The sequence below is a fragment of the Quercus robur genome, chromosome 8 (assembly GCF_932294415.1).
Source record: "Quercus robur chromosome 8, dhQueRobu3.1, whole genome shotgun sequence".
NCBI classification, from domain to species: domain Eukaryota; kingdom Viridiplantae; phylum Streptophyta; class Magnoliopsida; order Fagales; family Fagaceae; genus Quercus; species Quercus robur.
Window position 1 is genome coordinate 56,047,308 of NC_065541.1, and position 144,179 is coordinate 56,191,486.

The window sequence follows — 144,179 nt, forward strand, 5'->3', positions numbered from 1 at the left end:
ATTTTTTTTTTTTTTTTTGGGTGCCTTCATGTTTGATTCGTTATCGTGTTGGCTTTTTACTTTTCAAAAATTTATTCTTGTCCATTACGTTTTTATTTTTTGTTTAGTCCTTTATATTTCAAAATTATTATTTTTATGAAGGGCTAAAATGAAAGGTCAAAATAAACGTAAAGGACCAAATAGAAAACTAAGTCAAGTATACTTTTAAGGGGAAAAAGTATACTTGATTTATGAAGGGCCAAAATGAAAAATTTGAAACTTAAAGGACTAAAATGAAAACAATTTTAAACTTCTAAGGCCAAAAATATACTTTAAGCTTGTAATATACAACTATTTTTTTACGTTTTTGTAATATACAATTAATTTTGTGTTATTATAAACACTGGTTTAAACGTTACACTAATAGTGTGTCTTACTAGCCATACGGCAATACCATATGTGTTTCTGAGTTTTTTTTTATAAGTACCTATAGGTGTTTCTAAGTAAAACAACAATATAGTGAAAACAAAATTACACTAACAATATTTTGCATGATGTATGTCTAAATGTTGCATTTCATTCTCTACCCACGGTCTCCTTATCATATAATTTATAGGTTGATAAGAAATCATAACTTGATTACCATTTCAAATTCTTCATATAATGGAATTGTAATCAAGAACTCAAACCATTAGAGGTGACGTGTTCTTGATTTTGCAAAAAAGCATGAAATTTGGGCTTTTTTGCGCTTAAATCTTTTCGATCTGGGCTGGGATTCGGTCCCTTTTTTGGGGCTGAAATTTTGTCTTATCATTAAATTTCCACAAATCTGGATTTGATTCAAAAAGGGCCCAATTGACCTTTCCTTTTAGTTTTTAATGATTGTGGGTGTGGGCTCTTGGGCCTAAAAAGATTTATCATTGTTCCTTCTAGATACGTTAGTTTGGACAGCGCTGAAAACATTTTTCAGTGCGTTTGTGTCTTTGTCATGAATCCCGCGTACTGTTTATGATATCCACAAGTTGTCTAATTCAGCAAAATTTTTATTAAAAATGAGTCTCATGATATTATTCACACATTTAAAAATTATTTTGTTACAGTATTTTCAGTTTTCAATAATAAACGATATCCAAACAAATCCTTAGTATTAATTTGGATTGCACTATAAACGTTTTTCAACGCATTTACGTCTCTGTCAGTGAATCTTATGTACTGTTTACGGGACCCCTAAAGGATTCGGTCCCTTTTTTGGGGCTGGAATTTGGTCTCATCATTAAATTTTCACAAATCTGGATTTGATTCAAAGAGAGCCCAATTGACCTTTCTTTTTAGTTTTTAATGATTGTGGGTGTGGGCTCTTGGGCCTAAAAAGATTTATCATTGTTCCTTCTACTATAGTTCCTTCTAGATACGTTAGTTTGGACGGCGCTGAGAACGTTTTTCAGTGCGTTTGTGTCTTTGTCATGAATCTCGTGTACTGTTTATGATACTCACAAGTTGTCTAATTCAGCAAAATTTTCATTAAAATTGAGTCTCATGATATTATTCACACTTTTAAAAATTATTTTGTTACAGTATTTTCAGTTTTCAACAATAAGCGATATCCAAACAAACCCTTAGTGTTAATTTGGATTGCGCTGAAAACGTTTTTCAACGCATTTGTGTCTTTGTCAGTGGGTCCCATGTACTGTTCACGGGACCCATAAGTTGTCTAATTCAACAAAAATTTTCATTAAAATTAGGTCCCATGACACTATTCACATATTTAAAAATTATTTTGCTACAACATTTTTAGTTTTTAGTAATAAACGGTATCCAAACAGATCCTTAGTCTTAATTTGAATTGCACTGAAAACGTTTTTCAGCGTGTTTGCATCTTTATCAGTGGATTCCGTGCACTGTTCATGAGACTCACAAGTTGTCTAATTCAACAAAATTTTCATTAAAACTGGGTCTAACGGTACTATTCACACATTTAAAAATGATTTTGCTACAGTGTTTTCAATTTTTAGTTTTTTAGTTTTCAGTAATAAGCGGTATCCAAACAGACCCTTAAATTTAGATTTGACCATAGAAATGAGCTCAATTATATCACTGAGCAACCAACCTTGTACATGGAACATATTATTTTAAAGTACAACAACCACTTTAAAAGTTGCTAAAATAGTTTTATGGCATGTTAGAAACTTTTAGGACATTGTTATTGTGATTGGTGGCACATTTACATACCATATGTGCTTTAATTTTAATTGTTTACACATAATTCATAAATAGACATAATCAAATAATTTGTTAATTCACTCAATCATAATCAACAACCATGGTATAAAACCCTAACAAAACTCATTGGTTGTGGAAACTTATTTCACTTAGCTTTTGGATCTCCCTCCAACATTAAGCATACTCCAACACACAAATGAAATTAGTTTGCGGAAAATATTTCTCAAAATATGGCTTTGTTCATATTGTCTATCTTCAATTTCTCTCCCATTAGCATACAAAAATATAACTTCAATTTATTTATTTTTTATCAATCAAATGGAAGAGGAAGAAGAAAAATTGTACTCGCATGTTCCACATGATAATTACTCTATATATTTTCAGCAATTTTTTAATGAATGAGTGTTAGTTTGGATTGCTCTAAAAACGTTTTTCAACGTGTTTGTGTCTCTGTCAGTGGGTCTCGTGCACTGTTCACAGGACCCATAAGTTGTCTAATTCAACAAAATTTTCATGAAAACTGGGTCATACAGTACTATTTACACATTTAAAAATTATTTTACTACAGTATTTTTAGTTTTCAGCAATAAGCGATATCCAAACAAACCTTAAGAATGATTATATAAGTAGCAAACTACGCTCCAAGTGTTGTTTCTGTACTTATATCAAATTATATAACGAATATATATCCATTTTATAATTAATTTGTCATTTTCTTTTGTGTCACGCAATGACAATGTTTTAGTCATCATCATATTGCTCCCCCAGATGTAATGACAACTATGGTTTCTTTTATTCCTCGCCACCGCCACCCCTCTCCTGTCTTACCATGTCATGATGATGACTCGTTTTGCATATATGTTTCCACTTTATGGGGCTGGATATTGATGTTCTTGTTTTAGGTTTCACTTTCTTGATCAATAAATAATTGATTTCTTCATCATATCATCAATGAGGCAGCAGCAAAAAAGCTTTATATTGTTATGAATAGGTTAGATAATTGTTATATATAGTCATGAAACGTTGACTAGCAAAAATCAACTTATACAGTCTTTCTCAGGCTAAATTTATATTCGAAGAAAATCAATGAACTTCAAATCTTTGTCCAGTCATGTCTACGTTATATACTTATTAAAAATTTCAGAAGAAAGTTGACCTAAAAATGGCTTTGGTTGCAGGCCAACTTCACTTTCGCAATATGCTAGAAAAAAGTGCTTAAAGATAGTAAAACTTATTGATCTAAAAGATGGCTTAATTAGCTTTATTTTATTTGTGTTTTTAAATCGTTATCGTACTAAACAAATATAAACCTCAACTTCTTGTGTATTTCGGGGGTTTACTTCATGTTCATCATCATGATAAGCAATAAGCACAGAGACTTGAATGTTCTGGTTCATCATCATGGTAAACAAAAAACACAGAAGCAAAAGAAAAACGTAAACAACGTGGTCGGCTTCCATTAGCCAAATATCAACGTGAACCATAAAGTTGGTTATTGGTTAATTATGTGAGACTTGACAATTTCAACATAAACGTGATCTGATAAGGTTAATAATTAAAGTCAATATATGTGGATGCGTGCTTTGCTGACACGTACACTGTGTTTTACACACACTGTGACCGCCGTCCTATCAATATTACAACTGCAATAGTGGAAGTGATATATGTTTATTTTCCCAAATGATCGAAGACTAATATTACAATATGTGTATCATAGTTAAGACTTGTTAAGAGAGATAGCTCTGTCCAGTCTTGGTTTGGTTTGCGAGTGTATGAACGGAATGAGTTCTTCCCAGGGAGCCAGATCTTTGAGTTAGGGAACGGTTTTACTGTTGGCTCTATGCAGTGATTTCAATATCTGATTTTGCTACTTAGCTGCTGAGATTTTTTTTTTTTTTTTGTAAGTAAAAACAAAATTATTTTTGTTTAATTTTTTTTTAAAGGGCAAGGTTATTTATTTTGGATAAAATTAGTTAATTGAGCTTAATTTTGTTTTTAGTTTTACTCGTAATTTTTGTTGTTGAGCTATTTTTTTTTTCTGGGCTTGTATTTTTTTTTTTTTTAGATTTAAAATCTATAAATTTTTTAATGCTCACTAAAATGAGGATAATGCTACAGTTGCAAGTTTTTTTTTTTTTTTTAATTATAAATTACTTATGTAATAAGTAATTATTGATAAGTAAAAAAATTATGTGAGTGGTGTACCTATATGTGAACCAATAAGAATTTGCTGTCAAAAAGGTTTGTAAAAATGTTATAAAAAAGTTTGTGAGTATAGCATTACTCTTAGAAGAATCAATGATATTGTTAAGGGAAATAAATGTAATTTTATAAAACAAAATTGCTAAAATTAATACACATATTTATAATATGTACATATATATATATATATATATATATTTTTTTTTTTAATTTAGAGGGGGCATTGCCCCCCGGTCCAAGGGTAGTTCCGCCCCTGGTTCTTCCTCTTTCTTTTTCCAACAGATCGAGTACTCCTTTTCATTTATATAGTTATTTATTTACTATTGATTCCCAAAACTACAAAAACAAAAGGTGTCGTTTTGGATTTGGACTGTGTTTGGAGTTTTTATTGGGACACTCATGAAATCCGAAATTTTGTGGAATAATACTTGATTTAAATTATGATTTTCTCTTCTTCTTCTTTATTTATTTATTTATTTTTTAAGTTTACCGAAAAGTTATACTCTCAAGATCAAGAAAATAAATATAGACAATTTAAAATTAAGTATAAATTTCTAGAAGTCTGGTTTGAAAATGTTTTGGTAAAATGTGGTAAAAATTATTATTATTATTATTATAACCAAAATCCAAATGTAACATGTTCTTTATTTATTTATTTTTCTTTTTAATTCTCTACATAAATGTGCCTAATCATTTATTACTAAAGTTTTTGTCGAATGTGTAATGTGTAGTAAAACTTGTCTCACTCTTCTTTAAAAGTTACCATGATTTTTTAGTGGAATTTGTAGTGTGTTTTTGTATTAAAACTTATTTTCCTCTCCCTTGTGTGTGTATATTATTGTATGTTTGATTCTCAAAAGAAAAAAGAAAAAAAAAAGAGCTTTTGTCGAATACTCTAGTGCATCGTCAGAGATACAAAAGTGCCACATGGTTCTTTTTTTTACACTTATCATGTATGTGTCAATACATTGAAGAAACAGGGATAAGCCAACCTCATCTTTGATGATGTAGATCATACAACTAATTACTAATTCCCCTTCCTTGACTTGGACATTCACGCAACAAAACTAGTTTTTAACCTTTTCGTCTCCTTTGATAATGATTTGAGATATAGATATTGTGGGGCACAAAAATTTGAATAAAATACCTGTGCCACATGTCGTATCCATGGCCGAAGAGCTCGTTATTGTGCCGAGGAGGTCACACGCTCGGACAGTAATGCCACGTTAGTGGCATGTTACCAGAGGAGGTCATACAATAGAGAAAGAGCTTTAAGGAGGAGGGCTAGCCTTGACATGACTGAAGGGGTGGTGGCTGCCCCCACATTTAATGCATCCCACCAAACCTCCTGGCTGTATTTATGTATAGAAAACCTCTGAACAGTGCTGCCTTAGTCGCCGCAACTCATAAGAGGTTTGGGAAGGTGTTTGATCGGACAAGCACTCAAATGGTGGACTGAATGATCAACAAATGGAAGGTCAAAATCATCTAAAAGGAGTTATATAATGTAAGAGACCCTCCAGGAAGAGGGGGTAGAAAATCTGTAGGGAAAACACCATAGCATTAAGAACAGCAACTGTAATCAAATCTAAGAGAAATTTATTCAAGAACTACTCTTCTCGGACATTGCCGAGGAAGAATTTCTGTGTACCACATTTGTCTATTCACTGTTTTTCCTTACTCTCTTATCCTCTTTAGCCCATTAAGGTCATTGTCCATTTCTCTGAAACTTAGCTTTTTAGCACACTCTCTACAAACTTATTGTATTTGGCTCTTTGGGCCTTAATCCATTCATCCTTTAGACATAAGGACCAAAGCCCGCCCCTACAGTTATATATTTAAGAAACTTGTGAAAAGAATAGTTGGTTTTTTCCTCTCCTATTTGGATAGAAAAGATAGAGTTTAAGGATTGAAAATAAAATAGAGGAATTGCATATACAATTTAATTCCTACCAAAACTACGAAAACAAAAGGTGTCATTTTGGATTTGGACTATTTGCAGTTCCATTAGGCCCCTCATGAAATCCAAAATTTTGAGTTACTACTAGTGGAATAATACTTGATTTAAATTCTTGTCTTCTTCTTTTTTAAAAGAAATTTACCTAAATTTTTTTGGGCTTTCAAGATCAAGAAAATAAATATAAGCAGCTTAAAATTAAGATATAAATTCCTAGAAGTTAGGTAAAACGTGGTACAATAAATATATATATATATATATGTATGTATGATTTTTGTACCAAAATCCAATGTAACATGTTTTTTCTTTTTCTTTTTTCCTTTTTAATTTTCAACATAAACGTGTACATATCGTTTATTACTAAATCTTTTGTTGAATATTCTAGTGCATTGAAGGGAATACATGAATGACACATGGTTTTGTTTTTCTACACGTATCATGTACATGTGACGTCCAATACATTTGTTCAATAGACATAAGCCAAATTCATCTTTGATGACGTAGATCATACAACTAATTCCCCTTTATTGACTTAAGACACTCGCACAGCAAAACTAATTTTTCACTCTTTTTTCATTTGATCATGATTCATGACTTGAGATATAGTTATTTAGGAAATTCCTGAGAAGAATAGTTGGTTTTTACCTACTCTAAGGTTATGAAAATAAATAAAACAAAGAAATTAAATTTACAAGTTAATAATATTAAGACAGTTTTTTTAACCCAATAGTTATAATAATAGTGAAGAAAAAATTCAAACTATAGTTTTCCTTGTAAGGGAGAGAAGACAATATTACTAAGTACAAAACTCCTATGAATTGAGGTCAATTCTTATTAAACCAAAATTAGACAAATGAATAAATGAAAAAGAATGTATATTTGTTGCTCAAGTCTAATATAACAAGATCTCAGTAGATCAAACTAGACACTAGGGGTCCCTTTTATACATGTGGGCATCAATGTTGTAGAGGTTAAGTGTAAATTTGGATAGCGCTGAATGCGCATTTTCTGTGTTTTGAGTTTATTTTGTGGGTTCCATAGGTACTATTCACAGGCCTACAAAAGTCATCAAAATACAAATTTTTAACAAAATTTGGGTCCCACAGTATTATTCACATATTTAAAAATTATTTTATTACAGTGTTTTCAAGAATAAGTTTTCAATTTTTAACAAATAAGCGGTATCCAAACACACCATAAACTGTCGTTTTCAAAATAATGGAAAAGAATCAAGGATGATAGGCATGGAAATTATTATTTTTTTGTTTTTCAATTGTTTGCAGTAAAGAAATTGCATTGCTATATGGTTAACAATCCCAACAAGAAATGTCCAAATCAAAGTTAAAAAAATAAAAAATAAAAAAGAAAGACAGACAAACAAAAACAAACCCAAGAGGAGGTAGTTATTAAAGGTACCCTACCAATAAACCAAACTCATGAGTCATGCCATTTGATGGATGAGTTGGTAGTGGAAGCCAACAAGCCACTGATGAGAAAAGACCTGGGAAAACTGGTATGTAATGTAAGGTTGATTAAAACAGCTGACACCTCGGCAAAACAAAATTGACTAATAATAAAGGGCAAGAGCAGAGCACTCCAGCAAAGGCAATTTCATGGTATCCAATTTCAGATTGGTGCACAATAGTCACAGCAGGCTCAGCACAATATTTAGAAACCACTTCATCCATTTTTAAAATCTCAACCCACAAGTTGGATTTGCAGGGTCAACGGTCCAAGAAACTGTTTGTATAAGACCCAAAATAAAACGTCAAAGATAGACCTTGCTCCTTTAGATAGAATAACTTTCTAGCTTGACAGCCAAGAAAAAGCCAACTAGAAAAGAAAGATTACACCACCAAGAAGAAGAGAACACTAAAGATGAAGCTAGTTTGGTCCCCTGAGACGGCATCAAAGGCCTATATTGATACTGTTAAATTAGTAAGCAACTTTCTAAAACAACCTTTATTTTTCCTATTGCAAATTGCTTTCTTTCCATTTTGTTTTCCATTTTTAATGAAATCTATTATTGGGTTTTGTTTGGCAGTGTGAGCGTTATCAAGAATCAGGCGTGGCAGAGCTTGTTTCAGCCATGGCTGCAGGTTGGAATGCAAGCTTCATCGTTGAGACATGGTCAAAAGGTGGTGTTATGGCCACAAGTATTGGCTTAGCCGTGGCGAGCGGCCACACGGGTGGAAGACACGTGTGCATAGTCACAGATGAGCAGTCAAGGTTAGAGTATATTGAAGGAATGGTTGAGGTAGGCATGTCACCAGAAATTATTGTTGGAGAGGCAGAGGAAGTCATGGATGAGCTAGTAGGCATGGATTTCATGGTTGTGGATTGTATGCGCAAGGACTTTATAAGAATACTTAGGCTGGCAAAATTGAGCAGCCGTGGTGCAGTTTTGGTGTGTAAGAATGCTAGCAGCTTAAGACCTGCTTCGACTTTCAAATGGCGAAGCGTTCTTGATGGCAATGGCAATGGTGGATCGCGGCGTCTTGTGCGTTCTGTGTTTCTGCCAGTGGGGATGGGACTGGATATTGCACATGTTGCTGCTAGTGGTAATGAAGGAAATCCAGGTTCAAGTTCAGGTTCAGGTTCAGGTTCTGTCAAATGGATCAAGCATGTGGATCAAAAATCAGGAGAAGAGCATGTTATCAGAAAGGTGAAATGAATGGTTTTCTCTGTCATTATCCTTTTTCATTTTAGTTTTTAGGTTGTATGTACGAGTTCAACAAGTTAAAAAGTTATTTGTACATAAGTTAATGAGAATTAATCAAGATACATTCAAGTACTAGCCATAAAACTGATTATTTTATCCTTGTTTCCTCGCCAAAAGATAGTTTTCATTCCATCATTTCTTCTCCGATTCCTGTCTTCTATGGCTAAGTTGTGCATATATTTTTTTTCATGGGAATGAATAAGAAAATATATCATAACAAATCCATTTAAACAAGCCAATGTCTTCATTCACAGGAGTTTTCCATCCCTTTCTCCAGCACATAAAAAGGGAAACTTGCAAGGATAAATATTGCAATGTATAAAAGAATCAGTGCATTTTTTCTGTTCCTACAACCGCAAATGTGCTCATTTTTTTAATTATCAAATTGTTAAATTTTGGACAGCAGACACTGCTGGCTTTTGCAAGGCAAACAGGAAGACCCAATTAACAAGTCTCAAGTACAAAGATAGATCAAAAAAAATCAAACTCTCAATTTGTATAAATCATATCAGTGTAAAAGTAAAACTCTATAAAACAAAGTAACTTACATCAAGAGAACATTATCCTCAACAAACATTTGGTATTTTTTACAAGACCGCGTAAAAAGTACTCTCGACATCCTTCCAGAAGGCTGATCTCAGAAAGGATTTCCAAAGTGGCCATGGTTAGTTTCCCATCACTCAACTGATGTGCAACTACAGCTCCCCTCATCCCCACTCCAACTAATATCATGGTAAAGACAATCTTGTCCTCATTTCCTACATAGAACAGAGTCTTGAAGAAGTAACCAAATATAGTCAAGCACTTTGAATTTCAAGTGAGCTTACATATTTAGCGTGCGTTTGCCTAAAAATTATTTTGTGTTTTGCGTTTTTGGTTGGGTCCCACGGCACTATTTATAGTTTGAAAATTATTTTGTTACAGTGTTTTCAGCAATAAGTTTTCAGTTTTCAATAAAATAAGTAGTATTTAAACAGACCCTTAATGATCTCAAATTACTTAAATATTGTTAAGTAGTAGATTAATCCCAGCTGTTTCGACTTTCTTCTAAATGCCTTCTTTTGCAAAAGCACCCTTTTGATCTTAAGGCGTTTCTGCTCCCCAATAGCAGCCCTTCTATAATACAGAAACAAATATAAAAGACAATGCTATGCCCTTTACAATAAGACTAACAAAGACACAGGAAAAGGAATGTTGTACTTGATAAGAAAGACGTGGCATTATGAAAATGGTGTGACACCATTTTATTGGATAAATTAAACATGTGTGGCAAATTTATGTAGCACTTAAAGAAAAATATGGTTGAAGAGGTTGCCGATTCAAATGGAATATAATTTCAAGGGGTAAACTCCAAATTTTGAAGTTTCAGAATGTAAATCTAAAAACTCCTAAACTTTAGGGTGTAGATTGAGTTTGGATTGCACTAAAAAATGAAAGTTGGAGTGTTTGGCCTTTTTTCTATGGGTCCCGTGCACTGTTCACGGGACCTACAAATACAGAAAAACGCAAATGTTAAGTTAAAAATGGGTCCCACAGTACTATTCATATATTTAAAAATTATTTTATTATAGTGTTTTCAATTTTCAGTAATAAACAGTATCTAAATAGACTCGTTATTTACCCCTTAGCCTTCTAGAATTAACTCATGAAGCTATGATTCTAGAATACTCTACAGTATAATAGTATACGTGTGTGTGTGTTGGGGCAGTGGATAAGGAAAAAGTGAGGGCAAAACGAAGTGCATGAAGGGGCCATTTAATAAAGAGCCTTGTAGCTCATCAACATTGCCATATCTCCTTTATAACGAGAACCAAGGTTCAAACACCCCCCCCCCCCCTTCTCTCTCCCCCCAACTTTTTGTAACAACAGAATTATCAACATGCAGCAGTTCAAACAAAGAAAAGCACCTCAGTAAGAACTCGCCCTCCCTCATCATCTGCCTAGGAAGAATGCCCTTTACTAAACATCTCAAAACCTCTTAAATGAAATCAAGCTGTATTATGAGTCAGAGCCCAAATCTATGACAGCATGAGACTGCAACTAAAAAATCAAACAGTCCATAATGCTTGAAACTCAAGTTTTCTCAAGCAAGACTCATAATTATCTACGTAAAACATTTTCTCTCAATAACGTTTTAAAAAATAAGTGAATTATAAACCTAAATAAAAAACAATCCATTTTCCACACTCACCACCCTTTGTTATCATCTCACTTTTCTAACATACTAATCACATTTTTAATATATTCCAATCTCCTTCCCTCTTTTCTTTCAATTCTAAACATCTTAAACAATTCAGCTATACGTTAAGCAAAGACATAACTTGCTTTCTACTGTAAAATACATGCCCATTTGACTTTCTTTTAAAAAGCAAATGTTTGGTTTTAAAGGACAGCGAAATCCAAGAAATATCAGATGTTGGGAAGAATAGATATATTCAGCATTCAACCTACATTCTCTTCCATAGGAAAATTGGACAGGTCACAGGACTTAGACCATATTCATTAAAATTCATGATCATTGAAAGGCCATACATGTTTCATTTTTTACTTTACACATTCTCATGTTGTAAAACATCAACAAAGTATACCACGTAGATGTAGTAATCACCCAATATATTAGCATTCAATGAAAGAGACCTCTGAAGGTTAACCAACAATCATTTCAGATCCCACTTGTAAAACATATCCAGTACATTTAACTCCAACGAAAAATCATCAGTATTATCATTATCTATCTAAAAACTTCAATAACCTTGCTACGTCTGATCCATTCGGTATGGCAACATGAGCTAGTACCCTCTGGAAAAGAGAAGGCAAGAAGGGGGTTTCATGGACGTGTGTATTACAACACATTGAGCTTTTGTCCCCGTCTCAATTTCTAGCTTTCCCCCTAGAATAACCACTTTTGTCTTTAACATCAGATTTCTTCCTCCCTGAGACCTCTGAGTGAGAAGATCCTCCCCTGTCCCTACCATCTGGTATCACTCTTCCCGAGTGCTGTGCATGCTCTGTTGAAGGCAGTGCCCAACCTCCCCTACCGGCCTGCCCATGTCCACTGCTGCTACCTCCTACAATACCCCAAAAAAAAAAAAAGATTAAGCAATCTTACATCCCCTAGAAAACAGAAAGACAATGAATGTAACTATCACTTAGAAAAATCATGGAAATACAATTTGCATGCTCATACAACATTGAACATTTGAACCAGTTATCCACCCTTATTCATAAGAGAAAGAGATGCTATTTATTCTAGACCATAACTATGTTGTTATGCGGCAAAACTTATGGGCCAGTACAATGTCAAGTCAAACATCAAACATCACAAGAAAGCACAATTGTCAATATCTACGTCTAAAAAAAGGGTGAAATAAGTTCATACTGAATTCCATATGCTTCAAATTCCTGACGAAATACTTTGGCATAATTATAAGAAATACTTCATGAAAATCAACTAATGTGCTAAAACCTATCCAGCAGAATTTCCCAAAAAGCCATTTATACTGCAAAGGAAATATAAGCCCATCCCTACTAATCCACAAGACATTTGATATGTGTACGTATGTGCACTTACACACTACAAACATACTAATGGCAGCATACTGGTTACTCATTATGCCACAAGACTTAAAATGCCTAGTTGCCATCCCCATTTCTATTTACACCAACATCTAAAGTAGTTACAGATTAATTAAACCATCTACAACCACTTCTTAGACCAGTTGAAAGGCAAATAATTAGCATGACAATATGCAGCGAGTTCAAGCAATTTCCAACATTCCAGGCAGGTCAGGATTAAAAACAATATGGACTTTTTTGCAGTCAATTGATTGAAAAACATGACTCAAAGGACGATTCATCAATTGCATCCAAAGCCAATGAAATATTACCATAACCAATAAGATCCTCAGACCAGCCAGGCATATGTTTTTGAGCATTTCCCTTCCAGGCATCTTCGAATCCCACAAGCTCATCTGAATATTTGCCAATCCAAAGCTTTTGGTTATTCCTCCTATACGTGCTAACAGATATTGAGCACATCTTAGTACACACACCCCAAAGTATGCTACATCTACATACCTTCATTCAGATTGTGTAAGATCTGCGACGTGTCGACCTTACCATCTGAATTAAGCTTCCTCATAACAGAATGCCCCTGCAAAGTGTGGTCTCAGCATAAGTATAATATTACCATCCCTCATGTTATTGGAACAGGAACATGACTGATTAAACTATATATCACACAACAAAAATGGCCATTAAAAAGTTGCTCAACCAATAAAGACCTTATTGTGAAGTCCCCTAGATATCCTGTGTGATGCTTGCCTTGCAGCAATATCGGCTTCTTTGGCCTCTTCAACTGTCACCTGCTCCACAACAAGGACTACTTAGAAAATAGCATTAACCCAAAAAATTGAACCTGTTATCAACCAAAAAAATCACTTACTCCATCACTTGTCTTTCTAGTCCTGGACGAGGTATAATATGGTCCATCGGCACCGCCATAAGTAACAGTGGAGCTCTCAAAAGTGAAGTTACGAGCTTGAGGTTGTGATTGATTATGATTCAGCCTGTTGTCGGCATTTCTATACAGCAAATGTTTGCTCTTTTTCTCTGCATTAGAGGGAGAGAGGGGGCAGAAAGCAAAAATGATAGCACTTTTAAAGGTTGACCCCAACAATAACAATCAAAACATAACATACAACCAGTTAGTTGATGCACTTTACCTTCAATTTCATCATCAGGATCTTCAACATAGCATTCACTCCTTGATCTACCATGCTTCCTAGGATTTTCTTTAGTCTCTTTATTCACATCTTCTTTTTCATCGTCAGAGTTCAATTCCTCAATAATCGGGCCCTTTGTTCTTTTCGGCTCTGGTGCCTGATGCTCAAGAAATTCAGGTGGATGCATGTTCATAAAAGGACTTCCACTTGAACCGTGATGCTCAAGAAATCCAGATGGATGCATGTTCATAAAAGGACTTCCACTTGAACCAAAGAAGCCTGGATTTGAATCAAACATGCCTCCTAATGGGCGTGTGAAGAAAGGGTCATCAAATGGGTTCCTCCCTCCAAAAAAGTTAGAAAGTAAACTCCTGTGATCTCCAAAGCCACCGAAGCCCCCCAAACCAGCAAAAGGGTCACCAAAATTAGAGAAAGGATCCCTGCCACCTCTGCCTCCCTGCATTTTCTAGGCGCTAAAAACCCCCCACCGAAAAACTTAAGCCTTACTCTGCCAAGAAAAATATATGCTCTGCAACCATGAGATTCAGCATCACCGCCTCAGAACCAATTAAACGAACATTATAAAAAACAAAAGCAACACAATACTTGTGTGGAAATTATCACCAAACTAATCATCTATGACAACATTAGACTGCAACTAAAGATTCAAACAGCAAAAAAATAAAAATGGCTGCCACGCCACTAAAAAATATTTAGTGATAAGCTAAAAGCTCCACAAATGCAACCCCAGCCCTGGTAGACTCTCACAGTTTCGCCAAGAACTAGTTTCTTAATTTATAAATTATGAGCAGGATGTAAGTATAACTTTTGGAATTACAGCAGACAACGATCTTCACCCACCAAGATCCCAAGGATGGACCCCCACAACACATGCAAACCAAGAGAACGAAACACAGAAGAAAATACAAACAACATATAATTCATCAAACATATAAAATTCCTAAGTTCCACTGTAACACCATGGTGATCAATGTTACAGTCGATACTAGGTAAATGCGAGCACAGAATCTACACTTAAATGGGTCGAAAATAATTCATCTACACATTTAACCGGAGATAAAAGAAGGAAGGCGAACTCAAGCACAGAATCTACACTAAAAAGTCTAAAATGGATGGAAAATTAATTTATCACCCGTATCAGACAGAACTTTTACTAGTAACAAAAACAGAAACTCTCTCTCAAATATATGGAAACCATGGCATAGCAAAAGAACATGTTTTGTGCATAAATTTTTCATACTAATATAAGAACGATTCCGAAATTCCAATTTTTACAATTTTCCCATAAACCAAAATGAACATTAAACAAAAACTATGACACATATTAGAAAAATGAAACATACCCACCTTATAATTAGGGCACTTTCATATACAAAAGCATAAAATTACCCAAAAAAAAAAAAAACAAACACGAACCCTAAGCCTTGAAATTAAAAGATTCTAAACAGAACTATTCGATAATTTGCAACATAATATACCCTCTGATCTGATCAAGTTGTTTACACTGATTTCAGAGACAAAAATCGGCACGCACACGAAATTACACAATTATGTAAGAGATGAGAATTTATGTATTTTTTTTTTCCCAAATAAAATATGAAGCCTATTTGCATCGGAGAGCTAGAGATAGTACCTGGGATTGAAAGGAAATCGAAACCCTACTAATGGCTCACGAAATGACGAAAAGGGTTTTTGCAGTTTAGAGGGATTGTACAATAAATTTTTTTTTGTTTTTTTGATGGTGGATTGTACAATAATTGAGGTGCTTAAGATCAGAGCGTGTAATCACCGACTCTTAATCTTAACACACAGAAAGAGAGAGAGAGAGAGAGAGAGTAGAAGTCTCTAGTATATGGGCCAGAAATATCGCGATACTATTTGGCGGGTAATAAGGCTGCGTTTGGGAATCAGCCAAAAAAATTTATTCCGCTTATCACAAAAAGTAAAAATAAGAAACAAAAAAGAAAAAAGAAAAAAAAAGAAAAGAGAAGCTTATTTCATGTTGGCAACGTGAGACAGTTGATTATTTCTTCAATTCTCAATGAATTTTTTTTTTTTTTTGGTTGTTGTTGAATTTCATGTTTTTAATATGCACGTAAAATAAATAGGATATTATTTTCTATTTGATCAATAAATTTATTTTTTAGATTACAGAAAACTTAAAATTTAAACATTTGATTGATAAAATAAGTATGATTTTTTATTTTCTTGAAATTTTGCAAGTATAGAGAATATAATAAAATCATGCAATCTAACGATTAGAACTTCAAAATTCACATTCAATAAAAATATATAGGAAGAGTTTTAAAGGTTTCTCTCTAAACTATTGAAGAGAAATCTTTTTTGACTATTGGTTAAGTCAAAATTTAAGGAGACTGGTTAAAAATCTAGATGAGCTGAGCTTTCAAAAAAAATTATAGTGGCCAGCTTTAATAGTGTCAAGATTTTATTGTTTTTGTTCTTTCTTTTTTTCATAGTTACAATTCTTAATAAATAAGAACTGACTATTTCACTTGGTTGGAAGGATTCTTGGCAAAGCAATGTATTTAAAATTTTTAATCAACACACCGCCTTATTTTGGAAGTAATTTTATAAATAAAAATTTCATGAATACATGTCTAACAAAAGTTTTTAGATAGTTATGAACTCAATATAACAAGTTACTTTCCATTTGAAATGATTTCATTTTATAGCAAAAAAAAAAACAATAAATATTATAAATTTAAAAGTATATATTTTTTTATAATCAAATTTAAAATTATATCTAATGCAACATCATTTGAATTTTAACGAATAGATACTAGTTCCCACTAAGCATGAACAATTTAATGAGATAGGATTATAGGAGAGTGACCATGTGTGGGCTTTGTATTTTTTTTTTTTTAGGGAGGGGGTTGGTTTATCTAGAACTTTTTTGGTCTTGTGGGGATGCAAAAACTGTCCCCCGTGGAGTCCTTCACGGATTCACACTCAAATTATTCAAACAACAAACAAATAAGTAAACACAAAGGAAAAGCACTCCACAATGGGAAACTCAAATAATTGATTTCTCTCAACTCAAATATTACAATTTCAACCTAGATATTACAATAGATAACTCTCACGTTCCTGTGGTGTTACTTTTACTCTCTCTCTCTCTCTTATATTGATTTTTCTTCTTTCTGTTCCTTTTTCCTCCTCTTTTTTCAGATCCCCCTTCTTTTGCCTCTTTTCACCCTTTTATAACTTCAATCCTTACTCTTATCACTACAGCTGTCTTGTTGCCTACTAGAGCCTCAGGGATATTTTTCTCAACTTTATTGGATTCCTTCCCTCCCTTATCTTAGAACTTTGACTTTTGGGGGTTGTTTGCACTGTTCAGGCTGTCTCACTTGTATTTAATGCGACAGAGATGAGGTAAGAGCCCCATCATTAATGCGGAGGTAAAGATCTTCAACCTTCTTGCATGTTTCAGAACTTTCCCGTGATTTCAAGAGTCTCCTGAAAATCACATGTGGATTACCCGTGCACCATACCTCGGGTAAGTTGACACTTTACCTTTTCCACGGGAACTAATTTCTTGTGTCACTCATCTTTTTCGTAATACTTGGGATGATCCAATTTTCCTCATTTCATGGTTTATTACTCATTGAGCCTTGCATCCAAAACATAGGCCAAACCCAATTCTTTCCCGTGACCTAATTGCTTCTTAGGCTTTAGGCCCAAGAGGTGACTGTTCCACTCCCCCACAGGTCCTTTTCTAGAGTTGAAATTATTCTAAAATCTAGAGTTAATAATCATAGCAATGTAAAGTTTACTTGAGAAATGTAAAGTTTACGTGGGTGATATATATCATCCGCTACTTTTCAGATTATTATTGTGCGTGATTCTCAAAAAAAAAAAAAAGATTATTATTGTGCTCATTAACGCAGTCTTGTGCTTGTCCTTAAAACTCAACATGGGTGATATATATCACCATCCACTTATTATTGTGCTCGGTAATGCAGTATTGTCTCTTAAACTCAATAGACATCCTAACGATTTATAATTTTATACATGTGGGATTGTTTTATTACAATTTGTAAAGAGTCTATATATATATATTGTTTTCTTCTGACCCTATTTTATCTTCTCAAAAAAAAAAAAAATTCCTTTATTTTATAACTGTTGGGACTTTTCAGCAGATGGGGAAAATGTTGGCTCCAATAAGATACCATACAGGCCTAACTTTCTTCTAATGGATTAATCATTAAAAAAAAAAGATGGAAACAAATGACAAAATTTTCCAATTCAGTTTAAAATTTCAAGTCCAACTTATGGTTTTTTTTTGGATGATAAGTCCAACTTATGGTTGAGTTACATCTTCGGCAATACCTTTACATACAAATTTTCTTCTAATGGATTAAACAATTTAAAAAAAAGATTAAAGATGAAAACAAAGGATAAAATTTTCCAATTCAGTTTAAATTTGAAATCCAATTTATGGTTGAGTTACATCTTCGGTATAATACCTTACATATGAATTTTCACAACTTCAAAAAGAGGTTAAATTCTATAAAGGATTGTGTGAATTGTGAAACCTTCTATTTATGCCCTCTAATAAAATATTATCACATAAAATTTTTTCAAATAGATAGAATCACACTTAGACACAATGTGATAGTACTTTAAAACATACTAGCCTCATCACACCCGCTCCGCATGTGTTATAAAACTCTTTTTTATTTTTGAGTTTAATGTAATTTTTTCAGTTTAAATTTATCTATTGTTAGTGAGGTTACATAGAAAGAAATTTTTAAGAAACTAAAATTTAAGATTTGAAATGGAGTAAATTGCTGGGTTTAGCGTGCGCTAGTTCTTAGGAAAAAATATATCAAACGCAATATATATTTAAATAGAGAGTGTGCTAATTTTTAGAAAAAAAGTTTCTCTAGAAGGTTTTTTTTTTTTGTTTTTGAATTTTGTTGAATTACAATTTAAACCCCCTTTTTTTTTTTTTTTTAAGAATAGGGATTATCTAGTTAGATTAGAGATATTTTTGACATTTTTTGAAATCATAACTAACTTTTTGAATCCCCTTAATATATAGAGATTAACTAAAAACTGATTGATGTCTTGGTCTGATGATAAAGAACTATTATCAAGAGCGAATACTATAGATTGAAACTCTCTAAAAAAACAAACATATTAACCAGTAGTATATAGTAATTATAAAATTTAATGTTTAAACAAAAAAGAAGTAAAAAAGAAAAAAGAAAAAAAAAAAGGTAGCAATGCAAGAAGAAAAATAAGAGCAAGAAGCAGCCATTAAGCTCATTGTCGGAAAAGGCCATCTTCGACTCTACCATAAATCCCTCTCCCAATTCCAACGCCTCCACTGCTCTTTTTTCTTCCATTTTTTTTTTTAAACTCTTCTTTTTTGATGATTTTTTTTTTTTTTTTTTGATATGTGATGAATTTTCTTTTAAACCTTCAATAATTGTGTACTCAATTCCCAGCAATTCAAGTGTTGTCTTTGGAAGTGTAGTCTCCATCCCGCACATATTACAATAAATCTTTTGAGAGCGACCCCAAAATGTTGGCTAAGAAACATAAACTAGAACCAATAAAAACCGCTTTAGCAGGTTGAGGTTTATTTAGAACACCAACTTAGATTGCCAAGCTGGGCAATAAGGACTTTGAGGAAATCATTAATGTACAAAAAGCACCATACCTAAGAGTAGAGCAAAACCACTTTCTATTAGTATTGTGTTAATGTGGGCTATTACTTGTCATTTTTTTTTTAATACAAGATATAAATTCTACTCTAGTTAAATCTAAGTGTATGTGTGTGAAACTCCTTTCTAGAGACTTAAACCCTGACCCTTGCTTCCCACACCTCATAAGCATTTATATTTGGGGAGTGACCATCGCACCAAGGGTGTGCGGTGGTACTTGTCATTCTATTTGAAACACTTTGATGCAGCAATATTTAATTGAAGGGTGTAAATTGGAAGTTTTACACTAGATCCTTGTAGAATTTAATCGCATTCATAAAATTTTCAAAACAAAGTGCTAGTCTTTGATCAAAAGTCCATATTGAAAACCAGATTTCATTTACAGTGATCAAGAATGCTTTCCATATCACAATTAAAACCATTTCTTGCATGCTTGACTGTATGATATTTATCGTATAAATGATCAGAAAGATGATTATGATGACATATACATATTCAATACACCAAAATGAAGTTGCGAGTCCTCCACACTTCCAACAGGTATAAACTAACCGTGAACATAAGAAATTACCTCGACAGACATTCAACCTCCAGGCTCACAGATTCAACTCCTTCAAAAGAGCCAAGTAAAATGGATACAAGGCTGAAGCTTATCCCCTGATGATGATTACATTGTGGATGTCATTGTGCATAAAGTTCAACCCATATGGCTAAGAATGATATCCATGCTTTTCAGTTGCAGGGACCCCATTTGGTAAAAGAAACATCAACCTGATCTCCTGGCGTTCTCATCTATCACTAGAACTGCTGCTCATCCAAGTCAGGCTTTGTTGGATATTCAAGACCCTGAAGTGCTGGCATCCGTCTTAGATCCTCTTCTGAATATGCAGGGATTAACCAGTACTTCCTATCCATCCCAAAAACCTGAACAGAATATATTAGTTTCCCACGTAACTCAAGAATATATTAATTTTCCACAAACAATCTGTATTAGGATTTTTTAAGGGACTTGGCAAAAGAATTTGTGAAAAGAAGAAATTGGTTTTGGGAATGCAAACATGAAGATTGCAATTGCAAAAGTAGTTCAGTTTTAAATTATTGAGCTCTTAGTGGCGTGACATATACCAAAGAAAGGATGGTGGACTCTGAACTCACATGTAGTGCAGGAAGATCATTGTGATTCTTGCACCATGACAAAGCATTTTTATTTAGAGTCATCCATACCCTTACCTTGAACTGGTGATGATTTAGCAATTCCAAGTCATTACTGGCAAGGGTGTTCTAACCATACTCAGTCTGCTACTTTTGAATTAATTGTCAGCCACCAATATAGTAATGCAGTCTATCATACTCTCAGCCTCAGGTACATAGGGACTTACAGCTTGATAATTTGTAATGGTAGGACCATAAGTTATTTCATTGTTTGACCCAGTTCGTTTAGTACAGAGAAGTGCAGACAAGAACAAGGACATACAAAGACAGGGAACAAAGACAGCATGGACATGTCCACAAACAATTGGAAGTATAAAACCAAATTTCAGGTACAAGGTCTTGCATTCAAACATTGGATAAACTCAAACATGCTGAAAACAGAAGTTATTAGAGTAAATTTATAATGAAAATACTGAGTGTTTCATTAAGATGTAATTTAACATGTGGAAGTCTAAAATCAAGAACTAAATGAGGTTCTTTCTGTTCTATGGTCCATAAAGTACTATATTGTTTGTAATAGTAGGACCATAAGTTATTTTGTTTAGGCCAAGGCAATGCATCAGGCAAAACAGATGAAACGGAAATGGCAACATATCCATGATATTTGTAAACCACACTCGCAGACACATTGACACACACAAACAGACAGACAGACAGAGAGGAGGTAACCTGTTCAAAATTTTTCTTCCATCCAAGGTCAAAACGCCATCTAGGATTGGTTTTCTTCTCATATGCCTAAAAACAGGAATTTCAGTGATCAAGAACTTTGTGTCAATCATTTAAGAGTATGAATCCATTGATAAAGGCATTACCTCAATTGTGGTGGTATTTGACGACATCAATGATACGTGCATAATCAGAAAGCCCAATACACTCAGTGCAAACGATAAATTCAAAACTGAAAAGATAAAACATTAGTGATTACAAGTACTTTAAGGATATGTATGACAGATTAGACAAAAAGATTATAGGATTGAAGAACTTACTGAATGTGATAAAAGTCGCTGCAAGAGTGCCTGGTGCTCCAATTATCTCACCATCAGTGAAAAATCCAACAAAATACCGCAACAATGACAAAGTGACAAGAGTTGTCTCAAGAAATGTGTAAAACTGCATCAAGATTAGACAAGACCACTCAGTCAGACTGTCGTTACTTTTCTCTTCTTTTCTTTTATTTCTTCTTCACTTATTTTTAAAACATTTTCATATACACCACTTAATCATGATGTTCAATTGGTAATTAATTTCCATATAATAGAAAACTATGCTCAAGCATAAGAGTTACATGAAATCTAATATGAAACCTATCAAATACAACAGCTGTACAAAGTTTTCAATTGACACACAATTCAATGTACCTTAAGAAACTTCCATTACACCATTAGCAGAAAAGCACAAGACAAAATAGATAGATTGCACCCAATTAGTCATATAGGTTACAAAAAATCAGAGCTGGAAGAAGGGGTAGGTCAAATATGAAAAGTACTCTGTCGGGGTAACTATGAAAAGTAAATTGCCTATAAAAAAAATGTTATGTGACCCCAAGAAAAAAAATTGCTACTTTATTCGATAGACCAGGAACAATAGAAAAAAAGCCAGACCAGTACAGTATCTCTTTCAATCCTGAATATGGCAATAGCCCAGATTGTACCAACCTACATATGTATCTCCCCATCAATCGGTACTAGTTATTTACATTTTGATTCCTCTTGACTTGATTTGTCCGAGGACAAATGCGAAATGAAAGAAGGACCCTCCTGCTGGGAATTAGATTCTAAAACTACTTAAAAAAAGAAGAAGAGAATAAAGGTGTCTAGATGTGCTTGTGCTTCTCCTGGGGGAGAAGATAAGATCTGCATAAAGCATATAAACAATGGGAACAATTAAATAGTCTCCAGTCACCTTGGCAATCTAAAACAAATTCAGGCAATCAAAAGCATCATAAATGTTTATTGTAATTTGTAGGCATACATACACAGATACCATAGAGAATAAAAAGAAGGAAATGGCAAGTGTTTTATCTAATACCATGAGCATACAGTGTGTGTAATATCTTGCAGAAGAAGTATTCAAGAAGATCAAACTGGAACTTTATTTTAATTGACAAAACTGAAAGGAAAAACACTTCTTTTTTTTTCCCCCTTTTTTTCTTGTAAGTTTTGACCCTACCAAGACCTTTTTTTTTTTATAATAAGTTTTGACCATAGCCCTTCCCTCTCTAACATCTTGCAGCAAAACTGTGACTGAAACCCTTTATGTTATTAGACTATGTTGGGAAAGGGAAGGCATACAATTACAATTTATACAATAACTCTTTTTGATGAGTATACCGTTGATAACATTATAAAGCACTCTTTCTTTAATTACAAATGCCTATATAGAAGATCCAATCCGAAGGCACTGAGATTCACATATAAACAATTAAAAATGAAAATTGTTTAGACAGAATGCTTTAGATTAATGCATAATCTTAACAAGCATACTTCCAACAGATCATTCTTACTGAAATTTCTTTTCTAACATCTGTCTCTCACTTTAATTTAGATGTTTTTCTATGTATGAAATGAAATATGGGGTCAATTGCCATGCAAACCTCTTAAATGCAAAAACATATCTGGGTGAGTGTATACCAAAGTTTGTGTACCGATAAACTGCTGAAGCAGTATATCTGTGAGGTTTTTTTTGATAGGTAATCAAAGATTTATTTCATAAAAAAGACATCATGTTCACAATGGTGAACACTGAACTTAAAATGAATACAAGTACCTCAAGAAGAGATATGAACAGAAAGAAGAAATTCAGAAATGGAAATACAATGTGTAAAGCCCCAAATTCTACCTAACTGAAATAAGGTCCCAACTAGTATAGGCTTCAAAAGATCTACTGATCTCACAATATCTTCAAAAGTATGATTATTATGCTCCCACCAAATTAACCACGCCAAACAATCTTTCATTACATTACATTTTATTTATAATTGTCCTACAATGTTTCATTTTTTTCTATACTCCATTGCAACATCCTGAACTTGTAGACATGATGCATGTTAAACAAACATAGAAATTGACAATAACTATATCATGAAAATGATGACCATCAACAAATAAAGAGAAGACAATCCAATTGGAAATCATCCATCTTAACTCCAATACCCATTACTTGGCAACAATCCACTCAAGTTAGTGCATGAATATGTTTCCATCCAAAAAAACTGGAAAGCCAATGAACTAGAATCAACATACCAGGAAAAGACAGAAGTACTTGTAGTTCAACGCCCCAACACAATTGACGACCCAAACACAATGATGGTCCATTTTCAAAATACACCTCCCACCTAAAAAAAGGCAGATATTAATCTTTTTTACATCGCATACAACAACATGATGAAAGTTTTGCAGACAGAATGTCATGCAAAGAACTCACAAACAGAACAGTGATGGCAACGCGGTGGTTTAAATTGGTTGCACTTTCGACAAAACCGTATTCTCGGATTTGCTGGGTCTATAGTTGACGGGTTTGTGCCTAAACCTGGTCCATTGTAGTCTGAAGCCACCAATGGATCCATGTCTCCTTTCTCTTCGTCCATATCAGGTGTCCAGTTTGGTGGAACGCCACCCGGTTCCGTTAGAACAACAGAAAAGTAGCTCCATAATAGCATCACCAACTACATAACCAAATCAACTTAATAGAAACTTAGTATAATATATTATTTTGCACCACAACCAGTCATCATTGATCATAAAAAACACTCTATTCTTATGTTTGAAATGAATGGAAATGAAAAAAATTAGTACCTTCACCCTTCCCTTTTTTTCCTTTTTTCCTTCTAAACCCTCACAACTTTACACCTTTTTCCCACCTTTGATAACTAAACCTCACAACATACAATTGCTTCCCAATAAACAATTGGTTGCATAGCATTAGCACACAACCCTTTTTTTATTATACCTTTTCCAATTAACCTAACCCCACTTACATAGTTTCTACAAATTTTCTTTTCTTTGAGAATACAATTCGATATTATCAAAGATACCCAGTTCACATTTAATTCAAATTCATAAAAGAACTTCTAGTAATAAAATAAAGTATACATATAACCTCAAAAACCCAGTTTTCTCTTTGCTGCAAAGGTGAACTCTCCATTAATTGATGCAACCCTTTTTTCTTTATACCTTTTCCGATTAACCTAGCCCCACTTACTTAGTTTCTACAAATTTTCTTTTCTTTGATTTTCTCGTTGACCAAACAAGCTCAATTCATAACATCTAACAAAATAATGATTAAAAAAACAAAAGGGTTTGTCTTAGTACATAGCTAATTGAAATTTAAGAAGAAAAAAAAAACACAAAGATTGAAGAATAGGAAATGGGAAAGTACCAAGGAATGGAATAAGAGCAAAACAGCGAGAGCGAAGAGGGAATCGAGAAGAGCACCGTGGAAGAGAGCAGGGCCGTAATTGGCTATGACGATAGTGTAATAAGAGAGACCCACAATGGCGAGAACCATCAAGATCATGATTGACCCGAGTCCACGCAAAGCCGTACAGAACTTGAACACGTTCCACGCCATTGCTGCACCAGACCTATGCATATCACTTTTTCTTCTTCTTCTCTAGTTCTTTTTGGTTGCAAAAAACAAAAAAGTAAGAGAATAATGATTGGGGAATTTGGTGACTAGAATCGGAAATATTATATGTATCTGTGAGCTGAGAGGTTAAGAGGTTTTGGTTTTGGTCTTGCTTTTTGATTTATTTAATAATAATAATAATAATAATAATAATAATAATAGATAGATAGATACAAAATATATCATATCCCATCAATCTCATATTTTGTCATCGTCATTTTTAGGCCAAAAGGTCTATTTCTCAGATACACGTATTGGTTTTTGATACAAATGAGATTATAAAAATCTCTTATTCAACAATTCTCTAATAAGTTTATAAAAGGAATCATAAAAGGGTACAAGTTATCCTAAATAGCTCGAGTTAGTTCATTCATGTTTGTTTGTTTATAAACAAGCTAAACTTAAACTTTAATTTTAGGCTAGGCAACAAATGTTGTTAATGAACAAGTTCATGAACAATAAGACTAAAAAAAAGAAGAAGCTTAAGTTGGTTTATATGTTTTGTAATAAGTTTGACATGGGCTTGAACAATCTAGTGTTTGTTTGGAAGGAAATTTTAACTTTTTGCTGTATATAAAAGCTTAAAAACAAAAAAAACTATAAGCTAGTTCCAAACACACACTAATTCAAATCTTACTAAACTTTTAATTAATTAGGTGTTGGGACTATTGGTCCAAACCAAATATGATTGATAATATACTTAGTACGAGCTTGATAATGTACTTTTTTTTTTTTTGTGGAGGAGCTTGATAATGTACTTATATTGGATCTTGATTTCAAAATCTTAATATTAAGCTCAAGCTTGGCTAAATTAAAGAATCAAGTCAAGCCAAATCGAGTTTAAACTCAAACATTATTTTTAGGCTTGGTTCAAGCTCAAGCTCAGCCAAACTTAAACATTTAACATTTATTGTTGAATTGAGTTTGATAATTTAATACTCGATAAAGCTCGTTTCTTTGTAGCCCTTATCAATTTAAGTCCTAAACTTTTTGGGGTTTACTTTAATTAGATCTAGAACCGACAAAGTCCACTATGTTTTTGATGATGGAATTCTACCTATTATAGAAGACATTAAGAGTCTATTTGGATACCACTTATTATTGAAAACTGAAAATATTGTAACAAAATAATTTTTAAATGTGTAAATAGTATCGTGAGACTTAGTTGTAAAGTTAAATTTGCATATTTTCCAAATTGCGAGTCTCATAAACAGTGTCCATGGACCCACTAAAAAATCGCAGCCCCCTGAGAACGCGTAAATCGCGCCTCCCAAAATCACACTAATAAGAATCTAGGCCAAGTTTTTAATGTAAAATTTTAATTGGGTTAGGCAAATGTTTTGATAAATGGGCCTTAACTTCTTCTTTTTGCAGTTTTTTTAACGAGCTTTTGCTTTTCATCCTCTTTTGTCTATACTCTTACTATAAAGCCCTGGTGATTATACTCTCTTCTAAAGTTCTATGCGGTTTTTTTGGTATACAAAGTTGGATTTTGCTAATGTGTGTCCTAAGGACACACAATAATTAATCATTTTTTTTTTTTTTTTTTAAGAAATTGAAAAAGTATTGACAGTTTTTTCAATTCCCAATAAAATGTTTCTAAAAATGGATGCAATAGTTTCTTGATTTATTTATTTATTTATTTTCTGGAATAAATGTCTTGTACTACAGAAGGTGAAAAGGGATTACAACTAGGGGGAAATGGCAACAACAAAAAAGGTTTGAAATGGCCCATTTACATGAGGAGTGAGGAGCTCGATTAGCCTCTCTAGGAACCTAAAAGAACACACAGCATGATTAGCCCATTTGCATTAGGTCCACTGTGCAAAATAGCAACCACCATAGGTGAGCATAACAAAAGCCCAAAAAATCTACGTAGGATAATACTAACAAGCAAAAGAAGTTTAAGTATAGCTGTGATTCAAAACTACAGGGATTCCAAAATCCATGCCTGTACAAAGCGGATTTCCTTTGGGCCGAGGCAAAGGCAGCTTAGGCCAAGAATCCTCTATTGCGGATTCTTTTGAATACAATTTAGTTAAGTGTTGTTTGAAGGGGATGCTTAAGGGCTTTTGGATGCCATCACTGGGAAAGTTGAGGAGACTCCTTGGGAAATTTCTAATCTTGTTTGTGATATTTCTTCCTTGTTGATGATCCATGATCTTTTGTTCCCAAGGGTGCTAATGTATCGGCCCACAATTTGGCCTCCTAGGCCAGCTTTTGTAACTCTTAGGGCCTGCAACATTTTCTCTATCTCTTCTTGGTATGCATAAGAGTTGTATTCCTTAAGAAGAGTTCAATAAAAGCCCTATTTTCACAACCCATCAACCCAACAAAACTGACCCAACATTATGTTTTGTGTTGGTTTTGGTAGATTAATGGGTTGGACTGGATTAAGATTTTAATGTGAGCCTCGGGCTAGGTTAAGTTTGGATTGATAGTTTTTTCAACACATTATATATATAAAGTTATTTTATTATACTTATTTTAATTTTTTGTGTGATTTATTTTGGTATTTAAAAAATTAATTTTGATTAATTTGAAAATTTGGAATATAATTTAAGTATATTATGTGACTTGTAATAATATATTAAAAAAAAAAATTAAATAGTTGACAAAAGTCCAATTTTTTACGAGGTATGAAATATGTAAAACTTTGTGATTGTTTTTTAATTTTTAATTTTTTAAAAGAAGAAGAAGAAGAAGGAAAGGAATATATAAATAAGTAAGCATAACCCACTGACTCATTTGGGTTGGGTTGGGTTGGTTTTTACACATATGATGGATTGGATTAGGTGGGGAATTTTTCAACCAGACAAGGTTGGACATAAAAAAAATAAAATAAAAAAAACCTTCCAACCCGACCCTACTTAACCCATGCACACCCTTACGTGGAGGGCTCCTCGATTTCTTCTTCCTTTTTGTTATCAATAAAATATCTCATTAATTAGAATATATATACACACACATGGATGGAGATACAAATAAAGCATAAACACAATGTCCATAACACATCCCTATTTTTCCCAAAAAAATCTGCACAAAAATTTATTTCATAGTGATTTAAAAAATTCAACTTTTTTTTTTTTTTTTTTTTTTTTTTTTTTTTTTGGTACAAAGGGGAAATTTTATTTATTCAAACAGACAGTTTATGAGAGTTTATGAGAATACATAGTTTATTACATAGCACTTTCTAAGAGTGCCCATTTGACAAACATCCCTCAGATACTTTTCATACACAAAACTCGGGCATGACTCATATACAAAAATTCCATCCATTTGCAAGCTTCCCCTTTTGGCTATTCCATCAGCCACTCCATTAGCCTCTCGGTATATGTGAGCAGAAAGGATGATCCACTCGCAAATGATAAGGGACCTGCAATCATTAATTAAAACATAAAGTTGTGGCGCATAAGCACCATCATGTGTTAGTCATTGCACAGTCAGGGTAGAATCTATTTTGTAAATTAACATGTTTAAACCCTAGATTCCAAGCCAGATTTAAACCAAGCATATCTCAAACTAAATGAGTGATGAGAGAAGAGTTATTACATACCACAGGTTATGGGAAGCGTGCTTAGCCATGACCTATAACATGGGCCACTGTGTTAAGGAGGTTTTTGTAATCCAAGTAACATGGCACTTAACATGTTAGATTGTGATGTTTCATTCACAAGTTAATTCAACGACTTAGCATGTCATCCATTTTTGCAATAAATTCCACCTATTCTGTTGTAAGGCCATTACAAATTGATTCATCCCTTAGAGTCCGTTTGGATTGAAGGGGAGTGGAGGTAAATAGAGTAGAATTGATTGAAAATATGCTAATTTTGGATCAACTCTACTCCACCTCACTCTTCCTTAATTCAAACAAACCGTTAAAACCTCAACATTCTGCCACAACTAACCTTGTGATCCCAAATTCTTCTAGAGAATGAGAAACCACAGCCCATTTTTCCTTGTTATCCCGAATGAGTTCCCTTCCCCTTGCTAGTCATGGATGGCTTCCAACTGACCCATTTGTGCTAAGTTTATAGAAACTTTTTGAGGGTGGAAGCCATCCTCCGAATTTCTAAAATTATAGTACTAGTTTGTACTCACAAGTCACACTTTTTACAATAGTTGTGTGTTTGAATATATCTTATTTTTGGTAACTTATTTATATAATGAGACATAAAAAGTTAAAAGCTAAAAGTTTGATGTTTGAATTTACCATTAACATCACTTTTTTCACTTAATTATAACAATTCATCCTGATCAATCGAAGTCATGTTATAGTCACAAACTTTTTTACAATATTTTTACAAACTATTGATGTGACAAATTTTTATAAATTTTAATCTGGATCCAACTACTAATAACATTTTTTTTATTTACATTATATTATATTAATACTAGTTTCTTTGTTAAAAAAAAAAATAGTAATTTTAACATCTTACTAGAGTATAAACCACTTCCTGAATCATAATATCATGTTAGATCTCAAAAAATATCAACCCCATGAGTCTTCTCATTTTTTGAGAAAAATCAACCCCATGAGTCCAAGAGTCCCGAGAGTGCAAGACCCCATTGGGACTCACATTTATTAACTTCACATGTAAACAAACATTTCTCTCTCTCTGACGTTAGACTTGGTTGTTGTGGATGTGGCTTGTGAATTGTGATCCACCGCAGCCGCAGGGACGTTTATCTGTGGCAATAAATGTGAGCAGTTTTTTTGGAGAATAATAAATGTGAGCAGTTGAGGCATAAATTTTGGTGTTGGAGAATTAAACATGGCTATAAATGGGACAACCTTCCTTTTGATGTAGTCATAAATGAATGAGTTTGACAGAGTCTAAGATTTTAGCTGCTTCAATAATTTCGAGAACAACACTTTCCCACTTTACTATCAACATTGTGATTTTTTTTTTTTAATAATAATTTCACGTCCATAAGGAATGATTTTGAGAAAAGGTTTATTAATTGCTCTGTAATACCAAGTATTGTATATAGTTTTGACATTGGCATGTGAATATATTTTATTGTCTTATCCTCCTTCCCCTGTACGTGTGTGTCTTAGATAATATTGTTTGTAAATAAATAAATATATATATATATATTTATATCAAAAGATTAGAAATCAAATTAACACATAATATAAATGATAAACAACAAATAAGTATCTTTATTTTTTTCCTATTTAAAAAATAAAGCATCCTTAATCTTTTGGTATTGTATCAAAACCATCTTGTCCTTAATAATAAGGGTGAGCATTTTTCATTTATCAGTGACTAAATTGACACAACAGCAAAGAGTTAGAAATCAAATTAAGACAATACAAAAATAGTATGATCAAATTTATGCATTTAAAATATTAGAAATTACTACTGCGCACCCTTGACACGATAGTTACTCCACAAGTATAAGTGTTTTAGGGTATGAGAGGACAAAGGCCGGGGTATAAGTCTTCAGGAGAGAGTTTTACATACATATACACTTAGATTAGGTTATAGTAAAATTTCTATCTTGTATAAAAAAAAAATATTAGAAATTAAATTGACAATAAATGTTCAAAAATAGATAATTTACTCAAAAAAAAGGAGCTTGTAAATATAATTAGTGCCTCATACCACTTAAACCTTGCATCGTGTTTTGATGTGTTACTACTTGGGCACTAATTGAGTTTGTCATTACTAGAATCTAAGGGCCCATTTGGTACGTATATTTAAACAACAATTTTTAATTTTTTTTGAAAATATGTGTGGATGAAAAAATGTGTGAAAATACATATAATGTTATTTAAAAACTGAAAACATATATTAAACACATGTATAGCCCTAAAATTTTCCAATTCCCAGCTGTGATGGGTCTTAAAAACTTTCTAGTTTCCACTACTGCGCCACCTTGGTACGAACTTTGTGATATTTCTCCATTATTATTTCCAATTCTTTTACCACCACCCTGACCCTGATGGTAGGTAGGGTTAAAATGGACTCACACTAAAAGGAAGACTTAAATTCTTAATTAATGTGGAATGATATTGTAGAAGAGCAGACAAAGGCATTGAACGTGGAATGAATTGAATGGTTTTTTTTTTTTTTTGGGGATATGAAGGGGAAAACATAGTAGACTTTTTTTTTTATAGGAAAAATTAATTTCATGGAACTTACAAAGAGTTTGTAAAGAAATACTATATATATATATATAGATCAACTTACAAAGTCTACTATTGTTATTTGATTCTCAAAAAAAAAAAAAAAAAAAGACGTGGAATAAATTATAATTGATGATAAATGCAATTATTATAATTTGAACCCAAGGATACTCCTAGTCACCTACAGTACTACTCCAATATGGTACTAGCACTAGAGAGGTATACCTTACAAGGAACAATGTCCCTTAATTTGATTCTCGAAAAAAAAAAAAAATATTCTTAATTTGCTTGGAAAAATTAACAGATGCTTTAAGGGTATTTGCTATAAGAAATATTTTTTAAAACTTTTTATGTAAAAAGAAAATTAATTTTTTTGATGGTTTTTTATATTTCTCATTAAAATGATAAAATTTTCTAAAATTTTTTATTAACAAATACTTTAAAAACTCCCGTTAACTTTCCTTAAATTATTTATAACAAGACCCTAATTTCATATAAGCATTGCTAATTTAATTTATTGAAATGCATCAGCCACAATGGCAGAAAAACATTCACACTTGCACCGAATATTTTTCTTCAAAATGAATTTACTGTGTATGTGTGTACCATTGTACCTAGACAAAAGGTGGCGACTTTTCTCGTATGCACATTACACACCATCCGTGCTCCCTCTTTGTTTTCAGACTAAAATGGACAAAACATAAAACCGTGGGGATGTCAAGGAAATCTAATGGCTAAGCCAAACATATTTTCGTTTCTAACCATTGATCAGTCTTGGTCCCTAATCTTCTCTAAGTAATGCGATAGTCATAAACTATTTTACAATATTTTTATAAACTGTTGATGTAATCAACTTTTTATTGGTTTTTGTCTAGCTTCACTATTAACATCACTTTTTTATTTACTAATAATTACTTACTGCACCAGTAGTTAGTTTATATTTTTAGTATTATTCATCTTCTCTAGATAGGTTTTATCAAAGTAATGCAATATTCACATAATTTTCAACATGTTCATAAATATTTTAGTAACTTCATATCCACTTTCCATGTTAAACTACAAAATAACATGTTTTAAGCATTTTTTTAAAATCAAAACTATTAGCAGATGAAAATTATGTTTATGCAGAAAAAGAAATGTTAAAAGAGTTTTGCTAAACTGGTACTTATATATGCTATGACCTTAGCAAGTTGCCTATCAATCCATCACATGATTGATCCTTTGAATCAAAATCATCCTTGACGTGGTCAATAGACAGACTCAATAGTCAATAGACCAATTGTTCCCCTATATATGGATCATCATGATGAAAGACAAAAATCTGAGCGTGTACCATGCACTATATCTGATCCAGAACTCGTGCTAACAAGACTTTCTCCTCTACATGCGTTTCTCAACCATGATTGATGATTACAAGACGACGAAAATACAACCTAACAAGAAAATGAAAGAAAACGAAAAGAGCTTAAAACAGAAAAAGTACACTTCCGACTAAAAGCACATGATAAATTTTTAAGGAAGATGCAAAGACAAACTATTTTGCATGTTTTATGTGACAATAAAAAATTGGTAAGTAAACCAATAATATTAGTGGTGCTTACTGCAAAGATGAAAAAACTAGTAAGAATTACCGCAAAAAAAAAACTAGTAAGAATTTAATAAATCAATGTATAATTTATAAAAATATTACAAAATAATCTATGATGGAAGTGTTACTCAAATTTTAATACCAATATATTAAAACTTTTTTAAAATAATTGATTAACAAATATTTTAAGATAAAAATATTATCAAAGTACACTTTTATTTTGCCTTTTATTTATTTATTTTTTTAAGAAGGACCCTTTTATTTTGTTAGATGGAGCAACAAGGCAACCAAAAAAAAAAAAAACCCATAAGAAACATGGCTCATTCTTCTTCTTCTTCCTCTAAATCTCCTTTTCCTCCTCCTCACATATCATCACACTTCACTCCAGTAAGTACACAAACATATATAAATATTAATTAAAACATTAACATAAAACAATTAGAAATTAATGTTTTATTTGATGCAGTTTTTTTTTTTTTAATGTTTGTTTGTTGTAGATTCAAGAATGTGAAAATGAAGATGGGTATAGCGATGAACAAAGGCAGAGTAGAGAGACTACACCAAGTGCGCCAAAGCACCACCCTACTCCACTTCATCAGCCTCACAAAATTATTGGCAAACCCAATAAGAAGATTAAGCAGTCAGATTCTGATGCCAATGGAGTCGAAGATGGCACTATTGCAGTGCGTTGCAACAAGTGTCGTCCACACGCTCGTGAGAAAATCTCTGTGGTTCCACTCGACAACAATGGCCTCAACAAGCACTCTACTTCTTCTTCTTCATCGATTGCAAGTCCCAATGGCATATTCAAGTCCATATTTTTATCTTTAACGAGGAAGAGCCCGAGGTCTAGTCCCTTAGAGGCGGCGAGAGAGGAGCGGTGGAAGAATATTGCAGTGGCTGAGCTCTCACAGAAGCTTATTCACGCTACAGGAAAGAGAGATGAGGCTCTTCTTGAAGCTTCGAGGCTTAAGTACTCCATGGCTGAGCTAGAGAAGAAGCTCAACAAGCTCGAAGTCTATTGCTATAACTTGAAATCTGGGCTCCAAGAATGTAGCACCAACAACTCGCCGTATCAAATGGGAGTAAAGACTAGCCACAGTAATGGACACAGCTCAATCGGGCTTAATGACAAAGTGATTGAACACTTTCTGGTTTCTGTTTCGGAGTCTCGGTCTTCGGTCAAGCTATTAAGCCGTTCACTCACTATGCAACTTAGGAACATGGGAAGCAAAGTATACGAAAGAATTTCAGTTCTCCTCCAACCTTATGATATAAAATTCTCACACTCAAGGAACCCAAGAAGTTTGGTGTTTTACCTGGAGGCTTTACTGAACAAGGCTTTTTATGAAGACTTTGAATCAATTGGGTTTCGAAGGAATGCCTCGAATCAAATCTTGGACCCGATTGATAGGTGCACGGCTAACTTCGAGTCCTTCAACTTTCTTCGTGGTTTGAAATGGGAAGAAGTGTTGAACAAGGGGACAAGGCATTTCAGTGAAGAGTTTAGCAGGTTTTGTGACAGGAAAATGAGTGAAATTGTGGCCATGTTGGGTTGGAACAGGGCTTGGCCAGAGCCAATGTTGCAAGCCTTCTTTGTTGCTTCAAAGAGTGTGTGGTTGGTGCACCTTTTAGCCAACTCGGTGCACCCGAGCTTGCCTATATTTAGAGTGGATATTGGGGTGGGGTTTGATGGGGTTTACATGGAGGACATGGGTGGAGATAAGTTGAAAAGGTTGGTTCCATCTGTGGTTCGTATCATGGTTGCACCAGGATTCTATGTCTATGGCAGTGTGGTTAGGTGCAAGGTTCTATGCAGGTGCTATAATGACACCAACAACGATCAAAGTAAGGGTGAAGCAAGGGTTTAATTGTATGAACTTAATTCTTAAACATTATGAGCATTCTGTAATACTTTTTGTACTTGTTCTGCTTAATTGTTACATGGGGTTGTTTATGATGGGTGCCTATGTTTCGAGAACTTGGGTTGCGGTCTTTTTTTTTTTTTTTTTTTTTTTTTTTTTTTTTTTGTGGATAATTGGATTCTGAATCTGTATGAAGTATGATCTAGATAACTTTTGATGGTCCTAGCTATGTGGATATTATTATCGACTAGGGAAGCTGAAACAAAGGAAATAGAAAACAACCATGTGAATGGAATCAAAGGATGCTTTTCTTGTGAATGATTTTTGGATTTTATGAATTCAATTTATCATTTTATATGAGTATTGATCTTGTTATGGAACGACGGAAGCCAGTTCTCTGTGAGAGTTCAAGCCTCAGTTGGGAAGTGCAACTCAATACACCAAAAAGATACAAGTCTATTTGCAAGGACAAGGTTTATTTCTAATATATGTTTCCTATCCTATCCAAAAAAAAAGGGGAGATTTGGCTCAAAAACTAGAGATTTCATGTTCAAGTGCAAATTATTACAAGCGCTAGTATAAGTATAAAAAAAAAGAAAAGGGAATAAAATAATCATAGGGATTTTTTTTTTTTTGAGGAAAAAATATTCATGGGGATTGATTGTGAAGATTATATGTTAAAGCTCAATATAAAGTAGAACCCCAAGTCTGCAATTGATTTTAACTTCAATTATCCTTATTGCAGTGGTGCCGCTAGAATCTTAATATTTACTTACATTATGACGCAATTATTCAAAATTAATGATCAGATAGTTCAAGAGTCTAACAGCATAATGGTTTTTTGGAGTAGTTCTTACGTTTTTGAATGACATTTGAGTGTATCTTTCTTGTTTCTACATGAAAGACTGTTGTTTAACCTTCCTTTTACTTCTTGAGACTGTAGCATCCATCGCGTACTCTATGATCGAATGGTGTGTTTAGATAGTAAGATTTGAAAATTTGGATTTGATTTTGAGTAATTAAAATTCAAATACTTTGTTTGGATAGTTTTGAAAGATCAAGGAGTTGGATTTGAAATGACATCTAAAATCAATGGATTTGAAATCATGGCATTTCAAATCTATTGATTTAAAATTAAAATTCAAGTTTCAAAACGCAACCAAAATTCTACTCCAAAGTTCCTGGGTAGATACTAGCAGGTGGGTCACCTATGTGTAGTAAAATTTTGGTTATGTCAAAATTTATCAGCATTTTTGTTTTTGACAGGATCATATAGGCAGACTTGCTAAAAGAATATTGGGTTTTTGTCTGTCCCGTGCTTCGGTTGTTTCTTCATGCCTTGAAGGAAACTACAAGAACAATAAAAGTTTACATTTTAGGATTAAGGGGGTGTTTGGTACATGCACTTAAATAACAGTTTTCAGTTTTTAAACAACATTATATGTATTTTCACAGACTTTTTAACTCACACGTATTTCCAAAAAATACAAACAATATTACCAAAAAGGCCCTAAGATTCTTTAGAATTTTAAAGAACTTCTTTGATCCATATATTTGAAATGAGTAAACTGCATTTATTTTGTAACCAAAATTTAAATAGATACTTACTTCCTAACCGTAAACTTTTATTCATCTGTTGATGAGAGATAAAATCTAATCTCACACATATCAAAATAGATTGAATAGGATTTTAGTAATCTCATGGTGAAATTACCCTAAGAATTCATGAAGATTCTAATAATTTTATAATGATCGGATACATGTGAACATAACAGACTATTGCATCAAATGTCTGGATCGTGCAGAATCGGAAGGTTTGAACCACATACGTATAAACAACAATGCAAGAAGCCAACGACGACGGAAGGTCATAAAGAACAATGCAAGATACCAACAAGTCCTTAGTTGTTTTATGTTCCCAATTTAAAATGTCAACGATTTTGGGAGACTCTGATCATATCAAAGAGGCTTTCAAACGACCTTAATGTGAGAATTTTAACCTTCTCTTTTGCAAAATTGTTAAATGTTGTTTTGTTTCAAGAACCCCAACCAGCTGACAACAAAAGAAATATACAATATGAAGAGCAGAAAAAGGGCTCTGCTTATAGTACAAGTTAAAAACTAAAAAGTCACAGCACATCAAAGATTCAGATAGAACAACCTTTTTTTTTTTTTTTTTGAGAAATTGATAGAACAACCTTGATCCCTAGAAATAATGTAGCAGCTATATCCAAAGAGACAGATACAGACAACTGAAAACTAATACCTCTACTAAACATAACATCAATGTATAAGTTACTGTTTGACAAAACTAAAGTTCAAAGAACTAGTAGGGTTGGAACAAAATTATAGAATATCTAAATTTCATGAGAAAAGAATTTGGCCCATGGTATACAAAATGTGACACCAAATATGCTTTCGTGTGTCAACTTCAAAACAAGTGCAGATGGCCACTTACGATAAACATTCTCCAAAGTTTCCTAGACTTCCATATTAATACAACCCTTTTTTTCACTGGTACAATACATGCTCACTAAATCTTGAATCCATGACCTCACCCTCGAGGTCTTGACTTCACCTTTTACAAAGAGAGGTGTTAATTGAGTTAAACTTTATTGGCATGTTCTACAAAAATGCCGTGTAAGACCAGAGGCAACTAGAAAAGCAGTTAATTTTGGTTGACATTTGATACATCATACAACACATTTATGTAGAGAGCTCCTACAGTTATCATGAAAGCACCACCAAAAGATAGTGGCGGATGAATTTTGTGAACTTCAAAATGAAGTCCAACCGCCTCCTGGATGTCAATTCAACATAGCATTAGCCAGCCCAGCATGTTAATCATGTGTGTGTATATAACTTAATGTCCATCATATCATGATTCATTGCAAGAAACATAAATAAATCAAAATCATCCATTATTTACTAGAAAGATAGTGGCGGATGAATTTTGTGAACTTCAAAATGAAGTCCAACCACCTCCTGGATGTCAATTCAACATAGCATTAGACAACCCAGCATGTTCATCATGTGTGTGTGTGTGTATATAACTTAATGTCCATCATATCATGATTCATTGCAAGAAACATAAATAAATCAAAATCATCCATTATTTACTAGAAACAATTGATGATTTAATTTTTCAATTTTTTTCTTTCTTTGATAGGCAATCTAATTCTTCAAATCTATTAGTACATTATCTGATAAATGCTTGGCAAGAGAAGATAAGTTAACTTTACCACTAAGATACAAAACTACAAGCAGTCATCCACAAGATTGTGAAGAAACAGCATCAACATTAGAACCCAGATCTGACCAAGCAAAGCTGTCTTCCTTTTGCATGTAATCGCCATCTACCCCACTAACAATACCTTCAAAATCCCCATTCTCGGTCTCCTCAGCAACCTCATCCTCAAAACCACATACATTATTCTTCGACTCCGGGTTAAATGTCCACTCCAATCTTTTCAATGATTGTGAAGAAACATCACCATCAGAATCCAGCTCCCACCAAGCCTTGTTGTCCTCTTGTATATTATCATCAACTACCCCCCTAACAATTCCTTCAAAATCCACATTTTGGGTCTCCTCAACAACCTCATCCTCAAGATCATATACCTTTTTCTCCACCTCAGGGTTATATGTCCACTCCAATCTCTTCAAAATGTCACGGTCCTTCCATTTTCCAACGACCGATTCTGCCTCCTTCTTAGCCTTCCCCATCAAAATTTCACTCCATGAAAACCCTGCATCCACAACCCTCTTCAAAGCCCCATCATTCACATCCCCCACAACAACCGTCTTCAAACATCGCAACTTTGCCTCCTTCAAAACATCCACAAAATCCGAATCATCTGACACAAGCACCATACACTCAACTCTCCTCCTATCCATCATATCCACCATATGATTCTTCAAAGCAACATCTGCAGCTTGTGGCTTATTCGACACAGTGCGAACCCAAAACCCTGCCCGCTTCAACTCATCAGCCAAACCATACCCCACCTTTGGAGTCAAAATATCCCTCGCAGCATTTCTTATATTTCTCCATCTTCATGGAATACTTAGCCACTAACTTCACCCTCATCTTCCCCCTTGCTGACTCTATCTGATTCAACCTTTTTATCTGCTCACACTCATGAATTTGCTTGAAATGATTTACAAACTTCTCATTTGAATAAAAATTCCTCCCACAAACCCGACAAAGATACAGCTCAACTGTCTTAATCACACCCCTATTCTCCAACTGATTCAATATTTTCCTCTCTTTTCTTTGCTCCCTAACAACCTGTGGAACATGGGTAAATGCATGATGATTTGCATATGCCACCATGTATCTAACAACCCCAAAAGACGCCATTGCTGCCTTTAGCTTGACAGCAGTGTTGTATGGTGGGAATGAATTTGGTGGTTTATTGTCCAAATCCCAGAAAATTGCAACATTGTTTTTGGTAATTTTTGGTCTCAAAGGCAATGATGGGTCCCAAGAATTGAAGCCCGATTTTGATTCAAAGTGACAAGATCTACTCAACAAGGTAAAAGGGTCAAGGATTCATAACATTCTGAGTTGAGTTGTGCAGAAAAGTTTGAAGGATTTAAGTAACACAACCATAGGTAGAGTGTTCTCCTCAATGCAATCATAATCTAAAAAATTGGAATAGAAAATATAGCCAAGAAAACTCAAGTGGACCAGTGAAAAGGAAAAATGAATTGACTTTTACAAGAGTAGTTTATAGCCTCAAACTCCAACACACAAGCTGATTCACATCGTTGCTGAACTATAAGATCTGCAACCATAAATTATTTTATTATTTTAGTAATCCTTTAAAAAAAAAAAAAAGCCCATCAAAAGATTCAAAACTGATTAGTGTATTACCAATTATAATATATTTCAAGCCATGCTACCTTTCTAATGTGTAACATTAACATTCAGTCTACCACACATGTAAGTCCTTTAATTACCTATGGTTTGCACTGAGTTAAGGGCCCGTTTGGTAATCCTACTCAACACACATTTTTCACATTTCAACACACTTTTTCACCCATACGTATATCAAAAACACCCAAAATACCTTACTCAAACTTAGTTACCAAACGGGCCCATATTTCAATATGTTTTTTTTTTGATAAGTAACGAAAATTTTATTAAAAAACGAAAAACAGCCAACCCAAGTACATTGGGAATGTACTATGGGGGCATAAATCAATAAACAAGATTACAACGATCAAGTAAAACAGGAAGGGAAGAACAAGAAAAATGACAAAAGACCACACTCCAATCAAGGAGAGTATGTAGAAAAAAAGACTTAATCTCTAACATAGAGCGTTCACATCCCTCAAAGCTTCATAGGGCCCATATTTCAATATGTGGTTTAAAAAATAAACAGTACCCACTTTGGGATCATATCCTTTATTACCCTTTTATATAAATCAAAAGCAAAGACAATTAAATCTTAGTGGAATCAAGTATATATAACTCTTTAAAATATCAACCCAAATGTCTTTCCTATACAACTAAATATCACATAGAGAAGCCAATTATATGTTTAAAAACAAATGAATGGTAGCAAAGATGATAAAGAAATAATTGTTCTTCTTAAAGAAAATCAATTATATCTTTAAGTTACTTCTTTTAAAGTTGGGTTTGCAAATAAGAAAAAAAAAGTTCAAGCAAACGTTTCCTTCATTCCAATCACTTAGAAAATTCCCATCTTGATCCCTCTCTCTCTCTCTTCTTAAAAAAAAAAACCTTTCCAATACATGTATTTATTTAATCTAAAACGTTTGCTTCTAGGTCAAGGACTAAGTTCATCAAAATCTTTTGGAAACTAGTTTTTTCTCTTAAATATATCCAATATAGGCTTCAACAATAGAGACCATATCACTCACATTTCTACACTATATCTATCATTGAAGCCTATATTGGCTATGTTTAAAAGAAACACTAGTTGCCATAAGATGTTGATGAACTTAGGCCTTGACCTAGAGGTTTTAGACTAAATAAATATATGTATTGGAAAGGTTAATTAAAAAATAAAAAAGAAAAGAAAAATAAAAAAGAGAAGGGTGTTCAGGATGGGAATTCTCTAAATGATTGGAATGAAGTTAAATTAAAAGTATAGCTTAACAAAAAAATTTTGAAGTACAGAAAACTGCTACAAGGTGCATATACCTCCCAAGTTGATTTTGAATCCCCTGTTTGGACTACCGAAGCATTTCATGCAATAATTATATATATATATATATATATATATAACTTAGCAATCAGTCAATAATTTGGCCCTGCCTAATCTCTCTCCCTGATCTCTCTGTTCATATCAGAAAAATAATGCACGCCCACACGCACATATCACTTCATGATAACCAAATAACTTGAACAAACATCTTTTACACTAATCGACATTTAGTTGCCAAAAAAAAAAAAAAAAAAAGTTTCAACTAAAGAAAAGAACTATCTCAAATTCACCAAACCCTCCAGCACCAGTAAGTAAGGGTGAGGTAATTATAAGTAGTTGATTGAGCTAGGAATGACCACCATTGATCCGGACAGTGAGATTTTTAAAGGCCAATTCATTGTTTTTTCACGCGCGTGTTAACACCGATTTGTCCCTATTCCAATATCATGAAACCGCCAATAGCCTAACCTAAACTCATTTTTCCTTTACTCAACACAACTAATCAAGGCGGCCACGCACGAATGTCATAATCAATCGGTTAAACACGTATGCCACCCGAACCCTCAATTTACTGGCTTACTCTAACTATCTCAAATCCTAGTAATAATAACAACTATTGTTCTTCAAAAATGGCATGACGGTCGAAGCTACACTATCAATTTGCTAATAGATGAATCGTCCATTGAAATACATTGTTATAGTGCTTGATCAAATGCATTCCTAACTGCAACTAATATAAATGACCAATTCAAATTAAATTATTAACTAAGCTTGACTAATTAGTTTCAATTTCTTACTAACTACACCAAATTAGAAAGAACTAATTAAATGGAGTAAAAGATAAACATACTGTCAAATCGTGTAAATTACACACACAAAAATTGATTAATTAAGAATGAAAGAAAGCAAAGAGAGAGAGAGAGAGAGAGAGAGAGATTGAACTCACGGTCGCGGCTGGTTTGTCTGAAATTATTGTAGTCGGTGCCATAAGACGACGTCGTATCGGAATGGGACATCGACATAGTCTTCAAAGCCTCTGATTCTCTATGATTCTTACGTAATTGATCGCTCAGAAACTGAAATCACTGAGAGAGAGAGAGACTGTGAACTGGTTGAGGTTTGGGGTTAGAGAAGGAAGAAAAAAGAGCGTGTGAGAAAGAGAGAATATGGTTATTTTATTTTATTTTTTATTTTGAGGCTTAATCAACTATTTTGGTTTTATTAAAAAAAAATCTATTTTAGATATATATATATATATATATATATATATATTTTTTTTTTTTTTTTTTTTGAAAATGAACACAGCTTCATTTAAACCAACAGAGAAACAGAGTCCTCATACAAAGCTCTTTGAGTTGGTAGAGGGGATTCCTCCAGCCAAATACAATCCTCACTTATTTGTCTAGCATAATGAGCAAGCGAATGGGCCCATTAGGGGACTGTCTAATACATTGGAATTCCACAAGTCGCAGCCTAGTAGCCAAGCAGCGAACATCATCGTAAATGTTTCCCAACCGTGACCAATCCGACTGGGTAGAGACAATGGAACGCAACACATTTGAGTTATCGCCCTCCACAACTAAGTTAGTGAAACCAGCATCAATCGCAAACTCTAGGGCTCGACGGTAGGCCAAAACCTCTGCCTCTTCACTATTCGATACTGCAGGACCTCTTGACGCCAACGCAGCCATCACCTGACCATCACCATTTTGAATAACCACCCCAACACCAGTAGCAGACAAATCGTTGAATACTGCAGCATCAAAATTCATTTTGTATATCAATCCTATAGGTGGTTGCCATTGCTGTGATGGGCCATTAATCACATGGGGCACGGGTAAACCCAGTTGAGACCGAGCCTCCAAGTACTCCTCAAGGAGACTGCTAGCACGCCCAACTAGAGTACCCGGTTCCTGCAAAATACTCCCATGCACCACATGGTTACGACGATGCCAAAGAAGCCAGCAAAGCACCAGAAAAGAATCAAGCACATCCGGTGGTAGCTTATGCAGAAAATCCTCAACTAATTGGAGCACAGAGGCTTGGATAGTCAGCCCTTTCTACAGCAAACAATGAGAGCAACCAGCCCACACATCCTGAGCTGTAGCACACTCCCACAATGCATGGAGAATTGTTTTAGGGGCTTGATTGTAGATAGGGCACAGGTCATTCTCAATAATTCGCTGCTGCCTAAGTTTTTCATGAGTTGGAAGAATATCGTGGCAGGCTCGCCACACAAAAACTTTGATCTTAGTTGGGATGTGAAGTCCCCAAACTTTCGCCCAAATGTCGCTGCCGGCCTTTGGATTTGACCCCTCACCCTCCTGTTTTGACTCTCTCACCAACTCCCTTGCTGCATGATAACTAGACCGCACTGAGTACCGCCCATTTTTGTTATGCAGCCAAACCATCTAGTCTGGAACATATCTTCTGCTCAGAGGAATTCAATAAATAGCCTCAGCATCATATTTGCTAAAAGCCCCGTCAATGAAAGTATGGTCCCATTGGAAATTATTCTAATCAATTAGCTCCGCCACATACCAATCTTCCCTTACTTCATTCGGTGGAGCCAAGATTTTATTTGTTGGGTGGTGAGGCAGCCACTTATCAGATAACACCCGAATGGAAGAGCCCGAACCAACTCGCAAGCAACACCCTTTTCTCAAAATAGATTGCGCAGCAATTAAGCTTTTCCAAACGTATGAGCTTTTTGGACTATCAGCCGCCTCCAAAAAGGTGCACCGGGGAAAGTATTTTGTTTTAAAACAACGATAAAGAAGAGAGTCATGGTTGGTCAACATTCTCCACCCTTGTTTTGCCAGCATGGCTAAATTGAAACTTCGGATGTCTCTGAAGCCCAAACCTGCCTCCTTCTTTGGCTGGACAAGAGACTTCCAACTCTTCCAGTGAATCTTTTTATCATCCCCACTTTGACCCCACAAGAACCTAGCACACATCATGTTTAATTCATTACAAAGTTTCACTGGCAGTTGAAATACTCCCATCATGTATGTAGGGATTGATTGGGCCACAGCTTTTATAGGACTTCCTTCCCCGCTTTGGATAGCAACTTCCCCTTCCACCCTTGAATCTTCTTCCAAACCCTCTCCTTAAGAAAAGAAAAGGCTTGATATTTTGACCGGCCAATCAGAGTGGGTAAGCCCAGATAGGATTCGAATTTTTCCACTTCCTTTACCCTCAATGCATTTTTTATCCAATCCCTTTGCACCCTTGAAGTATTGTTGTTGAAGAAGAAGGAAGATTTTTCCGAGTTTATACATTGACCGGAGGCCACAACATACAAATCTAAAACATCCGAAACTACTTGTACTTCCTCCTGCTTAGCTTGACAAAACACAAGAGAGTCATAAGCAAAAAGCAAATGGGAAATAGATGGGGCAGATCGACAAATGGACACACCATGAAGCCGGCCCACCACCTCCTCCCTAGTCAGCAGAGATGTAAATGCCTCAGCACAAATAAAAAATAAATAGGGGGAGAGCGGTTCTCCTTGACGGAGTCCCCTAGTAGGTCTGAAATTACCATAAGCCTTACCATTGAGGCGGACATAGAAGGAAGAGGTAGTGACACAACCTATGATCCGGTCAATCCACCTATTCGGAAAACCCAACTTGATCATCATTCCCTTTAAAAACGACCATTCAACCCTATCATACGCCTTACTTATGTCCAATTTTAGTGCAATAGCCCTTTTTCCAGCCATGCATAGCATGCAGAGTTTCATAGGCCACAAGTACGTTATCAGTAATCAACCGACCAGGCATAAAGGCGCTCTGAGAGGGAGAGATTAATTGGGGCAAAATCAACTTTAATCTATTAGCCAACACTTTAGAAATTATTTTATAAATAACATTACACAAGCTAATAGGTCTAAAGTCGGACATTTTTTCTGGATACTTCACTTTAGGAATGAGAACAATGTGAGTATAATTTAATTCAGGCACCATAAAACTAGAGTTCAGAAAATCTAACACAGCATTAGTTACATCATTGCCTACAATATGCCAAAATTTCTGATAGAAGAGAGCATTCATATCGTCCGGTCCAAGAGCTTTGGTCGGGCCCATCTGGAATAGCACCATCTTCACCTCATCAGCACTAAACTCTCCAAATAAGATATTTAGCATATTAGAAGACATCCTATTATTGATTGCATTAAGACATTCCTCCACCCGATCACTTCTCCCAGCAGAAAATAAGTTTTCAAAATACTGGACTGCCACCCCAGCTACATCCTCAATCCTGTCAACCTACACCCCCTCAGAATTTTTTATACCCTGTATAAAATTTCTACGACGTCGTTGCAAGGCCTTTGAGTGAAAATTTTTTGTGTTTTTGTCCCCAGACTTCAACCAAGCCAGCCGGGACCGTTGAGCCTAATAAAGCTCTTGCTTGAGCAAAAGATCATCAAGCTGTTTATTGGTTGCCAAAAACTCGGACCTGGCCGCTTCATTTTGATCGCCTTTATGAAGCCTTTCAAGCACTTTTTTCAATCTTTTAATTTCCGCCACCTCCGGCTTTGTCCTCGACGAATCCCATGCATCTAACACGGCTCCATAGTGATTAATTTTAGCACTAACATTGGCCATTGGAAATTCGGCCCCACCCATTTGAACCCATGCTTCTTCAACCACATTCCCATATTCCTCCTCTAATAGCCACCGTTCTTCAAATTTAAATCCTCTAGCTATTCTACCTTGGAATCTATTATCCATTCCTGTCTGTAAAATTAGTGGCATATGATCCGAAGCATGTGAAAAAATATGAGACACACAACTTACCGGAAACATATCCCGCCACTCCTTGTTCGCGACTGCTCTATCAAGCCTTTCTCTAGTGTTTGCTGCACCAGGCCGTTTGTTGTTCCAAGTGAATTTATATCCATAAAATCCCAAATCAATCAATTTGCACTCCTCCAAGGCAGCTCCAAATTCTTCCATTTGTTTAAACGATGGTGGGTGGATGCTAAGTTTTTTCGAAGCATGTAAGAACGCGTTAAAATTGCCAACACAACACCATGGGCCTTCTACAAACGAAGAAATATGCCTTAAGAGGACCCATGACTTGCGTTTTTGATTTGCTTCCGGCCAACCATAAAACCCCGTCAAAAACCATTGAAAGCCATTTTCCTTCACTACTTTTGCTAATACATGATTATCAGTGTAATTTATCACCTCCAGCCGGACCTTTTCTTTCCAAACCAAGGCTAACCCGCCACCAGAATCAGGTTTTTTAACAGTCAATTTATTCGGATAAGCTAACTCTCTACAATGGTGCATAAAACCCTCTTTATCAAGTCTAGTTTCCATTAGGAAGCAGACAATGGGAGCTTGATCCCTCACCATATCGTGAAGGCTTTGAACTGTCCAAGGGTTCCCAAGCCCTTGGCAGTTCCAACTTAATAGCCTCATTGCGCTCGGCAGGGGTGTTCCGACACCCCCGCCGCTTTAGTTGACTGTGGAACATCCTCAGTTTTTAACCTCTTACCTACTTGCTCTTCCAGACTATCACAAACTACCTGCTGCTGTGTTGTGTTCATACGTTTGCCCAAAGTTAATTTTGCATTCTCCTTTAAATTCTCCACAGGCCTATAATCCATACGGGCACGCCTGGTCCACGTCTGTTGCTTATCAACCCCTTGAGACTTGTTTTTTCCACTTTCATTTATAGGCCCATTTGATGCTTTCAGCCCATCCAAACTTGGCCCAGCCATCTCATCCAACGTGCTCTTCTCCATCACATCTTTGGCTGTACCCTGCTTTGCCTGATTCACGAGATACGCCAGCAAAACTTCTGGACCAGTCCCTTGATTCACGTTAGCTTCATTAATGCCCATGTCTCCTCCGTCCTTGATCTCTAACACATCCCTACCACCGCCGTTTGCCATCCCAACCATCTCATTCTAGTGTTGCTACGGTGTTCTCCTTTCAGTATTCCCTTGGTCATCTGCCTCTCGAACTTGTTCTCTCCGGTTTGGAGACTGACCACGACTCCCTGAGGCCTTCATCCATTCCCCATATTGGCAAGCAACATCTCTACTTCCCTTTGTTAGCGCGAAATGCTAAGCACAATGTTTGAGGTCGTGGCCAAGCAAATCGCAGTGGTGACAAAACAGAGCAAGCCTTTCGTACCTGAATGAAACCCATGTCCTCTGTCCACTTGATCCAGCAACAAAAGCTCCTCTCCGAAGCAGTTTTGATATAGGCAGCGCCACCTTTACTCTCATAAAAAGGCCTGAAGTATCCTGTTTCAGCCTCTTCTCCACTTCTTTAACAACTCCCAACTGGCTACCTATTTCCTCTGCTACTTTTGGAGAGACCATATCAAACGGGGCTCCCCAAATTTGCACCCAAAAAGACGTTGAATCAAACTTGACATTTCTTGCGGTCATCTTAGCTTTCCATTGGACTAGTAATAAAACTTGGTTATCAAAAGTCCACGGCCCACTTTTCAAAACCCTTTACAAATCAAATTCGGTCGGAAACTTAAACTGAAAGAGGTTTGCCCTGACGTCCACAATCTGTATTTTATTCTCCAATCCCCACACTCTCTTCATTGTGCTTAGAGCAGCCCTTTTATTAAACGATTTGTAGGTGAGGAACTTACTGATTAAACTTAGAGCACACCTCTCAATCTCTTCTTGCCTTCCCTCATCGGAGATGGGTATAACTTCCTCCTCTTCTGTAGTCAGTTTCATACCTTCCAAATTGTGTATCACATCCTCTGCCATATCCAAGACTAGCTAAGACAAACGCCAATGGAAAGTCAAACCCTTAGTGAGAAACTAAGGTGGAAAGGGACTCGTACACCAACGAGAGAAAGAAACTCCTACCCTAGAGGAGAGAGAGTTTTTTTTTTAGAAAAATTTTAAAACAACCTTTTATAGAAATTTAAAAAGCTGCTAAAAAAAATAATAATCTTTAAAAAAAATATTTCCTTAATCAATGTTCTTAGAGCCGGCATTGTTAACTTTTCGTTTTTATTTTTGTTTCAATTAATTAATTTGCTTTTTTTTTTTCTTTCTTTTTTTAAATAGTGTGGGTTGGGTTAAGGATTTTGTTTGATATATATATATATATATATATATATATATATATTTGAAATTTAATTGTTTTAATAAGTGTGAATGAAGATTTGAACATTGATTTTTCTTATGAAGAAAATCAAGTAATATCACTGAACTACAAAGTTCTTGGCTTAGGATTTGGCATCGATGAATAGATTTGTCATGTTTGTGTGTGAGTTTTGTTTTGAGGAAAATAATTAATTTTGAAATGCATTTACTAACAAACTTGTATTTATCTATTTTAAGGATAGGGTTAGAATGTTGGGTTTAAATTTTTTTAGGAGTTCAAGGTTATATAGGGATTTTGCCTTAGGTAAAGTAACCATGAACTAAATAAAGTTCTTGTGTTTATGCATATTAGAACTATGGAATTTTGATCTCTCTCTCTCTCTAGCCCATCAACATTTGATATCTTTTGCTTACTCATTTGAGAGAATTTATGACTTTTGGCATGTATGTGTGCATGCAGTCATTAACGTTTTAAATGAGATTCATGTTCATGTCAAAATTTTCTATACAATTCTTCGGTTTGAAGGAATTTTGACAGAGTACTCTACATCAGCAAAGAAGGGTCTTTAAAAAAAAAAAATGGTCTCCTCCAACAACAGATTAATATGCATCAACAGAGAAGGGTCGCATTAACAATATCAAAGATATTTCTGCTAAACTGCTTAAACTATCAGCATTAAGAACATGAGCTTGTATTGATATGTTAATAGATGAGCAATCAACAACTAAATAAGATGCTCTCATGGGTGACAAAATTCAAAGCTAAAACATTTGAAGTACCATTTTGTTTGTCACAAAAACAATATTGTGAACAACTACATATTACTTGATTGTTAGACCTCTTGTATGGAATCGGTGATTTAGCATATAAGAAGTCTGTTGCACAAAGAATAACAACATTAGTCCTTCGTAATTTATTGAATGGCCTTAGCTTAGCTATATGCTGCTTCTATTCTGTAGTGTTTGGAAATCATCATACACCTCATCGTCCTATGTAATGTTTGTCCAGAAGCATTTATTGGACCTTAATATTATTTGAATTTCATTTGAAAGTGAAATCTTTTTCCTTTCCCATTTGCTAATTAGATTTTACTTTTTTTTTCCACCTTTTCTTCTTATGGGAAATTTAGTGGTTTCATAGGATGTGTGTGTAATGTCAAAAGCTTTTGGGCATTCTAATGAGTTTGAGCTTGAACACTATTTTTAGGCTTGGTTCGTGCTTAAGACGAACTTGAACATCTTATTTTTATTATCGAGCTAAGCTCAAACATGCACTATTTGATAAAACTCAGCTCGTTTACAGCCTTATAATTACTCGAGGTAATTTGTAGGGTAGCATGAGTTTGCCACACTATGTAGTTAGTTAGCAAGAATTGGAAAGAATTGAGGAGAATAACATCTCGAGCCTTTAAGGCTCGAGTTCGATGAAGAAATCGAGCCTCAAAAACTCGAGTTTTGATTACTGACATGGAGATGTTTTTGCCACATGGAACTCGAGTAACGAAGATGACAATGAAGATGAAGAACCAAAAATGAAGGAAGAAGCACTAGATCCAAAGACCTCTCCAGAGAACGCAGATCCAAAGAATCAGAATAGGGGAAGAAGAAGAAGAAGTACTAGATTTGAAAACCTCTCTAGAGAATGTAGATCCGAAGAAGAAGAATCACGGGCTGGAGGAGAGAAGAACATGGGAAGAAGAAGAAGCAGCATAGGCGCTGGGAAAGTAAATGGTGGAACTTGAGTCTTAAAAACTTGAGTTCCACGTGGATTTTTTTTCCACATTTGCTGCCACCACTTGCAACTCGAGTCTTAAAAACTTATGTTCTATCTTGGAAATCGAGTTTTAAACACTCGAGATGCTAGTTTGTTGAATGATTTTGCGGACTAGACAACTAAATAAAATATTATAAAAAATAAGCTAAATGCAAAAAAAATTCATAATTACTCCAATATTGACTTCGACTAAGCACATTCTTCAATCAAGCCTCCCTGCTTGGTGACTTAAACCTCATCTCCCTGCCAATCTTTGTCTACCAAATCGGAAGGCACTTTCTTTTTCTTTCGCATATTTATAGGTTATTTAGTTGCTTTGTTGTGTTTTAGGTTGTTGGCTACTTTTAATTAGGTTGCTCGGTTTGAAACTGATAGGGTTGCTTTTAATGCTCTTCAATTTTCAATTTGCAATTTGCAATTTGCAATCTTACAAATTTATTGGGACTGGTATGAAAAATGTAGCTACATTTATTAATTTTTTCCTGCGTACATTCTTTGGCATAGAGGTTTTTCTTCAAATTTTGATTTGGACATTACAGTTGCTTAGCCATGTTGGTGGAGCATGTAAGGATCTATGAAGCACGGGTGCGTTTCGGGACTCGGGTGCGGGTGCGGGTGCGGGTGCGGGACTCGGCAATTTTTGAAAAAGGTGGGTGCGGGTGCGGCAGGACTCGGCGATTAAAAAATTATTAAAAATATTTTTATAATATATGTTTAATATATTGCTAAGCATACTTTTACTTTTTCACATTATATGAACAAATATTTTACTAATAATTTATAAACAAATATTTTACTAATATTTATAAACAAATATTTATAAACAAATATAAATATTTATAAACAAATATTTATAAACAAATATTTATAAACTAATATTTAACCAAATATTTATAAACAAATATTGAACCAAATATTTATAAACAAATATTTAACCAAATATTTATAAACAAATATTTATAAACAAATATTTTACTAATATTTATAAACGGTGCGTTTGCACCTTTTTTTTTTTTTTTTTTTTTGAATTTCGGCCTGACTCGGCCGATACAGGCCGATACGGACCGAGTTGGCCCGATTTCGGCCGCGTCGGCCCGAGTCGGGATCCGCCACGTGGCGCGACGCGGCACGACTCGGGACGGACGCGCGGTCTGCGGCGTCCCTCCCGCGTCGCCGCGTCCCGCCGCGTCAGACGCGGGTACGCCGGCCTGGGAGCCGCGTCCGTGCATCCCAGGTAAGGATGATCATCTTTATGTGTTTCCCTATTTGTTTTAATTTCGTGATGATAGTGTAATTTTTATTCCCTATATCTGCTGAACATTTTCTTTGTTGCCATGCACTGCATATTGTGAACTTTTACTCATGTGAAAGATGCACTATATATATTCCTCAAAATGCAAGGTGGCGGTGGTACATGAATGGAGAGCGATGGTGGTCCCTATACGGAAACGGTAGCACTCTTGGCTTTTTGAATCTCACATGAAAATTAGCTTGGTTGCGTATACGTTAACCAATAGGAAGAGAAATGTCCCCCCAAATTATATTCCGCTTAGAAAAATAATTGAATTCTCATTTGATTGAAACTTGCAATGAATTCCTTGTATTACTTTTTCTTCCTTGAAATTCATAATATTGGACTTGAAATAAATAAGTTATATAGTTGGTTAACTTATGATAAGGATAAAAAATAAGCCTGGTCCATGCGGAATATAACGCTGACGGTTTTATAGTAAAATCCTCCAGACATAAGTAGACGATGTTGTTATAATTGACGGCTACCGGTCAGCTGGCTCTAGTAAAAGTGCTGGATGTACTTAAAGGCTGACGACACTATTAGACCAACGCCCAAAAAGCTGAAGGAAGTAAATAAAGCTGACGGTCCGGGCGTAAGTTTACTTGCTACCCACGTTGCATATAAGGAATTGTCTTGCTTCCCACGCTTGATGATATTCAAGGGATCCCTATAAGGAAAAGATCCCGTAAAATACGCCCAAGAAGACTCCTATAAGGAAAAGACTTCTACTCCAAGGAAAAGGGGGCAACCCTTGTTACTATAAAAACCCAAGCCCCTCACAAACCAAGGTACGCATAATTTACCTTCTCTAGCACTCTAGAGTAGTGAGAATAGTTCTGACTTGACCTTCGGAGGGTATTTGGCCGGTACCACACCGGTACTCTCTGTTAGGTAGTTTCTTTTCGCTGTGCAGGTGCTATTTGGGGCGCGCGAGGACTGTGTGGCTCACTGGTGGTATTTTCAGCATCATCAGTTGGCGCCGTCTGTGGGAACGTGTAGTGTAAAGTCATATTACCGCTTCCCGGACAAAAGTCGCATGGTGCTCACCCGCTCAATGGCAACCATTAACGACATTCAAGAAGAAGAAACCCACGACCGCCCTCGAGAAGCAAGTCAAGACTCTCGCCACGGCCGTGGAACGTCTCACCCGACAAAACCGTGACCTGGAAGAGCAACTACGCCAAAAGAACGCTGCACCAGACAACCAAGGAGTTGATCAAGAAGGAACCAGCGTTGACAGAAGAAACCAGGAGGGACCCCAGGCCAGCAACACCCCGAGCAAACCGGAGCGACAGAACATGAGCCTTCCTTCCCTCACAGAGGCAGCTCCGCCACCTATTATTGCAGAGATGCAGGCCATGAAGGAACAAATGGAGGTTATGATGAACGCTCTTAAGGGGCGAGTGTCCAACGATCTTGACGACCTTGTCAACCGGACTGACTCGCCGTTCACTGCCATCGTCAACTCCTACCCCCTACCGAGTAAGTTCCGCATGCCACAGATAGACAGTTATGACGGGGTCAGGGACCCTCTAGACTACTTGGAGACCTTCAAGACCCTAATGCATCTTCAAGGAGTAGCAGACGCGATCATGTGTAGGGCCTTCCCTACAACGCTGAAGGGCGCAGCAAGAATTTGGTTCAGCCGATTGACACCGAACTCCATCAGCACCTTCAAAGAACTCAGTGCTCAATTCACCACACACTTCATCGGAGGCCATCAGTATAAAAAGTCTACGGCTTGCTTGATGAATATGAAGCAGCGAGAGGATGAAACTTTAAGAGCCTACATATCCCACTTCAACAAGGAGGCATTCTCGATCGACGAAGCCGACGATAAGATACTCGTTGCGGCATTCACAAATGGCTTGAAGAAGGGTAAGTTTTTGTTCTCCCTATACAAAAACGACCCAAAGACCATGTCAGAAGTACTTTATCGTGCCACCAAGTATATGAATGCTGAAGACGCGCTGTTAGCCCGAGAAAAGAGGCCTAGGAAAAGAGAGAGGCAGGAAGACACTCGGTAGGACCAAGGCCGAAAGAAGGCAAGAACAGGAGACCAAAGGGACGAGAGGCGCCCTAAGCCCCTGGGAGGAAGATTCACGAGCTTCATTCCATTGATGGCTCCGATAGATCAAGTCCTTATGCAAATCAAGGACGAGGAGGCCCTGACGTTCCCAGGAAAGCTGAAGAGTGATCCCAACAAACGTCCCAGGGATAAGTATTGCCGTTTCCACCGCGACCATGGTCACGATACGGCTGATTGCTATGACCTCAAGCAGCAGATTAAGGCCCTTATCAGACAAGGAAAACTGTAGAAATTCGTTAGCAAGGAGAAAACGGATCCACCCGCACAAGACTAACACCCCCGATGAGATAATGAGCGACCGAGGCCCCTGATAGGGGACATAAGGATGATCGTAGGAGGAACGGCGGTCACCGGGTCATCCAAGAAGGCCTGCAAGACCTACCTTCGGATGGTACAAAATGTTCAGCTGAAGGGAGTCGTGCCGAAGATAGCACGAAGAGAAGGCCCCATAATTGGGTTCTCTGAGGAGGACGCACGACGCCTTCACTATCCATATGACGATGTGCTTGTCGTCAGCTTACGGGTAGAAGACTATAATATGCACCGGGTGTTGGTTGACAACGGCAGTTCAGTAGATATTTTATACTACTCGGCGTTCCAGCAGATGAGGATCGACAGGGGGCGATTGATTCCGACAAATGCCCCGTTTGTAGGCTTTGGAGGGAGCCGAGTATTCCCCCTAGGCGCGGTCACATTGTCCATCATAGTAGGCGATTACCCTCAGTAGATAACCAAGGACGTGACGTTCTTGTTGGTCGATTGCTCGTCTGCCTACAACGCTATCCTCGGACGACCCACGCTCAACTCATGGAAGGCGGTAACCTCAACCTACCACCTGATGATCAAATTCCCTACTGACTACGGAGTAGGGGAGCTGCGCGGAAGTCAGATGGCCGCGCGCGAATACTACATAGCCATGATGGAAATGGAGGACCAGATTCAGGCTTTAAGTATAGAAGAGCCCTAAACGGTAACGGAGCCAGTAGAGAAGTTGGAAGAGATATCCATTGACAGTTCCGATCCTGGCTGAACGAACAAGATTGGAACAGTCGCTAACCCCGCGATCCGTCAGGAACTCATAACCTTCCTCAGAGGCAATCAAGACGTATTCGCCTGGAGTCATGAAGACATGCCAGGAATAGACCCATCAGTTATGGTGCACAGGTTGAATGTATCGCCCGCCTTCCCACCTATCCGTAAAAAGAAAAGAGTGTTCACCCCCGAACGAGATGAGGCCATAGCAGAAGAAGTCCGAAAGCTACAGGAAGCAAGCTTCATTAGGGAAGTATACTATCCCAATTGGCTAGCAAACGTAGTAATGGTCAAAAAAGCTAGCGGGAAATGGCGGATGTGTGTGGACTTCACCGACCTTAATAAAGCCTGCCCCAAAGATAGTTACCCCCTCCCAAGGGTCGATGTCCTAGTAGACTCAACGGCCCGACACCAGTTGTTGAGCTTCATGGACGCCTTTTCAGGGTACAACCAAATCCGAATGCACGAAGCTGATCAGGAAAAGACGTCATTCGTAACCAGCCAGGGTCTCTTCTGTTACAAAGTGATGCCCTTTGGCCTGAAGAACGCAGGCGCAACATACCAAAGACTTATGAACAAAATGTTCGCACAACAGATTGGGAGGAATGTCCAGGTCTACATTGACGATATGCTAGTAAAAAGTCGGAGGGAGGAAGATCATCTAGAAGATCTCAAAGAAACATTCAACACCCTTCGCTCCTACAACATGAAGCTCAATCCAGGAAAATGTGCCTTTGGAGTGACGGCGGGAAAATTCCTAGGATTTATGGTGTCCCAAAGGGGAATCGAGGCAAACCCAGACAAGATCCGAGCTATTATGGAGATGGCACCACCAAGAAATGTGAAGGAAGTGCAAAGCCTCAACGGAAAAATAGCGGCGCTAAACAGGTTCGTATCAAGGGCGATGGACATGGACAAGTGTTTGCCCTTCTTCCGAACACTAAAGAGATCATTCAAGTGGACCTTCGAATGCCAGCGAGCGTTTGAAGAATTGAAGGCTTATCTCTCCTCCCTATCGCTATTGAGTCCGTCACAGCCAGGAGAAGAGCTTTTTCTCTATCTACCCGTCTCCCTTGCAGCCGTTAATGCTGCCTTAATCAGAGAAGAAGAGAAAGTAGAAAAGCCCGTATACTATGCAAGCCGAGTGCTTCGCGATCCTGAAGAAAGATACCCGCCCATGGAAAAACTTGCCTTCGCATTAGTTACGGCGGCTCGCAAGCTCAAACTGTACTTTCAAGCTCATACGGTGAACATCCTGACTGACAAGCCCTTATGACGGGCAATGAGCAATCCCGAGGCTGAGGGTTGATTGGTGTTATGGGCTATAGAATTGAGCGAGTTTGATATTCAGTACCGCTCGCGGACCGCCATCAAGGGACAGGTCGTCGCAGACTTCATAGTTGAATTCACTTATGACGAAGACAAGGGGGCAGAAGAGTCCCCTCATTGGAGCATATATACGGATAGGTCGTCCAACAGACAAGCCGGAGGGGCCGGCATTGTGCTACTATCGCCCGAAGGAGACACCATTGAATGTATGGTCCGTCTCGACTTCCCCACTACCAACAATGAATCAAAGTATGAAGCGCTGATAGCAGGGCTCGACCTCGCCAAAGTAGTAGAAGCCGCGAGGGTAGTCATCTACTGCGACTCTCAGGTCATCACTAACCAAATAAATGGAGACTACGAATGCAAGGGTGAAAGGATGAAGAAGTACCTTGATGAAGTAAGGGTGAGAGTGGATGACCTAGAAGCCAAAGTCGTCCAAATTCCCAGAGGAGAAAACGAGCGAGCCTACCGCCTCGCAAAGGTCGCTTCAGCAGAACAAATGGTCATTCCTGGTAATGTACTCTCTTTCGTTCAGCTTTCTCCGCTAATAGATCCTAGCAACGTGCAGGAAATATGCTCCGACAATAGCTGGACCACGCCGATAGTTTCATATTTGAAAGACGGGGTCTTACTAAACGAAAAGGAGGCCGCAAGGAAACTTAAGGTCCAGGCGGCGAGGTTCGTCCTAATAAAAGACGTCCTATACAAAAGAGGCCTCTCTCGACCATATTTGAGATGCTTGGGTACGGAAGAGGCAGACTACGTCATGAGGGAGGTACATGAAGGAATCTGCGGAAACCATTCAGGGTCTAGATCATTGGTACACAAGCTTATATGAGCGGGGTACTATTGGCCCACCATGCAGAAGCATGCCGAAGCCTACGTTAGGGCCTGCGACAAATGCCAAAGGTTCAGTAATATTATTAGACAACCAACCGAAGAGCTGACCCCGATGACGGCCCCATGGCTGTTCGCACAATGGGGGTTAGATATTATGGGACCATTCCCTACAGTAATACGACAGCTGAAGTTCCTGGTGGTGGGCATTGACTATTTCACAAAATGGGTGGAAGTTGAAGCCCTGGCCACAATTACAGAGAAGAACGTAAAGAACCACTACTCCTCCCTTGCCCACCTTCAAGCAAATGGCCAGATCGAAGTCACGAACCGATCCTTACTCAAGATTATTAAGACTCGGCTCGAGGGGGCAAAGGGTATATGGCCCGAAGAATTGCCAAGCATACTATGGGCATACAAGACGACGGTAAGGACACCCATAGGAGAGACACCATTCGTACTGACGTACGGTGGCGAAGCGGTCATCCTGGCCGAAGTTGAGCTCACAAGCTTCAGGGTGCACAACCATGATGAGAACAAAAACGACGAGGCTATTTGACTACAGCTCGACTTAGTGGACGAGATCAGAGCAGCAGCAGAACAAAGGCTCGCTAGGTACCAGGACCGCATGGCCAAATACTACAACTCTCGGGTTCAACACAGAGACTTCCAAGTTGAAGACCTTGTTCTTAGAAAGGTCATGGGCGCCGCTAGGGACCTTACCCAAGGGAAACTCGGCCCCAATTGGGAAGGACCTTACCGAGTAACGTCGTGGCAGAGGAAAGGCACTTACCACCTGGAGACATTGGAAGGACAGAAACTGCCACACCCATGGAACACCGAGCACCTACGAAAGTACTACCAATAGGAGCGGCAGCATGAAGACTAACTCTTTTTATTTACATTCTAGCAAATTTTAGTCTTACTCCTCAGATTTATCATTTACTTTAGTTTTTTGCAACAATACCTCTTTTTTGTTTTAAGCCCAAAAGGCAGGATTTGGTTTTAGAATTACTTTTATTTTACAAATACATGACAATAAGAGGAGTTTATTCAAAATTGCTGAAGTATCTATTTTAGAAATCTACGGTTTAAAGTCCACAGAAGTGGGCAACTAAGTTCATAAAAGTGAACAACCAAAACGACTAAGTCCATAACACACGGACTAAAAAGCCAACGGTCCCATAGATGAAGCTATCATCATGTGGACGAGGTCCTAAAACCGACGGACCTACAAAGATGACAAGGTCATCATGACTAGGAATAAAAACTGACGGTCCCATAGATGAAGCTATCATCATGTGGACAAAGTCCTAAAACCAACGGACCTACAAAGATGACAAGGTCATCATGACTAAGGCTAAAAAGATGACGGTTCCATAGATGAAGCTATCATCATGTGGATGAGATTCTAAAACCAACAGACCTACAAAGATGACAAAGTCATTAAAGCCAAAGCTAAAAAGATGACGGTCTCACCAAAGAGATGAGACTGTACTCATATGAACAAGATTCTCAAACCAGTGAGCCTGCAGAGATGACAAGCTCATCAAGAAAAAAGACTAAGGTAAAAAAGATGATGGTCTCATCAAATGGATGGGGCTATAAAAATTAGTTAATGAATGGATGAAACAAAAACTGACGGATTCGCCAATTCTCAAGAACAAATTATAGTCCCCAAAGATGGCGGACAGATGCAAATCTAGATAGCAATATGTTCAAAGTGACGGATACCAAGTATCATAAGCAAAGATAAGAAATAGTGCATACATGTTCAAAGCGACGGCTACCAAGTGTCATAAAAAAAAGGGGGGGTTACAAGTGAAAGCCCAATAAACACAAGGGCACTTAAAGACATTGTTTAGAAATTAAAATAAAAGGCCAAAACTAAGTGGCAGGAACGTCCTTAGAGGCCCCGTCAGCTTTGTCCTTGGCAGTTTGTTCTTCATTTGAAAGCTCAGCAGGTGTGTTGGCGGCAGGCTGGGCTAAAACGACCTCGTCATCATTAAGTAGAAGGTCCAAATTGATGGGTTCGTCAGCTTTGTCAGCAACGGTGTCGCCAGCAGGAGTCATCGGCACGGGGTCATCCATGGTAATTCCAGATAGATCCAACTCCGGATAAACTAACGCCACTTGCTTCAGACAATCATCGAAATTAGTGCCATAAAATTCAGCACAGGAATCAATGAATGACTGAGTTGTCTTGAATTTTTGGACCGCATCAGTCCCAGCCATCTCTACCTGCACAAGTAAAGCCATCAGTTCCTCCTCAAGCTTCTCCTGCTAACGCCCTGCCTCTCCTAACTTCTCCCTCAGGTCCTTTAGATCAACATTTAAAAGACAGATGACCTCCTTATATTGCGCTTGCTGATCCATCAAGCTGGAGTTATGCCTTCTAACCCGAGTGACGTCGCCCTCTTTAGCCACGCACCGATCTTGAAGTGCTTTGACGCGAACCAAGGCCTAAAAGGGATATAGTTGTCAGCCATTAACCGAGATAAGATCAGGTTATTCAAGGAAGAAAGCATACCCGTGCTATGTCAAAGAAAGCTGACGCTCCCAGGTCCTCCGTCCTTAGCTGAGCACACGGATCCAGATCCATATGTTTTATAAGAGATTCTACCTCTTCAACAGCATAATCCTTGTGAGTCAGCAAGCAATGGGGCCCCTCGATGACGGGGCCGGAAGAGGTCATCACTCCTTTCCCCACACCGTGACTAGACTTGGAGGAGGACCTCTTGGAGGGCACGTCCCTAGGAGTGACGACTACCTTCTTAGAGGGAGGATCATCCTTTTTGTCAGCCTTCCTCTTGGCTGAACCCTTGGAAGCAGTATGAGGGGTTGACAAGGACACCCCCTCCTTTCCTTTGGCCTTCTCTTCTTCCTTCTTACGAGTCGCGGCGGCCCTCACCCTTTACTTAGTAGCTTCCATCTCTGTGCAAAATAAACTGACAGGTATCAGTAAAGCAAACAGAGTAAATAAGCTGACGGATTAAATGAAGCGTCCACTTACGTTTCTGGGAAAATTCTTCCAACTTACGAGCCTCAGCCGTCGGCTCTGGACCCCCACAGTACAGATGAAGAGTGTCTACGGTAACCAAGTCCCTACACTTTTGTTGCTCAAGCGGGATGCCAAGTACCCGACAGATGAATTCCCTTTGCTCGTCAGATATTTCCGGACGAGTGCTAGCTGAAACAAAAGGGAATAGACAGTGTTAAAAATTTCCAGACGAGTGAGAATAGACGGTGCTCCTAAAAAAAAAAAAGGAGAGAGAAGGGGTGACCTGAATCCCTAATATAAGCCCAAGTGTTGTCAAAATAACCACCGGACAGCGTATTCCACTCGTCCTGACGGCACACCCAGTCCGTCCCCTTAACAAAGAAAAATCTACTTTTCCAATTCCTATTTGAGTTTGGCATATCAGACACTAATCTTAAGCTCTTCTCACGAGGAGCAAAATGGTATGTCCCCTTGGAAGATACTTTATGCTGGGGTCTGTAGCAATAAAAGAACTCGTCTAACGAAAGGTGACGGTTCCCTCCACTCAATTGACCCCAAAGGATCTCAGCACCAATAAAGATCCTCCAGGCATTCGAAGCAATCTAGCTGACGGAAAACCCCAAGAAATCCGCCAGCTGACGGTGTAAAGCCGTCAATGGTAATCTGAGGTCTACTGCAAACATAGCATCGTACATCCCAACATCTGCAGTCCTCCCTGTATAACACTTCTCGTTTTTCCTAGGGAGATGGATAGGAATATGATCTGAGATTTGGAAACGGGTACGCAACTCATTAAAAACTCTGTTGCTCATCTTTGGAAATAATTTATTGACGGCCCACTCCTTCGGAAGGATGAAGGGATGGTTGCCTCTAGAACTCCCTGAAGTTCCCTCACAGGACTCCTCGTCACCTTAATCTCCATTCCCATCACTATCAATCTCCTCGTCTCCCCCCTCGACTTCAACCTCACTTAACACTTTCTCCCTAACTCCCTCAACATGGTCTTCTACATCATTACTAGGGGATTGAGCTGACTTTTCCCTTCTTGACGACTCAGAAAAGCCGTCGGACTCTTGACCTGAGCCAAAAACTTCGTTGTAGCCCGCTCCATCGCGCACTGACGACTGGTCACTTGATGTGTCACTTGACATCTGACTACCTATAAGTGACGGATCCACTCTAAGTGCCTAGACTGATGTCCTTAATAAGAAATTGTTCAGGCAAAATAAAAGTGCAAATAAAAAGGGAAGAAGAACTTACAGGTAAATAGGTCTTAAAGGAATAAAAATGGTGTTGGAAATGACGGTGATGACAACAGCTGACGGATCAGTCAGAAGTAAGGGCGACGGGTTGTCTCTTGAAAAGTCAGCAAGGTTGAAATAGAGAAATGAGGAGAAAGATTTGATATATATATAGGAGGAAAAATGCATGGAAGGCGAGGCGACGCCCTTGCCCAGAAACGAGGCCAATAAAAGTGCGCCACGTATCCTTGCATTAAATGACTCGCGGCTCGAGGAATCATTCATAAATGGTTTTCTTGCCTCTATGAGCCAGAAGATAGTCAAATCATAAACTCTACATGTTGACGGTGTAAAGCGTCGAGCATTTAGAGTAGGGGGCAGCTGATAAGGATAAAAAATAAGCCTGGTCATGCGGAACATAAAGCTGACGGTTTTATAGTAAAATCCTCTAGACATAAGCAGACGATGTTGTTATGACTGATGGTTACCGGTCAGCTGGCTCTAGTAAAAGTGTTGGATGTACTTAAAGGCTGACGACACTATTAGACTAACGCCCAAAAAGCTGAAGGAAGTAAATAAAGTTGACGGTCCGGACGTAAGTTTACTTGCTATCCACGTTGCATATAAGGAATTGTCTTGCTTCCCACGCTTGATGATATTCAAGGGATCCCTATAAGGAAAAGATCCCGTAAAATACGCTCAAGAAGACTCCTATGAGGAAAAGACTTCTACTCCAAGGAAAAGGGGGCAACCCTTGTTACTATAAAAACCCAAGCCCCTCACAAACCAAGGTACGTATAATTTACCCTCTCTAGCACTCTAGAGTAGTGAGAATAGTTCTGACTTGACCTTCGGAGGGTATTTGGCCGGTACCACACCGGTACTCTTTGTTAGGTAGTTTCTTTTCGCTGTGCAGGTGCTATTTGGGGCGTGCGAGGACCGTGTGGCTCACTGGTGGTATTTTCGGCATCATCAACTTATTTATTTCAAGGGACTCACAATTGATGACTAATGACATATTGTTGGCATGTCCAATAATGATTTAATTGCAAATTTCTACCTTAAGGGTGATTGCTAGAGTCGACAACGGACATAGATTTCAAAGTTAATATAATTCAAAATAGACGGAATGGACTGAACTGGACTAAATGAACCAAAGTAGATCAAAGTGAACCGAAACAAACCAAAAAGGACTGATGTACACTGAATGGCTTGAAGTATACTGAATTGAACTGAAATGGACTGAATTGGACCAAATAGACAAAATGATCTTAATCCTCATCATATTGCTACAAGTAGAACCACAGTCAAATGAATATATATCCAGCATACAATCTCACTCACACACAAAATTGGGAGATTACATGCCGTTTGGTGGTACCAAGGATAGTTTAAAGATCCAGGCGGAGTTCTTCAGAATCCCACACACCAGAATTTTCTTTTCTTCGCATAAATCCATGTTCTATATGTTGATTCCAACCTTCACAACCACTAGATTTAAAAAACACACAAAATTAACAACAAACAAGCTCAAACTCTCTTATAAAAAACAAAAACAAAAGCAACAACAAGAAGAAGCACAAACTGGAATGAAAAACATTCTCCAAAGTTTCCTAGACTTCCATATTAATATAACCCTTTTTTTCACTGGTACAACACATGCTCACTAAATCTTGAATCCATGGCCACACCCTTGAGGTCTTGACTTCACCTTTTACAAAGAGAGGTGTTAATTGAGTTAAACTTTATTGGCATGTTCTACAAAAATGCTGTGTAAGACCAGAGGCAACTAGAAAAGCAATTAATTTTGGTTCACATTTGATACATCATACAACACATTTATGGTGCATCCAGTACTGTGTAAAGGTTGATCAAACAAATAGTGCTAGAGAGCTACTACAGTTATCATGATAGCACCACCAAAAGATAGTGGCGGATGAATTTTGTGAACTTCAAAATGAAGTCCAACCGCCTCCTGGATGTCAAGTCAACATAGCATTAGACAGCCCAGCATATCCATCATGTGTGTGTGTATATAACTTAATGTCCATCATATCATGATTCATTGCAAGAAACATAAATAAATCAAAATCATCCATTATTTACTAGAAACAATCGATGATTTAATTTTTCAATTTTATTCTTTCTTTGATAGGCAATCTAATTCTTCAAATCTATTAGTACATTATCTGATAAATGCTTGGCAAGAGAAGATAAGTTAACTTTACCATTAAGATACAAAACTACAAGCAGTCATCCGCAAGATTGTGAAGAAACAGCATCAACATTAGAACCCAGATCTGACCAAGCAATGCTATCTTCCTTTTGCATGTAATCGCCATCTACCCCATTAACAATACCTTCAAAATCCCCATTCTCAGTCTCCTCAGCAACCTCATCCTCAAAACTACATACATTATTCTTCAACTCCGGGTTATATGTCCACTCCAATCTCTTCAAAATGTCACGGTCCTTCCATTTTCCAACGACCGATTCTGCCTCCTTCTTAGCCTTCCCCATCAAAATTTCACTCCATGAAAACCCTGCATCCGCAACCCTCTTCAAAGCCCCATCATTCACATCCCCCACAACAACTGTCTTCAAACATCGCAACATTGCCTCCTTCAAAACATCCACAAAATCCTAATCATCTGACACAAGTAGGGATGGCCATGGGTAGGGTATGGGTAGGGTATACCCATACCCAACCCAATTAATTTATCCTTGGATATCCAATTACCTTATCCAATTAGTATTCATATCCAATTGTTACCCAGTTTGTTTACTCATGGATATCTATACCCTATCCGAACCCAATTTTTATAAAATCACCAAATATGTTCAAAAACCTCAAAAAAAAAAACCAAAATATCCTCAAAATCTCTAGAATGAGCAAAATACCCATGAAACCTCTAAAATGACCAAAATACCCTTGATATCTCTAAAATCATCAATTATGCTCAAAAACCACTAAAATGCCCAAAATATCTCAAAATCTCTAAAATGAGCAAAAATCCATGAAATCTCTAAGATGAGCAAAGTACCCATGAAATCTCTAAAATGACCAATATACCCCCAAAATCACCAAATATGCTCAAAAACCACTTAAAATTACTAAAATACCCCCTAAACCTAAAAAATAACAAAAATACCCCCGAAACTTAAAAAATGACCAAATACCCATGAAACCTAAAAATGTCCAAAATACCCCTGAAACCCAAAAATTATCAAAATAACCCCTAAACCTAAAAAAATGATAGAAATACCCCCGAAACCTAAAATTTGACTGAAATACCCCGAAACCTAAAAATGACCAAAATACCCTCGAAACCTAAAAACTTACTAAAACTCCCTTGAAATTTGAAAATGACCAAAATACCCTTGAAACCTAAAAATTGACCGAAATACCCCATAAACTTGAAAAATGACCAAAATACCCTCGAAATCTATAAAATGACAAAAATGCCCCTAAAACCTATAAAATGTGCGAAATACCCTTAAACCTATAAAATGACCAAAATAAGCCCAAAACCTGTAAAATGACCAAATACGCCCAAAACCTCTAAAATGACCAAAAATAACCCCAAACCTCTAAAATTACAAAAAATACCCCAAAACCTATAAATCGACCAAAATAACCCTAAACCTCTAAAACAACCAAACCCCTAGAAAATATCTAAAATGACCAAAACACCCTTGAAACCTTTAAAGTGACTAAAGTACCTCTAAACCTAGAAGATGATCGAAATACATTTGTAGCCTTTTAAATTACGAAAATAGAGGTTTGGAGTAATTTGGATGTTTCGAGGGTATTTTTGTCAGGATTAAAGGTTCTAAGAATATTTCAGTCATTTTGTAGGTTTTGAGGGAATTTTGGTAATTTTTTGGTTTCGGGGTTATTTTGGTCATTTTTTAGATTCTAAAGGTATTTCAATCATTTTTTAGATTACGGGGGCATTTTTGTCATTTTTAAGGTTTTTGGGGTATTTCAGTAATTTTAATATTTTGGGGCTATTTTGGTAATTTTATAGATTTCGGAGGTATTTTGGTAATTTCAAGGTTTCAAGGGTAATTTTTTTTTTTTTTTTTTTTTTTTTATGTTTTAGGGGTATTTTGGTCATTTTCTAGGTTTTGGGATCTTTTGGTCATTTTTTAAGTTTCGAGATTATTTCAATCATTTTTTAGGGTTGGGTGTATTTTTATCATCTTATAGGTTTTAGGGGCATTTTCGTCATTTTATAGGTTTCGGGGGGTATTTCAGTTATTTATAGTTTTCGGGGGTATTCTTGTCATTTTATATGTTTAGGAGGTATTTTGGTAATTTTAAGATTTCGGGGGTATTTTAGCATTTTTTAGGTAAAAGGGTCAAGGATTCGTAACATTCTGAGTTGAGTTGTGCAGAAAAGTTTGAAGGATTTAAGTAACACAACCATAGGTAGAGTGTTCTCCTCAATGCAATCATAATCTAAAAAATTGGAATAGAAAATATAGCCAAGAAAACTCAAGTGGACCAGTGAAAAGGAAAAATGAATTGACTTTTACAAGAGTAGTTTATAGCCTCAAACTCCAACACACAAGCTGATTCACACCGTTGCTGAACTATAAGATCTGCAACCATAAATTATATTAGTAATCCTTTAAAAAAAAAAAAAACCCCATCAAAAGATTCAAAACTGATTAGTGTATTACCAATTATAATATATTTCAAGCCATGCTAGCTTTCTAATGTGTAACATTAACATTCAGTCTACCACACATGTAAGTCCTTTAATTACCTATGGTTTGCATTGAGTTTTAATTTGTCAATATGTGGTTTAAAAAATAAACGGTACCCACTTTGGGATCATATCCTTTATTACCCTTTAATATAAATCAAAAGCAAAGACAATTAAATCTCAGTGTAATCAAGTATATATAACTCTTTAAAATATCAACCCAAATGTCTTTCCTATGCAACTAAATATCACATAAACAAACCAATTATATGTTTAAAAACAAATGAATGGTAGCAAAGATTATAAATAAATAATTGTTCTTCTTAAAGAAAATCAATTATATCTTTAAGTTACTTCTTTTAAAGTTGGGTTTGTAACTAAGAAAAAAAAAAGTTCAAGCAAACGTTTCCTTCATTCCAATCACTTAGAAAATTCCCATCTTGAACATCCCTCTCTCTCTCTCTTCTTAAAAAAAAAAAAAACCTTTCCAATACATGTATTTATTTAATCTAAAACGTTTGCTTCTGGGTCAAGGACTAAGTTCATCAATATCTTTTGGAAACTAGTTTTTTCTCTTAAATATAGCCAATATAGGCTTCAACAATAGAGACCATATCACTCACATTTCTACGCTATATGGCTAGCCCTTTAAGAAAAGAAAAAGGGCTATCATTGAAGCCTATATTGGCTATATTTAAAAGAAACACTAGTTGCCAAAAGATGTTGACGAACTTAGGCCTTGACCTAGAAGTTTTAGACTAAATAAATATATGTATTGGAAAGGTTAATTAAAAAATAAAAAAGAAAAAAAAAAGAAAAGAGAAGGCTGTTCAGGATGGGAATTCTCTAAATGATGGAATGAAGTTAAATTAAAAGTATAGCTTAACGAAAAAATTTTGAAGTACAGAAAACTGCTACAAGCTGCGTATACATTCCAAGTTGATTTTGAATCCCCTATTTGGACTACCGAAGCAAATTTTTTTTTTTTTTTTTGGATAGGTAATAAAACTTTTATTGAAAAAAATTGAACATCATGTTCACGATGGTGAACACTTTGAACAATGAAACAAATACAAGAAGATCAAGAGCTACAGGAAATAGAAATTAAAAAATCAGATACAACAGTATAGTTTGTCCACCCCCAAACACGAGCCTAAAGAAATAGAGTACGAAAAATTAAACATTTTAGACATTCCAAAGTTCTCTCCTTATTTTCAAAAATGCGGGCATTATATTCCTGCCAGACTAATGACATTAAACAAACCGGGACCATATTTCAAATATTTGAACGATGCTTTCCAAACCAGTGTCTCCAAATAAAGAAAAAAGAGTTCACTGACCTTGGCATTATCCATTGAATCCCAAACATTGCAAAAACTTCACAGCAAAAGGCATGAGAGAACTTACAGTGAAGAAGAAGGTGGTCCACTGATTCCCCATCGCAGCAACATAAACAACATCTATTAACTAAAAACTGACCTTTCTTAATAATGTTGTCAATGGTAAGTATCCCATCATTACTAAGTGATCAGTCAATAATTTGGCCCTGCCTAATCTCTCTCCCTGATCTCTCGGTTCATATCAAACAATAATGCACGCCCACACACACTTATCACTTCATGATAACCAAATAACATGAGCAAACATCTTTTACACTAATCGACATTTAGTTGCCAAAAAAAAAAAAAAAAAAAATGTTTCCACTAAAGAAAAGAACTATCTCAAATTCACCAAACCCTCCAGCACCAGTATGTAAGGGCAAGGTAATTATAAGTAGTTGATTGAGCTAGGAACGACCATTGGTCCGGACAGTGAGATTTTTAAAGGCAAATTCATTGTTTTTTCACACGTGTTTTAACACTGATTTGTCCCATTTCCAATATCATGAAACCGCCAATAGCTTAACCTATACTCATTTTTCCTTTACTCAACACAACTAATCAAGGCAAACAGCACGAATGTCATAATTGTGAAACCTAACACACTCAGAAAAAGGAGCAGACAGGTGGTATCTCACGCGTAAATGCATGATTTGTGAAGATTGATCAAAGTTTCCACACGCAAAAGGTAAATTTTCCACACCACACAAAATATATTTATGGGGTGACAAAGAGCTACTTAGAAGGACAAGCTATTACCAATGGCAAAAATTATCTCCACCGGAACAAGCTTCCCTTCATTCACTGCAATTGCAATCTGAAATTGCAAAAATACACAGAACAAAATTACTACCATGTCATGCCCAATCAATTTCAATCACACTAAATTTCTCATCTTGACGCACCCGAAACTCACGTGAATCACATAAATTCAAAACTCAAATACAAACAAAGGCTCAAGCACACGTTTTGAAGTTTGAATCTTCAATGTATTTTCATCACTAATCGGAACAAAAATTAAATTCTCACCTCAAAAAAACTGGTTAAACACGTATGCCACCCGAACCTCAATTTACTGGCTTACTCTATCTATCTCAAATCCTAGTAATAATAACAAGTTCTTCAAAAATAGTATGACGGTCGAAGCTACACTATCAATTTTTGCTAATAGATGCATTATCCATTGAAATACATTGTTATAGTACTTGATCAAATGCATTCCTAACTGCAACTAATATAAATGACCGATTCAAGTTAAATTATTCACTAAGATTGACTAATTAGTTTCAACTAGTATGTAGCCCATGCTACCACACGGGAATGGATATATTATTAATCATGACTTTATTCATGTTTAAAAGGCTCACAATTCTAAATTCATATTATTAATCAGAAAATTTCATTAACAAAACTTAGCAGTATATATATTTGTTGATGAGAATGAGTGGTGGGGTAAGATAGAGCAGATGAAAGGAGGAGATGATAAGTAAGCACAATTTCAATCGAGCAGGCCAACAAACCTTATATGATATGGCTTATCAACTGGGGCTTTACTTATAAATAATTGGCATAAGAGTGGTTTGTGTGCATAGGTGAATTGTGCGTTGAGCGTATAGGAAATGCTGTTTGTATTGTCTATCTTTTAGCTTAGATGAGTATAGTTTGATTGAATTTGTATAATTTATTTGTGGGAACTATGTGATGTGTCATCAGTGGATGGTTTATTTTTATTTTATTATATTGTGTGCTTCCACATGAGTATGGTTCACTCTCATCACAGTGACATAAAATATGCTTTGGACAAGAAAGATTATGCTTTATTATTTAGCAGGTATTGTTTGGTAGATTAGATGTAGAAATGCAGGGATTTTTAGTTAGAAATGATGGTTCTAATTTATAATGCGGGGATTGTTTGCGTTTTATAGTATAATTTTTATAGAACTTTATTAATAATGAGTTCATCATAATAAGTAACAATTATAAATTGCACACACATACCCATTATAATTATTCTATTAAAGTAATGAGAAGAAGAAAAAGAAAATTTTTGGAGGAATATTATAGAATAAAATTTGATATAAAATGTGTATTTCACATTACAAACACCTACATGATGCTGGTAGCGGTCTCTTAGATTTTTCTCTTTCATTCTTTTACAAATGTTTTGTTAATCTCAAGTCTTTTATTTTAGTAATAGTGAAATAGTGCATTTCATTTAACAATCCACAACATTTTTGTGTCTCTCCATCTCTCCCCAAGGCCTTATCTAGTTAGTTATATTAATCCTTAATATTTTTTATTTAGTTTTTAATATAACCTACCTACTATCCTCAAAACACACTTGTAGACCAAACAATAATAAGCTGTAGGAGGCTTGCATGTAAAACACATGTAACAGTTACTTAATTTTGCACCATTTCAGAAATTAAGTATCTAGAAACACAAAGTTATATTTAGAGTAAAGTCCTAGTAATGCGTTCAACAATGACGACAATATATATTGAAATATAGTAATGTAATACTTACAATTGACTAATTTATCCAAAGGGGAAAAAAAGTAACTACACTTCACCAAAAATAACAATAAAAAATGGTAGGTAAGATGTTGCAATTGGGCCTTGGCTCAAGTGGTAGAGGGATGACTGATGAGATATCATGTAGTACTTAGCTACAAATCTTGCTTAACAAACAAATGTTGAGATGATGACCACTATTTTCCTTCCAGTATCAGATTTTTAGTTCTAAACTACCACCTAGGATTCAAAGCAAATTCAAATTAGTAAATTACAACATGCTTGACATGGGTTGAATAAGTTAGCTACAAAAGCTGGGACACCTGCAAACATGTACGCCACACACACATATTGATACAAACGTATCTATTTATGAAATGTTCACATGTGAAGTCATTTAATCTTACCCATAGAAGATTGAAAGAAGCAATAAAAGACATTTCAAGATATACATGACACTATTAGCTTACTATGTCAACAAAACACATGCTCTTCAAATTGCAAACAACACAAACTCCCAGGTCTAGCAACACATGAAATGCCCCAACAAATTGGAAACTTTATATAGATGCAGCATCAAGGTAAAGAGTAGCATCTTCAATGTGCTTTGATATCCAAAGACAAAGGTGAATAAATAATATTAGAAGAGATCAACTAAATGTTGGACAAAAGTAATCAAATGTCAAGTTAATACCATCACTAAATTCAAAGTAATTGCAATATTGAACTCTACTCAATGCCTCTCAAAGGCAAATACAAAGCAGGAACTTAAAAGTAGAAACGCATTAAAATACATGCATATTAAGAAAAAAGAAAACTACTTTTCATCTAGACAAAAGCTATGTCAGTGATCAGGAAACTATCATTAGGCTTGTGCTTATACCTCTTGTAATAATGTGCCCAATAAGGATATCAAATTAAACACACATAGAGAAAAATGAAGGCATCATCACTCTGGGATAAAATTTGTTAAGTTACAACTTATAAGGCATCAACTGTTTCACAACCTTCACCAAATTCATTTTGGTCTTCAACTTTGTGGTGTCTTCAACTTGAAGCACAAAAATTCATTTAGGTGCCTTATAATTGGTTCTTGTCACAAAAGACTAATCCCTGTAGCCTAGGTGTCTCCTCTACTTTCCAAAGAAAATAATAGATGGACACTAAGAACAAAGAAGGCATCATCACAAACCTCTAACCTATGCTTGTTAGATTAAAATTAGACTACATATATCCCAACTTTGATCAAGCAAACCAAAATGTTCTTAATAAAATTAGAGAGCATTTTTACAAAAATATTTTATATAGACAATTCAAAGAACTATTTAAAAACTTGAGACCAAGAATAAAATAGCTTTCATCTAATGCTATACATAAAATGGGTTGACAGAAAATTGCAAATCAATTTTCATATTGGTTATCTCTAAAACAGGGAACATGAATTGGCATGTGTACTGCTTGTTAGACATGAGCTTGAGTCCAAGCAAATGAGTGTCTATATAATCAACTAAAGGGAGAAAGACCTTAGCTTTTCTAACTTGCACACGCTTGCTCCTACTTTTTAACATAAAAGTGCATTACATAAAAATAAGATAAAAAATAAGTTGATACAAAATTGAAAGAAAGGAAGAAAACCCGGAGCTAAATTGTTGGGCCTTACCAAATCTTGTATATACTGTAGGAAGAAATAAACATGTCCGCATAATGGACCTACAAAATGGAAATTTTACAAAGTTAGATTCTACAAAAAGAAGAAAACATTCAGGTATTCTATCAAACAATTTCCGTGCATGTAATAAAAAGTTTGTTAGTTAAGTCCACCCCAGCAACAGTAAATTTTTTTGAGAAAAGGGGGTGAATGGCAAAGAGACAAACAATTAAACTTCATAGAATAGAAAATAATCAAACCTTGAATTAGAAGGTGAAATCAATGTGACCAAAGCATGCTCCAATTGAGTCAGGGAAAGTAGCTATGAGAAGGAGATAAAACGTTCCAAGTAGAATGGCATCGAAGGAGTAATGCTTGAGTGTGATATATAATTGGCTAAAAGGGTAAGGGAAAGTGGCTGGATTGAAGGCCAAAAGACCAAATATTGAAACCAAAGCTTAGATAACTCTTATAAAATTAATCTTTGCCACAACCTACAAAGTAATCAACTTTGTACAAAGAACATTATACTTTCAGATTTCACAATTTAAACCCATTGAAACCAAACATCAAAATCAACCAAATCAAGACTTAAAAAGTCAATTTAAAAAAAATACCAACCAAAATCTACAAAGTAATAAACTTAGTATAAAGAAAGTTATACTATCAGATTTCAAAATCCTACAATTTCACTCACCCTTACCCAAAAAAAAAAAAAAAAAAAAAAAGTTAGAGGCCATTAAAACTGAAGCAAGATTTTCATATTGTGAAGGGTTTTCCTTGATTTTAACAAACAAAAAGGGTTATGAATCCAAATTCCTGAATTGACAACAAACCATAATGGAAAAGAATATTAGGAAAAGAAATTATTACCTTTGCTTTGATTAGATTAGAGACTCTAGATTGTAGAAATATACCAACTCATTTTTGTAGAAAAAGAATTTGAATGATTTAAATCCAAAAAGAGAAGAATTCAAAAAAACCGATTACCAAAATAATTTTTAAAAAATAGTCACATCATAATTCTGATTTTCTTAACCCTAATTACTGGAACTAAAATCCAACTGCAATTGTAAAAGTTGAAAACATATAACGGAACTAATTTAACTTTATATTTGGGGGGAAAAAAGTCAAAGAAAGAATGGTAACCCATAAGAATTTAGAGGGAACTCTTTTTAGTTGACTTCATACTCCTTCTGCTTCTTTGTCTAGAAAAATCAGAAATAAAAAAAGTTGGTTTAGCGTAACTGGAAACAAACTGTTTTCTTTTTTCTTGATTGGAATCTCTGGAAACAAAGATTGAAGTGGATCAAACAAAATCTGTCATAAAACTTATCTAAAATAGATAAAAATTGAATAGGACATTGTTAACATGCAATAGAAAATTTTAAGAACTTAAATGTTTAAAGCAACTCAAATGTTTAAAGCAATATTAAAAAAAAAAAAAAAATACCAATAAAGGTTTCTGGCGGCTTGATCGGAAGATGTCAGATTCTTCCCATGTGCTAAATATTGTTTTCAGTAAAATCTACAAAAGGTAGAGGAGGAGGCTTACTATTCAAAGTATGTCACACCAAATAGGTTGAGAGCCATCTTCGTGCAAGATTGATATTTGCAAGAGAAGTCAATCATCAAGCAAGGACCAAAGGATTTTAAAAAATGTTGATATTGACTCAATGTAAGCGCATACACACAAACCCATCACTATATCAATTAAGGGAATCAAAGCTAAATGGAAAAATTACATAGAAAGATGAACCTTGGTGAGGATGTTTATCCAAAAGATCCATCCACACTTTTGAATCTTCAATCTCTATTGGTGATCGAAATTTTTGTAGCTTAAAAAATTTATAAAAAAAATTAAAAAAAAAACCCCCTCAGAGTTGTAGTTTTATGATGGGTCATTTTGTAACATGATGGCCATTTGGGTGAAGAAAAAACCTCTGAAGTTGTATAGCTGGTAAAAAAAATTCTCTCCAATCTCTTTTTTTAGATTACGTATTAAGGGTAATGAATGTAAGAGAGAGAGAGAAAGAAGCTGACCATAGAGAAATGGGTTTGTGTTTTTATACATGCTTCACAGTTGTATTATCACGAAGCAGGTCTAATGGATTTAGATTGGTACTACTGATTCCCAAAGCATGAGTGTTTAATGCGTTATTAATTTCATCTCATTGGCTTCTGTACTTGACAGCAAAATTAAAAATAATTAGATTGTACACGTGTATAGTAAAATTGGACTCCAATTTCAATTGAACAATTGGAAGAATAATTATGATGTGGTACCCAAATATATCTAGACACATGGCACAATATTGAAACTCTAATTTAGAATTCTAATTTGAGTTTCTCTTTGCTTCGCCTATTATTATATATATAGATTTCTTACTAATTACACCAAATTAGAAAGAACTAATTAAATGGTAATTTTGTTTTAGGGTAAATTTCATTAACTATCCCTAAGGTATAAAATTTTTTAAAACTAACAAATTTGGTCCCTTAGGTCAGTTTAGTCCTTAAGCCCCTTCACATACACATACTCCACCATTAGATCACAAATTTGTTCAGCCAAGTCCTCCACACCACTCTCCACCAAGCCTAACTCCATGGCAACGTTCTTGAATGCGATTAAGTGGAGCTTGAGGGCAATGCTCTCTGCGAGGTCTCCGCAAGGTTGTTGCGGCGAAAGTTGCTTGCAAGTTACCACCACGATCTGCTTTGAATCTTGGTTTCTCTACTCTATGGCTGAGGATTGGCTTGGGTATTTGTTGGGTTTGGTTGCTGTGTTTGATTTGGTATTTCTCTAAGGGTTGGTTTTCTTTTTTCTTTTTGAAATGGTGGTGGTAATCTTCTGTTTGGGGGTCTTGTTGATGATGGGTTTAGGTTTGAGAAGAGTTGCGTTTTGATGAAATTTTTGGTGTTTCTGGGTGTGGGCTTATGAATGGTGTGTGTGTTTTTTGGGTGCTATGTATTTCCTATTTATGTGAACAATTCTTTGTGGGTATGAATTCAAACTTGGACTCTCTTTTGCTTGGATGCTGTTTGTGTTTGAGTTTGAATTTGGTGGGTGTCCTTTCAGATCTGCATGGCTGGAATTAGTTTAGTGTGGTTTGGTTTGATTTGGGTGGCTATAAGCGTGGGTCTGTGGGAATTCTGATTTATGGTTTTAGTTTGATTTGGGTGGCTGTGAGTGTGGCTTTGTAGTGATGGTGGTGAGGTATTGAGGTGGTGGTTGTGGTCTCAACTAGCAGATCTGTGGGCTGTGGGTTTTTTTTTTTTGGAAAAAATGTAAAACTGACTCTCTAACTTTCAGTCTTTTTCATTTCAGTCCTCTAATTTTCAGTTTTATCATTTCAATCCTCTAACTTTCAATTGTTGTCAATTCGGTACTCCGTTATACCTTAGTTATCGACTGCTGTCAAGTGAGCCAAAACGATGTCGTTTTGTTTTTTTTTTTTTTTTGGTAATTAAAAAAATTAAGAAAACTGTTATTAAAAAAAAACATTCATTTTCATTTTGTTTTTTTTAGTAATTAAAAAAAATTAAGAAAACGGTTATTAAAAAAAGAAAATTCATTTTCTCTCTCGTCAGACTCTTTCTCGCTTTCTCATTCTCTCCCTGTCTCACAGTGCCGTGGTGCAAGGCCTCACTGCCACCACCGGCCTCCACCCACAACCTGCTTGCCACTGCTGGCCTCCATCTCTCCGTCTCTCTCTCTTCGTCACTCACTGCACCAAAATCTGAAACCCAAAGTCTCATACCCCCCCTCCACCAAAATCAAAAAGCAAAGAAAATAATCTCACACCCTCTCCCCCATAATCTCAAACCCAAACTTCATACCCAAAATCCCATGATCATCTCCTTCACAATCTAGGAAGTATTGACCAAAACCCTAAATTGCGAATTTTGGGGGAAGAAGGGAGAGTCCGTTTGGGTTGGCAGCAACAAGAAGAGTGAGAAGAAAGAGAGAGAGAAAACAAACCGATAAGAGCGGGCATGGCATAAGAGGCGATGGGTTTGGGTGTTTTCTCGACCTCGACGAGGCAAATGCGGTAGTTTCCGGTGATGGAGAGGTGACTGTGGTAGTAGAATTGAGGGATATCGACGTCCGCAATTTTGCAATCTTGAAGGACCGTCATGCCTTTTGGGACTTTCACGGAGTACCCATCGACGAACACTTCAATCGCGTCTTCCGGGTTAGGGAAATGGACTCGGGCTTTGGCCACAGGAGACCGAGGCGACGGAGGAGGGAGATCTGAAGTCAGGTCGGGTTAGTTTTGGATTTAATATTTGGCTTGATCTGGAAACAGGAAAGCACATATACAAGTGGAGTTGGTTGACCGTACGATAATAACAAGAAAGATAAAAGAGAAATTAATGAAAACCCAGATAGATAAAAAGATTTTAATGAAGACCCAGAAATAGAATCAAAAGAGACAAGTTGAATTTCTATTGAGGAAGACAAGTAGATAAGAGAACAGGATTTTATTAAAAAATAACTATAAAACCCAAACTATATTATTAGTTAGGCAAGGTTCGAAACAAATTTCATTTCTAACAAATTGAGTCTAGAGGACTCGATTTTGCTCTGAGAAAATCGAGTGTGAGACACTCGATTTCCAAATGCAAATTCACTGGGCAAAATCGAGTGCAGAAAACTCGAATTGTTAGAAATCAAATATGTTTGAAACGTTGCCTAACTAATAATATAGATTGAGTTTTATAGTTATTTTTTAATAAAAACCAAGAGAACACAATCTGGGTACCTCAGGAAAAAATTCCACCAAATTAAAGATACAATCTTGCAACAATGGCGAGTTGTGGTTTTCGCACACACACACCCAATATATTCTAGAGAGAGAAAGAGATAGCTGGAACATGTTTATATTCTTACTAGATGGCTGTTACAACTGCTAGCCTAGAGGTTGTGGGTGGAGGCCGGCGACGGCAATGAGGCCTTGCACCACGGCACTGTGAGATAGAGAGATAGAGAATGAGAAAGTGAGAGAGAGACCGATGAGAGAGAAAATGAATATATTTTTTTTAATAACAGTTTTCTTAATTTTTTTTTAATTACAAAAAAAAAAAAAACCAAAATGACGTCGTTTTGACTCACTTAACGGCAGTAGATAACTGAGGTCTAACGGAGTACCGAATTGACAACAATTGAAAGTTAGAGGACTGAAATGACAAAACTGAAAGTTAGAGGACTGAAATGAAAAATGCTGAAAGTTAAAGGGTCAGTTTTGCATTTTTGTCTTTTTTATTTTTTTGTCAGAGATAGAATGAGAAAGGGGCAAGAGAAGCAACAAAGGAGAGAGAGTCAAGAATAGCCAACGTTCTTGATGCCATTTAGGACCAAATAGTGGCCAGGGACTAAGTTGGTTAGCTTTAAAAAGTTTTGGACTTATTTGGTATTTACCCAAACCTCAGGGATAGTTAATGAAATTTACCCTTTTGTTTTATTTTAATTTTGAGGGTTAATAAACTATTTTAGAAAAATTTTAAGGCAACCTTTTTATGGAAATTTAAAAAGTTGATAAAAAAATTAATAATCTTTTAAAAAATTATTTCATGTTCTTAGAGCATTGGTTAACTTTTCATTTTTATTTTGTTTCAATTAATTAATTTGCTGGTTTTTATTTATTTAATTTTTTAAGTAGTATGGGTTGGGTTAGAGCATCCACAGCAGTGAAGTTAAATTTTTAGTTTTTTAGCTACACAAAAAGTCATTTTATTTATTTTACCTTTTCACATCTTACAACAGTGAAGCTATTTTAACTTTTAATACAATAAAATAATATAAACATTACAATAAAATAATATTTTATTCAACCACCACCACACAACCACAACCACCATTAAACCTATAAAAATCACTGCACAACTACAACCCCGCCGTGCCCATCAAAACTAGTGAAGAAGAACAAAAAAAGAAAGCAGAAAAATCAACACAGCCAAATCGAAACACAAGCATAGCTCGATCCCAACTGTCCAATTTGGACTCTGATTGGAGTTCTTTTTATATGTCCGGAGGTGATGATCAAATGGGCCGTGGCCCAGCCCAGCCTAGACCCGTACCAGTACGCCAAGTTCAGTCCATCAATGGCGATAATCGTGGTGGTGCTGATCACCGCTCTTTTCTTCATGGGCTTTTTCTCAATCTATATCTGCCACTGCTCTCAGGGCCCGGCCTATTCGAATAGCGTCCGAATGAGAGGCCTCTCCCGACGCACGGCCGCAGTTGGGCTCGTGCAAATTGGCGATGGATCTGTGGAGAAAGAAAGAAGGGTCTGGAGGAAGAAAGAAGAGATGGAGAGGCGGTGGGGAGAGAGAAAGGAGAATGAAAGAAAGAATAAAAAATAAAAAAGTAGTGTGAACACAGAATAAAAAATTATATTTCTTTTTAGCTTTCAGCTATAGTGCACGTTTATAGATAGATGTACACTGTAGCAAATAGATAAAAATTTTTAAGTATAGCTCTACTGCTGTAGCTCTCTTTTTTGTGTTTTGGTGTAACTAAAATAGCTATTTAGCTACATTGCTACAAATGCTCTTATCAAGGATTGCAAAAATGTTAAAACTTAGATTTTAGCACTTGAAACCCAAAAAACCCACTCTATTAAAACTTGCATATGCTATAAAATTTGCAATCTTGCTATAGGGCACTCTCATTTTTGAGATTGCACTATAGCTATATCTTATAAAAAAAAAAAAATTATTTTAAAGCTTTCTCTCTCTTTTTCTCTTTAAAAAACATATTTTATTTCTCTATTTTTTTATTCTTTCCTTCTTCTCTATTCAGACTTGCCCTTTTTGTTTTTGTTTTTTGTTTTTTGTTTTTTTTTTCTTCGCTCTCTGAAATCGATCTCACTGTGGCTCCCCGCTTGAAGGTATCTCATGACTTGGATTTGAACCAATGAAGCTACTTCCCTTCCAATTATTTTCAGTGGGTTTTGATGGTGGGTCACGATGGCAGTGATTTGGAGGCACGGTGGTGAGATCGATAAGTGTGTGGGTTGGATCTTTGGGTTACAATTTTGTTTTGATGGCTGGTTGTTTTTTCTAGATGGTTGTGGGTTTTTTTTTTTTTTTTTTTTCCTATGGGTTAGATCAGCCACCGGTGAGTGCTTGGTTGAGATTTTGTTTTTGCAATGGCTGGTTTTTTTTTGTGGTGGTTGGTTGTAATTTTGGTGGATGGTTGTGGTTATACTTTGGGTTTTTTCTTTTTCTTTTCTTCCTGCAAGTGGTTGTGGTTGCCACGGTGGTGCTGTGACTTGTGGTGGTGGTGGCTATGGTGGTTTATGGTTGCTACAATGGTGGTTATGGCAAGTGGAGTAGTGGTAGGGGTGGTGGAGGAGGTGGTTGCTATAGTTTTTTGTGTAGTTGTTTTATTATTATTTTAATGAGTTTTTTTATATTATTTAAATGAAATAGTAAAAAATATAGAAGTTTTGATGTTTGATATATCTTAAAGTGGGGGTGGTATAATAGATAAAGTAAGTTTTTGAAATGTTAAATGCTAAAATTTTTAGAATCCTTGATGGGAATACTCTTGGGGATTTGCTTTGGTATTTTTTATAATTTAATTTGTTTTAATAAGGCTGCATTTGACAATATGTAAAATATTTTTTGAGTGTAAAATATTTTTAGGTGAAAATATTTTTGGGAAAGGAAAATATTTTCAATTGTTTAGCTGTATTATGAAAATTGTTTTGGAAAGTGTTTTCAGGTGTTTGGTTGCATTCTAAAAATGTTATTTTTCTACTAGTTTCTCACATTTTCTTAGCAATTTTCTCAGCTTCCAAAAAAATTTTATGACGAAAAATTTAAATATATAAACTTAAAGAAACAAAAATAAAAACAAAACCATTCATTAAACTAAAAAATTCGGTCAAACTGAGAGAGGGAGGAAGAGAGAGTGATCGAAAAATGAGGGAAAGAGAGAGGTAGATCGAGAAAGAGAGAGATCGGTCATGGGTGGGTCATGGGCGACAAGATCGAGATGATGTGATCGGTCAAGCGGCAGCAGGCTTTGGGCGGTGATGAGATTGAGATAGCGACAGTTCGATCTAGAGGGCGGCGGTGACGAGCTTCAGGTCCCAGGTTCAAGCTCTCTCTCTCTCTCTCTCTCTCTCTCTCTCGGTTCGGATAAACACAAGAAATGGTTTGAAGGTAAATCTGAAGTGTAAACCATTTTACACTTGAGGCCCACCTATTTTATGGTCAAACTAGTTCATTTTTTGGTTGACTGAATTTTTAGCCCAAACCTAATACTCTTCCTCATGTAAAATATTTTCCTAATTTCTATTACACTCGAAACAAACACAGCCTAAGTGCGAATGAAGATTTGAACATTGATTTTTCTTATGAATAAAATCAAGTAATATCACTGAACTATAAAGTTCTTGGCTTTGAACTTGGCATCGATGAATAGATTTTGTGTATGTGTGTGAGTTTTGTTTTGAGGAAAATAATTAATTTTGAATTGCATTTACTAACAAACTTGTATTTATCTATTTTATGGATAGGGTTAGAATGTTGGGTTTAAATTTTTTTAGGAGCTCAAGGTTATAGGGATTTTGTCTTAGGTAAAGTAACCATGAACTAAATAAAGTTCTTGTGTTTATGCATATTAGAACTATGGAATGAATTTTGATCTCTCTCTCTCCCTAGCCCATCAACATTTGATATCTTTTGCTTACCCATTTGAGAGAATATATGGCTTTTGGCATGTATGTATGCATGTAGTCATTAACGTTTCAAATGATGAGATTCATGTTTGTGTCAAAATTTTCTATACAACAGAGAAGGGTCTGCATTAACAATATCAAAGATATTTCTGCTAAACTGCTTAAACTATCAGCACTCGGACATAAGCTTGTACTAATATGTTAATAAATGAGCAATCAACAACTAAATAAGATGCTCTCATGGGTGACAATCTTCAAAGCTAAAAGCATTTTAAGTACCATTTTGTTTGTCACAAAAACAATATTGTGAACAACTACAAATTACTTGATTGTTAGACCTCTTGTATGGAATCAGTGATTTAGCATATAAGAAGTCTGTTGCACAAAGAATAACAATATTAGTCCTTTGTAATTTACTGAATGGCCTTAGCCTAGCTATATGCTGCTTCTATTCTGCAGTGTTTGGAAATCATCATACACCTCACTGTCCTGTTTAATGTTTGTCCAGAAGCATTTATTGGACCTTAATATTACTTGAATTTCATTTGAAAGTGAAATATTTTTCCTTTCCCATTTGCTATTTAGATTTTACTTTTTTTTTTCCACCTTTTCTTCTTAAGGGAAATTTAGTGGTTTCATAGGATGTGTGTGTAATGTCAAAAGCTTTTGGGCGTTCTAACGAGTTTGAGCTTGAACACTATTTTTAGGCTTGGTTCATGCTTAAGAAAAACTTGAACATCTTATTTTTATTATTGAGCTAAGCTCAAACATGCACTATTTGATAAAACTTGGCTTGTTTACAGCCTTATAATTACTCAAGGTAATTTGTAGAGTAATATGAGTTTACCACACGATGTAGTTAGTGTACGTTTTTAGATCCCTTAAAACACAAGTTGTTTAACCTAATTATTTAGGCAAGTGATTACTTAGGTAAATTATTCAAATCTAGGTTAACAAAAGTAAATCATATAATGTAAACAATGTGGAAAATAAAGAACACAATGATATGATAATCCAAGAAAACCAAACCGATAAAAAATTTGAAGAGGATTTAATCTAGCTATCCTCAAGATAAAATAGATCCACTATGAAAGAATTGAAGTTTTACAATAGCAACTTAGACCACTAACATCCTATTGCTTCCTCGAGTAGAAAACTTACTTCCACGACCATGTGACAGCTCTGAGTCCACGAATTATTTCTTTCTTGGATCCTCAGCAACCATAAGTACTCTCACTTGTGTTTTTCTTTAAGCTCTTGAAACAACATCTGAAGAGATCACCAAGTTCTCGACATTAATCTTGATCTTGATAACCTTAAGTATATATGAAGGTAAAAACCTCTAGATCTCACAAGAGATTCATACACATAGCATATCAACAACCTTTAAAATATGGTTAGGGTTTTTCTTTTTATATTTGAAGCAAAACATAAAACCCTACACATCATATGGGCTTGGGCTGAGTTGGAAAATTTTGCAGAAAAACAATCTGCACGAGTTTCGATCGATCGAGTCTAATTTTTGATCGATCGAGCCTTGTAGAAATTGAATAGTAATTTCCTACAGTTACTTGATTCTAACTGAAAGTTCAAAAACGTGTACAAAACACCTTTGAACGTTTAGACCCCCAAAATACACCTTAACCAATACAAGCAATATGTCAAACAACTAGTGTGCGGAAACTTAACACATGCTATAATACGAAATTGGTTAAAGACTATCTAAGCCATAACAAAATAAAACCACAGCAGATAATAAATAGGCAAAGATAGAGAGGAAGGAAGATGCAAACATAAAGACAACACGCGATGTGTTATCGAAGAGGAAACCGAAGTCCTCGGCGAAAAACCTCTTCGCCGCCCTCCAAGCGGTAATCAATCCACTAGAAAATACAGTTGGGATACAAGGACAGCAATAGACCCTCCAAGCCTAATCTACCCAGTGCACCTAAGCCCTCCAAGCTTCTTGCTCCAACGAGGTTGCGCCGAACCTTTTTCTTTTCTAGCTTCCCGGATTCCGCTACTAGACCATAGCATCAACCAATGAAGATTGGTTCCTTCCTAACTGCTTCCCAGAAATCCAAACAACTGTCTCACAGTGAAGATGATGGTGAGAACCAGGTCTGGTATAATGCCTCTCAAGGATTTGACAATGGAGAGGAAGAGAGTAGGGGAATTTGAAGAGACTCTAAGGTAGAGATTGTGGGTGAAACAATCTGCTTTTTCTTTAGGGTTTCTCTCTCAAAATTCTCTCTGGAAACTCTCTTTCAATCGTGGGTAAAAGGGGTATTTATACTAGAGTGGGAGAGGAATGTGAAACGTCAGGTTTTACAAAACAGGGGTGGCTCGCGGCTTGACTAAGTCGCGAGATCCAGTCGCGAGTTAACCGTATGACCAGTTGTCCTGTTTTGTCCTGTAGTGCTCCAGCTAGCATGACTGTTCATCTTCCAGCATGCTTGGCACGTGTGCTGCTTCTGGCGGCTTGCAGCCGCAAGTCACCCGCGAGTCCCAGCCGCGAGTCTCTGTTTTCTTGCACACTCTTGAGCAAACTTCACTCTATCTCACTCACTACCCTTACAACAAGCCCACCTAAAAACAGGGTTACTAAATGCTGAATTACAAGCAAATTTGGCACGGAATAAAGCCAATAAGATGGTTGAATAAATTCAACCTTACACTAACTTTACACATAGACACACTTTGAGCAGCCTAAATCTAGACTAAATGTTTTGATCATGGTTTGCCAACATATAATATTGAAGTTCTAATATATTAGTTCCTAATTTCTTAGATAGTAACAAACTCCCTCTTTGGCAATCCGTGACAAAACACATATCAAAACAAAAATGCTCAAAGTTACAAAATAGTCCATTACAACAAAATGCCCCAAAACAATTCAACCTAACTACTATCTATTAGTTATCAGTGTAGACAGCAGCACGAATGAATCAACCTGTATATTCTTGTAACACTCAACAAATACATAAATGCATGGGTGGAAAATACAAGTAAAAAAAAAATAAATTGTTGATTTCACAAAACAGAAAAATAAAAGACATATATCATGAATAACCTCATAGATATAAATCAATAATCAACTGGACCATATGTGAAATAAGAAACAATAAAAATGCTAAACACAAAACACAATTGTCTCCCCCCAATATATACAACCAATAAAACAAATACATTAGGGGCCAAAAAAAATGAATACATCATGAATCTCCTAAATACAATCTAAATCTCCCTCTATCAACAAAAACACAAAAACTCCCCCTATCAACATGACACAAAAACTCCCCCTATCAACATGCATAAATACTCCCCCTTTTTGTGACGAATTGCCAAAGGGCAATCAAGACTCATCATCAAAACGTGGAGGTGGGGAAGAATGTCGAACACTCGCCAAATCTGCACGTAAAGCCTAAAGCTTAGCAAGCACATCCACCAAAATATGTCTATGCACCGCCTGAACGGTCATGATAGTCTCCAACATACTCCGAATGGAAGCATCACTGGATGAAGAATGCAGAGGAGCAACAACGGTGATCGACGAACTCCTTAGCAGATGGATTACTAGATGAAGGAGGCCGAGATGTATCACTTGTGGAAGACTCAACTCAGGGGCGTTTAGAGATAGCTTTCATCTGAGCCACTCTTTACCTAAGAAAGGTGGCACCTATGGGGGCGATGATATGAACAAACTCGGATGCAGGAAAATCCTCTAAACCCAAATCTAACAAAATCCTATGAATGAAAATCGGAAAGAAAAGACCATGCCCTTTCGAGCTACTCCTATAAACCTCAACTAAAGAGCTAATAAACAAAGAGGGAAAACAAATAGAAGCATCGGTGACAAGAGCATACAAAAAAGCATATCTCTCAATGGGAATAGTATGTAAATGAGAGAGAGGCCAAATGAAATGACATGAAATCCGGAAAAATAGATAATTGAGCTTAGTAAGCTCATGAGAGGCGATACGAGGATCAGTACCCCATTGAATGGTAGTACCAGTGATGAGTGACATGATGTCATCAAGAAGAGGCGTCTCATCATAAGGATAAACAGGCTGTTGTACCAAAGGTACACCAAGAGCAGAGGTTACTACTTGAGGAGTAATGACATACTCTTCTCCCCTTATCCAATTCTTCACAAACTGAATGTTGGATAAAGTGGAGTGGATAGAGAGATTCGAGTAGAACTCTCTGATCAAAATAGCCAGAGGAGGATGATCTACATCTAAAAGAGGCAACCAACCCCTACGATCAAAACTACTATGAATCTTAGGATCAACCTCATCTAAAATCACTTTCCACTCAGCCCACACCTTCCTATAGACATTCAGTTTCTCAAAGGTTTCCTGATTTTTCGGGCTAAGAAACTTATCACTCTGGAAAACAGGGGTAGAGGAGGTGGAGGTTTTCTTATGGGCTCTAGACTTCCTAACCATGATACTAAGGGTTGGAAAGAATGGAAAAAAGAAACAAAGAAAAAAAAAATACAAGGGCAGACTGCATTTGAGAGAGTTAGAGCACAAAAATCTCAACAAATAATAATCTATATGATGTATGAAGTGAATGCACATATGATGCATGCTCTAATGCATTAAAAACAGTTCAATTTTACTTTATGAACTAACAATTGACTTGAACATAGAGTTTAGAACAAAAACCCAAAATTTTGAAAAACCTAATTTCAAAAAGTAACCCAAATTGAGCAATTAACCATCATACTAGTTAGGAAACATCATATAATGAATTAATCAATCAATTACACAAGTCAATTTTACCAATTACATCCTAATTGAACAAAATCCCCAATTTCATGTAGTTTCAAGCCCTAGAATTTCAAATTGTTCTCAAATCACCAAAGTAACCAAATTAATGCATGGGAAACATGTTAAAAACATCTAAGAACAAAAACCCAGTATCAAATTTGAAAGAAACCAACTCAAAAATAAAAAATCCCAAAAATCTATAGGTTCGAAAATTTCATCTAAAATGCATGAAAATTGTGAATAAAATGAAAAAAGAAGGGGTAAAAAGGTCTTATCAGCACTTGAAGACAAAAAGCTTGAGAAAATTTAGGAAGAAAACGACAAAAAAAGGCTTGGTGTGGATCGGTCAGCGTAGAACACGGAAAGAGCTTTTGAAAAGGATTTGAAAAGTGTGAGAACATGTGAAAGAAAGTTCCTTTTTTAAAAAACTTACTGACTAATTTTGGATCGGTCGAAAAACAAATTCGATTGGTCAAAAATCATATTGGATCGATCCAGCATCAATTGAGAACCGATCGAGCCAGGCAAATTCAAACCTAATTTTATCGCATTTTCAATTGGTCAAGCGTTCGATCTTTCAAAAATTTGGAAAAAACAGATTTTTGAAAAACAGAGCATTTTAATGCGGAAACTCCCCAAAGTACATTGTTTTATAAATAAAATGTATGAGTATAAAATGCAAAGTTTTTCAAAAACACTTGAATTCAACCCAAATCTTCCAACAACAAAATTTTAAATCAATTTGTCCACAAAAACTCAAACATTAAAACATATTTTGCATCAAAATCAAGGAACTTTTGATCTTAGATGGTCACAACAGGATCACACATAATATCATGTACGAAGTTTAGCAAAGAATAACTTGTACAGTGTGTGCAACTCGTAAAAGCATGAGATACATGTAAGGTGATAAGTAGATAGTAAACAATTACAATTTCTACAAAATTTATCACATAAGTTTGAAAGTGACTATCACCTAAAGAGTTACATCATATAACTCTCACATCTCCTAGAATACAAGCTTGCAATCATGTAAGTTTCTTGATTTGCCTCATAATGTACACATCAATTTTATTTCAATTTGAATTTATTATATCCCAATAATGTACACACCAATTTTATTATTTAAACTGAGGTTACAACTTATATTCTTTTTGTGCATGTGCTACACTTTTTCAAGCACAAAATCTTACGATATGTACTAAAGTGTTCATGATTGGCTAGTAAACAGTGATAAGGTAGTTATTTATGCCTTTCTCTTCAAGTTTTTTAGTCCTTACAATCAAAAGCATGTGACTTCAAGATCAAGATCATGTGATAAAAAACTATAAACAACTCCCACACAATATGCACTATAAAGCTAAAACTAGTAAAGTGCAGTAAAATAAGGTCATCCAAGCAAAACAAGGTACATAAACATGTAAAAATAATATGGCCAGCCTTGATTATAAATCCAAGAAAAATAATGCAAAGCACATTTTTCCTACATTTTCCTCCTTTATTTTATTTTATTTTATTTTATTTTTTAAATTAAAAAATAAAAAAAAACACCCTACCATGAAATGCATGAATGTTATACAGTGCAAATCCTAAAAATAAAGAAAACGAAACAACAAAGAAGAATGGTCACAAAAAGTAGAGAGATGAAGCACAAGGACCATGTTAGAAAGACTCAATTAAATTGAGCCTTTTGCATCCCAAAACGTTTTAGATGCAAATCTTGCATTGAAGTTATTATTCATATTAGAATGATGAGCAACTTTAGGATTGGTATAAAGGTTCAATGCCTTTACCAACTCACCAATAAGTATCATAGGATTTTGTGCTAAAGGTACAAGTACTTTTGGCTTATTTGCTCGCTTTGCAGCTTGCAACTTGAAACAATTTAGATGAATGTGTCTAGTCTTTCCACAAAAATGACAAACCCATAAAGGTCTATCATGCAATTTATCCTTAGGAAGGGTAGGATTCTTAGGCTGACTCTTTAAGATCAACCCTAGTCTTCCTAGGAGGTGTAACTTCTATTGGTTTGACAATCTTATTCACGGGGGGTTTAGAAGAAGAAACAAAGTTTGTGGAATGAGTTTTAGGCACAGAGATGCTATTTTCAAAACTTAAACCAGTTTTGTCTAAGGGAGACTTCTGAATACTCAACATGTGTTCAAGTTTAGAACTAGCATACCCATTTGTTTGTTCTCTAGCAATAGATAATTCAAGTTCCAAATTCTTAACTTTATCAAGTAACAACATGTTTTCAGTCTTCACCTTATCAATCAATTCATTAGTATCAAATAATTTCAACAGCAAATTTTTCTTATCAAGTTCAAGAGAAGCAATTTTCTTTAAACCTAAGTCAACATTCATAGCATCCTTTGCAGCAATCTTGTAAAGCTTATTATAGGCTTTTTGCAAAACTTATTATAGGCTTCTTGCAAATTAACATTCTTAGAGAGTTCTTCATCAAAAGGGTTCTCATCAACCATAACACTTTCATCAACTATAGCAGTAGTTATGAAAGTAATGAAGTTTCCATCCTCATCACTACCAGATTCATGATCAGAAACTTCATCATCACTAAGGTTTACAGCCATAACTTTACCCTTTGATCTCAAGAATGTAGGACATTCTAATTTCACATGACCATACCCTTGACAACCAAAACATTGTTGACCCATGGAATTATTAGAGGTTTAACTTACATTTTTATAGGTTTATCAGTATTGTTCACTTTAGTGGGTTCATTCCTCCTAAACTTCCTAGGTTCAGCATTGTTTTTATCTCTTGCCCTTCTGTTATTGTTCCTAAGAAAATTTCTAAAGTTCTTGGCAAGATATGCAATTTCTATAGCAGAAACTTCATCATCAAATCCATTCCCACCAACATCATCAACTAACTTAAGAGCCATTGATTTGGATTTGTTTGTCTTAGGTAGGTCTAACTCATAGGACTGGAGAGATCCTACAAGTTCATCAACAGGGATGGAGTCCACACCCTTGCTTTCAGTACTGGTAGTCACTTTGGATTTGAAGTCCTCAGTCAAGGATCTAAGTATCTTCCTAACAATTCTAGGTTGATCATAAATTTCACCCAAATTATAAGCAGAATTAACAATATCATTAAGTGTAGCATAAAATTTATCAAAACTTTTATCATCAGACATTCTAATACTTTCAAATCTAGTTGTTAATTGCTGCAGCTTATTGATCTTAACTGCCTTTGTGCCTTCATGCACAGAATGGAGAATATTCCATGCAATATGAGTAACCTTAACATTAGAGATCCTCTAGAATTCCTCCATAGAAACAACATTAAAAATAGCATTCATGACTTTGCTATTAAAAGTGGCTGCTTCTTTTTGAGAAGTTTGCAACTCGCTTATAGGAGTAGTCGGCTTTTCCTATTTGTATTCAATGAAATTCTAGACTTTTTCATCAATAGATTTCAAGAATGCTTTCATCCTTACTTTTTAGTAGGCATAATTGTTCCCATCAAAGTGAGGTGGGATCACAAGAAAGTGACCGTGTTCTATGACAGTAGGGGTCAAGGATCAACTCTTAGATCAAAGGATCTAAATACTATAGCTAATCCGCTTTGATACCACTTGTATGTTTTTAGACCCCTTAAAACATAAGTTGTTTAACCTAGTTATTTAGTCAAGTGATTACTTAGGTAAATTATTCAAATCTAGGTTAATACAAGTAAATCATATCATATAAATAATGCGAAAAATAAAGAATACAATGATATGATAACTTAGAAAATCCAAACTGGTAAACAACATGGGGTGGATTTAATCTAGCTATTCTCAAGATAAAACAGATCCATTATGAAAGAATTGAAATTTTACAATAGTGACTTAGACCACTAACATCTTATTGCTACCTCAAGTAGAAAACTTACTACCACAACCACGTGACAACTCTGAGTCCATGGACTACTTCTTTCTTTGATCCTCAACAACCACAAGTACTCCCACTTGTGTTTTTCTTTAAGCTCTTGAAATAGCAACTGAAGAGATCACCAAGCTCTCGACATCATTATTGATCTTGATAACCCTAAGTATATATGAAGGTAAATATCTTTAGATCTCACAAGAGATTCATACATACAGTATATCAACAATCTTTAAAATGTGGCTAGGGTTTTTCTTTTTATATTTGAAGCAAAACATAAAACTCTACACGTCATATGGGCTTGAGCTGAGTTGGAAAATTCTGCATAAAAACAATCTGCACGAGTTTCAATTAATCGAGTCTAATTTTTGATCAATCGAGCCTTGCAGAAATTGAATAGTAATTTCTTGCAGTTACTTGATTCCAACTTTACACATACACACACTTTGAGCAACCTAAATCTAGACTAAACGTTTTGATCATGGTTTGCCAATAGATACATATTGAAATTCTAATAAATTAGTTCCTAATTTCTTAGAACCTAATAGTTAGTTAGCAAGAGTTGGAAAGAATAGAGGAGAATAACATCTCAAGCCTTTAAGGCCGAGTTTGGCAAAGAAATCAAGCCTCAAAAAATCAAGTTCTGATTGTTGACATGGAGATGTTTTTGCCACATGGAACTCGAGTCTTTAAGACTTAAGTTCCATAGAAGAAGAGTGAAGATGCCGATGAAGATGAAGAACCAGAAATGAAGGAAGAAGCAGTAGCTTCGAAGACCTATTTAGAGAATGCATATCCGAAGAATCAGAACAGGGGAAGAAGAAGAAGAAGTACTAGATTTGAAACCCTCTCTGGAGAACGCAGATTCGAAGAAGAAGAATCATGGGCTGGAGGAGAGAAGAACATGGGAAGAAGAAGATGCAGCACAAGCGTTGGGAAAGTAAATGGTGGAACTCGAGTCTTAAAAACTTGAGTTCCACGTGGATTTTTTTTCCACATTAGCTGCCACCACTTGCAACTCGAGTCTTAAAAACTTGTGTTCTATCTTGGAAATCGAGTTTTACACACTCGAGATGCTAATTTGTTGAATGATTTTGTAAACTAGACAACTAACTAAAATATTATAAAAATGAAGCCAAATGCAAAAAAAAAAAAAAAAATTCATAATTACTCCAATATTGACTTCGACTAAGCACATTCTTCAATCAATCCTCCCTGCTTGGTGATTCAAACCTCATCTCCCTGCCAATCTTTGTCTACCAAACCAGAAGGCACTTTATTTTTCTGTCGCATATTTATAGGTTATTTAGTTGCTTTATTGTGTTTTAGGTTGTTGGCAACTTTTAATTAGGTTGCTCGGTTCGAAACTGATAGGGTTGCTTTTAATGCTCTTCAATTTTCAATTTTCAATTTGCAATTTGCAATCTTACAAACTCATAGGGACTGGTATGAAAAATGTAGCTACATTTATTAATTTTTTTTTCCTGCGTACATTCTTTGGCATAGAGGTTTTTCTTCAAATTTTGATTTGGACAGTACAGTTGCTTAGCCATGTTGGTGGAGCATGTAAGGATGATCATCTTTATGTGTTTCCCTATTTGTTTTAATTTCGTGATGATAGTGTAATTTTTATTACCTATATCTGCTGAACATTTCCTTAGTTGCCATGCACTGCATATTGTGAACTTTTACTCATGTGAAAGATGCACTGATAGGGTTGCTTTTAATGCTCTTCAATTTTCAATTTTCAATTTGCAATTTGCAATCTTACAAACTCATAGGGACTGGTATGAAAAATGTAGCTACATTTATTAATTTTTTTTCCTGCGTACATTCTTTGGCATAGAGGTTTTTCTTCAAATTTTGATTTGGACAGTACAGTTGCTTAGTCATGTTGGTGGAGCATGTAAGGATGATCATCTTTATGTGTTTCCCTATTTGTTTTAATTTCGTGATGATAGTGTAATTTTTATTACCTATATCTGCTGAACATTTCCTTAGTTGCCATGCACTGCATATTGTGAACTTTTACTCATGTGAAAGATGCACTATATTCCTCAAAATGCAAGGTGGCGGTAGTACAAGAATGGAGAGCGATGGTGGTCGCTATACGAAAGCAGTAGCACTCTTGGCTTTTTGAATCTCACAGGAAAATTAGCTTGGTTGCATATACGTTAACCAATAGGAGGAGAAATGTCCCCCCAAATTATATTCCACTTAGAAAAATAATTGAATTCTCATTTGATTGAATCTTGCAATGAATTCCTTGTATTACTTTTGCTTCCTTGAAATTCATAATATTGGACTTGAAATAAATAAGTAATATAGTTGGTTAACTTATTTATTTCAAGGGACTCACAATTGATGACTAATGACATTTTGTTTGCATGTCCAATAATGATTTAATTGCAGATTTCTACCCCAAGGGTGATTGCTACAGTCGACAGCAGACTCAAATTTCAAAATTAGTCCAAAATGGACCGAATAGGTTGAACTAGACTAAATGAACCAAAGTAGATCAAAGTGAACCGAAACAAATGGATTGATGTACATTATTGGATGGCTTGAAGTAGACTGAATTGAACCAAAATGAACCGAAGTGGATTGAATTGGACCGAAGAGAACCAAATGGACAAAATGATCCTAATCCTCACCATATTGATACAAGTACAGCCACAGTCAAATGAATATCCAAAATACAATCTCACTCACACACAAAATTGGGAGATTACATGCCATTTGGTGGTACCAACCCAAGGACAGTTTAAAGATGTAGGCGGAGTTCTTCGGAATATCCCACACACCAGAATATTCTTTTCTTTGCATGAATCCATGTTCTATACGTTGATTCCAACCTTCACAACCACTAGATTAAAAAAAACACACACAAAATTAAAAACAAACAAGCTCAAACTCTCTTATGGGAAAAAAAAAAAGAAAAAAAGAAGCTCAAACTTAGCACTTTCTAAATAAGAATCTGTAGTAAATAACCCTAAAAATGTGGCCAAAAAAAAAAAAAAAAAATCTTAATCATGAGCTTCTCAATTAAATTTGGGGCCTAAAAAATGTCATAATTAAACTATATAACATGATTTTTCTGCAGGAAACTGGCATAAAACATACGAATCACAATTCAATCTTTCTAACCAAATGAATTCAAAACTCAAAGATATAATAATTTTTACAGAAGTATTCCGTTCACAACAGGAATAGAGGCAGGACTTTGAGTTAGAGGGGCGGTTTTATTGTTAGCTATATGTAGTGGCTTTGGCTTTTGGCTCTATTACTTAGCTAGCAAAAGTTTTTTTTTTTTTTTAATTATTTTTTTGTGTGTGTAGAGAGTGTCTTTTGTTGGTAAGGACAAAATTATTTTGTTTAAAGTTTTTTAAAGGGATAAGTTGTTTGTTTTTGGTAAAATTGGTTGATTAGTCTTAATTTTATTTATTTATTTACCTTTGCTATTGTCTATTGGTAATTTTTGTTGTTGGGCTAATATTTTGGGCTTGTATATATATATTTTTTAAGATTTTAGATCTATAAATTTTTTATGGACTTTAAAAGAAGGAAAATAGTAGATCTACAATTTTTTTACAAATTATTGTTGTAATTAGCGGTTATTAGTAAGTAAAAAAGTGATGTAAATGGTAGACTCAGATGCAAACTAATAAGAATTTACTACTTCAATAATATGTAAAAATGTTGTATAAAAGTTTGTAACTGTAGCATTTTTCTTATAATGATCAATAAGGGAGACAAAATGTAATTTTATTGAACGAAGTTGTTAAAATTAGTATCTAAATATATAGTAATATAATTATATTATTTCTTTAAAAAATTGGGGGGTGGGGGAATCCATAAATGGATCCGTCCATGGTCTACAAAATTTTCATAACAAATCAAAGATATCAAATTATTATTGGTTTTGATTTAAATTTATCACTAATATTAATTTTTTGCCTGTCAATAATTGAAAATGTTCTGTATAGTAGCATTTCTATCATTTTTTACCCCCCAACCCCCCAAAGAGAGAGAGAGAGAGAGAGAGTATAAACAGTTACGTCATAAATGATCATGTGGTTACATTCGTCAGCGACAGCCAGTATTCACGCTTCATTATTCTAAGCAAACTGGAATAAAAAACAAAGGCCACATGTAACCATTCAAAACATGTCCAGATTCAAAACAAGTGAAAAAAGGCTCTTTATTTCTTCTGGAAACGTTCATCACTAAGAAATATTACACAATATATAATGAAAATATATCCATCTATTTGCGCTAGTTTGCATCCCAAGTCAATGGGAATATAAAAGAAGTCTCCCGTCCATATCTTTCTAATTTCAATCCAATCTTTTGGTTGTTCAGCTCAAAGCACCATTTGCCAGCTCCCACCGGCACCAACAGCTAGCGTAAACAGAGTCTAATGTCCTGCAAATGCCATTTCCTTCTCAGCAAGCTTTGCTTCTTCCCTGAACTTCTCGTAAATGTCACTCTCATAAAACTTCCTAGTCCTAAGGACTAGAATAATGGAAACCAGAGCACCAGAAAGTGTTACGGCAGCAATTATAATGAAAGACAATCTGAAACACTGAACCCCAGTACAATTCAAAGCTTGCCCAGCCTTCCTTGTGAGTCCCAAAGCAGCTAGTTGCTTTCTAGCTTCCCTATCATATAAATTCCCAGTGACTGTCACGTTGAGTACGTATAGCCCAATTGGGCTAGCCACTGTCCCAAAATTGTACAAAGTTGCGTAGTACTTTAGGCCAAAAATTTCAGAAATTGATGTGAACACTACTGACCATTGTGCACCAAAACAAAACCCAATAATCACTGAAGCCACATAGAGACCCCCAGGGGGATGATATGCAACTAGAAGGTGACCAACACATGCAACAAGGAGGATTATAGTGAGCATGAGAGGGCGAGGGAACTTGTATTTCTTCAAAAGGATTTCAGATACCAAACCTCCCATTACTCTCCCAAAATAATTCCATATACTTACTAGCGACACAAAAGTGCTTATACTTCTCTGTGAGTAGCCGAGAGAAAGTCCCATTTGTCCCAAGTTGTCTAGGGCTGTTAATGTGCCACCAACACCAGCAATCACTGTGTAGAAAAGTATCAACATGTCAATGCTGAAGAGTGCTTGGAGTATACTATAGTCCTCACCGCGCTGTGGGGGAGTGAATACGTTACTCCAACATGAAACTTGCTTTTCTGTGCTTGGTTCAAGGAGCAAGTTTACTGAGACAGGAGAGGCTTGTGGCAGAGATGGACTAGCCTCGGTCTTTGTATTGTCTGTGATAACCTGCAGCTGTGAACCATCACTTAGTGCTAATTTCTTGCTCCTCCAAAGCTTAATCTCTTCAACGATAGCGATCCCAAGTGGGAGAAAGAGCAAGAAAAGCACTGCAGCTGCACTACCACCATCCTCGCTTTGTGTGAAAGAAACTTTTTGCTCAATTATAATCATAATCAACAGAAACCCCGCGAGTCCAAATGTAATATAAAGGAAATTATAGAACACTTGGAGCTCGTTTGATTGCCTAGCGACCTTCATTAACCGAATAAAAGGTGCAAAAGCAATATTTATCAGAGCCGGAAGCCACCCCACTAACAAAATCAAAGACTTGGGGTCGTTATAATAGAAAGCATGGTATAGTTGTGTGAGAATAGCACCACTAAGGCCAACATATCCCTTTAGAAGCCCGAGTACAATGCCTCGGCTTTCGGGGAAGTTCTTGATGCAAGTAACCATTGCTCCAGTGTTTGCAAAAGCAGTTGAATTAGCACCGAGGCAGATGTACAAGCACATCATCCACACATGGGGCTTAGCCATTTTTTGTGTCACGGCTAGCCATATCATCAAGTACCCAAAAACGTTCATGACTGCACCAACTGATAAAACAAACCATGGGGGTGTGACCTCGGCAAGGAGGCCTGAGAGGACACCAACGTTGGTGCCAACGTCTTTGAAGAAGCTGATCAAATTGAGGGTACTTTGGTCGTAGCCAAGCACTGACTTGAGCTCGTTGGAGTATAGTCCAAAGGCATAGGGTGTGCTCGCAGTGGACATGATTATGAAAGATGCGAATACCATGATCCATGGCCCTTTGAGGACATGGAGAAACAAGCCCTTGTTAGTAGCTTCCATTCTGTGATAAGTCTTAGCAAGACTATTACAGGTTTGTTATTATGGGGGTTGGAAGAGATGTGAGGTACTTGTTACAATATATAGACCGATAGTGGAGAGAGAGAGAGAGAGAGAGAGAGAGAGAGAGAGAGGATAGGCTTTCATTTCTCTATTTTAGTTCAATCAATTAGACATATTTAGTTTTTTAATTCTGTTTTCTAAATTAAGATTTCTTATTCTTTTTTCTACATAGATTGAAATCAAAGCAAAAGGATTAGACTTTCAATTCTTACTTCTTTGAGCTTTTGGCCCATGCATAAATTAATCAAGATTCTATATTTGATATATTAAAAAACTTGAAATAATTGATTCTTTGCAAGTATGTTTTAATGTAAAGTTTCAGGATCGCAGGGTCAATGCATCTTTTTTATTATAATAATAATATTACTAATGATAAAAATAAATAAATAAAAACAACTAAAAAAAGTAGGCGAAACTATAATATTGGTCCCTGAAGTTTATTCTGTGTGTGTAATCGGTTCCTTCAGTTTGAAGCAAGTATAATTGGTTCCTCAAGTTTTAAAACTGAGTTGTATTAATTTTTTTACTAATTGTCGTTAGTGACAAGGATGGAGTCAGGACTTGTAGTTAGGGGGGCAGAAGTATAAACAAAAAAAAAAAAAAAAAAAAAAAATTGAAACTCCAAATAAACATTCATTTAATAAACCATCAACAAAGAAAAATACACAAAATTATTGTTTTTTAAGATATTACAATGCAGTTATTTATGAAAATGGAACTCGCCATCTTTTTAAATCTTTGAAATCATCTATGATTGAATCCGTACTAATTGTTGCAGCAATGTCCCTTTCAATGAATAACATCATAGCGTCTGACAAAAACTCATCTTCCATTTTGTTGCGAAGGTCAGTTTTGATGACATTCATAGCTGAAAATGCTCGCTCTGTAGTTGCAGTAGAAACGGGAAGAGTAAGCACAAGGTTGACCACTCTATAAATAAGCAGATAGTATTTTGATTTTCTAGTTCTCACCATCGATTGGCACAATTTAGAAATATTTTTCAAATTCTTGAACCCTGAATGTTGAATTACATCATACTTATAAAGATCAAGTTCCTTTTTCAAATCATTCTTTTCATCATCTGTGAAGTCTATTGGGTAAAAATTATCTACCAATGAATAAATATCACTGACTCGAAAAGATTTATATACCTCTCGAGGGTTTAGAGCTGAGCTAAGCTTAAGAAACTCCATGGCATGCTCACTAAACCGATGATTTAGTTCCTGTAATTGAGAATCTATTCCTGCATTAAAAATATCTACTTTATAATAATGCTCATTTCTAAAGTCCTCTTGTTAATGATGAGATCGACCAAATCTTGCAACATAATGAGCATTCATATTAGGGACATCTAAACCACGTTCCTTACAAAATGATATCACAGTAGCTAGTAAGTCACCCCATTTCTCATCTCTAAATTGTTGAATAAGTTTTTTAGTGGATGAAACTAAATGCATAGCATTTAAAATTTCTTGCGATTGGTTTTGCAAAGCTTGACAAAGTTTATCCGTGTTCCCCATAGTTTCATTAACAAAATGCAAGACGAAGACAAATTCAAATGAAATTAATACGTCATAAGCGGACTCTGCTTCTACTTTTTGTGAAGAATTTCCTTCATCCATAATTTTCAGTAGAATTTCACATATTGGACTAAACAACTTTATCAAGTTAGAAACTGATTTATAATGCGAACCCCAACGAGTATCTCTAGGTCGCTGTAAAGTGACCATCTGATTAAGTCCTTTCCCAGTCTCAAGTTCTTCAATATCAATCAAATATGCAATGTCAGAAGCTCTAGCAATTTTTAGTTGCTCAATACGTTTGCATGAAACACGAATATTATTGATAACCAAAATCAATTTATTGAAAAATCTATTAAAAGGGACAATTGCTTTTGATGCTCCTACTAATGCCAATTGTAAGCGATGTGCAAAACAATGAATGTAGTAAGCATATGGACAATCATTCAAAATCAAAGCTTGTAATTCATTACACTCACCCCACATGTTGCTTGCACCGTCATATCCTTGCCCTCGAAAGTTTTGGATATCTACAAATAAAATATAATTTAAAATAATTATGTTATGATATGGTCAATAATCTACAATCATTACACACAATAGACAAGCACTATGCACACATACATTCAACAACTAACTAATAAATTTTAAAGTTACAAATAATCTGTTTAATTATTTATCCAACTTTAATGTTTTAAAAGAAACTAACTAATAGACAAAAACGCTAAAGACAAAACTACCCAAAAAAAAAAAAAAATCATAAAACATCACAAGCTATTCACTATTGTTAAAGACAAAACTACAAAAAAGAAAATTACAAAATATTAATGGCAAGTGTTGACTGTTGTGTGTGGTTCAGTGGTTTTGTGTTTGTCTTTATCAGATGCAACTTTTTCATTTATAAAACAATATAACGTATGGCCTAAAGAGTAAAGAAAAATATGGGTCTTGGATAATAGTTTTACCTCTTTTTTAACTTTTTTTCTAGTCTTTGAGTCTCAGCCTCTCAGGTCTCTCCGTCCCACTCCCAATCCCAGGCTCCCAGGCCCCAGCGTGACAGTGTCCTTGACTGGTTGTGGCTGACTCCCTGCGCTTAAGTAGTTGCTTAGTTGATTTGTGGCTGTGGTTGTCGAATTCATCTCCTCTGTTTTAGCCGTAAGTTAGGTTTTCCTCCTTTTTTTTTTTTTTTTTTTTTTTTTTTTTTTTTTTTTTTTTTTTGAATAGCTTAGAAATCCCCTTCTTTTTTCCCTTTTATTATATGTGTGAGGTAAGTTGGGTGTTTCCTACTCCTAGGCTAGGTAGATGTCTAATTAGAACCGGCTTTGATTTTTTTTTTTTTTTTTTGGGTGTTGTTTGGGCTTAATTTTTGTTATTGGCAAATATTTTTTTTATAGCATTTAAAAATATCAATAATATTGTTAAGGGGGCAAAGTGTATTTTATTGAAACAAATTGCTAAAAATAATATATTATATATATACTAAATTTTTTTTTTGAAAATCTGGGGGGGCCCACTGCCCCTAGGTCCAAGAATAGCTTCGTCTCTTATTAGTGGTGTTACTTATGTGGCTAATGGAACAATGACTAGACATTTTTTTTTAATGATGTAGCATGTTTTTAATTAAAAAATTAAAAATTTAGTTTCCATGTTAGAAACAATATTCACGGTACCAACCATTAAAAAAAAAAAAAAAAGAAAAAAGAAAAAAAGGAAGGTATTTTCTACCTTAATTAGCTGCCGCCCCTTGCTCATGTTGGACTATATTGTTTGAGCTAGACAGTAGTAGCCATTTTTGAATGGTTGTATTAAGATGACAACATCTCACATCAACAAAATATCGGACAAATGTTGCTGCAAATGTATTATTCATGAGCTTCCTGTGGCATCAAATTGTCTTTGGTACCTCAACTAAAAAAAAAAAAAAAAAAAAAAAAAAAAAAAAAAGGTATTTTCTACCTTAATTAGCTGCCGCCCCTTGCTCATGTTGGACTATATTGTTTGAGCTAGACAGTAGTAGCCATTTTTGAATGGTTGTATTAAGATGACAACATCTCACATCAACAAAATATCGGACAAATGTTGCTGCAAATGTATTATTCATGAGCTTCCTGTGGCATCAAATTGTCTTTGGTACCTCAACTATTCAACATCAACCACAAGCAAATAATCTGGGTGACTTTTGAGCATACGTGGACTAATATGCCCAATTGCAAACAAAGCCGAAACCTTGAAGTAGTGCTGTATCATATAAGGCATTAGATTGTGTGATACTGGTCTTGACACGAGATAGTACACTGACCCAAAAAAAAAAAAAAAAAAAAAAAAAAAATATATATATATATATATATATATATATATTAATCCATGAATAAAAACACTTTGATGTACTCCTTCACATCACAATGTTTAGATAGGGTGCGAGAGAAGCAAGGATGCGAGTGGCTGTCGTTGATGGCGGATAGGGCTTGGGCTATCGCCAAGGTTGTCAAAATCATGATCTTACATAGGATTGTGAGAGGTAGGTGGAATCGTGAATCGTAGGATCGGATTGTGGATCGTTAGATAATACATTATTTGAGGAAAAAAAAAAACACATTGGTATGTTAAATAATTACATAAATTATACATTCATTCATAAATTTACATCTATTTGATGTAATTACCACACATCACCACATCCATTTGTAAGCATAATTTAAAGATGCCAAAAATCTCTAAACGTGATACTTTATAGAGATAATATTTTCATTTGGGTCGAACTAACACTCTCTACATTAGAATAGCAAAATTTGGTCTATTGAGATTTTATTTTTCATTTAGGTCTAATTGAACCTTCTGTTAAGCCAAAGAAGATTACAAAAAACTAGGATCGTTTGGGATCGTCAGAATCGTATGATCCTGAATGATTGCAAAGATCCTGAATGATTGCAAAGATTCTTGAAAGATCTGGATCGTTTTGGACATGTGAGATCATAAAATCGTAGGATCGTAAGATCCAAATCGGGATTTTGACAACCATGGCTATCGTCAGTGGCGGCTAAGTCTTGGGTCTCCACTGGTAGCGGGTCCGTGCTTGGATTTCTTTTCTCCCCTTCTCTCTCTTATGGGTGGGTTTGTGATTTTTTTTTTTTTTTTGAAGCAGTGGGTTTGTGAATCAGTTGCAAATACTGGTTTTAATTTGGTACTGGTTTGTGAATTTCTTATGTGTAAATTTATTTTGTAATTTTTGATTAAAAAAAAGCCAAATCATTAAAAAAAATGCCGAGTTATTGTTCCTTTAGCCATGTAAGTAATACTACTAATGACAATTAGTAACAAGGGGACAAGGCATTTCAATGAAGAGTTTAGTAGGTTTTGTGACAGGAAAACGAGTGAAATTGTGGCCATGTTGGGTTGGAACAGGGCTTGGCCAGAGCCAATTTTGCAAGCCTTCTTTGTTGCTTCAAAGAGTGTGTGGTTGGTGCACCTTTTAGCCAACTCGGTGCACATGAGCTTGCCTATATTTAGAGTGCATATAGGGGTGGTGTTTGATGGGGTTTACATGGAGGACATGGGTGGAGATAAGTTGAAAAGGTTGGTTCCATCTGTGGTTTGTATCATGGTTGCACCTAGATTCTATGTCTATGGCAGTGTGGACAGGTGCAAGGTTCTATGCAGGTGCTATAATAACACCAACAGTGATCAAAGTAATGGTGAACGCCAGGGTTTAATTGTATGAACTTAATTCTTAAACATTATGAGCATTCTGTAATACTTTTTGTACTTGGTTCTGCTTAATTGTTACATGGGGTTGCTTATGATGGGTGCCTATGCTTCGAGAATTTGGGTTGTGGGGTTTTTTTTTTTTTTTTTTGGGGGGGGGGGGGGGGGGTGGTGTCAGAGTCTTGGATCTCTTTGTTTTATTTTGTGTCTTGTCTACTAAGATCTTTATCATTTTCACTCATTGGTACATCAGGATAATTGGATTCTGAATCTGTATGAAGTATGATCTAGATAACTTTTGATGGGTCCTAGCTATGTGGATATTACTATCAACTAGGGAAGCTGAAACAAAGGAAATAGAAAACAACCTTGTGAATGGAATCAAAGGATGCTTTTCTTGTGAATGATTTTTGGATTTTATGAATTCAATTTATCATTTTATATGAGTATTGATCTTGTTATGGAACGACGGAAGCCAGTTCTCTGTGAGAGTTCAAGCCTTAGCTAGGAAGTGCAACTCAATACACCAAAGAGGTACAAGTCTATTTGCAAGGACAAGGTGTATTTCTAATATATGTTTCCTATCCTATCCAAAAAAAAAAAAAAGGGAGATTTGGCTCAAAAACTAGAGATTTCATGTTCAAGTGCAAATTATTACAAGCGCTAAGTATAAAAATAAGTAAAAGGGAATAAGATAATCATGGGGATTTTTTTTTTTTTTTTTTTTGAGGAAAAGATATTCATGGGGATTGATTGTGAAGATTATATGTTGAAGCTCAATATAAAGTAGAACCACAAGTCTGCAATTGATTTTGACTTCAATTATCCTTATTGCAGTGGTGCTACTAGAATATTTACTTACATTATGACGCAACTATTCAAAATTAATGATCAGATAGTTCAAGAGTCTTACAGCATAATGGTTTTCTGGAGTAGTTCCTACGTTTTTGAATGACAATGAGAGTACCTTTCTTGTTTCTAAATGAAAGGCCGCTGTTTAACCTTCCTTTTACTTCTTGAGACTGTAGCATGTGTACTCTATGATCAAATGGTGTGTTTAGATAGCAAGATTCGAAAATTTGGATTTGACTTTGAGTGATTAAAATTCAAATACTTTATTTGGATAGTTTTGAAAGATAGTTGGATTTGGAATGACATCTAAAATCAATAGATTTGAAATCAAGGCATTTCAAATCTATTGATTTAAAATCAAAATTCAAGTTTCCAAACGCAACCAAAATTCTACTCCAAAGTTCCTGGGTAGATACTAGCAGGTGGGTCAACAATGTGTAGTAAAATTTTGGTTATGTCAAAATTTATCAGCATTTTTGTTTTTGACAGGATCATATAGACAGACTTGCTAAAAGAATATTTGGTTTTTGTCTGTTCTGTGCTTCGGTTGTTTCTTCATGCCTTGAAGGAAACTACAAGAACGATAAAAGTTTACATTTTAGGATTAAGATTCTTTAGAATTTTAAAGAACTTCTCTTATCCATACATTTGAAATGAGTAAACTGCATTTATTTTGTAACCAAAATTTAAATAGATACTGACTTCCTAGCCGTAAACTTTTATTCATCTATTGATGAGTGATAAAATCTAATCTCACATATATCAAAACAGATTGATAGGATTTTAGTAATCTCATGGTGAAATTACCCTAAGAATTCATGAAGAATCCAATAATTTTTTAATGATCGGATACATGTGAACTTAACAGACCATTGCATCAAATGTCTGGATCGTGAAGATACGGAAGGTTTGAACCACATACGTATAAACAACAATGCAAGAAGCCAACGACAATGGAAGGTCATAAAGAACAATGCAAGATACCAACAAGTCCTTAGTTGTTTTATGTTCCCAATTTAAATTGTCAACGATTTTGGGAGACTGATCATATCAAAGAGGCTTTCAAACGACCTTAATGTGAGAATAAACCTTCTCTTTTGCAAAATTGTTAAATGTTGTTTTGTTTTCAAGGACCCCAACCAGCTGACAGCAGAAGAAATATACAATATGAAGAGCAGAAAAAGGGCTCTGTTTATAGTACAAGTTAAAAACTAAAAAGTCACAACACATCAAAGATTCAGATAGAACAACCTTGATCCCAAGAAATAATGTAGCAGCTATATCCAAAGAGACAGATACAGACAACTGAAAACCCATACCTCTACTAAACATAACATCAATGTATAAGTTACTCTTTGACAAAACTAAAGTTCAAAGAAATAGTAGGGTTGGAACAAAATTATAGAATATAAAAATTTCATGAGTAAAGAATTTGGCCCATGGTATACAAAATGTGACACCAAATATGCTTTTGTGTGTCTACTTCAAAACAAGTGCGGATGGCCACTTATGATAAACATTCTCCAAAGTTTCCTAGACTTCCATATTAATACAACCCTTTTTTTCACTGGTACAACACATGCTCACTAAATCTTGAATCCATGGCCTCACCCTCGAGGTCTTGACTTCACCTTTTACAAAGAGAGGTGTTAATTGAGTTAAACTTTATTAGCATGTTCTACAAAAATGCTGTGTAAGACCAGAGGCAACTAGAAAAGCAGTTAATTTTGGTTGACATTTGATACATCATACAACACATTTATGATGCATCCAGTACTGTGTAAAGGTTGATCAAACAAATAGTGCTAGAGAGCTACCACAGTTATCATGAAAGCACCACCAAAAGATAGTGGCGGATGAATTTTGTGAAATTCAAAATGAAGTCCAACCGCCTCCTGGATGTCAATTCAACATAGCATTAGACAGCCCAGCATGTCCATCATGTGTGTGTGTGTGTGTGTGTATAACTTAATGTGCATCATATCATGATTCATTGCAAGAAACATAAATAAATCAAAATCATCCATTATTTACTAGAAACAATTGATGATTTAATTTTTCAATTTTTTTCTTTCTTTGATAGGAAATCTAATTCTTCAAATCTATTAGTACATTATCCCATAAATGCTTGGCAAGAGAAGATAAGTTAACTTTACCACTAAGATACAAAACTACAAGCAGTCATCCGCAAGATTGTGAAGAAACAGCATCAACATTAGAACCCAGATCTGACCAAGCAATGCTGTCTTCCTTTTGCATGTAATCGCCATCTTCCCCCCTAACAATACCTTCAAAATCCCCATTCTCAGTCTCCTCAGCAACCTCATCCTCAAAACCACATACATTATTCTTCGACTCAGGGTTATATGTCCACTCCAATCTTTTCAATGATTGTGAAGAAACAACACCATCAGAATCCAGCTCCCACCAAGCCTTGTTATCCTCTTGTATATTATCATCAACTACCCCCCTAACAATTCCTTCAAAATCCACATTTTGGGTCTCCTCAACAACCTCATCCTCAAGATCATATACCTTTTTCTCTACCTCAGGGTTATATGCCCACTCCAATCTCTTCAAAATGTCACAGTCCTTCCATTTTCCAACGACCGATTCTGCCTCCTTCTTAGCCTTCCCCATCAAAATTTCACTCCATGAAAACCCTGCATCCGCAACCCTCTTCAAAGCCCCATCATTCACATCCCCCACAACAACCGTCTTCAAACATCGCAACTTTGCCTCCTTCAAAACATCCACAAAATCCGAATCATCTGACACAAGCACCATACACTCAACTCTCCTCCTATCCATCATATCCACCATATGATTCTTCAAAGCAACATCTGCAGCTTGTGGCTTATTTGACACAGTGCGAACCCAAAACCCTGCCCGCTTCAACTCATCAGCCAAACCATACCCCACCTTTGGAGTCAAAATATCCCTCACAGCATTCTTATACTTCTCCATCTTCATGGAATACTTAGCCACTAACTTCACCCTCATCTTCCCCCTTGCTGACTCTATCTGATTCAACCTTTTTATCTGCTCACGCTCATGAATTTGCTTGAAATGATTTACAAACTTCTCATTTGAATAAAAATTCCTCCCACAAACCCGACAAAGATACGGCTCAACTGTCTTAATCACACCCCTATTCTCCAACTGATTCAATATTTTCCTCTCTTTTCTTTGCTCCCTAACAACCTGTGGAACAACGGTAAATGCATGATGATTTGCATATGCCACCATGTATCTAACAACCCCAAAAGATGCCATTGCTTCCTTTAGCTTGACGGCAGTGTTGTATGGCGGGAATGAGTTTGGTGGTTTATTGTCCAAATCCCAGAAAATTGCAACATTGTTTTTCATAATTTTTGGTCTCAAAGGCGATGATGGGTCCCAAGAATTGAAGCCCGATTTCGATTCAAAGTGACAAGATCTACTCAACAAGGTAAAAGGGTCAAGGATTCGTAACATTCTGAGTTTAGTTGTGCAGAAAAGTTTGAAGGATTTAAGTAACACAACCATAGGTAGAGTGTTCTCCTCAATGCAATCATAATCTAAAAAATTGGAATAGAAAATATAGCCAAGAAAACTCAAGTGGACCAGTGAAAAGGAAAAATGAATTGACTTTTACAAGAGTAGTTTATAGCCTCAAAATCCAACACACAAGCTGATTCACACTGTTGCTGAACTATAAGATCTGCAACCATAAATTATTTTATTATTTTAGTAATCCTTTTAAAAAAAAAAAAAGCCCATCAAGAGATTCAAAACTGATCAGTGTATTACCAATTATAAAATATTTCAAGCCATGCTAGCTTTCTAATGTGTGACATTAACATTCAGTCTACCACACTTGTAAGTCCTTTAATTACCTATGGTTTGCATTGAGTTTTAATTTGTCAATATGTGGTTTAAAAAATAAACAGTACCCACTTTGGGATCATATCCTTTATTACCCTTTAATATAAATCAAAAGCAAAGACAATTAAATCTCAGTGGAATCAAGTATATATAACTCTTTAAAATACCAACCCAAATGTCTTTCCTATACAACAAAATATCACATTAACAAACCAATTATATGTCTAAAAACAAATGAATGGTAGCAAAGATGATAAAGAAATAATTGTACTTCTTAAAGAAAATCAATTATATCTTTAAGTTACTTCTTTTAAAGTTGGGTTTGTAACTTATCAAAAAAAAAAAGTTGGGTTTGTAACTAAGAAAAAAAAAGTTCAAGCAAACGTTAACTTCATTCCAATCACTTAGAAAATTCCCATCTTGAACATCTCTCTCTTCTTTAAAAATAAAAAACTTTCCAATACATGTATTTATTTAATCTAAAACGTTTGCTTCTAGGTCAAGGACTAAGTTCATCAATATCTTTTGGAAACTAGTTTTTTCTCTTAAATATAGCCAATATAGGCTTCAACAATAGAGACCATATCACTCACATTTCTACACTATATGGCTAGCCCTTTAAGAAAAGAAAAAGGGCTATCATTGAAGCCTATATTGGCTATATTTAAAAGAAACACTAGTTGCCAAAAGATGTTGATGAACTTAGGCCTTGACCTAGAAGTTTTAGACTAAATAAATATATGTATTGGAAAGGTTAATTAAAAAATAAAAAAGAAAAGAAAAAGAAAAGAGAAGGGTGTTTAGGATGGGAATTCTCTAAATGATGGAATGAAGTTAAATTAAAAGTATAGCTTAATGAAAAAATTTTGAAGTACAGAAAACTGCTACAAGCTGCATATACCTTCCAAGTTGATTTTGAATCCCCTGTTTGGACTATCGAAGCATTTTTTTTTTTTGGATAGGTAATAAAACTTTTATTGAAAAAAATTGAACATTATGTTCACGATGGTGAACACTTTGAACAATGAAACAAATACAAGAAGATCAAGAGCTACAGGAAATAGAAACTAAAAAATCGGATACAGCAGTGCAGTTTGTCCACCCCCAAACACGAGCCCAAAGAAAAAGAGTACGAAAAATTAAACATTTTAGATGTTCCAAAGTTCTCGCCTTATCTTCAAAAATGCGGGCATTACATTTCTGCTAGACTAACCACATTAAACAAGCTGGGACCATATTCCAAATGTTTGAACGATGCTTTCCAAACCAGTGTCTCCAAATAAAGAAAAAAGAGTCCACTGACCTTGGCATTATCCATTGAATCCCAAACACTGCAAAAACTTCACACCATAAGGCATGAGAGAACTTACAGTGAAGAAGAAGGTGATCCACTGATTCCCCATCGCAGCAATATAAACAACATCTATTAACCAAAAACTGACCTTTCTTAATAAGGTTGTCAATGGTGAGTATCCCATCATTACTAAGTGATTAGTCAATAATTTGGCCCTGCCTAATCTCTCTCCCTGATCTCTTTGTTCATATCAAACAATAATGCACGCCCACACACACTTATCACTTCATGATAACCAAATAACTTGAACAAACATCTTTTACACTAATCGACATTTAGTTGCCAAAAAAAAATGTTTCCACTAAAGAAAAGAACTATGATAAATTCACCAAACCCTCCAGCACCAGTATGTAAGGGCAAGGCAAGTATAAGTAGTTGATTGAGGTAGGAACGACCATTGGTCCGGACAGTGAGATTTTTAAAGGCCAATTCATTGTTTTTTCACACGTGTTTTAACACTGATTTGTCCCATTTCCAATATCATGAAACCGCCAATAGCTTAACCTATACTCATTTTTCCTTTACTCAACACAACTAATCAAGGCGAACAGCACGAATGTCATAATTGTGAAACCTAACACACTCAGAAAAAGGAGCAGACAGTTGGTATCTCACGCAAAAATGCATGATTTGTGAAGATTGATCAAAGTTTCCACATGCAAAAGGTAAATTTTCCACACCACACGAAATATATTTATGGGGTGACAAAGAGCTACTTAGAAGGACAAGCTACTACCAATGGCAAAAATTATCTCCTCCGGAACAAGCTTCCCTTCATTCACTGCATTTGCAATCTGAAATTGCAAAAATACAGAGAACAAAATTACTACCATGTCATGCCCAATCAATTTCAATCACACTAAATTTCTCATCTTGACGCACCCAAAACTTACATGAATCACATAAATTCAAAACTCAAATACAAACAAAGGCTCAAGCACACGTTTTGAAGTTTGAATCTTCAATGTATTTTCATCACTAATCGGAACAAAAATTAAATTCTCACCTAAAAAAAACTGGTTAAACACGTATGCCACCCGAACCTCAATTTACTGGCTTACTCTAACTATCTCAAATCCTAGTAATAATAACAACTATTGTTCTTCAAAAATAGCATTACGGTCGAAGCTACACTATCAATTTGTTATAGTACTTGATCAAATGCATTCCTAACTGCAACTAATATAAATGACCGATTCAAATTAAATCATTCACTAAGCTTGACTAATTAGTTTCAATTTCTTACTAATTACACCAAATTAGAAAGAACTAATTAAATGGAGTTAAAGATAAACATACTGTCAAATCGTGTAAATTACACACACAAAAAATTGATTAATTAAGAATGAAAGAAATCAAAGTGAGAGAGAGAGAGAGAGAGAGATTGAACTCACGGTCGGAGCTGCTTTGTCTGAAATTATTGCAGTCGGTGCCATAAGACGACGTCGTATCGGAATGGGACATCGACATAGTCTTCAAAGCCTCTGAAATCACTGAGAGAGAGAGAGATTGTGAACTGGTTGAGGTTTGGGGTTAGAGAGAATAAGCAAAGTGGATAAGGAAGAGAGCAGAGAGAGTGAGAAAGAGAGAATATGTTATTTAATTTAATTTTGAGTCTTAATAAACTATTTTAGAAAAATTTTAAAATAATGGAAATTTAAAAAGCTGATAAAAAAAAATTAATAATCTTTTTTTAAAAATATTTCTTTAATCAATGTTCTTAGAGCCTTAAGGGATCGGTTAACTTTTTATTTTTATTTTTGTTTCAATTAATTAATTTGCTGTTTTTTTATTTTATTTTAAATAGTGTGGGTTGGGTTAAGGATTTGGTTTGGTATTTTTTATAATTTAATTTTTTTAGTAAGTGCAAATGAAGATTCAAAGATTGATTTTTCTTATGAAGAAAATCAAGTAATATCACTGAACTATAAAGTTCTTGGCTTAGAACTTGGCATCGATGAATAGATTTTTTGTGTTTGTATGTGAGTTTTGTTTTGAGGAACATAATTAATTTTGAATTGCATTTACTAACAAACTTGTATTTATCTATTTTAAGGATAGGGTTAGAATGTTGGGTTTAAATTTTTTAGGAGCTCAAGGTTATATAGGGATTTTGTCTTAGGTAAAGTAACCACGAACTAAATAAAGTTCTTGTGTTTATGCATATTAGAACTATGGAATGAATTTTGATCTCTCTCTCTCTCTCTAGCCCATCAACATTTGATATCTTTTGCTTACCCATTTGAGAGAATATATGGCTTTTGGCATGTATGTATGCATGCAGTCATTAACGTTTTAAATGATGAGATTCATGTTTGTGTCAAAATTTTCTATACAACAGAGAAGGGTCTGCATTAACAATATCAAAGATATTTCTGCTAAATTGCTTAAACTATCAGCATTCAGAACATAAGCTTGTACTGATATGTTAATAGATGAGCAATCAACAACTAAATAAGATGCTCTCATGGGTGACAATCTTCAAAGCTAAAAGCATTTTAAGTACCATTTTGTTTGTCACAAAAACAATATTGTGAACAACTACAAATTACTTGATTGTTAGACCTCTTGTATGGAATCAGTGATTTAGCATATAAGAAGTCTGTTGCACAAAGAATAACAATATTAGTCCTCTGTAATTTATTGAATGGCCATAGCTTAGCTATGTGCTGCTTCTATTCTGCAGTGTTTGGAAATCATCATACACCTCATCGTCTTGTGTAATGTTTGTCCAGAAGCATTTATTGGACCTTAATATTATTTGAATTTCATTTGAAAGTGAAATCTTTTTCCTTTCCCATTTGCTAATTAGATTTTACTTTTTTTTTTCCACCTCTTCTTCTTATGGGAAATTTAATTTAGTGGTTTCATAGGATGTGTGTGTAATGTCAAAAGCTTTTGGGCATTCTAACGAGTTTGAGCTTGAACACTATTTTTAGGCTTGGTTCGTGCTTAAGACAAACTTGAACATCTTATTTTTATTATCGAGCTAAGCTCAAACATGCACTATTTGATTAAACTCGGCTCGTTTACAGCCTTATAATTACTCGAGGTAATTTGCAGAGTAGCATGAGTTTGCCACACTATGTAGTTAGTTAGCAAGAATTGGAAAGAATTGAGGAGAATAACATCTCGAGCCTTTAAGGCTCGAGTTCGGTGAAGAAATCGAGCCTCAAAAACTCGAGTTCTGATTGTTGACATGGAAATGTTTTTGCCACATGGAACTTGAGTCTTTAAGACTTGAGTTCCATAGAAGAAGAAGAACGAAGATGACGATGAAGATGAAGAACCAGAAATGAAGGAAGAAGCACCAGATCCAAAGACCTCTCTAGAGAATGCAGATCCGAAGAATCAGAATAGGGAAAGAAGAAGAAGAAGTACTAGATTCGAAAACCTCTTTGGAGAACGTAGATCCAAAGAAGAAGAATCATGAGCTGGAGGAGAGAAGAACATGGGAAGAAGAAGAAGCAGCACAGGCGTTGGGAAAGTAAATGGTGGAACTCGAGTCTTAAAAACTTGAGTTCCACGTGGATTTTTTTTTTCCACATTAGCTGCCACCACTTGCAACTAGAGTCTTAAAAACTTGTGTTCTATCTTGGAAATCGAGTTTTAGACACTTGAGATGCTAATTTGCTGAATGGTTTTGCAAACTAGACAACTAACTAAAATATTATAAAAATGAAGCTAAATGCAAAAAAAAATTCATAATTACTCCAATATTGACTTCGACTAAGCACATTCTTCAATCAAGCCTCCCTGCTTGGTGATTCAAACCTCATCTCCCTACCAATCTTTGTCTATCAAATCAGAAGGCACTTTCTTTTTCTTTCGCATATTTATAGGTTATTTAGTTGCTTTATTGTGTTTTAGGTTGTTGGCCACTTTTAATTAGGTTGCTCAGTTCGAAACTAATAGGGTTGCTTTTAATGCTCTTCAATTTTCAATTTGCAATTTGCAATCTTACAAACTCATAGGGACTGGTATGAAAAATGTAGCTACATTTATTCATTTTTTTCCTGCATGCGTACATTCTTTGGCATAGAGGTTTTTCTTCAAATTTTGATTTGGACATTACAGTTGCTTAGCCATGTTGGTGGAGCACGTAAGGATCTCTTTATGTGTTTTCCTATTTGTTTTAATTTCATGATGATAGTGTAATTTTTATTACCTATATTTGCTGAACATTTTCTTAGTTGCCATGCACTGCATATTGTGAACTTTTACTCATGTGAAAGATGCACTATATTCCTCAAAATGCAAGGTGGCGGTACAAGAATGGAGAACGATGGTGGTCGCTATACGGAAGCAGTAGCACTCTTGGCTTTTTGAATCTCACAGGAAAATTAGCTTGGTTGCATATACGTTAACCAATAGGAAGAGAAATGTCCCCCCAAATTATATTCCACTTAGAAAAATAATTGAATTCTCATTTGATTGAAACTTGCAATGAATTCCTTGTATTACTTTTTCTTCCTTGGAATTCATAATATTGGACTTGAAATAGATAAGTTATATAGTTGGTTAACTTATTTATTTCAAGGGACTCACAATTGATGACTAATGACATTTTTTTGGCATGTCCAATAATGATTTAATTGCAGATTTCTACCTCAAGGGTGATTGCTAGAGTCGACAGCGGACTTAGATTTCAAAATTAGTTCAAAATGGACCGAATGAACTGAATTGGACTAAATGAATCAAAGTAGATCAAAGTGGACTGAAACAAATCAAAATGGACTGATGTATACCGAATGGACTGAAGTAGACTAAATTGGACTGAAGATGACCAAATGGACAAAAGGATCCTAATCCTCAGTCCTCACCATATTGATACAAGTACAACCACAGTCAAATGAATATCCAACATACAATCTCACTCACACACAAAATTGGGAGATTACCTGCCATTTGGTGGTACCAGGACAGTTTAAAGATCCAGGCAAAGATCTTTAGAATCTCACACACCATAATTTTCTTTTCTTCGCATGAATCCATGTTCTATACTTTGATTCCAACCTTCACAACCATTAGATTAAAAAAAAAAAAAAAAATTTAACAACACTCAAACACTCTTATAAAAAAAAAAAAAGCAACAACAAGAAGCTCAAACTAAGCACTTTCTGAATAAGAATCTATAGTAAATAACCCTAAAAATGTGGCCAAAAAAAAAAAAAAAATTTAAACATGAGCTTCTCAATTAAATTTGGGGCCTCAAAAATGTCCTAATTAAACTATGTAACATGATTTTTCTGCAAGAAACTAACCTAAAACATACGAATCACAATTCAATCTTTTTATCCAAACGAATTCAAAACTCAAATAAACAATAATTTTTATAGAAGTACTACGTTCACAACATTTTTATAACAAATCATAGGTATCAAGTTGTTATTAGTTCTAACTTAAATCTACCACTGATGCTGATTTTTTGTCCACCAATAACTGAAAATGTTCCAAACATGGTATTTCTATCATTCTCCCCCCCCCCCCCAAAAAGGGATAATTACAGTAAACCCACCTGTAGTATGACCCGTTTTCACTTTGCCTACCTGTGGTTTAAAACATTACACTTTGCCCACCTGAACTTCAATCCGTTACCCATTTGTTGCTCACCTCTGTTAAAATTAGGGGTAAAAATGTATTTTATCTTCATTTTTATGTCTCTCTCCTCTAAAAACAAAAAATAGCAGAAAAAACTCAAACAAACAAGATCAAAGAGGGGGGTTTTGTAGCTTGGGTTCAAGAACACACTTCCTCTTGGTATGAACAGTTTTGAGCCAATCAATCCAAATAAATTTTTCATATTCACACAAATCCTAAAAAACATTTACAAAAATCCTACACTTGAAAGTTCTCTACTCTAATTTCACAAAAATCCTTTCAGACACTTTTAGGCATTCACAAAAATCATACACGGCTTCACCTTAGTTCTCTCTCAAATCTCAAACTAAAACCAAAGCAAATCCTTCTTCAAAACCCAGACACACCACACCTAGCAACATGCAAACACAGACCCATAAGAATTGACACTCAAAACCAAAACCAAAACCAAAACCAATGGCGTCCTAATCTGAATCCTAACTCCAACCCCAACTCCAACCCCAACAGCAAGAGCAAGAAGAAGAAAGGTGGACCCATTTCCATGGATCACGTGCTTCTGGCATTGTAGGAGACCAAGGACGAGAGGGATCTCAGAATCTGAGCTCTGTTCAATTTCTTCGATGCTAACAACCTGGGATACTAGCTTGGACTATCCCCAGATTGAGGCTGGACTCTCGGCTCTCCAAATACCCTCACACTACAAGTATGCTAAGGACCTCTTCAAGGTTTGTGACACACCTACAACAAAGAAAATAAGATAGCAGAGAGAGAGAGAGAGAGGCGGATCAAAGTCACAGTCGGAGCCAAACTCAACCTGAAGGAACCCATGGCCAAAGCTAGAACTTGCACTGCTACAATATTCGTTTGTCATTGCTCCGTTCACCGCCACCATTAACGACCATGGTCCTTTCTCTCGCCTTTGTTGGAACTCATTTGAAACCCTTTGATTCTCTTCTGCTACTTTCAATCTAAGAATGAGATTGGGTTTTATGTTGGGTTTGGTTTTGGGGGTTTGTTAATGGTGGGTTTGGGTGAATTTTCCAGAGGGTTTTCTTGTATTGGATTGTGAATTAAGTTTTGGTATGATAAAGGGGTTCTTGTAAAATTGGTTCAAAATTTTGAGTTGTTGTGAAATTGTTGATATTGTTATAGATTAAAAATAATTTCATTGAGCCATTTGATTGGTGTGTTGTTTCTCCAATTTGTTCTCATTAAAGTTCATGAGCAATAAAAAAACCCTAACTTTTTGATTTTTGTTATATTTGTTTTTGCCTAAAAATGTGTTTTTCTAATGGCAAATGGAGAGGTGGGTTATGGAAGGCTAACAGAAGTAACTTTAGGTGGGCAAAGTGTAAAGTTTTTAAACTACGAGTAGGCAAAGTGAAAACGGGCTATACCACACGTGGGTTTATTGTAATTATCCAAAAGAGAGAGAGAGAGAGAGAGAGAGAGAGAGAGAGAGAGAGAGAGAGAGAGAGAGAGAGAGAGAGAGAGAGAGAGAGAGAGAGAGAGAGAGTAAAGTATAAACAGTCTCGTTGCTGTAAATGATCATGTGGTTACATTTGTCAGTAACAGCCTGTATTCAGGCTTCATTATTCTATGCAAACTGGAATAAAAAAAAGGCCACATGTAGGGTCTGTTTGGATAGAACTTATTTTACTGAAACTGAAAACTGAAAACACTGTAGCAAAATAATTTTTAAATGTGTGAATAGTACTGTGGGATCTATTTTTAATGAAAAAGTTGATAAAAAGTGGAGTTTGTAGGACCGTGAATAGTGCACAAGTGCACTGTTCACAGCAGACCGGATCAACAGTTGCGGCTGGAGAGAATTTAAAAAAAAAAAAAAAAAAAAAAAAAACGCAAAAGAGGAAACGTAGACGGGCAAACGCCCTATCCAAACTGCACCGTAATGTAACCATGCAAAACGCGTCCAGATTCAAAAAAAAAACAAAGGCTCTTTATATCTTCTTGAAACGTTTATCAGTAAGAAATACTACACAATATAATAATGAAAATATTTGCGCAAGTTTGCATCCCAAGTCAATGGGAGTATAAGGAAGTCTCCGTCCATATCTTTCAAATTTCAATACAATCTTTTGGTTGTTCAAAGTCAATGGCTCAAAGCACCATTTGCCAGCTTCCACCAACAGCTAGCATAAACAAAGTCTAATGTCCTGCAAATGCCATCTCCTTCTCAGCAAGCTTTGCTTCTTCCCTGAACTTCTTGTAAATGTCACTCTTATAAAACTTCCTAGTCCTAAGGACTAGAATAACGGAAACCAGAGCACCAGAAAGTGTTACAGCAGCAATTATAATGAAAGACAATCTGAAACACTGAACCCCAGTACAATTCAAAGCTTGCCCAGCCTTCCTTGTGAGTCCCAAAGCAGCTAGTTGCTTTCTAGCTTCCTTATCATATAAATGGCCAGTGACTGTCACGTTGAGTACATATAGCCCAATTGGGCTAGCCACTGACCCAAAATTGTACAAAGTTGAGTAGTACTTTAGGCCAAAAATTTCAGAAATTGATGTGAACACTACTGACCATTGTGCACCAAAACAAAACCCAATAATCACCGAAGCCACATAGAGACCCCCAGGGGGATGATATGCAACTAGAAGGTGACCAACACAGGCAACAAGGAGGATTATAGTGAGCATGAGAGGGCGAGGGAACTTGTATTTCTTCAAAAGGATTTCAGATACCAAACCTCCCATTACTCTTCCAAGATAATTCCATATACTTACTAGCGACACAAAAGTGCTTATACTTCTCTGTGAGTAGCCGAGAGAAAGTCCCATTTGTCCCAAGTTGTCTATGGCTGTTAATGTGCCACCAACACCAGCAATCACTGTGTAGAAAAGTATCAACATGTCAATGCTGAAGAGTGCTTGGAGTATACTATAGTCCTCACCGCGCTGTGGGGGAGTGAATACGTTACTCCAACATGAAACTTGCTTTTCTGTGCTTGGTTCAAGGAGCAAGTTTACTGAGACAGGAGAGGCTTGTGGCAGAGATGGACTAGCCTCGGTCTTTGTCTTGTCTGTGATAACTTGCTGCTGTGAACCATCACTTAGTGCTAATTTCTTGCTCCTCCAAAGCTTAATCTCTTCAACGATAGCGATCCCAAGTGGGAGAAAGAGCAAGAAAAGCACTGCAGCTGCACTACCACCATACTCGCTTTGTGTGAAAGAAACTTTTTGCTCAATTATAATCATAATCAACAGAAACCCCGCGAGTCCAAATGTAATATAAAGGAAATTATAGAACACTTGGAGCTCGTTTGATTGCCTAGCGACCTTCATTAACCGAATAAAAGGTGCAAAAGCAATATTTATCAGAGCCGGAAGCCACCCCACTAACAAAATCAAAGACTTGGGGTCGTTATAATAGAAAGCATGGTATAGTTGTGTGAGAATAGCACCACTAAGGCCAACATATCCCTTTAGAAGCCCGAGTACAATGCCTCGGCTTTCGGGGAAGTTCTTGATGCAAGTAACCATTGCTCCAGTGTTTGCAAAAGCAGTTGAATTAGCACCGAGGCAGATGTACAAGCACATCATCCACACATGGGGTTTAGCCATTTTTTGCGTCACGGCTAGCCATATCATCAAGTACCCAAAAACGTTCATGACTGCACCAACTGATAAAACAAACCATGGGGGTGTGACCTCGGCAAGGAGGCCTGAGAGGACACCAACGTTGGTGCCAACGTCTTTGAAGAAGCTGATCAAATTGAGGGTACTTTGGTCGTAGCCAAGCACTGACTTGAGCACGTTGGAGTATAGTCCAAAGGCATAGGGTGTGCCCGCAGTGGACATGATTATGAAAGATGCGAATACCATGATCCATGGCCCTTTGAGGACATGGAGAAACAAGCCCTTGTTAGTAGCTTCCATTCTGTGATAAGTCTTAGCAAGACTATTACAGGTTTGTTGTTATGGGGGTTGGAAGAGATGTGAGGTACTTGTTACAATATATAGACCGATAGTGGAGAGAGAGAGAGAGAGAGAGAGAGAGAGAGAGAAGATAGGCATTCATTTCTCTATTTTAGTTCAATCAATTAGACATGTTTAGTTATTTTATTCTGTTTTCTAAATTAAGATTTCTTATTCTTTTTTCTACATAGATTGAAATCAAAGCAAAAGGATTATAGACTTTCAATTCTTACTTCCATGAGCTTTCGGCCCATGCATAAATTAATCAAGATTGTATATTTGATATATTAAAAAACTTGAAATAATTGATTCTTTGCAAGTAAGTTTTAATGTATAGTTCCAGGATCGCAGGGTCAATGCATCTTTTTTATTATAATAATAATACTACTAATAATAAAAATAAATGAATAAAAATAAATGAATAAAAACAACTAAAAAAAAGTAGGCGAAACTATAATATTGTTCCTGAAGTTTACTCTATATGCGCAATCGGTCCTTTAAGTTTGAAGAGAGCATAATTGGTTCCTTAAGTTTTTAATCTAAGTTGTATTAGTCTTTTTACTAATTACCGTTAGTGGTGTTACTTATGTAGCTAACGGAACAATGACTTGACATTTTTTTTAATGACGTAGCATGTTTGTAATTAAAAAATTAAAAGATGTAGTTTTCATGTTAGAAACAATAATCACCGTGCCGACCATTTTTTTTAAAAGGTATTTTTTACTTTAATTAGCTGCCGCCCCTTGCTCATGTTGGACTATTTTGTTTGAGCTAGACAGTAGTAGCCATTTTTGAATAGTTGTATTAAGATGACAACATCTCACATCAACGAAAATATCAGACAAATGTTGCTGTAAATGTATTATTGCATGAGCTTGCTGTGGCATCAAATTGTCTTTGGTACCTCAACTATTCAACATCAACCACAAGCAAATAATCTGGTTGACCTTTGAGCATACCTGGACTAGTATGCCCAATTGTAAACAAAGCCAAAACCTTGAAGTAGTGCCATTAGATTGTGATATTGGTCTTGACACGAGATAGTACACTGACAAAAAAAAAAAAAAAAAAAAAATCCATGCTTGGATCTCTGTCTCTCTCTCTCTCTCTCTCGGGTGGGTTTGTGATTTTTTTTGTTTGTTTGAAGTGGTGGGTTTGTGAATCAGTTGCAAATATTGGTTTTAATTTGGTACTGGTTTGTGAATTTTTTATGTGTAAATTTATTTTGTAATTTTTAATTAAAAAAAAGTTACATCATTAAAAAAAAATCAAGTTCTTGTTTTGTTAGCCACATAAGTAACACTACTAATGACAGTTAGTAAAAGGACTAATACAACCCAGTTTAAAACTTGAGGGACTAATTGTGCTTACTTGAAACTTGAGAGACCAATTGCGTACACAGGGTAAACTTAAGGAACTAACATTGTAGTTTCTCTAAAAAAGTAACCTTGTCGAGAGAGAGAGAAGTTTTGATCTTCACTGATACAGAAGTAATTAAACTTTCCACTGCATTTAATTGGTTTCCATTTTTAGGTTTAACAAATGGAAAATAAATTACATAAATATGACATTTAGTTTGAATTTAAAATGAAGTAGTTATGCATCATTTTAAATGGTGTAATATTTAATTCCAACTTAATAGGATGACATCCTTGAACTATAACACTTTCTTAAACAATGCAGAGCTAACATCACCATTTGTCTCTTTTTATTTATTTATTATGGGATCACCATTTGTCTCTTGGTGTTAATATGAAAGTAATAGAAGTTTTATTAATATTTTTGAGAACTAGAGTAATAAAAAGAAAACAAAACCCACTGAAATATTAGTTTGACCGAGTCCTATATATTTGATTCTCAATTACAATAATTACGTCTTGATAATCAAATGTTTCAAATCCTCTAATGAATATATCATTTTAATTTAATCAAACTGAATATTGGATCAAACCTTTACAAGGCTGGATTAGATATATATGGAGATTCTGTAATATATACATAATATTTTATATATATAACTATAGGCAGAACCAACTAAGAGATCTTTTATATATCATTTCTGGTTAATGACATTTTCAGCACTCTTTCTTCTAAAAAAAAAAAAAATGAAAATGAAAGAGCAAAAGAAATCATCTAAAGCTCTTGCCACACGAGTATAAATCATTTAATCTTTTAGGTCGATTTTGCATAGGATTTGTTGCCACAAAATCTGTCACATAGTAATCAAACCTAAACACAATCATGCACGTTCCATAACATGTTTGGACTGGGATTCCTTTAGAATAATAAAACCACTAAAAAATAAGCTGTGTTTGCTATTGATAGATGATATCCTATAATTTATTGACAAATAGCAGCTAGCTATGACTTTTGTGAGAGCGTGTATTGGAGGAGAATTAATATAACAAAATAAAGTATTATTAAATAATTAATACAGCAGATATTTCTTAGGAGCTAGCATCATATAATAGAAAAAAAAAATTGTGTATATACTATATGAGAGAGAGAGAGAGAGAGGACTTTTACATGTCTTTCTCATATCTGTCTCTAATAAGTCACATTTTCACAAGACTACGATTTTTAGCTTAATATTTTCCTTTTACAGCTAGAGTTTTGGTCATGCTCTAGAAGTCAGAACCCTTAATTAAATCATTATTACTAAAGCAGAAAATGAAGATGTAGTGATGCATTTGGAGATGCCATTTATTCATACACAATAGAAATCAAATTCTTAGCAGGGTGTGCATTCTTATTGTTGGTAGACAAACTCAAGAGGTTCGCGTTTGATTGTACAGGAATGAAAGGTAAGGTTTGAGTAAACTTCGAAAAATAAGTGTGCATTTTTATAATATAAGTCATCTATCTCACTTTTGTGTTACTTTACACATGTTCTACTACTTACAGCTTATCAGATATTTGTTTGACTTTCCTTATGAAATTACCAAGTTAGAAATGAGGAAAAAAAAAAAAAAAATCATTACATGACATATCATGATTAATTGTTGGAACATAAAGTGAAATATAAGTTGGGGATTTAAACTCTCATTCTCAAAAAAAAGTTAATTGCCTCTCTCTTGGGATTTTTTTTTTTTTTTTTTTTTTTTTTTTTGGGGATAAATAAGATGGTATTTCAAATCTATGAAGTTTGTTCTATGATAACTGCTTTTTACCATTAAGTCAAGATACTAATTAATTTTTGGTGTACGCAATGGTTGAATAACAGATATCTTATTTTACTATTGGGCTAGGGACTTATTGCGGGCTATGCCTATGGTCAACTATGGGCATCCTTACAAACCAAAAACTTTAATGAGTGAACCTAGCAATACTCCTTATCTTTGAGAGATGGAGGAAATTAAAGCTACTGTCCATTAGGGTACCCTTCTTATCTTCAGTGCAAAATGTTCATGTAACCCAAAAAAAAAAAAAAAAAAAAAAAAAATCTTATAAATACTGTGTCGGTTGGGAAATCATTAACAAATTGAGATTCACTACTATCCGTGATAAAAGGGCAAAGTTTAAAAGGATAAGGTACTCAATGAGTTGGCACGATATTTAGTTATTTACCACCTCATGCAACCCATACAATAGAGGTGTTTAACAATGCGAAGTGAAGCTAAAAAAAAGTGTAGAACAAAAGCAAAACACATAGATTTTTTACGTGAGAATTTGTCGGGGATCATGGGTCAAAAAATAGAATGAACAAAAAAAAGAAAAGAAAAAGAAAGAAAGGTTTAGAGACGCTAATGAATCGGTTGTATTTAAGAAATATTTTGTAAATTTTTATCTGATTTTTAGTGTCTCCAAGGGATAGTTGAACGAGTGACTCATGAATGTTGCCGGATTGCATGGATGAGCAAATAACTCGAATGTGTTACGTGTAAAATCTAAATGTAAAAGAAAAGAAAAAATTGAATATGGATGCGTATTATTTATAAACAATTAAGAGTTACCTTTGACAAGAGACTAATTCTCTCTTCTTCTTTTAATTCTACTCTACCAAATCTTACTATCCTCTTCATTTTCATCATTGACTTGCTAAACCAATAAAACAAAGTTAGGTTAGAAACCTGGTCATTTTAATAGATATCAAATTGTTAGATTTACAACTGAATACGATCGAATCCAATAATAGGTTGATCTTAAATAAATATAATCAAACTCAACCCTACGATGTTACATTTTTCCCCATTATTAGGTAAAACTGCAACTAATATTTTGACCAAGTACTCGAGAATTTTCATATGCATATCAGGCTTATACAACCCATGACGAGATGCCCTCCCCAAGCGGTCACTTACTCACAATGTGAAATGGATAGAGACTATATAACGTGTAGTCAAGACTCAAAACAATTACTAGCAACTTATGCTTATTTTATTGAAGTGAAGTGAACAAAGGTATTAAAATGAAATATAAACTGAGAACCTTTCTATACAAGCAACATTTAAGAATATGAAAAAAAGAAACATAGATGAATAAGAAAAACAACAAAATTCCGAGTTGATTGACTTGACAATACAAGAAAACGATAACGAAATATTAAACATTGGACCTAGACAAAAGTTTGCTCAGGCTCAATAAAATTCTCTCAATCCGGATATATATATGGGCCAATAAGAGGTCCAAGCCCCGTGATCATTTGGGTGATACAAGTATGAATTATGATAAGAAGTCTTTCTTCCATGACCATAAAAAATAGAAAATAAAATAAATAATTGTTCCTGTAAGGTTGAATTTAATCAACCATCTTGTTGGTTTTATTTCGTGCCAAATTTGCTTATATTTCAGCAATTAGTAACTCTGTATTTAGGTGGGATTCTTGTAAGGATAGTGAGTGAGATAGTGTGAAGAAATGCTCAAGAGTGTGCAAGAAAAACAGGGACTCGCGACTGGATCTCGCGGGTGACTCGCGGCTGCAAGCCGCCAGAAGCTGCACACGTGCCAGACATGCCAGAAGTTGAAGCGTCATGCTAGTTGGAGCACTACAGGACAAAATAGGACAACTGGCTGTTTAGTTACCTCGCGGCTGCAACTCGCGACTTAGTCAAGCTGCGAAACCAAGTCGCGAGCTAGCCCTGTTTTGAAAAACCTGACTCTTCATATTCAAGTCTCACCTCAGTATAAATACCCCTTATACCCACGAAAGAAAGAGGTTCCAGAGATAATTTTGAGAGAGAAACCCTAAAGAAAAACAAGATTGATTCATCCACAATCTTCACATAAGAGACTCTTCAAATTCCTCTACTCTCTTCCTCTCCATTGTTAAATCCTTGAGAGGCTTTTTATCAAAACATTTTCTCACCATATCCATTACTGTGAGAGGGCTGTTTGGTGTTTTGGGAAGCATTTGGGAAGAAACCAATTTCACATTGGTTGATGCTATGATTAAGTAGCGGAATCCGGGAAGCTAGAAAAGAAATAAGTTCGGTGCAACCTCGTTGGAGCAAAAAGCTTGGAGGGCTTAGATACATTGGGTAGATTAGGCTTGGAGAGTTTATTGTTGTTCATGTATCCCAACTACATTTTCTAGTGGATTACTTATCGCTTGGAGGGCGGTGAAGAGGTTTTACGCCGAGGGCTTCAGTTTTCTCTTCGATAACACATCGTGTGTTGTCCTTGTGTTTGCATCTCTCTTCCCTTTATCATTGCCATTTAATTTCTGCTGTGGATGTGATTTTATTTGGTTTAGATTGTTTATCAATTCTGTATTAAGCTTATTCATGTTCCACACACTTATTGTTTGTCATAAAACTTGAATTGGTAATTTTGTTATTGGGGGTCTAAACGTTCATAGTGTTTTATACACTATTTGAACTTTCATTTGGTATCAGAACGGGTACACTTGTTGTGGTTTAAATACCTAAGTGTGATTCTTGACCCCTTGTGTTTATTTGCCATGGATTGTGCTTTGTATACCTCTTTGTATGATTTGGTTGATGATAAATGTAGCATGTCACGTGTTTGTGAACATGCCTCTATAAGTGTGGATCCTTATGATTGTGATGCTATGTTGCATGAATCATTTGATGTTGTTGATATTCCAAATGACAAACTCTTGAAGAAAAATGCTAAGAAGTTTCAAAAGAATTTGAGCAAGTTATTTTGTGAAAAGGATGATTTGATTGCTAAGCTCAATGAATCCAACAAATTGGTTGAGAAATATAAAAAACTTGCTGAAGATTCTCTTGAAAAGTTAAAAGAGTTTGAATGTTTGAATATGGACTTGGATGTTAAATTTGTTTTGTCTAACAAACTTATTGATGAGTTAAAATGTGAAAATGAATCTCTTAAGATGCATGCCAAGTGTTTGATTGCTGAACTCATTGATAAAAAAGATGATAATATTTGTTGCAATCATGTTGTGGTACCCGATCTTGTGCCTATTGTGTGTTCTACCTTTAAGGATAAATCGGTGTACGTTCCTCCATACAAAAGAAATCAAAATGTGGAGAGAAAGGCTGTTAAGTTAGAGCCTTTGTTTAGGTCTCAACCTAAGGCTTTGGATGGATCGAAGTTTGTTCCAACTTGCCACCATTGTGGTGTGATTGGTCATATAAGACCTCAATATCATAAGTTGAAGAGAGAACAAAACAATGTTGCTAGATCCCTTCTCAAAAAGCCTAGTAGACCTAAATACATTGTTTGTCACCATTGTGGTGCTTTTGGTCATCTAAAACCTCATTGCTCTAAACTTCATGCTCTTAAAAGAATCAAAAGAAAAGAGAAACTTGAGCTTCTTGGAAGTTGTGCTAAAAAGAGTAAACCGGTTTTGAGTAAAAATAGCATGTTGTTAAAGAAAATGTTTAATACTTTTAACTCATTGACTATGTGCATCTCCGGTTCTCATTCTTCCAACCCTCGTGTCATTTCTCTTGAGACACTCATTCCAAACAATCGTTCCGTTTGGATGAGGAAGGGTTCCTATGGTTGAGCTTTTGCTCTTTTGATTCTTGATCTAATTCTTTCGATCTTTGTAGGACCCTTCATGCATTTTGTGCATCTTGCATTTATTTGTATGCATTGTTTTGTTTTTGATCTTACTTTTATGTTTTAGTTTTGTGTGATAAAAAAATCCAAAACCACATAAAAAGTGAAAAATTCAAAAAGTTTGATCATATATGTTTGAGCACATCTCACATGTGAGTTTTGCCTTGTACCTTTGTATTTATGGCTTTGTGTATTTACGAGCTTAACTTGTTCTTTATGCATTTATTTCTTTGTGGGAAAAATCTTGAAATCTATATGTGATTGTTGTAAATCGATCTTCAAGCTTGTTATGAATGATTGGTCAATGGTCTTGGTGGTTTTGATACTTGCATAGACTTGTGCCTATATATCTTCCTACACTTTTTATTGTTTTTGCTTAAAGAGCTCAACAAATGTAAATCTCAAAATGAATAGAGATAATGAGCTGCAAAAGCCGTCGCACATACTAGTATTTGACTAGGAAAAAGGGAAAGCGACTTGTATTGAAAATGTTTGATGCCCAAAAGCCAAAGGCTTGTTCATCAAATTGAAATATCAAAAATTTAAGGCATCAATTTCAAAAATGAGTTGTATTGATTCAAAATGATCAAATGATATGAATTGTAAGAAGCCAAATGAAAAGTTTCAATCTTATGTAATCATTTTCTTGTGGGAGATCATATATGTTCATTTCTATAATTGAGATAGACAACTTGACTTAGTACTAATTGTGTATGACTTGATTGAATTGATCATTGAAGTTTCACTCTAGACTAAGGATTATTCCACATTTGATACGCACACACAATACACATGCCTAATGTCCAATGAATGCCTTATTCATTTGTTTGATTGTACTTGTTTAAATATGATGTATGTGTGCTCAACTATATATGGTTTAATCCAAAAAGATTTTTGATCATTTTATATGTTTTTGGAAGTGATTTTTATCACTCTTTGTGTTCATGTTTAGTACTTACTTTGTTTTTCATTGTTTAAACATGTTTTGTGTTGAAAAACAAGTGTCAGAGTTTTTCGCGACTTAGCTGGTGACTCGACAATCGCGAAACCCTAGTTGAGAGTTCATCTAGAAGCTTTGGCGACTCACTCGCAGCTTGCTCGCGACTTATTCGCAACTCAAGAAAATTTTCGCGACTGAACCTCGCGACTTGCCCAGTCGCGAAATGCCTAAAAATAGCTTTTTAAAGGGATTTTTGTGGGAAACCTGTTTTAAACCTTTTCCATCCTCTTTTAAACCCATCTTTCAATATTTTTACATCAAAACCCAATCAATTTGAATGGTTTTTCATTCCATTAACATCTCTAAGGTAATTATAAACTCTTTTCATTAATTTTGATCCTTAGATTATGTTTTGAAGAGTTTTGTGCTCTTGGTTGGGATTTTCATTATAGGGGTTGGGAAAACTTAATTTTTGTCAATTTTTTTCATGGAATTGGTTTCTTTTGTTGATTTACTTTGGATGTTGGCCCCTTGTGGGCAAAAGAACATGTATTTAGGGTGGTTTTCATGTTGTTCATGCATTGTTTTACATTGTTGTTCATAGTGTGCATGCTAGGTGTTTGATAAAATGCCTCTTAGGCATTTTCTCGCTTGTTTGGACTCTGATGAGTACCAAACTTTGGGGTTTCTCATGTTTCCTCATTAGGAACATGTTTGATTCATTGGTTGTGTATTTAACACACCTTACCCCATATGTGCATTTTTCATGCATTGGTCATGCATTGCACGTAACCACCTCCTGCACACACCTTTGCTACCCTTCTCATGCATTGGTCTATACCTTGCTTCTTCATCCTAACATGTCATGTATACCTTATTCTTTGTAGCATTTTACTTGTCTTTGATTTGAGTTTCATTTTCTCATTCATCTCGCACCCCTCATGCATTATTATCATTGTTCACACCTTCATCGCTTACCCTTATTTCTCCTTGACCCTTTGTCTATTCCTGACTAAAAGGGGGGAGAGTATACTCTAGAGAGTATACCGGAGTGTTTTGTCATTTCTATATGACTCTTGTGCACATCCTTAGGGGGTGAAATTCTATTTCTCATGCACATTTGTAGGGGGAGAGATATTTCATATGAGAGATGCATATACCAAGGCGGAGAAGACATTGAGGTACTAAGAAAACTTTATTTTGTTTGTTTCTCTTTATGTTTGTTTTGGACATGCATACTTCCTTATGCCATATTACTTCATTGAATGCATGTTCGGATGATCAATTGCTTTACTATGTGATCATTGTAGTCTTTTCTATATGACCGTTTTGGTGTATGATCAAGTTGCTCACATGTTTCACATCATGTTTACTTGATCGCAATTTACTTGTTACATTATACTTGTCATTTTATTACTTGCTTTACCTTGAGGGTCTAATGTGTTTTGTGTAAGTGTTTCAGGTTACAAGTATATATGTTCTAAGTGCATCACAACTTCTCATCATTTTGAAGGGGAGAAACTTTAAGCACTTTTAGTTTATATTGTTTAAGTTTATATTCAATATTTTGTGGTTTGTGCTCATGTTGCTTTTGTAAGCTTTTAGGGTTTGTTTCCATGAATTTGTAGGCTTTATGATTTGTACCATGCTTTAGCAGCCTTTATGCTTTGTTAAATCAGTACTTCTAACTAAATGTCATGCATTTTCCTTTTAAGTACTGTCACTTTTGTGCCCTTGTAGGATTGTTCCTAGATGCATATACTTAGTGTCTTATGCATTGGTTGAGTGTTGGGCATGCAAGTGATTTGCATTAATCTTATTAGCTTGTATGTCCAAGTGTTCATTCTAAGTGTGAATGAGCATTGTGGTCACTACTACCTTGTAGTGATTGCTTGTTTGATCAAGCCATGATTTGTTTCTTAACTCAATCTTTGCTTGATCACATCATGCCTGCTTCATATGCATTTCATGCTTTTCTACATACAATGATCATGACGTATTGTTGTGTTTCAAGAGATTCATGTTCATATGATTCAAGAGCTTCACAGTTTCTAGAGTTAGGTGTGAGTGAGTTATGTTAAACTGTTCCCAACTCACATGTTAAGTCTAGAGTCTGTTTTAGGGTTTTGTCACAGAATAGCCAAAGGGGGAGATTGTAAGGTTGAATTTAATCAACCATCTTGTTAGCTTTATTTCGTGCTAAATTTGCTTGTATTTCAGCAATTAGTAACCCTGTATTTAGGTGGGATTCTTATAAGGGTAGCAAATGAGATAGTGTAAAGAAATGCTCAAGAGTGTGCAAGAAAAATAGGGACTCGCGACTGGATCTCACGGGTGACTCACGGCTAGATCTCGCGGGTGACTCGTGGCTGCAAGCCACCAGAAGTTGCACACATGCCAGACATGCTAGAAGTTGAAGCGTTATGTTAGCTGGAGCACTACAGGACAAAATAGGACAACTGGCCGTTTAGTTACCTTGCGGCTGGAACTTGCAACTCAGTCAAGCCACGAGGCCAAGCCGTGAGCCAACCCTATTTTGAAAAACCTGACTCTTCACATTCCATTCTCACCCCAGTATAAATACCCCTTATACCCACAAAAGAAAGAGAGCTTCCAGAGAGAAATCCTAAGGAAAAATAAGATTGATTCATCCACAATCTTCACATAAGAGACTCTTCAAATTCCTCTACTCTCTTCCTCTTCATTGTTAAATCCTTGAGAGGCTTTTTACCAAAACTTTTTCTCACTATATCCATTACTGTGAGATGGCTGTTTGGTGTTTTGAGAAGCAGTTAGGAAGGAACCAATTTCACATTGGTTGATGCTATGGTCAAGTAGCGGAATCCGGGAAGCTAGAAAAGAAATAGGTTAGGCGCAATCTTGTTGGAGTAAGAAGTTTGGAGCGCTTAGGTACATTGGGTAGATTAGGCTTGGAAGGTCTATTGTTGTTCATGTATCCCAACTACATTTTCTAGTGGATTACTTACCGCTTGGAGGGCGGCGGAGAGGTTTTACGCCGAGGGCTTCGGTTTCCTCTTCGATAACACATCGTGTGTTGTCCTTGTGTTTGCATCTCTTTTCCCTTAATCTTTGCCATTTAATTTCTGCTGTGGATATAATTTTATTTTGTTTAGATTGTTTATCAATTCTGTATTAAGCTTATTCATGTTCTGTACACTTATTGTTTGTCATAAAACTGGAATTGGTAATTTTGTTATTGGAGGTCTAAATGTTCATGGTGTTTTATACACTATTTGAACTTTCAGTTCCAATAGCAAGTTGCTGTGGTGGGCGGCGTGGGCCTACCACCCTAAAAATTTAATTTAATATGTGTGATGCAAAGAGCCATGTAGGATAAGATATTTGACTTAGGAGAAAATTATATATATGGAACATATTATATTAAGTTTCTCAATTAAATTCAAACACTTGAATGTTTTACAACAAAATATTTAAATTTAATTAGAGAACATAGTGTACTGCACTTAAATTTTATCATAAATGGAAAAATAGATTCTTATCTTAGTCAAAATGACCAAAAAAAAAAAAATTTGTAATGTACCGTAAGTTTTATCTTAAACAAAAATAAGTATAGGAAGAAGTCCTGTCAAATAGATATTTTTTCTTTTGACCATCTTTTTGCGATATTAGAGAATCGCCATCAATACCTTTGCCGTGTAGGTCCGGGATAATCCTTTCTGCAGTTTGGGCCTAGTTACAACTAATTCATGATTTTTTCTAAAAAAATTCTAACAATCCATAAGATTAGATAAGTTTTATAGTATAACCCTTCAATTCAAATATTGAAATTTTAGAATGGCTGTTCCTACACATTGGGAGGTACCAAACAAATGACTACCCAAATCAGGGTTTTAGATTCTTATCTTAGTCAAAATGACAAAAGGATATCTTTGTATCGTACTGTAAGTTTTATCTTAAATAGAAAAATAGATTCTTATATTAGTCAGAATGACAAAAAAAATGTTGGATTAAGTTTGACTCCAACCATCAATAAGATTATAGGAAGTCAATTCACATGACACACTTAACCTACTCAACCAAGTGAGTTACTGTGTTTTACACATGACGGGACATATGTTATCTTTCTATTAGTGATTGGAGCCTTGAACTCTAAACATGTGGAGCCAAACCTTTTCTAAAAAGGCATCTTGGTAATTCACAATAAGTTTCAACATCAATCTCTTTTGGTCATCTTCCTATTAGCGGTGGGAGGCTTGGAGCCTTGAACTCCAAACAAGCTTGGATACCTTTTCCTAAAAGGTATCTTTGTAATGCACCATAATTTTCAAAATAAACCTTTTTTTTTTTGGCAAAAATGTAATTACATCCTTTAAATTTAGTTGATTGTCATTTTGAGCTTGTGACTTTCAATTTGATCAATTTAGTCCTGTAAGTTTGCATTTGCTGTCATTGTAAGTCTTTTTGTCTATAAATTTTGTTAACTATTAAAAAAATAATTTTCAAATACTAACAAACTAGTAATAAAACTTAATTTTTTTTTTAAAAAAAAGGCAAAAATACAAATTACACCATTTAAGTTTGATCACTTGTTATTTTGTTCTTGTATGTTTTATATTTGTCATTTTGTTCATGTAAGTTCACTTTTTTTTCCTCACCATTAGTCCTTAATTGTGAATTTTTTGACAAAATGGTAGAATGGCTAACAGTCACAACAAATGTAAATTTATAGAACCAAAACGATAAAATTGTAACTGTTTGTTCATTTAGACCCCTAAAACCAGATTGTTTAACCTATTATATTATCCAAGTGATTACTTAGATTAATTATTCAGATTTAGGTTAAGCATAAATAAATCATATCGTGCAAAGATGTGGAAAAGTAAATAACACCACGATATGATGACCTAGGAAAATCGATGAAACGAACCGTTTCAAGGTAAAAACCTGGAGATGATTTAACCTAGCTATATCCTCAAGGTAAAAACATCCACTATAAGAGAATTGAAGTTTTTACAATCAGATTTAACCCTAAATTTATTGCTATATCTAGTAGTAATTTACTGACACGACCACGTGCAAGCTCCGAATCCACGGATTCCTTCTCTTCTTGGATTTACACCAACACAAGCCGCCTTGCTTGTGACTTTGAAATCCCACTCAAAGGTCTCAGATCACCATCAGTAATGATCTTGATGCAGCAACTATGTTCTACCAAACGCTTGATTGTAGTTTTTGCTCCGGTAGATTCTTGTGTAGTTAGAAAGTACAAAACCTCTCAGATCTCACAAAGAGTAACACACAAGTCTTTTCAGCACATTCAGAACGTGGCTAGGGTTTTCCTTTTATATGTGGAGAAGCTTAGATGAAACCATAAACGTTTTCGTGGGCTTGGGCCTGTTTAAAAATTATGCAGAAAAACTGTGCCTACGATTTTTGATCGGTCAAGCCTAATTCTCAATCGGTCGAGCTTGACAGAAAATTTCTTCCTTTTTCTGCAGTCAGCTGAACTTGAACCTTGAAACAACCCCTTTTAAGCATTGCCTAATACATGGACTAGACATGTTTTGTTCTCAATTTGCCAACACACTAAAAACATGATTCTAAACATTTAAACCTAAATCTTTAGAACCTAACAGTAACTTACAAAACCAAAATGACAATTGACCAAACTTAAAGTATTTTTGTCAATAAATGGATAGAGAAAAAAATATACCTAATTGGGAAATACAAAATCATTTGTCCCACTATTTGTGTTACACTTTATGCTCCACTAGTCACATCTTGCCTTGTAGTCTTTTGACCTTCCTTATAAAATAACCAAAAAAAAAAAAAAAAAATCAAACATTTGGCATATACCATAGTTGGTGGAGTAAAAAGTGAGACATATGATTTGTATTCCTTAATTGGCTAATTGATGGTTACTACTTATTGGTTAGTGTTAGGTTTTTAAAGTTTAGAACAATTGGCAAATCGTGAACACAAATTTGTCTAGATATAGATCCTAGAGTCTATAGGTATTATTAGACAATGCTCAAGGTGATACAATTCAAGATCCAAGAACAAGCAAGTTGCAGAAAAGAGAATTCAAAATTTTCCTAGTTCGATCGATTGAAGAACAGGCTCGACCGATCAAAAATAGTAAAAATACGGGTCTGCAGAATTTTAAGTTCGGCCTAATAACAGTTCAAGCCCAAAAAGGATTAGGGTTTCAGATATACTTCTCCTAGTATATAAAGGAAATTCTAAGCACGTTTTTAGAAGGCTTTTTAGAGAGAGAAGAGTGTGCATCTTTTGTAGATCTAGGGTTTTGTACCGAAAAGTTCTTTAAAGTCTTCTACCGATGTTATTTCTTGAAGAATCTCAAGATTCGGTGTTGTAGAAGTTGTTGCCTTCTTTAGTCATCAAAGGTGCTGATGATCTAAACTTTCAAGGGTGGCCTTGGAGTTACAAACAGGAGAGTTTGTGTTTTTTTTTTTTTTATCACAAGTGTGGGTGCTTGTGTTGCAAAGGCCAAAGAAAGAAGTAGTCTGTGGATTCGGAACTTGCACATGGTCATGTCAGTAAGTTCTACATGTGGTAGCAATAGGATGTTAATGGTCTAATTCTTATTGTAAACTTCAATTCTTTCTAGTGGATTTGCTTTTTACCTTAAGGATAGCTAGGTTAAATCTTCCTTAAGTTTTTTACCGGTTTGATTTTCCTAGGTCGTCATATTGTTATGTTATTTACTTTTCCGCTGCTTTACATGATATGATTTTTTTTTAAACCTAGATTTGAATAATAAACCTAAGTATTCACTTGATCAATTAATTAGGTTAAACAATCTAATTTACAGGGATCTAAAACCTAATAAGTGGTATCAGAGCGGGTTACTCTTGATTTAGGTTATTATACCTAGAGTTGATCCTTGATCCCTGCTATCATGGATAATTTTAAGTGTCTTACTGTTTTGAATTGTGATGATTTGAATAAAAAGAACACTATTATTTCAGTTGATCTTTTTGAGACTTGTGAAAGGAATTTTGTAGGATTTTAGTCTTTCTTAGAAGATTGGTGTAATCCCTCAAATATACTTAGCTTCACATGGATTTTCACCTACAAAGCCGAAGACTCATGCTATATGGGTGAGAAAAGATTCTATAAGGTGAGTGTTGCTAACTTGTCCTTGATTTAATTCTTTCAATTATTTGTGGACATGTTTTCTTTCAGTTTTTGGTTGTCATATTTTCTTAGGTTGTTTCGTTTTTTTTTTTAAAAAAAAAATCCAAAAACGTTGAAATATTTCAAAAAGACAAAAATATTTTATTTTGTGTCTTGTTTTATTTGTTTTGAGGATTACATGAGTTATAATATCTCTCTCTTGATTTAGAACATGCATGACATTGTGGATAAACTTGAATAGTATGTGTTATATAAGTGCTAAGTTATTTCTGATTTTGTGTGAGTATGTACTAGTTTGTACATGTACTCAAGGGTTAATTAGAAATTGACATTTCTTATTTGTGTACCCTCTATAGCTTAGTTAAGCACTGTCATGCATTGCATTTGCATTTTTAATCATTTAGCATAATCCATGCTTTTAGTTTTGGTCATAATTTTTTTTTTTTGAAACCAAAAAGATTTTTGTTTCTTTTGTATTACACATCATGAATATGTAATTGAGGTTGGTCTATTATCTTTACATAACATGCCTGTGTACCTTGTTTAGCTTCGATGAGCTTATTTTTCTGCACTTTGTTAGTATTAGCTATGTAGTGCTTGTTTGTGTGAGTGTTTATAGTTTTTGATCATATGCTCTTGATAAAATCCTAAGAAAAAAGGCATAAATAATTATCTTACCATTGTTTACTAGCCAATCATGAACACCTTAATACATATTTTAAGATTTTGTGCTTGAGAAAGTGTAGCACTTACACATAAAAATCATAAGGTGTTGCCTTTAAAAGAAAAGAAAAATAATAAAATAAGGCAAAAAAAAAAAAAAAACATGATTGCAAGCTTGTTTTCTTGGAGATGTGGGAGTTATATGATGTAACTCTTTAGGTGATAGTTATTTTCAAACCTATGTGATGAATAATGTAGAACTTTTGGTTGATTACTATCTACATATTACCTTATATGTATCTCATGCTCTTACTAGTTGCACACACTTCACAAGTTATTCTTTGCTAAGCTTTATACATGAAATTGTGTGTGAATCTAGTTTGGCCATCCAAGATTATGCACTTTGTGATGTTTGATGCAAAATTCTTTGAGGGTTGGTTTAATTTTTGAGAGGAAAAATATAAAACCTTGTTTTTGAAAACTTAAGTTGAAGATGATGTGTTTTGAAAAACTTTTGGAATCATTCACATGCATTTCATGTCATGAAAAATCTTTTGAAAAATGATTCTGCAGAAAAATTTCTGATTTTTCAAAAAATTCTATTTTTCAGAGTCTCGATCGATTGAATCTGTTTTTCAATCAATTGAAAATTTCTAGGTTTTTGAAGCTTGCTTCTGCTTGACTCGGTTGGTATTCGATTGATGTTCGACCGATTGAAACTGAAAAATTTTCAGTTTTTAAGTTTTTGACCAATTTTTTTTTTTTTTTTTCATGTATCATTTATGTTTAGGATTTACATGCATTGTAATTTTTTTTGTATCCATCTTACAGTTTTGCAGTCATATCTCTCATTGTTTTCACACATAACATGCATACACTTTGCTAAATTGGGTACTTAACTTGATTTAAAAATTAATTGATTAATTTTTGAGTTCTGTACATTAATTATATATTTTTTATGTATGAACTGAGGAAATTTTTTTTGAGATATGATGGATAATAATTGTTCAAATATTTTCTCTACTTGATTTGAGTTCAAACACCATCTATTTATGGGTCATATGGTGTGAAGTTTACATTTATTAAAAGAGAGAATATTTTTCTTCATGTATATCCTCAACTTAGTTTTTAAGTTTGGTTTGTGTGTCTTTATTTTCCCCAGCTCCTAAGTTTTCCCCAAAACTGTTTTTCCCAAAAAATGTTTTGTTTTTCCTATTTTTATAGGGGGAGAAAAGTTTTATTTTTTTAATTTTTTAACCTTTGTTGTTCTTAGAGGGAGTTGTTGCTCATCATAGGGGGAGTTGCCTCTATTCTTTATAGAACTGGATTCATTTGTTTCCTTGATTCTTTATTTTCTCTTGACTTTTGTTGCGTATGTTTTTTGTTTACTCTTTATTTGAGTTGTCTTTGTCAATAAAAAGGGGGAGAAATAGATGAAATGTGGGAATCCAATTTAAAAAGATTTGTAAAATGTTTTGTTTTGGGGGAGATAAAATTGTTTTTGAAAGGAGGAGAAAATAATAATAATAATTTTTTTTTTTTTTGTTTTGTTTAGGGGAAGATAAAATTGTTTTTGAAAGGGGCAGAACATAAAAACATTTTGATGTATCTAACTTAGGGGGAGAGTTAGAATTCACATTTTTAAAAAAAAAAAATTAATTCATATTGTTTATATGTCTTTCTTTTCACACATGTGTTGATGTGTTCTTTTGAGTATTTCAGGAAAGACAGGTACATTCTGATCAAGATCTTCTATCTCTTCTTGCAACTTCTAGGTTAGGAGTCTTAGATTGGGATTTGTGATGTATTTGGACATTTTATTGTATTGGATTGTTCTTGTATTTGAGCATTTCATTTTGTATGTAAGTTTTGTCACAAATTGCTAAAGAGGGAGATTGTTAGGTTCTAAAAGTTTAGAATAATTGGCAAATCATGAACACAAACTTGTTTAGATATAGATTCTAGAGTCCATAGGTATTATTAGACAATACTTAAGGTGATACAAGTCAAGATCCAAGAACAAGCAAGTTGCAGAAAAGAGAATTCAAAATTTGCCTGGTTCGATCGATCAAAGAATAGGCTCGACTGATCGAAAATCGCAGAAATGCAGGTCTGCAGAATTTTAAGTTCGGCCCAATAGCAGTTAAGCCCAAAAAAAATTAGGGTTTCAAATTTACTTGTCCTAGTATATAAAAGAAACTCTAAGCACACTTTTAGAAGGCTTTTCAGAGAGAGGAGAGTGTGCCTCTTTTCTAGATTTAGGGTTTTGTACCCAAAAGCTCTCTAAAGTCTTCTATCGGTGTTATTCCTTGAAGAGACTTAAGATCTGGTGTTGCAGAAGTTGCTGCCTTCTCTAGTCATCAAAGGTACTGATGATCTAAACCTTCAAGGGTGGTCTTGGAGTCACAAACAGGAGAGTTTGTGTTTTTTATTACAAGTGTGTGTGCTTGTGTTGGAAAGGTCAAAGAAAAAAGTAGTTCGTGGATTCAGAGCTTGCACGTAGTTGTGTCAGTAAGTTCTACATATGGTAGTAATAGAATGTTAGTGGTCTAAGTCTTATTGTAAACTTCAATTCTTTCTAGTGGATTTGCTTTTTACCTTGAGGATAGCTAAGTTATATTCCCCCCAGGTTTTTTACCGGTTTGGTTTTCCTGAGTCATCATATTGTTGTGTAATTTACTTTTCCGCTGCTTTACATAATATGATTGTTTTGTTTTTAACCTAAATCTAAATATTAAACCTAAATATTCACTTGGTTAATTAATTAGGTTAAACAATCTAGTTTACAGGGATCTAAAACCTAACAGTTAGGATATAGCGAGAGGGGGAAGAGGAAAAGAGGTTAGATGGGTCTTTGGGTATCTTAACTTGAATCAAAGTTTAGACTCAATTCATTGTAATTGGTGGACAATGACCTTTTTCCTTTCAAAAAATTGTTAAAATGTCTTAATCACTTTGAAGAGTGAGTTCATCGTAGTTGGAAATGAGTCTCATAATACTAAACAATTGGCAAATTTTTTGGATAACAACCTATTTTAGGCTTATTTGTTTAGAAATATAATGTTTTTCAAATGTTTTGAGTGTAAAACTTTAAGTTATTTTATAAAATTTTCCCTTCATCCTAAATTGTTGAATACAAATTCTTTGTTCCATTTTGCACTCCGTTAATCATGGTATGCCATGTGTTTGATTTTTTTTTTTTCCAATTTTAAACTTTCAGTTATTTTATGAGAAAAGTTAAACAAATACATGACAAGTTGTGATTGTTAAAACTTGAAATATAAAACTAAACACAAAAAATGGGACAAATGATTTGTATTCCAAATTGTTGTTTTTGTTTAGGAAATCTAATTTTATAAGGAACATTATTTAATACTCTGTCTTTTAGATAAAAATGTACAAGTTCTCAATAGTGCCCTCATAAATTTTAATTCCAGAAAAAGACTGATATTGATTTTTTAAATAAAGTAAGGGGAAAGATAGAACTTAATATTATATATCGACTTCTCACAAAGGACTAGAGGAAAAAAGAAAAAAAAAGAAAAAAAAACACAAACATGAATTTACAAGGATCACAATTAAAGTTTCACAATCTTTTTTTTTTCTAAAAATAGAGTTTCATAATCGATCCCCATAAATATTTATCTTCATATCCATCCCTCATTGTTACTTAACTTCTTCCTCCACCTGTGGCTCGCGGAACTTCTTATAAATGTCAGTCTTATAAAACTTCTTAGTCCTTAGCGTCAAAATGAACGAAGCAATTGTGCCAAAAAAGGTCATGGCAGCAATGATAATGAAAGACAATTTGAAGCACTCTACCCCAGTACACTTCAAGTCCTCCCCTGCCTTCCTTACGAGCCCCAAGGCTGCCATTTGCTTCTTAGCTTCCTTGTCATATAAATACCCAGCGACCCGGACATTGAACAGATAAGACCCAATTGGACTAGCTATAGTTGCAAAATTGAAATAGTGTAGAGTAGTACTTCAGGCCAAAAAGTTCAGAAATCATAGCAAAGAGCAATGGCCATTGTGCACCAAAACAAAACCCAATAATCACCGATGCAAAGTAGATACCATTGGGTTCATCAAACGCGATTAGGAGGTGACCAACACAAGCTAGTAGGAGAGTCAAAGTGAGTATGAGATTGCGTGACCTTTTAATTAAAATTTCTGAGACAAGACCTGAGACCACACGTCCGAGGTAGTTCCAAATGCTCACAAGTGACACAAAAGTGCTTATGCTTTTCTTTGGATATCGTAAGGAAGCTCCAATCTGACCCAAGTTGTCTATTACCGTTAAAGTTCCCCCTAGGCCACACATTGAAGCCAATAAAATCAGCCACATGTCAATGCTAAAAAGTGCTTGTAATATCGTATAGTCCTCCCCTCTCATTGGTGTCTGAGAAGCTGTTTTCCAACAAGAAAGTTCGTTTTTTTCAGCATCATCACTTGGTTTTGTGACTGAAAATTGTTGAATCTCATTAAAAATGATTGCCTCCCCATTTGTTTTTTTGATAAACCCTCGCCATTTGTGACTTCTATTAGTGACAGGCTAAATTGCACTGACATGGACACGAGATATGAGGGTATAACAATTTTTGAAAAATAAGAGTATGATACGGTATGGATACAGTAATTAAATAATTAATTAAATTTTATATTTAAGTATATTTTTAAATATTTTTAGGCATAAAATACGTTTATGTCTAGAATTTTTTATATATTTTTATTGATAAAAAAGACCCACTTAGTTAGAGATTTTTAGTACCGTTATTTAAATATTGTGAAAATTCGTATAGATTAAAAAATAAAAACTGTTATTTACACCTTTAAAATATCTAAAATTACATCAATACAAAAGTGGACTGGACAGGCCAGTGAGTTGGGTCCCATCCTTTCAAACCCAACATTGACGCGTCAAGAATATTTTTTCCTTTTAGGGTGGTTGATATAAATCGCTAGCAAAGCGAAAAAAGATATTAATAATAATTGAGAGCTCAACCTCGATCAGACACTGGTACTTTGCCAAAAATGGTTTGTCAGTGCAACCTAGGTGACAGGTTGTTCTTCATGGCTTCTCTCTTGCTCTTCCAAAACCTATACTCGTCCCTAATGACAAGTGCAATTGGTTGAAATAGCAAGAAAAGTACCACGGCTATACTCCCTCCATATTGGCTTTGTGAAAAGGTGGTCCTTTTCTCGATTATGATTATTGATGTTTCTCACAAAATCAGTAGGTTGGATGATGCAGATTAGGATGATGTGTCTGACCTGAAAAAGAATTGACAAAAGTCAGAGGAGACCGAGGTGACCGGCCACAAATCCTCCGATGATGAAGTTAGTTTCTTTCTTCAGGAAAGATGAATTTTCAAGATTCTAGGAATGTTGTCTAGAATGAACTTACCCTTCTTCACAGGAGTAGAAGTGTTTATATAGGTCGATATAAGCGGTTATTCATCTCATAACTTCCCCTATTATTAAGGAGTCCGTAGGATTTGGAGTCAACTCCTGTAACTGCTGTGGGAGTTATGTTTCTTTGACTATCGTTTCCATAACTGTTGTTGGAAACGATTCATCACAAAGTGTAGAGCTTGTCCGTCCAAACGTTTCTAAGGACAGACGAGCTTTTTAAGGAAGCTTGTCCGTCTAAACTCTTTCAAGGATGGACGAGGTCATTAAGGACGCCTAGGACGATCACTACACGCGCTTGGTTTGCCCTAGTTGGTCTTTCATTGGACGAGCCATATGGATGAGCTCAGGAGTTGGTGTTTTTTGTAACACCATCAGTTGCCCCCTTGTCCACATGGATCGTCTAAAGGATTTGTGTACTTAATGCCTACAGCTGTACGTGCCATGTGTCATAATTTCACTAATGTCCAGTTTCGTCTATTTATTTTTTCGAGGGATAAGCCACGTGTCATATCCTAGTTGGTCGTGCTATTTCGAATACCCAGGTCAGATGTCTATAAATAGTGGAATTCCTCCTCAACCCTTTACATTTCTGAAATTTTTCTTCGTCTAGAGCCTCGTTTAGAAGTCTCTCCGCGTCCATAGTCCTCTCTCGTCTAGAGCCAGGTATTCTCTTCCTTCTCGTCTTTAGGTATTTGGTTTCCAAAAAATGTCTCAAACTGTTATTTCCTCGTCTAGTGATAGTACAGAGAAAGCTATAGACGAGTATTATGATACAACCAGTAATAGTGGTTCAAGTAATAGTAGTCATAGTAGTGAGGAGAGCTCTATGGACGAGGGGTATACCTCTGGTGTCCCTGGACTTCCCTTAGAAGTTATCCAAGAACAACTTAGGAAAGCCTCTGGTTCCCAAGTTGGCACTTCGTCCAATGTCCCTTCGTCTAGTCCTTTGGACGAAGAGGAGACCATTTATAGTTGTGCTGTAGGTATTCATTCCAAAACAAATGAGCAAAGGCTTAACAATCTTAGGGCATGGTACTAGATCCCAGACGAGCTTAACCCTAGGTTACCCATCCGTGGAGAGTGGTGCTGCAATCTCCGTTTTGGGGTAGGTGTTTATGAGGCTTATTTCTTGGGGGGGTTTTAGGTTACCATTGAATGCATTTGCTAGAGAGTTATTGGTTAAGTTAGGTTTAGGTATATGTTAATTCAACCCTAATGCGTGGAGATTAGTTATCTCTATGCAAATTTTATGGAGTGAAGTATTTGGGAGGGACCGTCCCTTTACTGTGGACGAGTTCCTTTTTTGTTACAAACCTTCAGAGATAAATCAATCCCTTGGCTTTTACCAATTCACAACTAGGGGTAAAGATTGTAGATTAATCAAGTCCCTAGCCTCATCTGAAAGAAATTGGAAGACAGAGTTTATCTTTGTCTTCGGTTTTTGGGCAGGGAACCCTGTGGATGTTGGCAGGGACCCTTTTGCCCTTTACTCTGGGGACTTAGGGAACATTCGTCCTGAAGGTACATCCCTCCCCTTTTTCATTTTTCTTTCTTTCAGCTTATTTTTTATTTGCTTCTAACTCTTGTTTATCATTTGTTTGACAAGTGTTAAACGATCGTCTTTAAGCAAATTCCACCGTGATCGCGTCCATAGAGCTCGTCTTTTCGCCGATAGGGATTTTCGTTCTTTAGTTACCCTACGACGTCTTACCAAGTGGGGACTTGGTCCTGAACCATTAGATAAGGCTATTGCTCATGAAGTCACAGTAAGAAGAAGTAAGTTTCTACCTAATGTCATTTTGAACACTAAACCTTATTTCCTGATCTACTTATAACTCCTCACTTATTGTCATTGTTTTTCACTTTTAGAAGTGTCAACAATGAAAGAAAATAAGGGAAAAGAAATTGTAGATAAAGAAGATCGTCCTGAGACCCAGCCTCAAGTTCGTCCATTGGCTGGGGACAAAAAGAGATCTGTGTCCAAAAGTCTAGATTTGGGAAATCTCCCCAACCAATGAGGCAAAAAGGCCAAGCATGGGTCGTCCCAAACAGTCAAGCCCAACATTCCCTCGTCTCAACAGCCTATCAAAATTTATGACGTGGACTCGTCCACTCCAATTGAGACCACTCCGTCCAAGTCTCCTCCGCCCAAGATGACTGTGCCTGCCACATCCCAGCCTTCTCAACGGGTTCCTTCAAATATCATTGAAAATGAAGACCTGGCTTGGGAGCGTTTTCAGAAGGCTATTTTAGACGAGGACATAAATACTTGCTATGACATGTCCTTGAAGGATTTTGAACACTCTGGTGTTCACGATCTTTTTAAGGTAAGTAATCACATTTTTTCCTTGTCTTTGCCAAATTATACATATATGTATTTTCATCTAATTTTCATTTCATTTTCATTTTTTTTAGGCTATTTCAAAATTTATTGCAGCGTATAGGCAGGTTACAAGATTGGACAAGACGAAGGTCTTGTTAGAGACGAGGATTCAGGAGGTGAAGGAAGAATCCAAGAAATGGGCTGGGGTGGCTACCAAGGCTAAAGAGAAGACAACAGAGCTCCAGAACTTGATTGAGGAGTTGAAAACTGATGCAGTGGAAAAAGACACTTGTCTTGACCATCTACAGAAAAAGAATGACGAGCTGAGTGCTCTTCTGTCCAAGGCTAAAAAGGATGCAGTGACTGAATTCAAGGCGTCCAAGCAATACACTGATCTTCTGGATGCCAATTATGCAGCAAGTTTTGAGGATTTCAGAGTGGATGCTATGGAAAACTTCCCAGAAGTGTATTTTAGCTCCATTAAGCTTAACCTAGCTGCTGCTACCAGCTCTCTTCTCCAAACTAGCTCTGAGGACGTCAATGTGGAAGACGATGCTAGCACTCACCACCCCAAGACGACCCCAATGCTAATGCCCCCTTTTCTTAAAGACGAGAGTTTTACACTTAGGCGATCCTTATATTTCTTTTTCCTTTCTTTTGGTTTTTGTTTGGTCCTTAGCTTTGGGACCCTTTTATGTAACCAAAATACCTTTGCCTCATCCATGGTTTTAGGACGGGGTCTTAATCAATTATTTCAGTATGCAACCAAAATACATTTGCCTCGTCCATGGTTTTAGGACGGGGTCTTAAACAATCATTTCAGTTTGTTTTGACTTAACAAGGGTTTTTGGACGTAGGATGTCCACCCTTTAGTTAATGAATGAAAGTTTATTTTCTATCATTGTGTGGACGAATGCTGTTATCTATATCAACTCCAACTTTGGCTCGTCCATGGTGAAAATATATATATATATATATATATATATAAATATTTATATTATTTTTGTTAATTTAACTTGTCTTTGTGGGTAGTATTTTTCCTTTAGCTTTATTCGTCCTAAGACTTGCAAGCTATATTTACATTCTATCCAGTTTCTTTTGCCTAACTTTTCACTCGTCCATGATTGGATTGTTTCAGTTGGCTTTTTATTCTTGTCCTTAATTTGGACGAATATGCTTTATAAGGCTTTCCCTCGTTCATGACTTGGACGAGTATGCCTAAGTTTTTCCTTGTTTTACTCAAGAAAACTTATAGACGTTACATCTTTGCGTCCAGAGAATTTATTCGTCTTGAATCTTTTAGCCCTTTTGTGGGTTAGCTTGAACGAAAATAGTATGGAGATTTGAAATTCACACAACATTTTGTACATAACATAAATATTGTTCACAGATAAGGCACATACATGCTAATGCCTTTTTAGGTTTTAGGGAATTTAATAAGTACAAACTCCATAACTACGTCCATAATCACAACATAAATAACCACAACATAAATAATAAAGTAGTAGTATTAAACACAAGCAGCATCAAACATAAGTAGAACGTAAGTAGACAAACAAGCTCCAAGCTCATCCATAGTAATACTCATCCAGGCTATCACTTTTACTGATAGTACCTCCTCAGGTGCTCTACATTCCAAGGATGCTCCAATTTTCTCCTGTCCATGGCCTCCAAGTAGTAGGATCCTTGCCTTTTATAGTTGATAACTCTGTAGGGTCCTTCCCAATTAGGCCTTAGTTTCCCATGAGCTGGGTTCTTGGTTGCCAAGGAAACCTTTTTTAGGACGAGGTCTCCTATGTTGAATCGCCTCGGCTTCACCATTGTATCATACTGCCTAGCCATTAGGTTTTTGTACCTTGCCGTCCTATGTTCTGCGTCCGTCCTCACCTCGTCTATTAGATCAAGGTTTAAACGGAGTTGCACCTCATTATCCTTATCCTGATACATCGTCACTCTGTGGTTGGCCATATGCACTTCTGCAGGTATGATTGCTTCACTTCCATAGGCTAACTTGAAAGGAGTTTCCCTTGTAGTGGTTCTCACCGTCGTCCCGTACGCACATAGAACACCTGGTAGCTCATTTGGCCATACTCCCTTTGCCCCCTCAAGCCGAGTCTTGACGATTTTCAACAAGGATCGGTTTACAACTTCCGCCTAATCGTTTGCTTGGGGGTGGGCGGGTGAGGAATAATGATTCTGAATTCCAAAGTGTTCACAAAAGTCCTTGAATAGTGTATTATCAAATTGTCGTCCGTTGTCAGACATTAATACTCTAGGTACCCCAAACCTGCACACAATGTTTTTCCAGAAAAAGTTCTTGACATTTTGTTGCGTGATATTTGCTAGGGGTTCTGCCTCTACCCACTTGGTGAAATAATCAATACCCACTACCAAAAATTTCATCTGCCTTGTCCTAAGCGGAAAGGGACCCAAGATGTCTAACCCCCATTGTGCAAAAGGCCATGAGGCCATCATAGGGGTGAGATACTCTGATGGTTGTCTAGGGACGTTACTAAATCGTTGGCATTGATCACAAACCTTGACATATGCCTTGGCATCAGCTTGCATGTTTGGCCAGTAGTAGCCTGCACGGACGACCTTGTGGATTAGTGATCTGGCTCCTGATTGGTTGCCATATGCTCCTTCATGAACCTCCCTCAGTACATAGTTTGCTTCGTCTAGAGCTAAACACCTCAGATAAGGTTGTGAAAAACCCCTTTTGTATAGTACCTCGTTCATGAGGACATATCTGGCTGATCTAACTCTGAGCTTCCTGGCCTCGTCTTTTCTTTCTGGAAGCTTTCCGTCCTTCAAGTATGACACAATTGGAGTCATCCAATTCTCTTCACCCTCTATCTGATGCACCTCTGGAAAGTCTATGCTGGGCAGGTATTGAATTTTATCAAATTCGTCCATTACTTCGCTTGCAGAGGCTTCTTTTGCTAAAGTATCAGCTTTAATATTTTCTTCTCTTGGAAGTTGAACAAAATCGGCTTCCTTAAACTTCTTAACAAGTCGTAACACCTTGTTAAGGTACTTCTTCATTAGTTCTTCTTTGGCGCCTTGTCAAGGTACTTCTTCATTAGTTCTTCTTTGGCTTTACATGTCCTATTCACTTGGCCTATGATTAGCTGTGAGTCTTCCAGGACTAGTATCGATTCTGCTTCCACAGATTTAGCCAACTCCAACCCTTTAAGAAGGGCTTCATATTCAGTTTCATTTTTGGTCGTTTGATACTGCAGATGAACCTTGTTCTTCAATTTATCTCCCTCCGGGGATAGTAAAACAACTCCTATTCCTCCTGCATGTTGTGTTGATGTTCCATCCACATGGACGACCCATTTCTTTCTATTTTCCACTCTGTTTAAGTCCTCATAACTTGGAGTAAACTCTGCAATGAAATCTGCCAGGGCTTGAGCTTTTATTGCATGCCTTGGTTGATATCTGATATCAAAATCACTAAGCTCGACAGCCTATTGGATCAGTCATCCTACAGCTTCTAGCTTGTTCATTGCTTTCTTGAGCGGATGATTGGTCATGACATTGATGACATAAGCTTGAAAGTAATGCCTAAGCTTTCTGGAGGCTGTTATTAATGCAAAAGCCAACTTCTCTATTAGCGGATATCGTCCTTCCACTCCCCTTAGTGCTCTGCTTGTGTAGTATACGAGCTTTTGTACTCTTCGTTCTTCCCTTATCAATGCTGAACTAACGGCATGTGGAGTGACTGCTAAGTATAAATACAACTCCTCCCCCAACACGGACGAACTTAGTAAAGGAGCCGTAGTGAGGTAGATTTTCAAGTCCTGGAAAGCTTTTTGACACTCGTCCATCCATTCAAATGCCTTTTTAAGTACCTTAAAAAATGGCAAACATTTATCAGTAGCTTTAGAGACAAACCTGTTAAGGGCAGCAACTCGTCCGGTAAGAGACTGGACTTCTTTGATATTTCACGGAGGTTTCATGTTTAGTATCGCCTAGATCTTGTCTGGATTTACTTCAATCCCCCTATGTGAAACCATAAACCCCAGGAATTTTTCGGATGATACTCTGAAAGCACATTTGCTGGGGTTCAACCTCATGTTATACTGTCTAAGTGTGTCAAATGTTTCTTCCAGGTCGTCCAAGTGCTTCTCCTTGTCCTGACTTTTCACCAACATGTCATCTACGTAAACCTTTACATTTCGCCCAATTTGTGGACGAAACATGTGGTTAACCAACCTCTAATATATTGCCCCAGCGTTCTTCAATTCGAAGGACCTTATAACAGAATAACCCTTGACTCGTGACAAAGGATGTCTTTTCTTGATCTGCGTCGTCCATCCTTATCTGATTATATCTAGAGAAAGCATCCATAAAGCTAAGTATCTTGTGTCCTGCAGTAGAATCTACCAATTGGTCAATGCAAGGCAATGGGTAGCTGTCCTTGGGGCAGGCCTTATTCAGATCGGTGAAGTCTACACACATTCTCCACTTAGTGTTGGCCTTCTTGACCATTACCACATTGGCCAACCAGTCTGGATAATAAACTTCTCGAATGAACTTTGCTATGATCAACTTCTGCACTTCTTCTTTAATAGCATTGTCTCTTTCAGGAGCAAACACCCTTTTCTTCTGTCGTATAGGCTTAGAGGAAGGATACACATTTAGACGGTGGGTAATGACACTAGGGTCTATACTCGGCATGTCCTCATGACTCCAAGCAAATATGTCAATTTTTTTCCTCAAAAAATAGATGAGGTCTTTCTTAACCACTTCTTCTAAATCTGCTCCAACCTTAGTGCACCTCTCAGGGTTTTTCTTGTCCAAAGAAATGTCTTCCAATGCTTCAATGGGCTCCGCCACAAGTTTTCTTTCTTCGATGTTCATTGTCTGAACCTATTCGTCCATGGCCAGCATGGCCAGGTAGCACTCTCTAGTTGCTAGTTGATCTCCTTGCACTTGTCTTACTCCATGTTCTGTTGGGAACTTAACTGACAGGTGGTAAGTGGACGTGACCACCTTCCAACTATTTAGAGTTGGTCTTCCAATTATGGCATTGTAAGACGACAAACAGTCAACCACTAGGAAACTCACGTCCTTAGTTACTTGCTGTGGATATGCCCCCACTACTAAAGGCAACGTGATGGTACCCACAGGCTGCACTTTCATTCCTCCAAACCCTACCAATGGCAAGCACACTAGACGAAGTTGATCTCGTCCAAGCCTCATCTGTTG

The 144,179-nt window shown here is 35.7% G+C and overlaps 6 protein-coding genes, 1 long non-coding RNA gene and 2 pseudogenes across 8 annotated transcripts; 2 read left to right on the forward strand and 7 right to left on the reverse strand.

Moving 5' to 3' along the window:
* Positions 1 to 7,831: 7,831 nt before the first annotated feature.
* Positions 7,832 to 9,250, forward strand: LOC126697168 (uncharacterized). Its single transcript, XM_050394056.1, has 2 exons — positions 7,832 to 8,296; positions 8,403 to 9,250. Exons 1-2 carry the CDS (start codon positions 8,237 to 8,239, stop codon positions 9,030 to 9,032), a joined length of 690 nt encoding a protein of 229 aa, XP_050250013.1. The 5' UTR covers positions 7,832 to 8,236; the 3' UTR covers positions 9,033 to 9,250.
* A 2,426-nt stretch (positions 9,251 to 11,676) lies between these two features.
* Positions 11,677 to 15,667, reverse strand: LOC126697169 (uncharacterized). Of its 2 annotated transcripts, none has more exons than XM_050394058.1 (7): positions 15,459 to 15,667; positions 13,805 to 14,312; positions 13,525 to 13,691; positions 13,364 to 13,444; positions 13,158 to 13,233; positions 12,968 to 13,051; positions 11,677 to 12,148 (listed from the first exon to the last, which is right to left on the reverse strand). In XM_050394058.1, the coding sequence occupies exons 2-7, from the start codon at positions 14,265 to 14,267 to the stop codon at positions 11,952 to 11,954; spliced, it is 1,068 nt and encodes a 355-aa protein (XP_050250015.1). In that variant the 5' UTR covers positions 14,268 to 14,312; positions 15,459 to 15,667; the 3' UTR covers positions 11,677 to 11,951. The 2 variants fall into 2 exon arrangements, with proteins under 2 accessions (XP_050250015.1, XP_050250014.1); XM_050394057.1 differs by having other exon boundaries at positions 13,805 to 14,333.
* A 4,258-nt stretch (positions 15,668 to 19,925) lies between these two features.
* LOC126697170 (probable protein S-acyltransferase 14) lies at positions 19,926 to 25,465 on the reverse strand. The gene is made up of 7 exons (XM_050394059.1): positions 25,111 to 25,465; positions 24,157 to 24,397; positions 23,976 to 24,067; positions 21,720 to 21,843; positions 21,546 to 21,631; positions 21,403 to 21,468; positions 19,926 to 20,445 (listed from the first exon to the last, which is right to left on the reverse strand). The coding sequence occupies exons 1-7, from the start codon at positions 25,321 to 25,323 to the stop codon at positions 20,320 to 20,322; spliced, it is 948 nt and encodes a 315-aa protein (XP_050250016.1). The 5' UTR covers positions 25,324 to 25,465; the 3' UTR covers positions 19,926 to 20,319.
* A 7,862-nt stretch (positions 25,466 to 33,327) lies between these two features.
* On the forward strand, positions 33,328 to 35,043 carry LOC126697171 (IRK-interacting protein-like). The gene is made up of 2 exons (XM_050394060.1): positions 33,328 to 33,470; positions 33,581 to 35,043. The coding sequence occupies exons 1-2, from the start codon at positions 33,354 to 33,356 to the stop codon at positions 34,952 to 34,954; spliced, it is 1,491 nt and encodes a 496-aa protein (XP_050250017.1). The 5' UTR covers positions 33,328 to 33,353; the 3' UTR covers positions 34,955 to 35,043.
* A 3,034-nt stretch (positions 35,044 to 38,077) lies between these two features.
* Positions 38,078 to 107,541, reverse strand: LOC126697174 (uncharacterized; annotated as a pseudogene).
* LOC126697175 (uncharacterized) lies at positions 41,305 to 67,720 on the reverse strand. Its single transcript, XR_007646159.1, has 2 exons — positions 67,442 to 67,720; positions 41,305 to 41,595 (listed from the first exon to the last, which is right to left on the reverse strand). It is a non-coding gene; the product is annotated as an uncharacterized LOC126697175 (long non-coding RNA).
* LOC126697173 (uncharacterized) lies at positions 92,610 to 94,655 on the reverse strand. The gene has a single exon (XM_050394061.1). It carries the CDS (start codon positions 94,588 to 94,590, stop codon positions 92,857 to 92,859), a length of 1,734 nt encoding a protein of 577 aa, XP_050250018.1. The 5' UTR covers positions 94,591 to 94,655; the 3' UTR covers positions 92,610 to 92,856.
* Positions 107,542 to 113,484: 5,943 nt separating the features above from the next.
* Positions 113,485 to 115,516, reverse strand: LOC126697176 (uncharacterized). Its single transcript, XM_050394062.1, has one exon. The coding sequence runs from the start codon at positions 115,447 to 115,449 to the stop codon at positions 113,716 to 113,718; it is 1,734 nt and encodes a 577-aa protein (XP_050250019.1). The 5' UTR covers positions 115,450 to 115,516; the 3' UTR covers positions 113,485 to 113,715.
* A 19,374-nt stretch (positions 115,517 to 134,890) lies between these two features.
* LOC126696512 (uncharacterized) overlaps positions 134,891 to 144,179 on the reverse strand; it is a 12,255-nt pseudogene continuing 2,966 nt past the window's right edge.

Bases quoted from the DNA above. Each gene is read 5' to 3' on its own strand.
- LOC126697168 (XM_050394056.1), top strand. From the start codon at position 8,237: ATGAAGCTAGTTTGGTCCCCTGAGACGGCATCAAAGGCCTATATTGAT. The intron at 8,297-8,402 runs GTAAGCAACTTT...TTTGTTTGGCAG, and splicing joins ATATTGATACTGTTAAATTA to TGTGAGCGTTATCAAGAATC.
- LOC126697169 (XM_050394058.1), bottom strand. From the start codon at position 14,267: ATGCAGGGAGGCAGAGGTGGCAGGGATCCTTTCTCTAATTTTGGTGAC. The intron at 13,445-13,524 runs GTAAGTGATTTT...GTTGTGGAGCAG, and splicing joins CTAGAAAGACAAGTGATGGA to GTGACAGTTGAAGAGGCCAA. The intron at 13,234-13,363 runs GTCTTTATTGGT...CACACTTTGCAG, and splicing joins CTAGGGGACTTCACAATAAG to GGGCATTCTGTTATGAGGAA.
- LOC126697170 (XM_050394059.1), bottom strand. From the start codon at position 25,323: ATGCATAGGTCTGGTGCAGCAATGGCGTGGAACGTGTTCAAGTTCTGT. The intron at 24,068-24,156 runs GTGAGTTCTTTG...GCCTTTTTTTAG, and splicing joins TTGCCATCACTGTTCTGTTT to GTGGGAGGTGTATTTTGAAA. The intron at 21,632-21,719 runs GTAAGTTCTTCA...TTATCTTTTCAG, and splicing joins AGCGACTTTTATCACATTCA to TTTTGAATTTATCGTTTGCA.
- LOC126697171 (XM_050394060.1), top strand. From the start codon at position 33,354: ATGGAGCAACAAGGCAACCAAAAAAAAAAAAAACCCATAAGAAACATG. The intron at 33,471-33,580 runs GTAAGTACACAA...TGTTTGTTGTAG, and splicing joins TATCATCACACTTCACTCCA to ATTCAAGAATGTGAAAATGA.
- LOC126697173 (XM_050394061.1), bottom strand. From the start codon at position 94,590: ATGGAAGCTACTAACAAGGGCTTGTTTCTCCATGTCCTCAAAGGGCCA.
- LOC126697176 (XM_050394062.1), bottom strand. From the start codon at position 115,449: ATGGAAGCTACTAACAAGGGCTTGTTTCTCCATGTCCTCAAAGGGCCA.